Below are 144179 nucleotides of genomic sequence, written 5' to 3'. Positions count from 1 at the left end.
CCAAGAACCCAAGCTTCCAAGTTCGGAAACTACTTGGCCCCTGAGTCTTAAAGTGGACGGGGTTCCGAATTTAATTGCACCCGCCCACCCAAACATAAGCGATCTATCCCAAATCCGGCAAGAGCCCGCAGAAACAGTACACCATTACTGGGCCAGATTCCTCGTGGTTATGAACAGGATAAAGGACTGCCGCGAGGAAGACGCAATTTCATTCTTATGCAATAATTGCATGGACAAGGGAATCCTCAACGCTGTAAGTCGTCATGAAATTACACGCTTCGCTGACTTGGCGTCCATAGTACGAAAGTACTATGTGATGGAAAGCACCTAGAAAACCGAAATCAAATTTTGGGACAATCCGGCCCTGAATACAACCCCAGTCCGAAATAAAAGGGTGCATTATCACCAGGAACCTGGGTTAAACACCAAAAAGCAAAAACCCTATATAGGGCATGGAACCGTACTGGAAGGATGGCTCAATGGACCCTGCAAAATTCATAGTACAGAGGGTGCCACTCCAACTCATAGCCTTAGAGCATGTTGGATACTACGGCAGGTGGCCAAAAGTGGCGAAGAGCTTCTAACTCCAGAGCACCAGCCCAAGGATACCAGTACGGTATTAACAGTCTTCGAGACTTTCGCATCAAATAATATGCGGAAACGAACACTCCGCAGCCTTGCCGAAGTCTACCAAGTAGCAACAATAAACCCATGGAGTGACACGGCTATTACCTTTAATGCCAGTGACGAACCTAAATTCCGAACAGCCCGAGCACCAGCCGCATTGGTCCTCAGTCCAATAGTGGACGGCTTTCGCCTTACCAAGGTACTCATGGACGGTGGCAGCGGATTGAACCTCATTTACGAGGAAACCCTCCGAAAAATGGAAATAGACTGGAGCCGCATTGAGCGAAGCAGCACAACCTTTAGAGGAATAATCCCCAGTCGGGAAGCATGCTGTACTGGAAAAATCACACTGGATGTGGTGTTCGGCACGCCGGATAATTACAGGTCCGAGGAGGTCACGTTCCAAGTGGCCCCGTTCAGCAGCGGATATCACGCTCTATTAGGGCGAGAGGCATTCACAATTTTTCAAGCTATACCCCATTACGGGTACATGAAGCTCAAAATGCCCGGGCCCAACGGAATCATCACTCTTGCTAGTGACCCGGACATAGCACTCCGCGCCGAAAACAAGACAGCCGCACTGGCCCTTGAGGCACTATCCGAAGCCCTAGCAGCCGAGGAACTCACTGCGCTGCGCTCCACGGTGAATAGGGACGATGTGATACTCGATAAGAGATCCAAGTCCACCTCCTTTAAACCAGCGGACGAAATAGTCAAATTCCAAGTCCATCCAACGGACCCTACAAAAACGGCCTCCATCGGGGCACAATTAAACCCTGATGTAGACGCCGCACTACGAGAATTCCTACGCGAAAATTGGGACATTTTTGCCTGGCACCCTTCAAACATGCCAGGAATCCCACGCTGGCTGGCCGAGCACAGCCTAAACATCCAAAAAGGATTCAAGCCAGTCAAACAGGCTCTTCGGCGTTTCTCCGAACCCAAGAGACAGGCCATGGGAGAGGAGCTAGCCAAATTATTGGAGGCCGGATTCATCAGAGATATAAAACATCCGGACTGGCTAGCAAACCTGGTGATGGTACCAAAGAAGGACAAATCCTGGCGCCTATGCGTCGACTTTAAGGACCTCAACAAGGCTTGCCCAAAGGATCCCTTCCCCCTCCCCCGCATCGATCAAATTATCGACGCTACCGCAGGACACGATTCATTGTGTTTCCTCGACGCATACTCCGGCTACCACCAAATTAAGATGGCAGAGCCCGACCAGGCCGCAACGGCATTCATCACCCCATACGGCCCATTCTGCTTCAACACAATGCCCTTTGGGCTCAAAAACGCCGGCGCAACATATCAGCGCATGATTCAGACATGTCTGGCAAACCAGATCGGCAAAACAGTGGAGGCATACGTAGACGATGTGGTCGTCAAAACCAAGCACGTCGAAACTCTAGTAGACGATTTGAGGCTCACGTTCGATAATCTCCGAACATATGACATTAAGCTTAACCCGGAAAAATGTGTTTTCGGCGTACCAGCCGGAAAGCTCTTGGGCTTCATTGTATCCGGTAGAGGAATTGAAGCAAACCCAGCCAAGATCCAAGCTCTGTCACAATTGGATATCCCAAAGGACCTCAAACAAATACAAAAATTGGCGAGATGCGTGGCGGCTTTAAGCCGCTTTATCTCCCATTTAGGAGAAAAGGCATTACCCCTTTATCGCCTCCTCCAACGCACCGAACACTTCGAGTGGACGGATGCCGCCACGGCCGAACTCGAAGAAATAAAAGCCATATTGGCAACAAACCAGGTCCTGGCCGCGCCCAACATGGGCGAACCAATGCTATTATATATCGTGGCAACTCATCAAGTGGTGAGCGCGGTGCTCGTTGTCGAACGAGAAATGGACGGACACAAGTTCCCCCTTCAAAAACCAGTTTACTACGTGTCCACTGTCCTGACTCCATGCAAGTCACGGTACCCGCATTATCAAAAGATAGCGTACGCGGTGTTCATGGCATGCCGGAAGCTATGACACTACTTTCAAGAGTGTTCGATATCAGTAGCCTCCGAAGTACCTCTTAATGACATTATAAACAACCGCGACGCGACGGGCCGATTGCCAAATGGGCCATTGAGCTCCTCCCGTTCGACATAACCTATAAGCCACGGCGAGCTATTAAGTCGCAAGTTTTGGCCGACTTCGTCGCCGAATGGACTGAAGCCGAACTCCCTAAAGAGTATAGCGCATATTCCAACTGGATCATGCACTTCGACGGCTCCAAAATGTTGTCTGGTCTGGGGGCTGGCGTCGTTCTGACATCCCCAACTAGAGATGCGGTTCAATACGTACTCCAGATAATGTATACGGACTCCAACAACGCAGCCGAATATGAGGCCCTTCTACATGGCCTCCAGATGGCAGTCTCCATGGGCATTCAACGCCTAGAGGTGCGCGGGGATTCGAACCTCGCAATGTCCCAAATAAATGGAGACTTCGATGCCAAGGATCCGAAAATGGCAGCTTATCGCAACGCCGTCCTAAAAATGTCAGCTCGGTTTGAGGGGCTCGAATTTCACCATATAGCCCGGGATAACAACCAGGCAGCAGACGTATTGGCACGCATTGGCGCAAAGCGCGATGCCGTCCCTCCCAACATCTTCCTAGAGAGGCTGTTCAAGCCATCCGTACTATGGGAGGGGGAATCCGGAAATACCAACCCGGACCCAACCGCACTGCCCGACACCGAACATTCTGACACAATTGGTGGTTCTGCCAACGAAATAACATCCTCAGCCCACGTAATAATGGCAGTAATTGCCCAGTGGACAGAACCATTCCTAGCCTACCTAACCAGGCAGGAACTTCCCGAGGACCAAAACGAGGCCCGCTGCATAGTGCGGCGATCTAAAGCCTATAAGTTCCATGAGGGAGAGTTTTACAAGAAAAGCACAACCGGAGTCCTTCAAAGGTGTATCTCCGAAGAGGAAGGGCGGAACCTTCTGGCTGAAATTCATGCCGGACTCGGCGGGCACCACGCCGCAGCCCGGGCCCTTGTAGGCAAGGCCTTCCGTACAGGATTTTATTGGCCGACGGCCCGGGCAGATGCTCAGGACTTAGTCCAACGATGCGTCGGTTGCCAGCTCTTTGCTAATCAAAGCCACATGCCACCCACCGCCCTCAAAACTATACCCATAACCTGGCCCTTCGCGGTCTGGGGGCTTGACATGGTTGGACCCCTTAAAGGAGGAACCCACAAGCAAAAATACCTACTGGTCATGGTGGATAAATTCACCAAATGGATAGAGGCCAAACCTGTTAAGACGGCCGAATCCGGACCGGTGATAGACTTCATATCAGGGGTCGTACACCGTTACGGCGTCCCCCATAGCATCATCACTGATAACGGCACGAACTTTACGGCCGACGAGGTTAAACTCTGGTGCAAAAACATGGGCATCAAACTCGACTATGCTTCAGTCTATCACCCTTAAACTAACGGTCAAGTCGAGCGAGCAAATGGTCTAATCATGAGCGGCATCAAACCCAGATTAGTGCGGTCCCTCAAGGAATCTAACACGCACTGGGTAGAGGAGCTCGACTCCGTACTCTGGGGGCTGCGGACCACTCCGAATCGCACCACCGGATTTACACCATTCTTTATGGTATACGGCGCAGAGGCAGTTCTGCCCTGTGACATAATTCATGACTCACCTCGCGTGCGCATGTACGAAGAAAGAGAAGCCGAGCTCGATCGGCAGGACAGTTTGGACGCATTGGAGGAGGAGCGTGACGTGGCAAAAGCCCGTTCCGCATTCTATCAACAGCAAGCTCGAAGATATCAAAGCAGAGAAGTACGGGCCAAAACTTACAACATTGGCGAGTTAGTTCTACGCCTACCGGACAAGAAAAAGGACAAACTCAAGCCCAAATGGGAAGGTCCCTTTATCATCGACCAAGTCCTGACCGGTGGAGCGTACCGTCTGCGAGATGCATCGGATAACCGACTCGAGCCGAACCCATGGAACGCAGCCCGTCTTCGAAGATTCTACGCCTAGCGCCGGATTCTGAGTTCGTCTCCTTCTTCCGTCTATATTTTACATATTAGCTATCTCCTGTTTCTCTCCTTCTCCCTCCTTTCCTACTACAGCCTTTGAAAGCTTGTTTGCACATTGTTCGCACACACTTGACGCGCTATCCGCGCTCATTATACCTGGGGGCTTCTTTAACAGAAGCTTATTTATACGGGCTTCATGCCCAACACATGTGTCACACTTCCGCATGAACCTTTTATTCACCATTATATGCATCGATATGACTTAAGTTTTGGCCAAGCTGGGTTGCCTGGCTCCTGTGCTTACCCCTACGTTCCTGATTGTTCGGCTAGGTGGTAAAGGGAGCACCTCTGCGATTGTTACTGCTGGGTCAGCCGGATGTGTACCTCAGACTGGGTGAAGCCGAAAGCTGGCGTTCTTAAGGGAATATTTGGTCGGTGAACTAAAAGACGATTTCTTACCTATTTATTTATCTGCCCCTAGATGTTTTTCGGCTTTTTTTGCAGTCCGTACATGCACTTTAGGGCATGCCTCCCAGGGAAAGGAACCCCTAACGGAACTATTCTCCCTGGAAGATGTTTCTTACTAACCATGTAATATAACATAACTAGTTGGACACTTGTTTGATAAAGCACTAATGACCCCTACGTCTGGTCTCCACGCATGCCCTAGTTCTTATATAACCGCGAGGGTATTCGGACACACTCCAGACTATTGGGTCCCGAGGTTGAAGCGAAAGGGTCCGCTATGACAAACGATCTACAATCCGGCTAGAAGGCATTTTACATGTCATCTTAAATTACATAGTCAACTTGACTGGGCATATTCCTCTTCAATGCCATCCAGCAGGTTGTCTAGTTTACAGTCCTGTTGGGAATACTTTGCGGCCAATTCTACTTGGCCGTACACTAAGCTCACAGGGATCTCCTTCCCATCGGGCCCCACAGGTCTGACCTCGGCCATGTGGTTTGGGTCAGCCTTCGTATACCGCGTCTTCACCATGGCCCAGGCCTCGCTGGCACCTTGATGGCAGGCCAATATCTTCCATAAGCGGAAGCTCTGCCGCGCTCCCTGAAGCCTCTCCGCAAGCTCTCCAAGGCCTTCGGGCAGGGAGACTGTCACGCCCAATATGCGACCCTATCCAAAAGGAACTCGAAGGTCCCACCAAGGATAGACCCGCATATTGAAATACTTTTGCAAGGTGGATATCATTACATCAACATTACATAATAGATGGGGATACATACAAGAGGCATAGAATGCCACACGAATACAACATCACAATACATCAGAGCATCATCCGGCTACAGATGAAACACAAACAGAAACTCAAACGACATCCACCCTGCTAGCCCAGGCTGCCGACCTGGAACCTATCCCCTGATCGAAGAAGAAGCAGAAGAAGAACTCAACGCAAGCAAGCATCGCTCTCGCGTCATGATCATCGCAAAACCTGTACCTGCAACTATTTTTGTAGTAATCTGTGAACAATGAGGACTTAGCAATCCCATTACCATGGGTATCAAGACTAGCAAAGCTTAATGGGAAAGAAAGGGGTAAAGTGGTGAGGCTGCAGCAGCGACTAAGCATATATGGTGGCTAACATACGCAAATAAGAGCGAGAAGAGAGCAAAAGGAACGGTCGTGAAACTAGCAATGATCAAGAAGTGATCCTGAACTCCTACTTACGTCAAACATAACCCAAAACTGTGTTCACTTCCCGGACCCCGCCAAAAAGAGACCATCACGGCTACACACACGGTTGATGCGTTTTATTTCGGATCTGGTGTCAAGTTATCTACAACCGGACATTAACAAATTCCCATCTGCCTATAACCGCAGGCACGACTTTCGAAAGATTATACCCTGCATGGGTGTCCCAACTTAGCCCGTGACAAGCTCTCGCGATCAACGAAGGATATACCTTCTCCCAGGAAGACCCGATCAGACTCGGAATCCCGGTTTACAAGACATTTCAACAATGGTAAAACAAGACCAGCAAAGCCGCCCGATGCGGCGACAATCCCGATAGGAGCTGCACATATCTCGTTCTCAGGGCAACACCTGATGAGTCAAGCTACGAGTAAAACAAGCCCTCGAGTTACCCCGAGGTGGCCCCGCAGGTTGCTCGGTTCGGACCAACACTTAGACAAGCACTGGCCCGGGGGGGCTAAAATAAAGATGACCCTCGGGTTGGCCGACCCAAGGGAAAGGTATAGGTGGTGGTGAGGCAAATGGTAAAACCAAGGTTGGGCCTTGCTGGAGGAGTTTTATTCAAAGCGAACTGTCAAGGGGGTCCCATAAATCACCCGACCGCGTAAGGAACGCAAAATCCGGGAACATAACACCGGTATGATGGAAACTAGGGCGGCAAGAGTGGAACAAAACACTAGGCAAAAGGCCGAGTCTTCCATCCTTTACCAAGTATATAGATGCATTAATAATATAAGAGATATTGTGATATCCCAACATAAACCTGTCCACCATGGAGCAATCTTCAACTTCACCTGCAACTAGCAACGCTATAAGAGGGCTGAGCAAAGAGGTAACATAGCCAAACAACGGTTTGCATAGGAAAGGTGTCAAAGGTTAGAGGTTCATGGCAATATGGGAGGCTCGATAAACAGGTGATAGGTAGCGCAGCAAAGCGATATAACGAAGCAACTAGCATAGCAATGATAGTAGTGAGATCCAGGGTAGCGGTCATCTTGCCTGAAATCCCGCAAGGAAGAAGAACGAGTCCATGAAGAAGACGAACGGTTGAAGCCGAACCAAGCGTAGACGAACGAATCCTCACGATCGCAAATGAAACGGGAACTATCGAGAAGAAGCACACAACATGATAAACACACCACACATGAACAAGGCATCATGCACACACGAGCATGGTGCATGACAAAGCTACATGAAGCTACTCATGGCAAGAGATGATGCAAACAAGAGCAACACATCAAGGCAAGTTTAAATGAGGCCGGGAACAACATATATCAATTCCGATAAGTCCTCATATGCAAATTTCGAAGTTTGTCCAGATCTGAACAAACCTTATGTTCAAGTTGTTAAACAGCAAGTTAAGATGCACCAAGATGATCTACACGAGATTCTAGTCAAGTTACATATAAAGTTCACTTAGTTCGGAGCTACGGCCTAGAAGATATGAGCAAAACAAGTTAAACATGGCATTGATGCAAAATGCACTCAAACATCAAGCAAACACCTCAAAACAAGGATGCAACATGATAATATGAAACTACATGCAAAATCAAGCAAGTTTCATATAGAGCACACTCAAAACGGAGCAACGGTTCAACACATGCACACCATATAAGTTTAAAGGACAAGCTGTCGAAAGCAGCAACTAGGCATATTGCAAGCATCAAAACAATATGCTACAACATCCCAACATGAGAACAAAAGGCATGGACATGATGTACAAGTAAAGCATTACAAAACATGAACACTGAGCTATCTCCAGAAATCACTAGAACATGCTCAAACACACATGGAAAGATTGCAAGTAATAACAATTTCAGACTTTGCAGAAAATAACATCAGGTTGCAATGTTTAGAGCTATCAAACAACATGTTACAGGAACTTATCATGGCAAACAAAGGCATGGCTGTTGGGGAACGTTGCAGAAAAATTAAAATTTTTCCTACGGTTTCACCAAGATCCATCTATGAGTTCATCTAAGCAACGAGTCTAGGGAGAGAGTTTGCATCTACATACCACTTGTAGATCGCGTGCGGAAGCTTGCAAGGTGATGATGTAGTCGTACTCGACGTGATCCAAATCACCGATGACCAGCGCCGAACGGACGGCACCTCCGCGTTCAACACACGTACGGGACGGGAGACGTCTCCTCCTTCTTGATCCAGCAAGGGGGAAGGAGAGGTTGATGAAGATCCAGCAGCACGACGGCGTGGTGGTGGATGCAGGGCGTCACAGCAGCAGGGCTTCGCCGAGACTACGAGGGAGAGACGTAACGGGGGAGGTGGAGGCGCCAGGGGCTGGTGTATGAAGTCCCTCCTCTCCCCCACTATATATAGGGGTGCCAGGGGGGGGGCGCCGGCCCTAGTAGATGAGATCTACTAGGGGGGCGGCGGCCTAGGGGAGGTTTCCCTCCCCCCCAAGGCACCTAGGGGTGCCTTCCACCACTAGGACTCCTCCTAGGGGGAAACCCTAGGCGCATGGGCCTATAGGGGCTGGTGCCCTTGGCCCATGATGGCCAAGGCGCACCCCCTACAGCCCATGTGGCCCCCCGGGACAGGTGGCCCCACCCGGTGGACCCCCGGGACCCTTCCGGTGGTCCCGGTACAATACCGATAACCCCGAAACTTGTCCCGATGCCCGAAATAGCACTTCCTATATATAATTCTTTACCTCCGGACCATTCCGGAACTCCTCGTGACGTCCGGGATCTCATCCGGGACTCCGAACAACATTCGGGTTTCTGCATATACATATCTTCATAACCCTAGCGTCACCGAACCTTAAGTGTGTAGACCCTACGGGTTCGGGAGACATGCAGACATGACCGAGACGCTCTCAGTCAATAACCATCAGCGGGATCTGGATACCCATGATGGCTCCCACATGCTCCTCGATGTTGTCATCGGATGAACCACTATGTCGAGGATTCGATCAAACCCTGTATGCAATTCCCTTTGTCAATCGGTACGTTACTTGCCCGAGACTCGATCGTCGGTATCCCAATACCTTGTTCAGTCTCGTTACCGGCAAGTCACTTTACTCGTACCGTAATGCATGATCCCGTGTCCAACACCTTGGTCACATTGAGCTCAATATGATGATGCATTACCGAGTGGGCCCAGAGATACCTCTCCGTCATACGGAGTGACAAATCCCAGTCTCGATCCGTGTCAACCCAACAGCTACTTTCGGAGATACCTGTAATGCACCTTTATAGTCACCCAGTTACGTTGTGACGTTTGATACACCCAAGGCACTCTTACGGTATCCGGGAGTTACACGATCTCATGGTCGAAGGAAGAGATACTTGACACTTGCAAAGCTCTAGCAAAACGAACTACACGATCTTTTATGCTATGCTTAGGATTGGGTCTTGTCCATCACATCATTCTCCTAATGATGTGATCCCGTTATCAACGACATCCAATGTCCATAGTCAGGAAACCATGACTATCTGTTGATCACAACGAGCTGGTCAACTAGAGGCTTACCAGGGACATAGTGTGGTCTAAGTATTCACACGTGTATTACGATTTCCGGATAATACAGTTATAGCATGAATAAAAGACAATTATCATGAACAATGAAATATAATAATACTTTTATTATTGCCTCTAGGGCATATTTCCAACAGTCTCCCACTTGCACTAGAGTCACCAATCTAGTTACATTGTGATGAATCGAACACCCATAGAGTTCTGGTGTTGATCATGTTTTGCACGCGAGAGAGGTTTAGTCAGCGGATCTGCGACATTCAGATCCGTGTGCACTTTGCAAATCTCTATGTCTCCATCTTGAACATTTTCACGGATGGAGTTGAAACGACGCTTGATGTGCCTGGTCTTCTTGTGAAACCTGGGCTCCTTTGCGAGGGCAATAGCTCCAGTGTTGTCACAGAAGAGTTTGATCGGCCCCGACGCATTGGGTATGACTCCTAGGTCGGTGATGAACTCCTTCACCCAAATCGCTTCATGTGCTGCCTCCGAGGCTGCCATGTACTCCGCTTCACACGTAGATCCCGCCACGACGCTCTGCTTGCAGCTGCACCAGCTTACTGCTCCACCATTCAACATATACACGTATCCGGTTTGTGACTTAGAGTCATCCAGATCTGAGTCGAAGCTAGCGTCGACGTAACCCTTTACGACGAGCTCTTCGTCTCCTCCATAAACGAGAAACATGTCCTTTGTCCTTTTCAGGTACTTCAGGATATTCTTGACCGCTGTCCAGTGTTCCTTGCCGGGATTACTTTGGTATCTTGCTACCAAACTTACGGCAAGGTTTACATCGGGTCTGGTACACAGCATGGCATACATAATAGATCCTATGGCTGAAGCATAGGGGATGACACTCATCTCTTCTTTATCTTTTGCCGTGGTCGGTGACTGAGCTGAGCTCAGTCTCATACCTTGTAACATAGGCAAGAACCCCTTCTTGGACTGATCCATTCTGAATCTCTTCAAAATCTTATCAAGGTATGTGCTTTGTGAAAGACCTATGAGGCGTCTCGATCTATCTCTATAGATCTTGATGCCTAATATATAAGCAGCTTCTCCAAGGTCCTTCATTGAAAAACACTTATTCAAGTAGGCCTTAATGCTGTCCAGAAATTCTATATTATTTCCCATCAGGAGTATGTCATCTACATATAATATGAGAAATGCTACAGAGCTCCCACTCACTTTCTTGTAAACGCAGGCTTCTCCATAAGTCTGCATAAACCCAAACGCTTTGATCATCTCATCAAAGCGAATGTTCCAACTCCGAGATGCTTGCACCAGTCCATAAATGGATCGCTGGAGCTTGCATACTTTGTTAGCGTTCCGAGGATCGACAAAACCTTCCGGCTGCATCATATACAGTTCTTCCTTAAGATGCCCGTTAAGGAATGCTGTTTTGACGTCCATCTGCCATATCTCATAATCATAGTATGCGGCAATTGCTAACATGATTCGGACGGACTTTAGCTTCGCTACGGGAGAGAATGTCTCGTCGTAGTCAATCCCTTGAACCTGTCGATAACCCTTAGCGACAAGTCGAGCTTTATAGATGGTAACATTACCATCCGCGTCCGTCTTCTTCTTAAAGATCCATTTGTTTTCTATCGCTCGCCGATCATCGGGCAAGTCTGTCAAAGTCCATACTTTGTTTTCATACATGGATTCTATCTCGGATTTCATGGCTTCAAGCCATTTGTTGGAATCCGGGCCCGCCATTGCTTCTTCATAGTTCGAAGGTTCATTGTTGTCTAACAACATGATTTCCAGGACAGGGTTGCCGTACCACTCTGGTGCGGAACGTGTCCTTGTGGACCTACGAAGTTCAGCAGTAACTTGATCCGAAGTACCTTGATCATTATCATGGTTTTCCTCTTCAGTTGGTGTGGGCATCACAGGAACGGTTTCCTGTGCTGCGTCACTATCCCGCTCAAGAGGTAGTACTTCATCGAGTTCTACTTTCCTCCCACTTACTTCTTTCGAGAGAAACTCTTTTTCCAGAAAGCATCCGTTCTTGGCAACAAAGATCTTGCCTTCGGATCTTAAGTAGAAGGTATACCCTACAGTTTCCTTAGGGTATCCTATGAATACGCATTTTTCCGACTTGGGTTCGAGCTTTTCAGGTTGAAGTTTCTTGACATAAGCTTCGCATCCCCAAACTTTTAGAAACGACAGCTTAGGTTTCTTTCCAAACCATAATTCATACGGTGTCGTCTCAACGGATTTAGACGGTGCCCTATTTAAAGTGAATGTAGCTGTCTCTAGAGCGTATCCCCAAAATGATAGCGGTAAATCGGTAAGAGACATCATAGACCGCACCATATCCAATAGAGTGCGATTACGACGTTCGGACACACCGTTTCGCTGAGGTGTTCCAGGCGGCGTGAGCTGTGAAACGATTCCACATTTCTTTAAGTGTGTACCAAATTCGTGACTTAAGTATTCTCCTCCACGATCTGATCGTAAGAATTTTATCTTTCGGTCACGTTGATTCTCCACCTCATTCTGAAATTCCTTGAACTTTTCAAAGGTCTCAGACTTGTGTTTCATTAAGTAGACATACCCATATCTACTCAAGTCATCTGTGAGAGTGAGAACATAACGATATCCTCCGCGAGCCTCAACGCTCATTGGACCGCACACATCGGTATGTATGATTTCCAACAAGTTGGTTGCTCGCTCCATTGTTCCGGAGAACGGAGTCTTGGTCATTTTGCCCAAGAGGCATGGTTCGCACGTGTCAAACGATTCATAATCAAGAGACTCTAAAAGTCCATCGGCATGGAGCTTCTTCATGCGCTTGACACCAATGTGACCAAGGCGGCAGTGCCACAAGTATGTGGGACTATCGTTATCAACTTTAAATCTTTTGGCATCTACACTATGAACATGTGTAATATTACGCTCGAGATTCATTAAGAATAAACCATTGACCATCGGAGCATGACCATAAAACATATCTCTCATATAAATCGAACAACCATTATTCTCAGACTTAAATGAGTAGCCATCTCGTATTAAACGAGATCCTGATACAATGTTCATGCTCAAACTTGGCACTAAATAACAATTATTAAGGTTCAAAACTAATCCCGTAGGTAAATGTAGAGGCAGCGTGCCGACGGCGATCACATCGACTCTGGAACCATTCCCGACGCGCATCGTCACCTCGTCCTTCGCCAGTCTCCGTTTATTCCGCAGCTCCTGCTGTGAGTTACAAATATGAGCAACGGCACCGGTATCAAATACCCAGGAGTTACTACGAGTACTGGTAAGGTACACATCAATCACATGTATATCAAATATACCTTTGGTGTTGCCGGCCTTCTTATCCGCTAAGTATTTGGGGCAGTTCCGCTTCCAGTGACCCTTCCCCTTGCAATAAAAGCACTCAGTCTCAGGCTTGGGTCCATTCTTTGACTTCTTCCCGGTAACTGGCTTACCAGGCGCGGCAACATCTTTGCCGTCCTTCTTGAAGTTCTTCTTACCCTTGCCCTTCTTGAACTTAGTGGTCTTATTGACCATCAACACTTGATGTTCTTTCTTGATTTCAGCCTCTGCTGACTTCAGCATCGAGAACACTTCAGGAATGGTCTTTTCCATTCCCTGCATGTTGTAGTTCATCACAAAGCTCTTGTAGCTTGGTGGGAGCGACTGGAGGATTCTGTCAATGACCGCCTCATCTGGGAGGTTAATGTTCAGCTGGGTCATACGGTTGTGCAACCCAGACATCTTCAGGATGTGCTCACTGACAGAACTGTTTTCCTCCATCTTACAACTGTAGAACTTGTCGGAGACATCATATCTCTCGACCCGGGCATGAGCTTGAAAAACTAGTTTCAGCTCTTCGAACATCTCATATGCTCCGTGATGCTCAAAACGCTTTTGGAGCCCCGGTTCTAAGCTGTAAAGCATGCCGCACTGAACGAGGGAGTAATCATCAGCGCGAGACTGCCAAGCATTCATAATGTCTTGGTTCTCTGGGACGGGAGCGTCACCTAGCGGTCCTTCTAGGACATATTGTTTCCTGGCAGCTATGAGGATGATCCTCAGGTTCCGGACCCAGTCCGTATAGTTGCTGCCATCATCTTTCAGCTTGGTTTTCTCTAGGAACGCGTTGAAGTTCATGTTGACATTAGCGTTGGCCATTGATCTACAAGACATATTTGCAAAGGTTTTAGACTAAGTTCATGATAATAAAGTTCTAATCAAATTATGAACTCCCACTTAGATTAGACATCCCTTTAGTCATCTAAGTGTTACACGATCCGAGTCGACTAGCCCGTGTCCGATCATCACGTGAGACGGACTAGTCATCGTCGGTGAACATTTTCATGTTGATCGTATCTTCCATACGACTCGTGTTCGACCTTTCGGTCTCCGTGTTCCGAGGCCATGTCTGCACATGCTAGGCTCGTCAAGTTAACCCTAAGTGTTTTCGCTGTGTAAAACTGTCTTACACCCGTTGTATGTGAACGTAAGAATCCATCACACCCGATCATCACGTGGTGCTTAGAAACGACGAACTGTAGCAACGGTGCACAGTTAGGGGAGAACACTTCTTGAAATTTTATAAGGGATCATCTTATTTACTACCGTCGTCCTAAGTAAACAAGATGCATAATACATAATAAACATCACATGCAATTATATAGTTGTGACATGATATGGCCAATATCATATAGCTCCATTGATCTTCATCTTCGGGGCTCCATGATCATCTTGTCACCGGCTTGACACCATGATCTCCATCATCATGATCTCCATCATCGTGTCTTCATGAAGTTGTCACGCCAACGACTACTTCTACTTCTATGACTAACGTTTAGCAATAAAGTAAAGTAGTTTACATGACGTTATTCAATGACACGCAGGTCATACAAAAAATAATGACAACTCCTATGGCTCCTGCCGGTTGTCATACTCATCGACATGCAAGTCGTGAATCCTATTACAAAGAACATGATCTCATACATCACAATTCATCATTCATCACAACTTCTGGCCATATCACATCACATGATCAATCGCTGCAAAAACAAGTTAGACGTCCTCTAATTGTTGTTGCATCTTTTACGTGGCTGCAATTGGGTTCTAGCAAGAACGTTTTCTTACCTACGAATCACCACAACGTGATTTTGTCAACTTCTATTTACCCTTCATAAGGGCCCTGTTCATCGATTCCGCTCCAACTAAGGTGGGAGAGACAGACACCCGCCAGCCACCTTATGCAACTTGTGCATGTCAGTCGGTGGAACCGGTCTCACGTAAGTGTACGTGTAAGGTTGGTCCGGGCCGCTTCATCCCACAATACCGTTGAGCAAGAAAAGACTAGTAGAGGCAAGTAAGATGACAAAATCCACGCCCACAACAAAGTTGTGTTCTACTCGTGCAAAGAGAACTACGCATAGACCTAGCTCATGATGCCACTGTTGGGGAACGTTGCAGAAAATTAAAATTTTTCCTACGGTTTCACCAAGATCCATCTATGAGTTCATCTAAGCAACGAGTCTAGGGAGAGAGTTTGCATCTACATACCACTTGTAGATCGCGTGCGGAAGCTTGCAAGGTGATGATGTAGTCGTACTCGACGTGATCCAAATCACCGATGACCAGCGCCGAACGGACGGCACCTCCGCGTTCAACACACGTACGGGACGGGAGACGTCTCCTCCTTCTTGATCCAGCAAGGGGGAAGGAGAGGTTGATGAAGATCCAGCAGCACGACGGCGTGGTGGTGGATGCAGGGCGTCACAGCAGCAGGGCTTCGCCGAGACTACGAGGGAGAGACGTAACGGGGGAGGTGGAGGCGCCAGGGGCTGGTGTATGAAGTCCCTCCTCTCCCCCACTATATATAGGGGTGCCAGGGGGGGCGCCGGCCCTAGTAGATGAGATCTACTAGGGGGGCGGCGGCCTAGGGGAGGTTTCCCTCCCCCCCAAGGCACCTAGGGGTGCCTTCCACCACTAGGACTCCTCCTAGGGGGAAACCCTAGGCGCATGGGCCTATAGGGGCTGGTGCCCTTGGCCCATGATGGCCAAGGCGCACCCCCTACAGCCCATGTGGCCCCCCGGGACAGGTGGCCCCACCCGGTGGACCCCCGGGACCCTTCCGGTGGTCCCGGTACAATACCGATAACCCCGAAACTTGTCCCGATGCCCGAAATAGCACTTCCTATATATAATTCTTTACCTCCGGACCATTCCGGAACTCCTCGTGACGTCCGGGATCTCATCCGGGACTCCGAACAACATTCGGGTTTCTGCATATACATATCTTCATAACCCTAGCGTCACCGAACCTTAAGTGTGTAGACCCTACGGGTTCGGGAGACATGCAGACATGACCGAGACGCTCTCAGTCAATAACCATCAGCGGGATCTGGATACCCATGATGGCTCCCACATGCTCCTCGATGTTGTCATCGGATGAACCACTATGTCGAGGATTCGATCAAACCCTGTATGCAATTCCCTTTGTCAATCGGTACGTTACTTGCCCGAGACTCGATCGTCGGTATCCCAATACCTTGTTCAGTCTCGTTACCGGCAAGTCACTTTACTCGTACCGTAATGCATGATCCCGTGTCCAACACCTTGGTCACATTGAGCTCAATATGATGATGCATTACCGAGTGGGCCCAGAGATACCTCTCCGTCATACGGAGTGACAAATCCCAGTCTCGATCCGTGTCAACCCAACAGCTACTTTCGGAGATACCTGTAATGCACCTTTATAGTCACCCAGTTACGTTGTGACGTTTGATACACCCAAGGCACTCTTACGGTATCCGGGAGTTACACGATCTCATGGTCGAAGGAAGAGATACTTGACACTTGCAAAGCTCTAGCAAAACGAACTACACGATCTTTTATGCTATGCTTAGGATTGGGTCTTGTCCATCACATCATTCTCCTAATGATGTGATCCCGTTATCAACGACATCCAATGTCCATAGTCAGGAAACCATGACTATCTGTTGATCACAACGAGCTGGTCAACTAGGGGCTTACCAGGGACATATTGTGGTCTAAGTATTCACACGTGTATTACGATTTCCGGATAATACAGTTATAGCATGAATAAAAGACAATTATCATGAACAATGAAATATAATAACACTTTTATTATTGCCTCTAGGGCATATTTCCAACAATGGCATGATACTGCTAAATGCATAGAACAAGAGTCCCTTACTGACCATAAGCCAAAAAGGATCAGAAAATATGATGGCACCCACGTAAACATGGCAAGTTATTATACAGATTCGAACATGGCAGAAACAAAATTATGAAGGCATGTAGATGAGCTTGTGCAACTCACTACAGAGCAAAACATGGCATGGCAAGGCTCCCAACAGTAAGAAGACATGTTTGTGAAGCTAAGCATAGCAATAGCAAGTTCATAGGGTGCATGTATCACTAACAACAATCATGTTAACAACTGAACTTAATGTTAACAGGCTGACAACAACATTATGAAGCAACTTTGGAGCAAGATATGAACAAGCTACAGCAAGCTATAATTGCAACCAGGGGCATTGATGGATATAGCATGACATGTAGATCAAAACATATTTAGTGATCATCTCCAGATTATGCATAGAATAAGTTGTAGAAGCAGGTTTACATAGCATCACGAAATAACAGATTTAGCCTAGCAAAACATCAACAGCAAGTATCCTACTTAACAAGCTCGATTCACTCACCACAAGTCATTGCATGACAAGATAAGCATAGCATTAGCAAGAAGACATGTTTATGTAACAATCCAAGGCAAGAACAAGTCCATATATTGCAAGGATCAACTATAGCAACCTTGGCAAAATTGAATAACATGTAAACAATCTGACAGGAAACATTTTGAAGCAAAAGTAGAGCACGAAAATGACATGCTAGACTACTCCATAATTGCAACCAAGGGCATGAATGGATAGAAAATAACCATATGTTCAAAACATCCTTACTGAAGTATGTCAAAATATGCATGGATCTCTCTGTAACATCAAGTTTACATGGCATCAAAATTACAGCAGAACAGGGACTGAAATCAGCAACATCACGATGCCTAGTTTGCATGCTTGTGCTAGTCACCACATTGATCACAAAAATACATGGCAAGCACCACTGTAAAGAAGACATGGCATAGTTCAAAACACATGTAGACATCAACCTCATAGAATGCACACATCAATCATGGCAAAAATGACAAAAGAGCTCGTTCTGATAACAGACAACAGAAAACATTATGAAGCACACTTGCAACGACGATTCGTGCATCAAGATGATCTCAAATGAATATGATGCAATGGAATGAAATGATGTACTCGTTGAGACGAACAATTTGACATATTACACGCACAAAATGGAGCTACGGATGCAGAGATACGATACGATGAACATGGCATGAAAATTACACAGATTTGGGGACTTAGCAGTTTTTGAAAAAAAAACAGAACGCGCGTCGTATAGCTAAATCACACACGGGCGGGCAATAGGCGGGGCTCACCTAGCAGGCTCGGCTCAGGTTGGAGAGGAGGCGGGCCGATGGGGAGCTGGGCCAGCTGGACTGGATCTGGGCCGGACGGGGAGGGCGTCGGCCCACGTGGGGAGGAGCTCGACCCCGACCTCAATCCCTCCTGGATCGGGCAGGGGCGGCGGCGCACTCCGGCAGGCGAGGCGGCGCTCCGGCGGTGGAGGATGAGGTCGACGGCAGGCGGGCGCGGGCCGCGGGGCCAGGGACGGCGGCGCTCGAGCGCGGGGCGGCTCGCACAGGCGAGAGGGCGGCGGCGGCCGAGATCCGCGGCGGGGCGAGGTCGCCGGCGCCGGGAGGCGAGGCGGCGGCGGCGGAACCGGGGGCGGGCTCGGACGCCGCGGAGGAGGAAGGAGACGGCGGCGCGGGATCCAGGCGGCGGGGTCGGGCGCGCGGGCCGGGAGGGCCCGATCCGGGCTCTCCGGGCCGCGGTGACGGGGACGGCGCGGGGCGAATCCGAAGGCGACACGTGGCAGTGGCGAGATTGCTGGACATGTCCGGCGGCGGCGTGGACGTGTCCCGTGGCACGGGGAGGAAGAAAACTAGGGTTTCGCCCGAAATTTTGGAGGGGAAGGCTAATTTATAGGTAGAGGGAGCTAGGAGAGTCCAAATGAGGAGTGGTTTTCGGCCACGCGATCGTGATCGAACGACCAAGAGCATGGAGGGGAGTTTGCTGGGTTTTGGGCCACTTTGGAAGGGGTGTTGGGCTGCAAAGAGAAGGAGGCTTTTACGGTTACCCGGTTAACCGTTGGAGTATCAAACGACCTCCAAATGGCACGAAACTTGACAGGCGGTCTACCGGTGGTATACCAAGGCCGCTTGGCAAGACTCGGTCCATTCCGAGAATGTTGAACACCCGCTTACAAAGAGAGGCAAAAAGGGGAACTCCGGAGGGCATAGGAGTGTCGGATCGCAAAACGGACAACGGGGAAAATGCTCGGACGCATGAGACGAACACGTATGCAATGCAATGCACATGATGACATGATAAAATGCAACACGCAAGCAAATGACATGGCAACGAAGGCGAATAACTGGCAGACACCTGGCGCATCGAATCTGGGGCGTTACAACACTCCTCCACTAACAAGAGATCTCGTCCCGAGATCTTAGGACCGAGATGGAAGAGAAAGAGGAAGAGGTGAAACAAGAACTCAAGAGAAGAATCAAAGAATCGAGAGCACTCGAGAAGAAGAGAGGGACGACGAGAATGACGAGAATCAAATGCTCACGGAAACAAGATAGACTCTGAAACCACTCCGGTTAGAACAAGATAAGAAACGAATAAGACTAAAAGGATTTAGGCAGCACTCCGGCTGAAAATGGAAAGAAAAGAACAGGAACTTCACAAGATGGAATGACACTTGATGAAAACATGACACAAAACCTCCGGAAAGAATTAAAAGAGTTGAATGAAAAGAACGGAAAAGAAAATGATAACTTGTGTCACGAATGAAATAGAAAGCAACCTTAGAAGAAAATATTGAATGGAGTTGTTGAGAAAATTCAACAACGAAAGAATAAGCTTGTCGTGGACTTATGGATAACATCTCACAAATTATGAGGTGATAACCAGCCGCAAACGGAAATGATTGGATAGCTTAGAAGAACGAAGAATTGCAAAACTCCACTTCAAAAGAAAATGAAGAATTACTTGCGCTTCGAGACGCGAGAAGAAAAGATACTTGAACTCCACCAACAAAATCTTGATGAACTCTTGAAGAATGAATTAAATCATGACGATCCACCATGAAGAACTCCGGTAAGAAAAGGATGATGATATAAAATGAAGGATGAAAGAATAAGATTAAAGCTTGCGATGATTTAGATGGAGGTTCCGACGAAAAAGGCCGAGGAAATTTAGAACTCCGGAAAAGAAAACACTTGGAACTAGAATTTATTCATGAATAACAAACTCCGAAGGAGAGGATTACTCACTTGGATGAAATAAGAATAAGATTTATTGTATGCCTATCCTTCATCAAATTAAATTGATGATAAACAATGGATTTGCATACTACTTATTCTTCTTAAAAAAGGGATTGAGAAAAAAAGGGATTGAGAAATGACATATCGCAACTTGAGAAGGTCTTCATGAACCATCGGTAGGATTGGAAAGAACGAATGAATTGAAATGATAATCAAAGAAAAAGAATCTTGAACGAACCACCGTAAGAATTCAAAAATGACTGATGAAAGAGAAAGAATCACCATGAAGAATTAGAAGAACAAATAAGCTAGAGGGGATTTAGATGCAAGAGAATGGGAAGAAGTCGAGCTGATTAAAGAACACTTGAACGAGGCACCGGGATAATTAGATAATGATAGCTGAAATGTGAGGACGAAGAATTCTTCGGGAACGATGGCCTCCGGTGAAAAGAAACGGGAAAACAACTTCTAACATACTCCGGATGGGTAAGAAAAGGATATCTGACAAATGAAACAATTCGAGAGGATAACATGAAGCTAGAACCACAAAACTTCGAGAGAACGGACATAATTTAGAGGAAAAAACTCTTCTTCCATCTTGAACCGACGACGAGAAACACCACCGAAATTACTGAGATACACCGGTATAATTGAAAGCAGAGAGGTTGAGCCAATAATGAAATGATTTGAAAATGATCTTGGAAAAGCATCTGACTGATGGAATCCATTCTTACGTCACACTTTGAAAAGAATTTTGAATGGCTCCGGAATAATTAGAAGAGTCATGTAAGATCTTGGGAAAAGACCTGTGGGTTAGGGCCCACTGAAGAGAACACCATTGGAAAGGGATGACGAACAGATAGATGAAGCACCGGAACAATTGAAATATTTGAATGATGTGACAACCTCGAATTAATTCAAACTGGCGAGAGGCGAACGAGCAGGGAAAACACTTGATCCAAGGAAAAGAATGCAATCACTACCGAGAAACTTGAATTGAATCCACTGGAAAAGAAAAAGAGATGAAGAATGTCAAACGAGACGAGAATTCACCGGTTGAAGTAATTTATGAAAGACTGAAGAGGCTCCACACGAATGAAAATGATGGTCGAGAGAGAGTCCGACTCCGGGAAGAAAAGGGGTGGGAGGGCGGGAAAAACAAAGGCAACTTGGAAGGGGAAACCGACGAATATCTTGAAGAGAAAACACCGGTTGAAATCATTGAGGAAAGAAAGCAAAGACTTCGCACGAGTAGGAAGGATACTCGATTACAGACTCCGGTTCCGAGAAGAAAAGGGGTGGGCGGGTGGGAAAGAAAACAACTGAGGATTTAACTCAAAGATGAAGAGGCTCGAGTCGACTTGACGAGAAATGCACCGGATGAAAAGAGCTGAGAACCCACGATCGGAAAACCAACTGCATGATCCTAAAGAAAATTTTTGAAGGGGAAGAGGAGTAATTCAAAACACCTACGTCAAGATTCCTGACCAGAGCGACGAAGGGGCTGAGGAGTAAAAAGAATTCCTACTCTCCGATATAACTAGACTCTGAAAACAGTTTTCTTCTAGACTCAACAATGGCCAAACTACACAATCAATCAAGGGGGCTCCTAGGGTCGGTCGAGGCTCTGATACCAACTTGTCACGCCCAATATGCGACCCTATCCAAAAGGAACTCGAAGGTCCCACCAAGGATAGACCCGCATATTGAAACGCTTTTGCAAGGTGGATATCATTACATCAACATTACATAATAGATGGGGATACATACAAGAGGCATAGAATTCCACACGAATACAACATCACAATACATCATAGCATCATCTGGCTACGGATGAAACACAAACAGAAACTCAAACGACATCCACCCTGTACCTACAACTATTGTTGTAGTAATCTGTGAGCCACGAGGACTCAGCAATCCCATTACCATGGGTATCAAGACTAGCAAAGCTTAATGGGAAAGAAAGGGGTAAAGTGGTGAGGCTGCAACAATGACTAAGCATATATGGTGGCTAACATACGCAAATAAGAGCAAGAAGAGAGCAAAAGGAACGGTCGTGAAACTAGCAATGATCAAGAAGTGATCCTGAACTCCTACTTACGTCAAACATAACCCAAAACCGTGTTCACTTCCCGGACTCCGCCGAAAAGAGACCATCACGGCTACACACGCGGTTGATGCGTTTTATTTCGGATCTGGTGTCAAGTTATCTACATCCGGACATTAACAAATTCCCATCTGCCTATAACCGCAGGCACGACTTTCGAAAGATTATACCCTGTAGGGGTGTCCCAACTTAGCCCATGACAAGCTCTCGCGATCAACGAAGGATATACCTTCTCCCAGGAAGACCCGATCAGACTCGGAATCCCGGTTTACAAGACATTTCGACAATGGTAAAACAAGACCAGCAAAGCCGCCCGATGCGCCGACAATCCCGATAGGAGCTGCACATATCTCGTTCTTAGGGCAACACCGGATGAGTCAAGCTACGAGTAAAACCAGCCCTCGAGTTGCCCCGAGGTGGCCCCGCAGGTTGCTCGGTTCGGACCAAGACTTAGACAAGCACTAGCCCGGGGGGGCTAAAATAAAGATGACCCTCGGATTGGCCGACCCAAGGGAAAGGTATAGGTGGTGGTGAGGCAAATGGTAAAACAAAGGTTGGGCCTTGCTGGAGGAGTTTTATTCAAAGCGATCTGTCAAGGGGGTCCCATAAATCACCCGACCGCGTAAGGAACGCAAAATCCGGGAACATAACACCGGTATGACGGAAACTAGGGCGGCAAGAGTGGAACAAAACACTAGGCAAAAGGTGAGTCTTCCACCCTTTACCAAGTATATAGATGCATTAATAATATAAGAGATATTATGATATCCCAACATAAACCTGTCCACCATGGAGCAATCTTCAACTTCACCTGCAACTAGCAACGCTATAAGAGGGCTGAGCAAAGCGGTAACATAGCCAAACAACGGTTTGCATAGGAAAGGTGTCAAAGGTTAGAGGTTCATGGCAATATGGGAGGCTCGATAAACAGGTGATAGGTAGTGCAGCAAAGTGATAGAACGAAGCAACTAGCATAGCAATGATAGTAGTGAGATCTAGGGTAGCGGTCATCTTTCCTGAAATCCCGCAAGGAAGAAGAACGAGTCCATGAAGAAGACGAACGGCTGAAGCCGAACCAAGCGTAGACGAACGAATCCTCACGATCGCAATGGAACGGGACTATCGAGAAGAAGCACACAACATGGTAAACACACCACACATGAACAAGGCATCATGCACACACGAGCATGATGCATGACGAAGCTACATGAAGCTACTCATGGCAATAGATGATGCAAACAAGAGCAACACATCAAGGCAAGTTTAAATGAGGCCGGGAACAACATATAACAATTCCGGTAAGTCCTCGTATGCAAATTTCGAAGTTGGTCCAGATCTGAACAAACCTTATGTTCAAGTTGTTAAACAGCAAGTTAAGATGCACCAAGATGATCTACACGAGATTCTAGTTAAGTTACATATAAAGTTCACTTAGTTCGGAGCTACGGCCTAGAAGATATGAGCAAAACAAGTTAAACATGGCATTGATGCAAAATGCACTCAAACATCAAGCAAACACCTCAAAACAAGGATGCAACATGATAATATGAAACTACATGCAAAATCAAGCAAGTTTCATATAGAGCACACTCAAAACGGGGCAACGGTTCAACACATGCACACTATATAAGTTTAAAGGACAAGCTGTCCAAAACAGCAACTAGGCATATTGCAAGCATCAAAACAATATGCTACAACATCCCAACATGAGAACAAAAGGCATGGACATGATGTACAAGTAAAGCATTACAAAACATGAACACTGAGCTATCTCCAGAAATCACTAGAACATGCTCAAACACACATGGAAAGATTGCAAGTAATAACAATTTCAGACTTTGCAGAAAATAACATCAGGTTGCAATGTTTAGAGCTATCAAACAACATGTTACATGAACTTATCATGGCAAACAAAGGCATGGCATGATACTAATAAATGCATAGAACAAGAGTCCCTTACTGACCATAAGCCAAAAAGGATCAGAAAATATGATGGCACCCACGTAAACATGGTAAGTTATTATACAGATTCGAACATGGCAGAAACAAAATTATGAAGGCATGTAGATGAGCTTGTGCAACTCACTACAGAGCAAAACATGGCATGGCAAGGCACCCAACAGTAAGAAGACATGTTTGTGAAGCTAAGCATAGCAATAGCAAGTTCATAGGGTGCATGTATCACTAACAACAATCATGTTAACAACTGAACTTAATGTTAACAGGCTGACAATAACATTATGAAGCAACTTTGGAGCAAGATATGAACAAGCTACAGCAAGCTATAATTGCAACCAGGGGCATTGATGGATATATCATGACATGTAGATCAAAACATATTTAGTGATCATCTCCAGATTATGCATAGAATAAGTTGTAGAAGCAGGTTTACATAGCATCACGAAATAACAGATTCAGCCTAGCAAAACATCAACAACAAGTATCCTACTTAACAAGCTCGATTCACTCACCACAAGTCATTGCATGACAAGATAAGCATAGCATTAGCAAGAAGACATGTTTATGTAACAATCCAAGGCAAGAACAAGTCCATAGATTGCAAGGATCAACTATAGCAACCTTGGCAAAATTTAATAACGTGTAAACAATCTGCCAGGAAACATTTTGAAGCAAAAGTAGAGCACAAAAATGACATGCTAGACTACTCCATAATTGCAACCAAGGGCATGAATGGATAGAAAATAACCATATGTTCAAAACATCCTTACTGAAGTATCTCAAAATATGCATGGATCTCTCTGTAACATCAAGTTTACATGGCATCAAAATTACAACAGAACAGGGACTGAAATCAGCAACATCACGATGCCTAGTTTGCATGCTTGTGCTAGTCACCACATTGATCACAAAAATACATGGCAAGCACCACTGTAAATAAGACATGGCATAGTTCAAAACACATGTAGACATCAGCCTCATAGAATGCACACATCAATCATGGCAAAAATGACAAAAGAGCTCGTTCAGATAACAGACAGCAGAAAACATTATGAAGCACACTTGCAACGATGATTCAGGCATCAAGATGAGCTCAAATGAATATGATGCAATGGAACGAAATTATGTACTCGTTGAGACGAACAATTTGACATATTACACGCACAAAATGGAGCTACGGATGCAGAGATATGATCGATGAACATGGCATGAAAATGTCAAATATTCGGGGCTTAGCATTTTGAAAAAAACGAAGCGGTCGTATAGCTAAATTCACACACGGCGCATAGCGGGAGCTCACCCGGGTAGCGGGGAGAGGAGGCGGCCGAGAGGAGCTGGGCCGGCCGGATCTCGCGGACGGGGAGGGCTCGGCCCGCACGGCGGAGGAGGTCGCCCCGCCTCGATCCTCCTGGACGGCAGCGGGCGGCGCGCACGTCCGGCAGGCGGGCGGCGGCGTACGGCCCGTGGAGCGAGGCGCGGCAGGCGGCACAGGCGCGGCGCGGGCCGCGGGACCGGGACGCGGGCCGAGCGGCGGGCGGCGCGCACGGCGAGAGGGCCGGCGGCGGCCCGAGATCCGGCGGCGGCGGAGGTCGCGGCGCCGGGGCGAGGCGGCGGCGGCGGAACCGGGGCGGCGCTCGGGCGCCGCGGACGAGGAAGGAGACTGCGGCGCGGGATCCAGGCGGCGGGTTCGGGCGCGCGGGCCGGGAGGGCCCGATCCGGGCTCTCCGGGCCACGGCGGCGGGGACGGCGCGGGGCGAATCCGAAGGCGACACGTGGCGGCGGCGAGGTTGCTGGACATGTCCGGCGGCGACGCGGACGTGTCCGGTGGCACGGGGAGGAAGAAAACTAGGGTTTCGCCCGAAATTTCGGAGGGGAAGGCTAATTTATAGGTAGAGGGAGCTAGGAGAGTCCAAATGAGGAGCGGTTTTCGGCCACGCGATCATGATCGAACAACCGAGAGCATGGAGGGGAGTTTGCTGGGTTTTGGGCCACTTTGAAAGGGGTGTTGGGCTGCAAAGAGATGGAGGCTTTTACGGTTACCCGGTTAACCGTTGGAGTATCAAACGACCTCCAAATGGCACGAAACTTGACATGCGGTCTACTGGTGGTATACCAAGGCCGCTTGGCAAGACTCGGTCCATTCCGAGAACGTTTAACACCCGCTTACAACTAGAGGCAAAAAGGGGAACTCCAGAGGGCATAGGAGTGCCGGATCGCAAAACGGACAACGGGGAAAATGCTCGGACGCATGAGACGAACACGTATGCAATGCAATGCACATGATGACATGATAAAATGCAACACGCAAGCAAATGACATGGCAACGAAGGCGAATAAGTGGCAGACACCTGGCGCATCGAATCCGCGGCGTTACAGAGACAGACGGTCACAAGGCCTGGGCGACACCTTTCATCACCTGCCGAACTCGTTCGTGCAGTTGCAAGAGCTCGGGAAGAAGATCACCTGTAGAACCAGGCATTTCCTCTGCAGGACGGCCTGTGAGCATACCTACAGGCATAACTCTGTTAGTCGACTTCCTCGCCGAACTCTTTTTTCAAAGTTCATTCAAGCACTTACTAAAAATGCCGCGTCGAAGCCGCCAATTCTCCTTAACGGAGTCAGACAGCTGGGCACGAACATCCTTTAGTTCCTCACCCAGCTGGGTGTTGACATCTTGGAGATTATTTTTCTCTTGCCTCACCCTTGTAAGCACATTCTCGCCGGCCTTTAACCGGCGCATGAGCTGTTGCTTGTCCGGATCTATCCCGACGCCATCTGCAATATTATTGTCAGACTTATACACACGCCGCACTTCACAAATTACTCATCTTTTGAAGCATATATTACCGGAGGGGGTCTCTTTGTCTTCCCCCGCTGTGGCTAGTGCGGCCTCAAGTTGGGCTTTGCACTCCTCCAGCTCCTGGGATAGTTGGGTATTCTTTTCCGTAAGATCCTGCACAATAAATGATCCTTAAATCAATTATTCTAACTATTTCAAGTCTCGGGGGCTACTGACATATATAATTGTCAAATTTTCTCACCCGTATGTCTTTTACATACCGCTCCGTGGCTCTGGCTAGACCATTTTGAGCGGCACAGAGGTGCGCATCTCCTGAATTGAAGGCGTCCAATGCCTCTGGGGAGAAACATGCGTCACGAAGAACTGTCTAGCGACGCCTGTGATTCATGGCACTCTCCACCTTAGAATTGGTGGCAGATAACCTGTCGGCATCCTCTGTCGGAGGAGCATCCGACGCACGCCTCGTGTTCGCCTCCGCTTCTGGACCTGGCTTTGGAGCCTGGCGAGCGGAGGATTGATTAGCAATCTCTCCGGATATAGTCCGGCGAGCGCTCTTCTTCCTGAAAAGGCACGAGCGTTAGTATGCCTCCCGGGAATAAAACCTGAGAGCAAGATGACATGCCATACCGTTGCATCAGCATTTCAATCTGGACTGCACTTCTTTTCGGCCTGTTGGGCCTTGCTGTCCCTTGTTGACTGGCCGTCGCAGGCTCAGCCTTCCGCCTCAAGGACTTCCCCTGCGAAACACCATTGGTATACGGTGATCAAAAACACGCATGGATGGGTCATTTTCAAAGTATTGGGACTTCAGTCTCAGTTACCTGCGAGGCGGGAAGTATTCTGGGGTAATCGGCCGTAATGGCGACCAAGGCATTATCGATGCTCAGTTGGTGGAATACCCCGTCGATCAGCTCCACCGATATGTCCGGATCCTCTTGGGAGGTCGGATCGAGGAACCGTTCTGGATCCTCGGGTTGTGGAGGCGGGCTGCTTATATCCTTTACGGCCCGGCGCAGTTCCTGCGCCGAAATCACAAAATGAGATACTTGACTATGGGAGTATGGATCGGATAGGCAAAAATAAATGTCTGCTTACCCAGCTTGGAGGATTGTTCATAGAAAATCCGCCCTGCGGATTGACGCGGAGAAATTCCTCCTCTTCCCCCTTGTACAATGCGGACAAGATCTTCATCAGATCGGCGACCGATCCCGGCCCCTTACGGCCGCAGCGGGTGGCATCATCCTCCCCGTTGAAATCCCACATGGGGTGGCCTCTATACTGGAGCGGCTGCACCCCCCGCATAATGCATGTGGCCATGACCCCGATCATGGTCAGTCCGGAATGAGCTAACAGCCTAATTCGGCTCATCAGGTAAAGGAAGTACCTGTCATTTTCCTTCTGAGGGCTCCGTGGACGCCAGCTTAGGCGTTTCTTTAAAGGAGCATTATTGAACTCAGGGAGGCCGATCCGAATAGGGTCCGGCAGGGGGACATCTTCTATATAAAACCATTTCGAAGGCCAGTCTTCGGACGCCTTCTTCGGGGTTCCGGATAGATATCCGGTCCCGGCGATGCGCCATAGTTCGGCTCCGCCCACTTGATATATTGACCCCTCTTGAGAACGGGGCACAAGGCAGAACAACTTCTTCCACAGTGCAAAATGGGCCTCGATGCCCAAAAATAGCTCGCAAAGGGCCACGAAGCCCGCAATATGCAAAATGGAGGCAGGCGTAAGGTTGTGCAACTGGAGGCCGTAGAACTCCAGGAGCCCCTGGAGAAACGGATGAATTGGAAATCCGAGCCCTCTTATCAAATAAGAGACAAGGCATACCCGCTCTCCTTTGGAGGGGCTGGGGACGCTCTCCGCTTGCTTTCCGCCCTTATAGGTGGCGAGTCCGGCTCGAACCAGAACCATGAAGGCTGGGGGAAGAAATCCCTTGGTTTGGAGCGTCACTAACTCGCTGTACGGGACGGAGCATCTCTCCCAATCTCCAGGCCGAGGGCTGGGAGGGCGAGAGGAGGAGCCGCGTTGACTGTCCATGATGGAGTGGATTTCTGTCAGATGCGCTCTGATGAATTCTCACGAAGGGAGGATGGTGTGATTAGGATCTAGATCCTCGTCTCTTTTATAGGCAGCTCATTTGTGCAGCTAGAGGGGTAAATGTAAAAATACCCTGACTTTTCGCATTCGTTCAACACGTGGAAGACGGCCATTGTTGGGTGTGGAAGCCGAGGAGCGCAATATTCACAGGAAGCCGGACGCTATTAAACAGGTACACAGGATTTGGAGAAGAACCCGCCTTGCAATGCCAAAGACAATCTACGCGCCGGACTCATCGCCATTGAAGCCTGGTTCAGGGGCTACTGAGGGAGTCCCAGATTAGGGGGTGTCCGGATAGCCGAACTATCACCTTTGGCCGGACTCCTGGACTATGAAGATACAAGATTGAAGACTTCGTCCCATGTCCGGATGGGACTTTCCTTGGCGTGGAAGGCAAGCTTAGCGATACGGATATGTAGATCTCCTACCATTGTAACCGACTTTGTGTAACCCTAACCCTCTTCGATGCCTATATAAACCGGAGGGTTTTTAGTCCGTAGGACGAAGAACAACCATACCATAGGCTAGCTTCTAGGGTTTAGCCTCTCTGATCTCGTGGTAGATCTACTCTTGTACTACCCATATCATCAATATCAATCAAGCAGGAGTAGGGTTTTACCTCCATCGAGAGGGCCCGAACCTGGGTAAAAACATCGTGTCCCTTGTCTCCTGTTACCATCCGCCTAGACGCACAGTTCGGGACCCCCTACCCGAGATCCACCAGTTTTGACACCGACACCCTCGATGGCAATGGACATGATTTCCATGAAGTTGGAACAAGGAATTTTGTTTTTATGAAGAGCTTTAAAAATAATTTCCCCCTTAATTTTTAAGGAAGCAACATTATCATTCTCTTCATCATTATCCTCATCATCATTAGCATTAACATCATCATCAAGAGACATATTGGGATTTAAAGGATGAGATACCGTTGAAGCCTTAGCCATAAGGCAAAAAGCAATGGATGATGATGTAGGATCTTTTGAGGCACCATTCAAGACCACATCTTGTTCCATGGAGTGTTTGGTTTCCTCTAATTGTTAGCACAATGACTCGAGGAACTATATGCATTTTTATCACGGCAGCAAGATATAGCAAGTATATCATCATGAGATTTAGTCAAGCAATTTCTACATGATATGCAAGAACTATCAACACAAGCATGTGAAACATTTATAGAGCTCGAAGTGTCGAAGTCCAAAGATGGAGCATTTCAATAAGATGGTGATGAGGAATCATCAATGATAAGCACACTATCATCATTGCAATGAACACCACTACTCACCATATCCTTAACTTGTGGAAATTCACATGTAGGTGAAGTAGAAGAAGTTGAGAAAGCAACACGGCTGGAGGTGGAGGGAGAACAATCATCCCCACAAATCTTGGACACGCCATATTTATCTTGAAGCTTTGTCCACAATTCATGAGCATCCCGAAAGGGCATGAGTTGAAATACAACTACATTGCTCAAAGCATCAAAAAGCACATTAGAAGCTTGAGCATTGAGATAGGAGTTTTTCTCATCCTCTAAAGATAATCGTTGAGGATCCTTTGGAGGATAAAACCCACATCTACAGTTCGCTCTAAATTTGGGTCCATGACCCTAAAGAGATTAAGCATGCGAATTATCCAAACATCAAAATTTGTGTCATCAAAACTAAGAGTGTCAGGGAAACCTAATCCCCTAGTCGACATCTTTACTCTCTAGGCGGTTAAACCTATCAAAGAGAGACGAGGCTCTGATACCAATTGAAAGATCGAGGATATCGCCTAGAGGGGGGGTGTGAATAGGCACTTTAAAAAAATTACGGTTTAGGCTTGAACAAATGCAGAATAAACCTAGTGGTTAATTTGTCAAGAACAAAACCTACAACAACTAGGCTCACCTATGTGCATCAACAACTTATGCTAAGCAAGATAAAAAACTAACTGATAGCAAGCTATATGACAAGAAACAATATGGCAATCACAAAGTAAAGTGCATAAGTAAATGGCTTGGGTAAGAGATAACCGAGGCACGCGGAGACGACGATGTATCCCGAAGTTCACACCCTTGCGGATGCTAATATCCATTTGGAGCGGCGCGGAGGCATAATGCTCCCCAAGAAGCCACTAGGGCCACCGTAATCTCCTCACGCCCTCGCACAATGCAAGATGCCGTGATTCCACTAAGGGACCCTTGAGGGCGGTCAACGAACCCATACAAATGGCAACCCTTGGGGGCGGTCACCGAACCCGTACACTTCGGCAACCCTTGGGGGAGGTCAACGGTACCCGTCAAATTGCTCGGGGTGATCTCCACAACCTAATTGGAGACCCCGACGCTTGCCCGGAGCTTTACACCACAATGATTGAGCTCCAAACACCACCAACCGTCTAGGGCGCCCAAGCACCCAAGAGGAACAAGCTCAAGGGTACTAAGCACCAAAGAGTAATAAGCTTCTCAACTTGTAACTTCCACGTATCACCGTGGAGAACTCAAACCGATGCACCAAATGCAATGGCAAGGGCACACGGAGTTCCCAAGTACTTCTCTACCAAATCCCACCAAAGCAACTAATGCCAGGGAGGAAAATGAGAGGAAGAACAAGAAGGAGAACACCAAGAACTCCAAGATCTAGATCCAAGGGGTTCCCCTCACATAGAGGAGAAAGTGATTGGTGGAAATGTGGATCTAGATCGCCTCTCTCTTTTCCCCCAAAAACTAGCAATAATCCATGGAGGGATTGAGAGATAGCAAGCTCCAAGAGGTCAACAATGGTGGGGGGAAAACGTTCTCAGATCTCTTAGGTTGGAGGTGGAAGAAGGGGGGGGGGTATAAATATACCCCCAAGAAAAATATGATTTTGAACCCCGGGCACCCGGACAAAAGTGGTCCGGGCACCCGCACAACCAGAGAAAAAGCCACTAAACTCCGGGCACCCGGGGGGAAAACCCTAGGCACCCGAACGAACAAGGGCACCACAACAGCATGGGGGCCGGGCACCCGGAGGGGGCCGAGAGGAGGAGGCGGAGGAGCCCGGGCACCCGGGTCCAAGACCCCGGGCACCCGGGGTGATCAGAGGAGGAGAGGGAGCGCCCCGAATGACCCCGGGCACCCGAGGGGTGAGACCCCGGGCACCCGGACCGGCCAGAGAGGTCACTATGGCTCGGGTGACCCCGGGCACCCGGGGGTCAAGGACCCCGGGCACCCGCACTAGGCAGAGAGAAGCGGGAACCGGTAAAATTGAAACGACCACAACTTTTGTAAATGAACTCCGAATTTGATGAAACTAAGTTTGTTGGAAAGTTAGAGACAAGGGCTAACACAATCTTGATAGAAATATCAAGAAATGGCAATTGAGAAAATACCCAAAATAAAATGGTGAGAACACTTTCTCAAATAAGACCAGTAAAAACTCCAACACCGAAAACGCAAAAGAAGATGCATAGGAAACCAGTTTTCCATGAACTAGAGATTGTCATGAAGAAAACCACAAGCTCTAAAACCTCACAAATATAAACATCCAAACAAGAACCAAGAAATATGATGGTGCCAAGAATACAATGGTTTGAGCTCTCACCGAACGATGCGATCAAGCTACTCACTCGAGAGCCCCCCTTGATAGTACAACTATCGATCCTATAATCCGGTCTCCCAACTAACACCATGAGACCGATAAAATAGAAAACCTATCAAGAACAAACCTTTGCCTTGAGCATACTCCATTTGAGCTAGATGATGAAGATCTTGACCTCCTCAACTTGTACCTCCTTTCTTGATTGCGCTAGCTTGATGAAGACTAGTAGATTGCTCCCCCATACTCGACTATGGGTGAGCCACTCCTTGGCACATCTTCACAAGTCCATTGTCACCACAATGGATGGCAGGCATCAAGGATGCAATCTCTTCATGATGCTGCACTTGAACTTGCACACCGCAATCTTGATGACGATCACCATTTAATGTCATCCTCTCCATGGGTTGTATGATATCTTCCTCTTGACGCAAGCCCATGGAAACATACCTAACCCCACATAGAACTCCCACGTAGATCATGGGTTAGCACACAAAGCATAATGGACAATGCTTACCATACCATGGGATCAATTGATTCCTCGGTACATCTTGTACGCTTTATGTGTTGATCAACTTGATTCACTCTTGACTTAGTCTTGATCAACCTTGAATCTTTCCAACTCTCTTCATTTGGATGATGTCTTGAAGGTAGACATGAATGATCACACAATCTTCTTCTCCAAGACATGCTTGCAATAAGCTCAACACTCACATGACCAATCTTTGGAGAATTCCTTAATAGCACCTGGGTCAACTCATGAACTCCTTGAAACCAACACATGTACTTCAAGAAATGCCTATGGATAAATCCTTCAAATATAACTCAATGCAACCATTAGTCCATAGAGAATGTCATCAATTACCAAAACCACACATGGGGCACCGCATGTCCTTTCAGGCGGTACTACTACCGCCTATAGGCGGTACTGCCGCCGCTTACTACCGCGACCACTTCCGCTAGTTCTCCAGTGATGTAAAGGAAACCCGACATGAAAAGTCGAGACCCAGCTGAGGGCGGTAGTACGAGTAGGACTAGCAGCGTTACTACCACTTATAAGCTGTACTACCGCTGCTGCCCACGGTACTACCACTCGCAGCATTCCACCTGTTCTTCAACTCAACGAAGGGACAACTCCAAAGAAACAGAAAGAGTGATGGGTGCACAATGAGTGTGTACGTGATGATTCCTCCGAAACCTTTCCGAAGCAGACCCCCTCTTGATAGTACAGTTTTCCCTATGACTCAAATCCACCTAAAAGAAACGTAGGAAAGAAAACCATCTTTACTTGAAACTCCGAGGGGTACGAATCTTCTTGTGCCAAATGCGTGATAGCCTGAAATGCTCAATGCACATGATTAGTTCGCGATCACATTGTCATCAATCACCAAAACCACTTAGGGAGAAATATGCCCTAACAATCTCCTCCTTTTTGGTGGATTGATGACAACACGGGATTTGCACTAAAGATATAGCAATGAAGCGTGCAAACCCACAGATCTACAAAATATAGATGGGCTCCCCCTAGATATGTGCACTACTAAAGATATGCTTTTGGAATGCACATCGCTCACATGTAGGATCAACAATCCCTCTATATTTTACAAACCAAGCAATACTTGTAGAAACATAATAAGCAGGATAGCAGGCAAGTAATAAAATGTGAGCATAAGGATAAGGGCATAGTAAAGGATATATCTCACACAATACTAAATTACTCGACATAGTAGATAGGATAATGGTAGCACATATGTCTCACACCATATAGTCTCAAACACAAACCAAAGCAAATGAAATAGTTTGAGCGAGGAAAGCAACTGCAAATAAGAGGACGCACACTGCACATAGCAACAACAAATCCCTAAACTCTCTCCCCCTTCGGCATCGAGACACCAAAAGGGCAGAGAGCACACCTAAGAACGAAGTGTTGAGGAACGTAGCATGCAATTTCAAAAAAATTCCTACGATCACGCAAGATCTATCTACGAGATGCATATCAACAAGAGGGGGAGAGTGTGTCCACATACCCTCGTAGACCGAAAGCAGAAGCGTTAGGTTAACGCGGTTGATGTAGTCGAACGTCTTTACGATCGAACCAATCTAGTACCGAATGTACGACACCTCCGAGTTCAGCACACGTTCAGCTCGATGACGTCCTCGAACTCTTGATCCAGCAGAGGGTCAAGGGAGAGTTTCTTCTGCACGACGGCATGGTGACGGTTATGGTGATGTGATCTGCGCAGGGCTTCGTCTAAGCACTACGACGTTATAACCGGAGGAGTAAACTATGGAGGGGGCACCACACATGGCTAAGAGAACAACTGTTATGCTTTGGGGTGCCCTCGTATATAAAGGAGAGAGGAGGAGGCGGCCGGCCTAGAGGGGCGCGCCATGGGGGGGGGAGTCCTACTAGGACTCCACTCCTAGTAGGATTCGACCCCCCCTTTTTCCTTTCTCATCGGAGGGGGAATAGGAAGGAGAGGGAGAGGGAAAGGGAAAGGGGGCCGCACCCCCTCCTCCTTGTGCAATTCGGACTCCCTTGGAGGGGGCGCGCGCCACCCCTTGCGGGCTCCCCTCTCTCTCCCCTAAGGCCCATGTAGGCCCAATAATTCCCCGGGGGGGTTCCCGTAACCCCTCGGTACTCCAAAATATACCCGAACCATTCTGAAACCATTCCGGTGTCCGAATATCATCATCCAATATATCAATCTTTACCTCTCGACCATTTCGAGACTCCTCGTGATGTCCGTGATCTCGTCCAGGACTCCGAACAATTTTCGGTCACCAAACCACATAACTCATAATACAAATCGTCACCGAACGTTAAGCGTGCGGACCATATGGGTTCGAGAATTGTGTAGACATGACCGAGACACATCTCCGGTCAATAACCAACAACAGAACCTGGATGCTCATATTGGTTCCTACATATTCTACGAAGATCTTTATTGGTCAAACCGCAATAACAACATACGTTATTACCTTTGTCATCGGTATGTTACTTGCCCGAGATTCGGTCGTCGGTATCATCATACCTAGTTCAATCTCGTTACAAGCAAGTCTCTTTACTCGTTCCGTAATGCATCATCCCGTAACTAACTCATTAGTCACATTCCTTGCAAGGCTTATAGTGATGTGCATTACCGAGAGGGCCCAGAGATACCTCTCCGATACTCAGAGTGACAAAGCCTAATCTTGATCTATACCAACCCAAAAAACACCTTCGGAGACACCTGTAGAGCATCTTTATAATCACCTAGTTACGTTGTGACATTTGATGACACACAAGGTGTTCCTCCGATATTCGGGAGTTGCATAATCTCATAGTCAGAGGAATATGTATAAGTCATGAAGAAAGCAATAGCAATAAAACTTAATGATCATTATGCTAAGCTAATGGATGGGTCTTGTCCATCACATCATTCTCTAATGATGTGATCCCGTTCATCAAATGACAACACATGTCTATGGTTTGGAAACTTAACCATCTTTGATTAACAAGCTAGTCAAGTAGAGGCATACTAGGGACACTCTGTTTTGTCTATGTATTCACACATGTACTAAGTTTCCGGTTAATACAATTCTGGCATGAATAATAAACATTTATCATGATATAAGAAAATATAAATAACAACTTTATTATTGCCTCTAGGGCATATTTACTTCAGTCTCCCACTTGCACTAGAGTCAATAATCTAGATTACATAGTAATGATTCTAACACCGATGGAGTCTTGGTGCTGATCATGTTTTGCTCATGGAAGAGGCTTAGTCAACGGGTCTGCAACATTCAGATTCATATGTATTTTTCAAATCTCTATGTCTCCCTCCTTGACTTGATCGCGGATGGAGTCTTGATGTGTTTGGTTCTCTTGTGAAATTTGGATTCTTTCGCCAAGGCAATTGCTCCAGTATTGTCACAAAAGATTTTCATTGGACCCGATGCACTAGGTATTACACCTAGATCGGATATGAACTCCTTCATTTGCTGCTTCCGAAGCAGCTATGTACTCCGCTTCAAATGTCGATCCCGCCACAACGCTCTGCTTGGAACTGCACCAACTGACAGCTCCACCATTCAATATAAATATGTATCCAGTTGGTGACTTAGAGTCATCTGGATCAGTGTCAAAGCTTGCATTGACGTAACCATTTATGATGAGCTCCTTGTCAGCTCCATAAACGAGAAACATATCCTTAGTCCTTTTCAGGTATTTCAGGATGTTCTTGACCGCTGTCCAGTGATCCACTCCTCGATTACTTTGGTACCTCCCTACTAAACTTATAGCAAGGCACACATCAGGTCTGGTACGCAGCATTGCATACATGATAGAACCTATGGCTGAGGCATAGGGAATGACTTTCATTTTCTCTCTATCTTCTACAGTGGTCGGGCATTGAGTCTGACTCAACTTCACACCTTGTAACACAAGCAAGAACCCTTTCTTTGACTGATCCATTTTGAACTTCTTCAAAACTTTATCAAGGCATGTGCTTTGTGAAAGTCCAATTAAGCGTCTTGATCTATCTCTATAGATCCTGATGCCCAATATATAAGCAGCTTCACCGTGGTCTTCATTGAAAAATTCTTATTCAAGTATCCTTTTATGCTCTCTAGAAATTCTGTATTATTTCCAATCAACAATATGTCATCCACATATAATATTAGAAATGCTACAAAGCTCCCACTCACTTTCTTGTAAATACAAGCTTCTCCAGAAGTCTGTATAAACCATATGCTTTGATCACACTATCAAAGCGTATATTCCAACTCCGAGAGGCTTGCACCAATCCATAAATGGATCGCTGGAGCTTGCACACTTTGTTCATATACAACTCTTCTTTAAGAAATCCATTAAGGAATGCAGTTTTGACATCCATTTGCCAAATTTCATAATCATAAATTGTGGTAATTGCTAACATGATTCGGACAGACTTAAGCATCGCTATGGGTGAGAAGGTCTCATCATAGTCAACCCCTTGAACTTGTCGAAAACCTTTTGCAACAAGTCGAGCTTTGTAGATAGTAACATTACCGTCAGCGTCAGTCTTCTTCTTGAAGATCCATTTATTCTCTATGGCTTGCCGATCATCGGGCAAGTTAACCAAAGTCCACACTTTGTTCTCATACATGGATCCCATCTCATATTTCATGGCCTCAAGCCATTTCGTGGAATCTGGGCTCATCATCGCTTCCTCATAGTTCGTAGGTTCGTCATGGTCTAGTAACATGACTTCCAGAATAGGATTACCGTACCACTCTAGTGCGGAATGTACTCTGGTTGACCTACGAGGTTTGGTAGTAAACTTCCTCACTAATTGGTGTAGGCATCACTGGAACTGATTTCTATGATGAACTAATTTCCAATTCGGGAGAAGGTACATTTACCTCATCAAGTTCTACTTTCCTCCCATTCACTTCTTTCGAGAGAAACTCCTTCTCTAGAAAGGATCCATTCTTAGCAACGAATATCTTGCCTTCGGATCTGTGATAGAAGGTGTACCCAACAGTTTCCTTTGGGTATCCTATGAAGACACATTTCTCCGATTTGGGTTCGAGCTTATCAGGTTGAAGATTTTTCACATAAGCATTGCAGCCCCAAACTTTAAGAAACGATAGCTTAGGTTTCTTGCTAAACCACAATTCATATGGTGTCGTGTCAACGGATTTAGATGGTGCCCTATTTAACGTGAATGCAGTCCTCTCTAAAGTATAACCCCAAAACGATAGTGGTAAATCGGTAAGAGACATCATAGATCGCACCATATCTAATAAAGTACGGTTACGATGTTTGGACACACCATTACGATGTGGTGTTCCAGGTGGCATGAGTTGCGGAACTATTCCACATTGTTTCAAATGAAGACCAAACTCGTAACTCAAATATTCACCTCCACGATCAGATCATAGAAACTTTATTTTCTTGTTACGATGATTTTTGACTTCACTATGAAATTCTTTGAACTTTTCAAAAAAATTAGACTTATGTTTCATTAAGTAGATATACCCATATCTGCTCAAATCATCCGTGAAGGTCAGAAAGTAACGATACCCGCCGTGAGCCTCAACACTCACTGGACCTCATACATCAATATGTATTATTTCCAATAAGTCAGTGGCTCGCTCCATTGTTCTGGAGAATGGAGTCTTAGTCATCTTGCCCATTAGGCATGGTTTGCAAGCATCAAGTGATTCATAATCAAGTGATTCCAAAAGCCCATCAGCATGGAGTTCCTTCATGCGCTTTACAACAATATGACCTAAACGGCAGTGCCACAAATGAGTTGCACTATCATTATTAACTTTGCATCTTTTGGCTTCAATATTATGAATATGTGTATCACTACGATCGAGATTCAACAAAATAGACCACTCATCAAGGGTGCATGACCATAAAAGATATTACTCATATAAATAAAACAACCATTATTCTCTAATTTAAATGAATAACTGTCTCGCATCAAACAAGATCCAGATATAATGTTCATGCTCAACGCTGGCACCAAATAACAATTATTCAGGTCTAAAACTAATCCCGAAGGTAGATGTAGAGGTAGCGTGCCAACGATGATCACATCGACCTTGGAACCATTTCCGACGCGCATAATCACCTCGTCCTTAGCCAATCTCTATTTAGTCTGTAGCCCCTATTTCGAGTTGCAAATATGAGCAACAAAACCAATATCAAATACCCAGGTGCTACTACGAGCATTAATAAGGTACACATCAATAACATGTATATCAAATATACCTTTCACTTTGCCATCCTTCTTATCCGCCAAATACTTGGGGCAGTTCCGCTTCCAGTGACCAGTCCCTTTGCAATAGAAGCACTCAGTTTCAGGCTTAGGTCCACACTTGGGCTTCTTCCCTTGAGCAGCAACTTGCTTGCTATTCTTCTTGAAGTTCCCCTTCTTCCCTTTTTCTTGAAACTAGTGGTCTTGTTAACCATGAACACTTGATGCTCCTTCTTGATTTCTACCTCCGCAACCTTTAGCATTGCGAAGAGCTCGGGAATTGCCTTTTCCATCCCTTGCATATTATAGTTCATCACGAAGCCTTTATAGCTTGGTGGCAGTGATTGAAGAACTCTGTCAATGACACTATCATCAGGAAGATTAACTCCCAGATGAGTCAAGTGGTTATGGTACCCAGACATTCTGAGTATGTGTTCACTGACAGAACTATTCTCCTCCATCTCACAACTATAGAACTTGTTGGAGACTTCATATCTCTCAACTCGGGCATTTACTTGAAATATTAACTTCAACTCCTGGAACATCTCATATGCTCCATGACGTTCAAAACGTCTTTGAAGTCACGATTCTATGCCGTAAAGCATGGCACACTGTACTATCGAGTAGTCATCAGCTTTACTTTGCCGCATGCTCATAACGTCCGGAGTTGCTCCTGCAGTGGGCCTTGCACCTAGCGGTGCTTCTAGGACATAATTCTTCTATGCAGCAATGAGGATCTCAAGTTACGGACCCAGTCCATGTAGTTGCTACCATCATCTTTCAACTTAGCTTTCTCTAGGAACGCACTAAAATTCAAGGGAACGGTAGCACGGACCATTGATCTACAACAACATAGATATCCAAAAACTATCAGGACTAAGTTCGTGATAAATTAAAGTTCAATTAATCATATTATTTAAGAACTCCCACCTAGATAGACATCCCTCTAGTCATCTAAATGATCACGTGATCCATATCAACTATACCGTGTCCGATCATCACGTGAGATGGAGTAGTTTTCAATGGTGAACATCTCTGTGTTGATCATATCTACTGTGTTATTCACGTTCGACCTTTCAATCTTAGTATTCCGAGGCCATATCTGCATATGCTAGGCTCGTCAAGTTTAACCCGAGTATTCTGCACGTGCAAAACTATCTTGCACCCGTTGTATGTGAATGTAGAGCTTATCACACCCGATCATCATGTGGTGTCTCGGCACGACGAACTGTAGCAATGGTGCATACTCAGGGAGAACACTTATACCTTGAAATTTAGTGAGGGATCATCTTATAATGCTACCACCGTACTAAGCAAAATAAGATGCATAAAAGATAAACATCACATGCAATCAAAATATGTGACATGATATGGCCATCATCATCTTGTGCCTTTGATCTCCATCTCCAAAGCACCGTCATGATCTCCATCATCACCGGCTTGACACCGTGATCTCCATCGTAGCGTTGTTGTCATCTCGCCAACTATTGCTTCTACAACTATCGCTACCACATAGTGATAAAGTAAACACTACAAAAAAATACACTTCCGTGATGATACGTGTTTGTCACAGTAGGTCGCGTTTTTTGTCATGCATGTACATCCATGACGATTTTATGACAGAATCAAGATAGTCATACCTGTGCTGTCGTAGAAGTGTTCCATGAAATTACCAAAATTATCATCATGGAAGTGTCCACTTCCATGATGATAAATCGCGCATCACAGAAGTGCTTTCGTCAAGGGTGACCGACACGTGGCATCCACCATAATGGAACGCCGTTAAGCTATCGGGTCGGGTTTTGGATCCGATAACCTGTTTACAGCCCCGACCAATGGGGATTTTCCACGTGTAAAACAATCATTGGCTGGAGGAAACATGTGTCAGCTCATCGTTGGGACAAATGTCATCCACTCATTGGACAGAAGGCACTTATGATACGTCGACACGTGGCACGACCCATCAAGTTTAAATGGGCCGGCCCAACTAAAGGCCCACAAGATTTTGTGGACCATAATGGGTCGGCCCAGCTAAAGGCCCATGAGATTTTGCGGACCATAATGGGCTGCCCAGCTAAAGGCCCACAAGATTTGGCGGGCCATAATGGGCCGGCCCAGGTAAAGGCCCACAAGATTCTTGTGTGCCATAATGGGGCGACCTAGGTAAAGGCCCACAAAATTCTTGCGGATCATAATGGGCCGGCCCAGCTAAAGGCCCACAAGATTTCGCTGACACTAATGGGCCGTCCCAGCTGTAGGCCCACAAGATTTTGAGGACCCTAGTAGGCCGGCCCATTAACTGGCTGCCATGTTTTGGGCCAAATGCTGGCCCATATTTGATCTGGTCCATTAATGGCCTGCCATGTTCCGGGCCTAATAATGGCCCATATGAGATCCGGCCAGTTAAAAGCCTTGCACGTTCTAGGCCAAATCACGGCCCAGATCAGGTCCGGCCCTTTAAGAAGCTTTGGCCTCAATTATGGCCCATATCAGATTCGACCGTTAACTGGACGCTATGCTTTTGGGCCCACTTGCTAAAGGCCCATTTAGTAATTCGGCCTGATATTAGTTTTGGCCTGTTAAGGGCCCGTTTAACATTTTGGCCCTATATTAATTTTGGCCTGTTAAAAGCCCGTCATATAGTTGGGCCTAACTATGGCCCGGTTTGCATCCAGCCTGCTCGCAGCTGATATCTGATTGGGCCAAACAAGTACCGAGACAATTTTGGCCTATTAAAAGCCCGTGATTTGATTCGCACAATCATGGGCCGGGGTCCATTTCGGGCTGCTGTCGGCCCGTGAGCTGTTCGGCACGTTTCAGGCCTAACCTACTTCTCAACGTCCTAAAAGCCCATTGAGTTTTCTTGCGAAAATAGGGCCGGGGGTTACTCGTCCTATTAAAGGCCCGAATCTACTAGTGGGCTAGTTTGACGGGGCCCATGATGCGGATCATACATCGTGATTGCATGACGGCCCGATTATGTACCGTAATTTTACGGTTTGGTCGGTTTACTGCGAAGACAGGATATATATACAGTAAAATAACTGCAGCATCGTGAATAAGAAAAATCCTAGACTATACAATAAAGAAATTATGGCATATTACATCCACTGGGCATCAAAGTTCGCCACTATGATAATAAAGCACAAGCAGACAACAGATTACATATGCTGGGCATCAAAGATCGCCACCAGTGCAAATAAACACGCCGACAAAATAATATACAAAACCGACAACACATCAATAGAGTTCAAGAAAGGTTAGCCCTGCTAGCGAGCTGCAGCGCAAGCACCTGAGCAAGATGATGAGACTGCGCTTGTTCAACACTTATATCTTCCTCACTTTGAAAGATAAACAAGCAGACGGATGTCAGGTTTTGCACATAAAAGTATCAGTGCTGACAATTCATCACATTTCTTACTGACGAATAAAGTGACACAGTTTAAAAATTGCATTAACACAATATGATATTGTTCAGGTCAAGACATGGCAGGAAATGACATTGTGAAGGAGTTGGCAGCTTCACGACACCACTGGATTATAGATCAAGAACTCATAAGTATCAATGGTTAGTGTGCTGTCAATTTATCCCATTTCAGATTGGCAAATAAAGAGACGGTTTAAATAATAGTAGAATGATATGACATTGTTCATAGTTAAGACATTGCAGAATATGACATTGTGCTGTAGTGGGTAGGTTCACCACACCACTGGATTACAGATGAAGAACAGAAGCATACATGCAGTGCAAAAGAAGATCACTTGCTCTGTATAGTTTAATTTACATGGTATGAAGAAGGAACTTGCTTGTACAACTGAAAACTTAAATTGAGAAGGACAAACTTTTGTTTATGAACTACATAATAAACTTTAAACATGCAATTTGATGCAAACACCAAAAATAAACAGCTGTTGCAGTCATGCCTAACCAAATATACACAACAAAGTTTGAAGGCTTGAGAAGGACAAACTTACATTACTGGTGAAGACAGGCTCTATAAAGCCCTTGTCCATGCTGATGGGGGGGGGGCAATTCAAGAAGTTTACCACATAATCTTCTTCATAAGCATCGCCTTTATTCTACATTTTGTTAAGGGTACATATAGATGTGATAATATATGAAAAAATGGAGAATATTTAAGATAAGATGAAGAGTGATGCTACATAACCAAGTAGCTATAAATGTATGTGCAGCGATACAGGCAAAAGGCACAGCCAAGAGCAATGCACAGCTAAACTTCTTCAGTACCAACCTTATGGTAAGAGTAAATATAGATCTGATGTGTAGAAAATGGAGGGCAAAGGAAAATAAGCTGCAGAGTGATGGTACATGAACAACTACCTGTCAATATAAGTACACTGATAAAGGACAGCATGTACTTACAAGAACAATGCAGAGCTAAAAAAATTCATTGGCATTGGATATATTCTACACTAATGTAACCATTCATACAGATCAGATAATTTGGAGCGAACAATTGATAAGCAAGCTATCATGCATACTGCTGTCACATAATGAACCAGGTATGTATGCAAGTACAGTGATACAGGACAACAGGTACTAACAAGAGCAAAGCAACGGGCAGCATATTTGCGATATCCTGTCGTTCTTTTCAAACCGGAATTCTTCTTCGAGCAGATTTCCTGCAAAAAAGATCCATAAGGCACATGCGGAAAAGTAGAAGTTCAAATTGTCATGTGATTTCATAGACAGTACCTCATCCTGGGAACGAGACCAGTGCATAACAAGGTTTTTCCATTCAATGTCTTCTAAATTTAGCACAGGAGACTTCACCGGAAATTCGTTTATAGACTTGCCATCAAAGTGTGATTTCCTCAGGTAACACTGATACTGCTGCAATGCTTCCTTGAAAAGCACAAGCAAGCTTTGCTCGTCATGACTATCCAGATTGACCCTCGCCTAGTTACAACAATGTAATGTAAATCATTGATGTGTTCAATCAGCAGAAAACAGGAAAATAATAACCATGAATAATAGCACTTACACGTAAGTTGGACAGGAAGATGTGAAAATGGTGTTTGTCTTCACTATAATCTTCCCATGATGGGAATATATGCACGTAGTCCCTAACAACATTGAAAGCATTGTCTTTTAAACTGGGAATAAATGGAATGGGGTTCCAATCTGCAGGAATTGGCCGTCTTTGCAGTTGGGATAGGTCTTCGGCCGGTGGACTTGCTGTACTTTTTGCTGGAGTGGGATTTTTCTGTGGTACGGCTGGTGCTATGGCAAATGAAATCGGTATACCTTTTGCTGGAGTGCAGGTCCTGTGTGGTGGGGCTAGTGGTGTGGCCAGTGAAGTATGGGTACAGTCTGCTGGAGTCGGTCCTACGTTTTGTGTCACTGGTTGTACAACCAATATAAGTGGGCGCTGTCTGGTTCCTCCGGCACCACCACATTTTTCAAGGACTTTGCTGGTGCTCCTTCAGGTTCGGCAATCACCCTCTTCCTTTTTGATGTCTGATGCACAAGAACAACATTTGAGTGAAAAAACATGGTATGATGACAGATGGAATATGTATTGATAATGGATGGGCATGGCATCTCGAGTTATATGATGAGTAAACTAAGTAGATGGCGGTGCAACAAAGTAGAAGAAATGCAAGACAACATATGCAAGATACGCGCAATCAATAAAACCTTGCCAAATTAGAACATGCACCTTGATGGGTGAACAGAACAGGCCATCTGCCTTTGACTCCTCGATGTTAGAATAATCATTAGGATGATATTCCGAACAAGAACCAATAGGTGGGGAGCGTATGAGTTTCATTGCTTCCAGAATGGCACTCAATGCCTTGGTGCCAATTTTGTAAGTCATTGCAGTGTTCCACAATATTCTTCTGATGCGCGGATTCTGATATTCACTATAATTGCGTATAATATCTGAGAACCATGAAAACATAAATAGTTGTGAGATTATCTTTGTAATGCAGATGATATTCTAATATAGGGGCGCCCCTGTAAACACTTGTGCTATCAATGGATTCTGATGAGAGAGCTCATGTGTGTTGTAATATGGTGTGTGCATTTATATAATCGGGCACAAGTACACAAATAAGGCTCCAGAAGTAAGGATAGCTGGCAGATGATAGGTTCATAATATACTGTATAGAGAGTTTATTGCCAAACCATGATAAGAAGAGCACACATCAACTAGGCAGATCATAGTGTACATAACAAGGGTACACCATAACCACGATATATAAATCGGGAAAGTGGAACTGGCTTGAAAATACGGTGTTGTATTGCCGCTAGTAATTGAAAGCCTATCGATCACGTATAGGCCAACTCTATCAGCTGTTGACTACAGATGTCCCTGCGCCCCTTCCTGACAAGGAACATACTATACGTACTAAATACAGAATAAACAAAGAGGAACATGTTAAAGAACAGAAGAGGAAGCATATTCTTGAGGTTCCGCTTCATTGCATACAATGTTGGTTGCCCACTCATGATGAATCACAGCGCCCAAAGAAATGCAATTCCATGTTGTCTCTCTATATGTGGCAATTTTGAACAAGAGTCATTAGGATCATATTCTGAACAAGAGTCAACAGGTGGGAAGCGTATGAGTTTCATTGCATCCAGAGTGGCACTCAATGCCTTGGTGCCAATTTTGTAAGTCATTGCAGTGTTTAGCTTCAAGAGTGGACTGCTGCTAGTGCGACACAAAGCAGCTACACAGATCATAGTGTAGATATAACGGGAAAACCTTAAGCATCAGAGTAAAATCAGCAAAGTGGAACTTGCTGGAATATATGTGCTAGTTTGCCGGTACGGCTAGAAAGGCTTCGGATACCAGCTCTCTTCAAGTGAAGGTGGGGTACTGTTAATATCAGTGTAACTCTCAAAGGCGACACAGCTCCCCGCATTTCCTTGCTATTCTTATAGGATTCAAGTGGGCAGGCCACTACAAATCCTATTCCTATGTTTACAAGATCCTACGAATCAAAGAGGCTCAAAGTGTCCATCACAACCGACCGTATAGACCTCTACACTACAAATGTCCCTGCTCATCTTCAGTACAAGGAACATACTGTACTACTATCATACTCCCTCCATTCCAAAATATAAGTCTTGGTAGAGATTTCCACTATGGATCACATACAGATGTATCCAGATACATTTTAGAGTGTAGATTCACTCATTTTGCTCCATATGTAGTCCATGGTGGAATCTATATAAAGACTTGTAGGAACGGAGAGAGTACATATTAAAGAAGAACGGAAGAGGAACATGGTAAAGAAGAGCAAGCAGATTTTGGATAATAGAATGTTGGTTGCGCAATGCCCACACATGATGAACTAGAGCGCATTAAGAATGCAACTCCCAGCTGTCTCTCGACCATTTCAGGCGGTTGGATGAAGATCCTACGTCTCCTAACCCTTCTTCTTCCTCGTCTCTGATTTTTCCCATACAGAACACCGCACGGGCCGCCGGCCGGACCACCGGCCCCCACCGCCTGTGTTCCTCTGCCACCCCCGTCCCAACCCCCACCCGCGTCGAGTTTTCTTCGTTCGGCGAGGCCCCACAACCACCCGATCCCCTTCGATCGCACAGGTGAACTCCGGCGAGCTCTGAAAAATCGACTGACCCAATTCTGAAATTTAGTCTACTGTGATTTAACTAGTGTGGAATATAAAAGGGGAAAACCATAAGCATTGGGAGTATAGTGTTGAGCGTGCCATGGCGGATCTGAAGGTGCAAACCGGACAAAGGCAACCTCGCAACCAACACAAGAAATCAGAGTAAAGCAGTGGCGATCTATTTTCTTACTGCGATAAATAAGTTGAGCAGATACGAAAGAGTACCTCCTCTGGTGCGGCGCCGTGTACGCATCTGCTGAGAATTTGACGGTGTTGCGGTAGCGATGGCTATCGGTGGTGTGGAAGTAGATCTAGGAGGGTAGACGGTGGCGGCGGGGCACGATGGACGAGATGGTCGTAGGAGCGGCGCTGGCAAGGTGAACGACGACGGGGATGAAGCGAGAGGACGGGATGCAAGGATCCCGGTCCGAAGCTGTGTTTGAGAGAGGTCGATCTCTTGTAATGGACGGCAGCGTCAGGGTATCAGCTCCGGCATGGTGGAGGAGGACGGCAGTGGATGGGGTGGCGGACGGAGGAGGGTGGGGTGAAGAGGGTGTTTTGGCGCCCACGGAGTACGAATGGGGAAAAGGAAGGTAGAGAGGAAGGGGGGAACCATGTATTCAGGGCGCATTTGTCTCAAATGCGAGGAAATTTACAAACTTAGCCACTGTTTCTCTACTACATCACAGCAATATTAGTCGGTTGGGGATATGACGGTAATCTCGCATACACCGAATATTTGCCGACGAGAGTTTGTTTTTGGCGCCCACTGTGTATGAATATGAATCGGGGAGGGAGTCGGTTTTGGCCGAGGACACACTGTGTTTTGGCGCCCACCGTGTATGAATCCGGGTGAGAGGCGGTTACGTCACATTTGGGTGAAATTACAAACCTACCCCCATCGAAACCTATAGAAATCCAGCAGATAGGCTTTGTGTGGCAGGGATAGGCAGTAGTAATTTCCATCTCGCAGATTTTGGTTTCGGGCGGTTACTGCGACTTTCCCTGCTTCGTTCAAATTTTGCAGAGTGCACGTTTACCGTGCCAACTCAATTCGAATCCCGTTTGTATTCTATTTTTTTCGGGCGGGATCCATTTTCAATTGGAATTACATTCTATATACATCATTTTTTATATATACTTTCAAAAGCACAACACCATTTATACATAAATATGGTTTACAAATGGCATGATCTCAGATTCATAAGGTTGTATCCATCAATTTGGATTTTCAAATATTTGAAACCACTTTATGTTGAAATCCAATGTATGCATTCCTCGCTAACTGTCTCCAATTAATGTGTGTTTCATGCGGGTTTTTTTACTTCTCAAACATGTATAATGTGTTTCACACACGCAACATATAGTGTAATCCCGTTTAGACATTAATTGCATATAAACCATGCATTGTTTGTAATTAAAGAATCTATGGATCACCAATATTGATAAACTATATAACATTACACGTGTGCCCAAATTCAAATGAATATGCATGTTTGATACACCAATTTGCGTTATGATATTATCGATGTCGTGATCTCCAGTTTAAATATTTGAATCCCCTTTAATCCAGATATTCGTCTCATATAGCTATCACTCATGCTTATATAGGACTATCTCTCTGGACCTATACGCGTTCATCGTCTCTCAGGTATCTCTCGTGCTACCTGTATGTCGACAATGATCTTTTATCTTCGTAACACACTGACGGTACTCTCTCCCTCGACCTTCATCACTCTATCTCTCTCTAAGTATATCTCGCTCCCTGCTATGTGTCTCTAACTATGATTCTCCATGTGGAATCTCTTTCTCTCACACAAACACAAAACTTTGTCTCCCGGGGTCTCATTTCTCTCTACTATTCCCATGTGTGCCACTCGCACACCCCTCATACAGAGATGTCTTTCGCTCCTTAGATATGAGAACCTACGACTCTTCCTCTTAAATATCTCTTTCTCACACACAAACACAAACTCTGTCTCCCAGGGTCTCATATTTCTCCATTGTTCTCTTGTATGTCGCTCACACACACTCTCTCTCCCTAGAGATATCTTGCGTTCCCTCATATGTCTCTCTAGCTATCACTCTCGTTGTGAAATATCTTTCTCTCTCGCAGACACAAAACTCCGTCTCTCGGGATCTCATTTCTCTCTGATATCTGTTTGTATGTGACTCACATGCACCCTCTCTCTATCTCTCTCACACCCACACACATAACTCAGCCTTCTGATCCACTCGACTCCTATCTCTAACGCACACTAGCTAGCATCTTTATCTTTCTATTTATCTGTTTCTCCATCAACCTTCTTTCTCGCCCTCACTCTTGATTCCTATCACGCACACTACATATGTTTCTCTCTACATGCAGTCAAGTGCCCTCTCACACACATATATAACTTCACCCTCTGAACCACCCGGCGGTCATCTCCAACACCCAAACTAGCGGATGTCCCTCTAGCTAGCATCTCCATCTCTGTATCTATCTGTAGTTTCTCCGTCAACATTTCTTTCTCGCACGGAGTCTTGCTTCCTATCACCCACACTATATATGTCTCTCCATACATATGCATTTATAGGTTGATCTCTTTTGCACAATCGTTGTGCCTCACTCCCTCTGCTCGCCATAGATGCATGCTCCAGCCCACGTCACTATCTCTTAAAGACAAAAACACATGCTCAATTGTCGGGCCTTCTTCCTTGCATTCTCACATGCATGCATATTGTCATACCGATCTGTCTCTCCCATGTCATTGATCTTATGACTTATGTCTTCTTTCTTTTATCTCGATCATGCGCGCACGCGCACACAGACACATCCCACGTATACATGTATACCTCTCACACATGCACGTTCAAGGTCTCTATGTCTCCATACGTAGTTAATTACCCTCAATCCTAACGCCACATCGAATCTTTCTCCTCTTTTGTGCACATAACTTCCTCCTGGATGGGTAAAACACACACTCACACTTAACAATCTCCTTCTAGCTACACCCCCCCGCCTCTCATTCTTCCCCTATATCCCCGAAACCAATAAGACCATCCCTTTCTTTAAGTCCCGCCTACATGCACCATCGATATATAGTAGTCTTCCTCGGTGTCTCTCGAACAAACACGTTCTCTCGATGTCGACTCCTCTCACGTGCACTCACCTTCTCTTCCCTCTCTGTGGACATTTTCTCTCTCGCACCCCATCGTTGGTGGCCTCTGCCATACACATCACCTCTCTATGATGAAGCCATGCACACTTAAATTACATCCGCCACAGAGGACCCCGCGACACACACACTCACACACACACACACGCACACACACATGCACGCACGCACACACCCCACACACTAAGACTCCATCTCTCTCTCTCTCTCTCTCACACACACACACACACACACACACGCACGCACACGCACGCACACCCACCCCCACACACACTAAGACTCCATCTCTCTCTCTCTCTCACACACACACACAAACTAAGACTCCATCTCTCTCTCTCTCTCTCACACACACACACCCCACACACACACTAAGACTACATCTCACACACACATGCTCTAGGCGGAGCATTTGTTCCTACCACCCTTCATCCAACCTTACCCGTATGATAAACAATCACCTTTATTTACTTGCATAACATGGACAAATTCCACTTTACTTTAGTAGTCAGCAAACTTATCATCTGTACCCTTATAAAAAAATGAGTTGGCGATGATGGTGTGCCTGCCATCTTGTAATACAAACCGTATGATCTATATCTGACGGATAGAAAGCAAACTATGATAATTTTACAAAAGATACCCGCACCTCTCTCCACATCATTATCTCCCACAACCTCATTGCTCAGCAATTAAAAAAGGAATAAGTCTCTGGAACAATCTAGCATGCATGGTGGCCGCTGCCTGCCTGCCGGCGCCGTCCATCCCCATGCCTCCGCCCATTCCGACCACCAGTCACCACCACGCTCCACTCCTCCTCGCCTTATCTCTCATCTTTCATTTTTTCGATGACATTCTCGAGATACCAGTTTTCCGATAAAATTCTCGAGATATCATTAGTTTTTACACATGGGATTACTCCTGCATGGGTCAATCACAATAGGTGTTTTGTAAAAAAATGCATATTGATGTTCCGTGCAATGCACGAGAATCTTGCTTGTAATTATATAACGCAAATCACGAGCAGGAAGTGACATTTTTTGACACAACCACGTTAACATGGCCACGTAAATCACTAGCTAAAGTAAATACCATTATACTTATATCCCGATGCAAAAGGTTGAGTACATGTCCGAAGAGTAGAGTCGCACACATGCACTCTGTCTCTCAGAATCTCTCTCTCACACACACACACAGTTACGTGACGCCCACTTAAGCAGACACGTATGTTACAATTTGTGCACCCGCGGGTACACGTGATGCTGCACATTTATTTAAGCCGGAAGGCGAACCCAAACAGTTGCTACATTCATTCCCCTCCTGCCGCCTCTTCTCTGGTCGCCGTCGCCTAGTAGCCATGGGCCGGCCGAAGGTAACAACATACGCCATACTCCCGCCGGAGCGGCGCTTTAATATGGAAATTTTAGTGGTCATGCATGCATCTTTTTGTGCTAGCACTCCTATATAAGGGTTGACCGGTCACTTCCCGCGGACGTGCGCGGGCGGTGGAAGAGGAAGGAGAAGGGAGCAGGCTGTGGAGTAACGTTTTTTACCACAATTTCTTAGGAAACTGAGTGCAATAATTGAGTAGTTTTGCAAACTACCAGTACTACACCTGAAACTGTTCAAAACCTATACTCCCTTGCCAGCGCGTGCTTCCCGCGTGAAATGGTCAGCGTCGCCCTGGAGCATCAGTGCCGCATTAATGCCCGGCCAGAGCGGAGGCGACCTCTCACTGGCGCCGGCTTTGAAGTGGCGCGACGGCCGAGAGAGCGCCGCTTCCCGGTGCACGCGACTGCTCCGCGTCGAGACTGGCCATAGGCCCTGTTTGGATCCATGGGTTAGAGTTAGTTTGAGCTAGTTGGGGCTCAAATAGCCCTAAAGTATCCAAGCATGAGGGTTTAAATTGGAGCAAGTTGCACCGAACCCACCAAAAAAAACTATCCCACCCAAGAGGTGCTAACTGGAGATAGTTCTCATTGGGACCACTGAAAAATCACTTTTCTCTCTCCATCAAGTGCATTTATTGTCAATCTAACCCTGTCACCCAAACACCTCTTTGGCTACAGTTAGTTCAGGGTTAGTCATGAGTTAGTCTAACCTCTAGCTAAGTTAGAGTATCAAACAGGAGCAGTATAGGACATGCAAGTTGCTCAAAGCATACAGGCAAATTCGTACGTGAAAGGATTTTTTTCTTTTTGAAAACGGAACGTGAAAGGAATTTTTTTAGAATGCTCTTGGCATGTCGCTAACATGTGATGAGTTAACCGACCTCAATAGACGGCAAAAACGCCAGCCCGCCGCACTTTGATAGAGACGAGGAGGGAGAAGCGATACAGGCTGCTGGATTACTAGAGATAGGTGTCGCACGGAAGCCAAGAAATATGGTGATAGCGTGGGTTAGCCATGTACTAGTATGATGTAACTACACTGGGCTGCCGTGTTTCGTACTCTTCCAGTCCACTGTGGAGATGATTGGTTAATTTTATATCGCTGAATAATATTAAATATTATGAGTGCAGACGCTCCACCACGAGGTTCCTTGCTCCTTCTCGGTCGTCCGGAATCTATGTTCTTCCACTCTATTTTTTACGTGAGCTTTGTTCATCCTTTTGCCAACACGCGAGACATCTAGCATCAAGGTGCACGTGTTATGCAAGGATCGTTCCATCTATATGAAGAACACGTGGGACTGGAACTACGAGACGGACATGTACCCAGGAGTGGACGTACGAACCTGAGTAATGTAGCGCAGTAAGTGAAGTAGAAAGGCACAAATGGTATGAACATGCGTGGCATATAGGGTGTGTTTGGTTGCGTTCTCGTCTCAGCATAGTTGTTCCCTCTTCATGCATGCTCAACTCAACACCCCTCTCATGCTCTTCATGCATGCTTCTAGTGTATTTGTGCTAAACTAGTGTGGACTCATGCACCCTCCATACACTCTACCAAACACCCAAAAGTAGGTCGAGAAGGGAACTCTTGGGCGGCATTTGTCTCTTACTACGTACTACCACTAAATGTTGTACGTGCAATGCACGGTGATGTTATGGAGTACGTGCCTAAGTACTCTACTACTACTATATTAGTTGGAGGCACATATTAACTTTTATATTTGTTTACGTGTATGCCCCGAGACCTTCCAACTAGACGTGTCTTTCTCTCCAGGTCGCACTTTGTATCGTTCATACCACTAAGTACTACTACGTGTGGTCTCCGACCCAGAAGTGGAAGAAGTGGAGACGCTCTACCATGCTGTTTTTTTACGCTGGGCTCTACCACGCTGTTCATGTCCCACTCCTTTCGCTGACGTGTGGGACATCCAGCACGTGCCGTGTTTGGCACCCTTCGTCGTAAGAGTTGAAACGCTAGCATTCATCAGAAATAAAAAATAATTATAAATCAGCAGTGATACTATTTTTTTGAGAACCAATCAGCAGTGATACTATACCACGCGGTTTCCTTGCTCCTCGATATCGGAAAGAATACTTCCGTTCGCCAACATGTGGGACGTCGACCATCCTGGTCCACTTGCCATGCACGCAGAACTCCAAGGGAGAGTCACCCAGGTCGTCGCGCCGCAGTAACAATGACTAATGAGCCGTCAAATCACAGGCCCACTTCCCACTTTGAAGTTGCTCGGACGAAGGAACCATCATGACTTCGTTGAATTCCGCTTCTTGAAGAAAACTACTGTACCAGCAGTACTGCTAGCTACAGTAGTTACTCCAACAGAGGCCTCCTTTCGTTCATAGGATAGGAATTTTATAGGAATATGAAAATCATAGGAAGTGAGATGACATGCATCTCAATTCCTATAGAGAAAGAGATGCCATTTGATGCATAGGATAGGAATTTTTCCATTTAGTCTAGGCTAATGTACTGGTAATTTGCTCTAAAAACTACAGTAGTAACTAGTAGTACTGGTACATGCTCGTACTCAGACACAGACACACACACACTAACTACTAGTACTACTACTTCTCACATGCTGGCCAGACGCCGTCGTTCTCCTTCCCGGCTTTGTCGGCGACACCCCACCGTGCTTGGATCTCCGCCGACCTCTCCGCAGCAGCGCGTGCGTCCTTTTCTTTCTTGCGGCGGCGGGCCTCTCTTTTCTTGAGTGCTTTCTGACTTTTCCGCTCCCTCTGTGCGGCTTTGGCCGCCTCTTGCTCTACCGCCCATTCGGCCTTGGCATCTTCAAATTCCTCCCACATAGTTGTGAGGTCGCGAGCGGCGATGAACTCGGCACGGCGGGATGCCATCGCTTCCCTACCATTTTGTGTGCGGTCGTGGGCGGCGAGGAACTCGGCGCGGCGGGATGCCATCGCTGCCTTACCGGTTAGTGTGCGGCGCGGTGGCATGAACGACGCTTGGTGAGAGCTCTGGGGTGGAGTGGCCGGACAACCGTATAGTGCATTGGTTTGTCAAGAGCTCAAGGACAGAAGACGAAGGAAATTTGGATTCCCCTTCAATCCTGGTCATTTATTACCGAGTAAAATGCATTGGCGGTCATCGAACTTGTCTTGATAGCTCACTTTGATCATTGTATACGAGATATGGTGATTATACGGTCACTGGCTCAGCGTATAGCTCCGTATTTGTCTGGTTGACCAGTCAAACAGTCCGCATGTGCCTCATCAGCTCGTGTTCTTTATCTATCTACGCGGGCCTACCTGTCAATGGAGAAAGAAATACTGTAAAAACCAAAATCATGCGTATGTGGGGAATCAAACCACGGACTCGTCGCTGCAACGCACCCTCGTCAGCCAAATGAAAATGAAATACTTCGTGTCAGACACTCACGCTCACGCTGTCAAAGCATGCTAATGCATGCACGTCGCCCTCTAAATCAAAGTCCTGCTCATGGCGCAACGCAAACGGCGAGCCCATCACCTGCGCGCCCCGGCGGTGCCTGACATTACTGTTTAGTCGTTTGATGGAGGCCTACCCGAACGCCGAGCATGTATTCACCTGGCTCAACACCAATGGTCATACTCGGACCGCCTTGCTCATGTATATCGTCCATCACAACGACAATCTATAAAACAGCCTAGCTAGAGAGGGTACTATGGTAGTATGGTACGGAGTATGTACTATCGTGAGCGACCGATCTTAGTGCCACTTCACACCGAAACCCCTTCCATCGCTAGCGCGCGCTTCCCGCCTGAAACGGTCACCGTCTCTCCAAAATGTCAATGCCGCATTTACTGGACTTAACTGCAGGTGCAATTGGTGTGTCACTGACATGCGGGCCAGATGCCCGTTGGGCCACATGTCAGTAACCCAACGCATCTGCAGTTAAGTCATTGAAGCAGCATCCGCATTCACGCCCGACGAACCTACTCTGGCGCCAGTTGTCCATCCGTCTGCCGCGGCTCATTGCCATTCGCCCGCTATATTAACTTGAGCCCCAGCTCCCAGCCATAGCCAAAGACCCACACTTATTCTCCTCCGGTCCCTTCCTTCTGTCGGCACCACTCCAACCATGGACTCCTGGCGCTCTAAAGCTCTCTTGGACATACTGTCGCAGGAGCAGACAAGGGACATCAGAGGCTCCACTCCGGGCGCGCTCCAAAGCTCTCTTCGACGTACTATTGTAGGAGCAAACGAAGGAGATCACCGCCCCCCAGCCACCCTCCGCCGCCACGACCACGAAGCCGGCAGCGAGGAAGAGTAGTACACGGTAGGTCGCCGCCGCTCTGGTCCCGGGAAGGCCACCGCTACTCCACTCAGTCGACGCCAAGCTTGGTGGGGTAAACATCGGCGGTCGATTAGCCGCTTGACGGCGACGTGGAGGTGGAAATCTTCAGAACCTTGTGCTCCGGAGGAGGAGGTTATCGAGGCAGATGAGGAGGATGCAAAGGCAATGGCCGGCTTTCTGGGGTTCATGGTCGGACATGGTGGTCGGGCGCCGGCGATCGTTTAGATTAGGTTTACAGTAGGTTTTAGTACGGTTTGTGCGAAATATGTAATGAATTTCGTCCAGTTTGTAGGAAAAGTTTTCGAAATGTAATGAATTTCATCCGGTTAATTTGAAATTTGCTTTGTTTGCACGAATTTCGTCTGGTTAGTTCATATAGTTGTCGAAAGTTATGCGGGCAGCATCGGATGGCATCCATCAGTGTCCTCGGACAGATGCCGATTCAAATTTGTGGGCCAGCGCTGGAGATGCCCTAACTATCATGCTATAATCGCTAACAGTCCTCCATTATTTGGCAGGGAACAGTTATCCCTCGATTAAAATCAGATCCGCTGTGTTTCGCACTCCTCCCGCGTAAGAGTGTAAACTCTCGCTTACATAAAAATGGAGCAAGTGGACGGCACTATAGCACATCATATCACTCGAACTAGCCCACCTAACAAGCGGGAAAGCACCGCCCTCGTCATTTTGTTCTGGATTTCTATCGATCGATCGCGTGAAAATGTTACGCTTCGCAAGTTCTAAAGGAAAAGGCGGCACACTTACGACTCGTACGCATCGCACCCCCGATAGTCCGGCTCGCATGCTGCTCACCAGAGGGGACACACGTTGTCTTGCAATTTCACTGACATGTGGAACCGTAATTGAATAAACCGTCGATAGCCGAAATCTAATCGCTCGGCGGGCGTCGGCTTAGAAGAGAGAAACGGGGGAGGGAGAAGAGATCGCCCGCCCGCCGCGTACGGACTCCAAGAAATATATGGTGATAATGTGAGGTGGGCCATGCTGGAGTCCGAACCGCTTCCGGAGCCCGCTCTCACCGCCCTGGCCCCTCAAGACGCCAGCTACCCACCGCATGCATGCATAGCAAGTAGTACTCCTTATGTGGAGGAGAGAGAGGCATTGACAAAGTCAAGGAGTGGGCTCTGCAAGAGCCCGTCTCTACACGTGCTCCTAGGTATAAAAAATAATTCTAAAAAAAGGCATAAAAACAATTGTGTCTTAAGAAAAGAAAGGTAAAAAACATTTGAGAGGAAATAGATAGAGAGAAAGTGAGAAAAAGCTATAACCTGGGCATTACATGAGGAAGGAGGGAGTGGTGCACATGCCAAGTTCACTGGGCTGCCGTGTTTCACACTCCTCCATCGTAACGGTGGAGACAATAGCTTTCATCAAAAATAAACAATGAATACTCGTTGCTCGTCCTCTATATCGGAAAGAATACTTTCATTCGCCGACATGTGGGACGTCGACCATCCTGGTCCACCTGCCATGCACAAAATTATCCTGGTCTACCCCGGTCGTATCGCAGGCCCAACCTTTCCCACTGTAAGTTGTTCGGACGAAGGAACCATCATGACTTCGTTGAATTCCGCTTCTTCAAGAAAACTTACTGTACCCGCAATACTGCTACCACACGCGAAGACTGGACGGCACTGTACCACGTCATATCACTGAAACCCACTAGGCCAAACTAGCCCGCCTAGGTCATCTATTTTGGAACGGAGGGAGTACGTCTCTGCACTGCTATGATTTTGTGTTGCACGTTCTCTGTACTTTTGCTACGATTTTCCTACCCTATGAACCAAATGAGGCCTGAATGTATCCGTGTCGACTATTGTCTGATCGATCGCTAAGCCTACAATTTTAGGAGCTAGGGCTATTGGTCGATCGACGAGGGATAAGTATAAGCGTACCACGAGCTCATCAGCCCCAACGTTTCTCTTCGGTGAGTGTTTTGCAAGTACTATAGCTCGCACAGTAGCTAGCCTACTAACACCAAGAATCATCAAACAAGCCCTGCTGATATGATAAACAGTTCAAACTTACATCTAAGCATGCCATATATTACATCAAAAGCTGGTGAGGATACATCTGTTTCCATAACTCGGAGAGGGTTCGCATGATTCACTATCAAACAAAAGTAGCAAGATCCGCCCACACAAGACAGTGCACTAGCCCTAAGATGGTTTGATAACACGCATCATTCTGGTAATTAAACACAGGGCAATGCAAACTACCCTGAAGGATTAGCGCGACCAACTATTTCTTGTCATCGATCTCTCGGGCAATGACCACAGCACGGACAGCGGCATGGGAATCGATTTCTGGGGCGATGTCCACAGGACTGACCGCGACATCAGAATCGATCTCTGGGGCGATGTCCACAGGATGGACAGCGGCATCGGAATCGATCTCCGGGGTGATGCCAACAGGATGGGCCGCGACATCAGAATCATCAAGGACGTCCACCGGCACCTGCACAACCCTAACATATTAGCAAGCACATTGCAAATAATCAAAAACCACAACTATGGTAATAAGCCATTATTTTTTACCTTGTGCAGCTCACCGGGGGATCTCATCCCTCCGGGGGCCATATCCTCGTCCTCGATGGGGGCCATCACCTTGCCAGGGGAATACTGCTTCTCAACGGTGACTATCTCCTCAAACTCGGCCTTGAGCCTCGCATAGGTGGCCATCAGAGTTCCTGGGGTAGGCACGGTGGGGCCCTTGCTGTTCTTCCAACTTTCTTTGAGGAGTTCGTCCGCCAACGTCGTCAACTCTTTGGCCAGTGCTTGTTTCTTGGAGTTCTTCGTCTCCATGGGTTGGCCCGCCAACATGGTCAACTCGTTGGTCGGTGCTCGCTTCCTGGAGATCGCTGTCTCCAGTGGGTTGTCCGCCGGCAACTCTTTGCCTAGTGCTCCAGGATCCATCAATGAACTGACAAACAAAAAGCAATCGAAAGGAAACCACAATCGCAATGAAAACGGGAAAAGAATAGGATGTGAGAATCGGTCGGTGCTTCGCAAAAAGAAGATTCTTGGAATGAAAATATAGCAGCATAACTGATTCGCCCACCTTTCCTTCGTCGGTACAGAAGAAAAATGGCAGAAGTGAGTAGCCTGGAGTGAGGTTTTCTTCAAGAAAGGGAAGAAAGGGCTTGAACGAGCGTTCCAGTGAAATGATGGTTGCTTCGTCCAGTCCAACTTGGAGGCCACCTTACCACTGCTGGTAAAGGTGTGGGTTTTGTGATATGACGGGTCATGACGGCCACACCGGGGTGACAGGTGAGTCTCGACTGTAGCACCTCGCTGTGATTTGGTGGATGGCACGCGGGCCCGGATGCTTTGAAATGTCCCGCATGTAGATAGAGCGGCTAGTCATATAGGAGTGCTCAATATTGTGCACCGCGACCAAGGCGGAGAGGAAAACGAGAGAACTACGTAATTAATGCATGAGTTTAATTAGGGTAGTTTTGTAAAGTACGAGATACATTCCTCCAATCGCAAAATGCCTTGGTTCATGAGATTTGAGATTTGAGCCCTATAAACCGGAAGGGAGGGAGTACTGCACGCGGTGTAGTCTAGTCACTTGTTGAAATCTCTAGAAAGGCAAATACTCCTTTCCGGTTTACAGGGCTATACTACTCCCTCCGTCTAGGTGTGTAAGTCATCTTACGAAAACCAAATAGTCCCAAAACACTTAGGCGCGGTGCATTAACTTCTACCTTGTTTCTTGTTTCTTGACATATCAACCAATAAGAGATGAGAGGTGTGCATGCTTTTAATGACTTGCAATGGCTAGTTCATTGCATGCAATGCTATTAATTAGCAAATAAACATTGGTGACCCCAGGAGGAAACGGTGCTAAGCACGTGGACCTATGCAGAATGAGTATCAACCAATGGATGATGGAGTTTAATTGTTAAACAATAGCAATTTTGTCTCATGCAAGAGCCTGGCTAGTATATGCGTGCTCCAAGGCACCGCACCACGCGAGCGTTCGCAACTGCCACGTTCGGGTTGCGCTTGGCTCTTCGCCTCTTCGAGAAGACGAACAATGATGTTACTCCTACTTCTACAGTATCGAATCCACTGCTGCATGTCCGTCCACCTCGTGCGGGAGGGATAGCGTGTAGCGAAAGCTTCTACTTACTGCTCCTGCCTTTGCGTCTATGACAGGTGGGCCCAACAGGTGGTTGGCCCTCCTGTCATGCAGCCAAAGGCAGGTGCAGTTAAGGCAACGGAGCTCAGTCCGCGAGGGAGAGGGCGTTGTAGTAATCAAATTTCTCGGTCTTGTACGAGTTGACGCGACACATCAAAGCACTGCACTCGATATAAGTCTTTTTACACATTTCAAATGGACTACTTCGTATGTAGACATATTCTGCTTCGTATGTAGTCACTTGTTGCAATCTCTAAAAAGACTTATATTTGGAAACGGAGGGAGTACAACGCATGCATGCATGCCGTGACTTTCCTTTTGATACTTGCATGTGTTGATTTGATGCACCTTGCCAAATTTTGACTATAAATTTAACTAACCAAATTTTCATGCATGTCACAAAAAATTACGGGGCTGTTTGGATTGTGACTATGTTTGTCTTATGTTGCCACATTATTTTTCCCACACTTGCCACACTTGCCTAACCTGAGTTGCTCAAATTGTTAGACACACTTTGGCTTGCCTAAGGGAATCTTGCCACAATTTTTGTGTCTATGACATGTGGGGTTCACTGCTAATAAAAAAATTCTTGTCTTAGGTGTGGCTAATAAAAAAGACTTATATTTAGGAACGGAGGGAGTAGAAAATATAAATAATAATGCATGTTGGGGCAACCCACGTTTCCGCTAATTTTAGCCGTGGGCTTGTTCACAATTTTTACGAGGGGGTGGTTGTTCATTTAATGGAGGGACTTGTAGTACCAGACTTGAACGATACAAAGTGCGACCTGGCACACCGTAACACCACTTGGAACAAGCGGGTAGCTATCTCAAAAAACAATCAACAACTAAAAAAACCGCGACCTGGCATGTAGTAGTACACAATTTTAAACGATTGTTTTGATGGAGTGAAAAAGGAAAACTACCCCACTACGTATATATAGGCCGGAGCCTCCGCGCTTGCTTGCTAGGGTTGCTCTATTCACACACTCTCATCCTCTCCAGATCTAAACAAGATAGGGGTAGTAACACTGTCTTTCTCCCTTCAAAAAACACTGGCTTTCTATCCTCACCGCTGGTTACAGATCTGGACATACCCCCCTCCACCGGTGAAGGGGAGGAGGGGCAGCGTTTAGGCCGTCGTCGACAGCGAGGGAGGAGACCCACTGCCGGCCGCACCGTTATCTCTGGCCGAGCGCCGGCGCGGGAGGTCCTCCGATCCCTTCGTCGTTGCCTGTGGGCGGATCCGGCCTCCCGCCGCCCACCTATCCACATCCCGACGACCTTCAGGTATATCTTCGTTCGAAACCGCCTTAGCTCTACTTCCCCAGCTCGCTACGTCGCTGCATGTGCATCATTTTCTACCTCTCAGCCCCTCTCGATCGGATGGTCCAACGTCACCTATTTTTTCTTCTATTGTTAGAGGTAAAGTTACTTCATGGAGTCGAATCTTGTACTCCCTCCGTCCGAAAATACTTGTCATTGAAATGGATGTATCTAGATGTATTTTAGTTCTAGACACATCCATTTTGATGACAAGTAATTCCGGACGGAGGGAGTACTTGGTTCAAACAAGAAATAAAGTGGGGGTGGGGGAATTTAGTATGTACATCGGACTTGGTACAAACAGGAAGGAAAGGGGGTGAAAGTAGTACAGACTGGTCATCCAACCGGTCTCTTGGTCGAAAAGGGAAATATAGGGGTAACGCTGTACACAGTGGTATGACCAGGACTAGATTTGCTATCCACACATAGGAGTAGGTGGCTAGAGTGAACAAAAATGGGACCAACCCAGATATGTTTCTTGGATGTTTGTTTCTCGGGGCAACAAACTATGAATCACCACTTTATGCCCCTGTTTACGTACATGGTGCTGGACTGCTGGTGCACCCACTGTCCCATGCCCTTATACCAAATATTTAGCTGTTCTTAATCTAATGTCCCTGGTAAAAATGAAGCCATGCCACTGTTATAAGCCATGACAAGTTTAGCCAAATGTTTTTGCCTGTAATTGTTTGAGACTCTGACTGTTTCCTCTGTACCTTTTTGTGCAAACAGGGATATCCAATTCACCTGGTTGCTGTTGTGACCTTTTGGTGCACTGCACAAAACTCTTCTTAAAAGAAGTGACTTTTGTGCTGTTTAACTGGAATGTCAGAATGGAACAGTTGGTTCATTTCGGTGGAACTGCACAAAGGGAGATCTGTGTTCCAATCCTCATCATCCATATTGGCGCCATAACCTTCCTTTAGGTAAGAATGATATTTAATGCATGTGTTCATCTCTATTTTCCGACTGCCATGAGAAAATAATGCTATTTTTTACTAGTACACTTGTACTCCCTCACTGACAAAACCAATTCTGAATTAGAAGGCCAATCATGTACTTGGTTTCACCAACTGGTGAGGAGAAAGAGAAACAGAGCATGAAGAGGAAGAAGAAGAAGAATAAACAGTGCCAAGGCGATCTTGCTGAAGCCAGAGGCCTCAGTCGAGGCCATTCAAGGGCTCCGGCAACGACTACCTTACATGTGAGACGATCCTCCAGGGAGCCCTTCCACTTCTGCTGTCTCACTTAATTAATTAGGAGTACTTAAGTACCACTAATTTATTACTGCCTAATTTTCCTGTTGGAGTTAAACAAATCTTTAGTAGGACCCTATGCTGAATCATGTACGTGTGTATGTTTGTCTATGGAGGTGAATCATGTGGTGGAGCAGGGAGGGAATATTATTAGTGTCATGACATAATAGTGCTATTGTTTTGCATGTCAATTTATTGCCATTGGTTCAATGAGGCAATGTTTTGCGTATTGTCCATCATGAATTTGATGCTACTGTTTGAGTAATATGCTAATGTCTTCCTATCCTTTCTCACTAAGCTAATGAAGGTTTCACCTTGTTCCTACTTGTGCAAACAGGGATCATGTTGTGCCAATCATACATTTTAGTGGAACTACACAAGACAATACAATGAACTGTATCCCAGCCAGTGCTTTAACTCTGCTGGAAGTTCTTGATAATCTTTCGATATAATCTCAGCACTGGTAAACAAGAGTGATTTCAACCATACATTTGAAGTGCACAAAAATATATACTATTGTGTGATTCCAGTGAGTGCTTTATCATCTCTTATGGGACTACATGAATAAGCTTTTTTTCTCAGGTTGGTACGGGCCTAAGGCCTTCATCCATATTAGTTTGCTGTCATCTCTATTTGTATCGTGCTACTGTCATGAGAAACTCCTTTATCTTTGCACGTTAAAGTTTTGCAACCTATGATAAATGGCAATGCTTTGAGTGTTGAGCTAATTGGCACTGATTAAATAAACTAATACCTCTCTTTAAGCAAGACTACTATGTTGCTAACTTTACCCATTAAGATAATGAGGGTGCTTCTATTTGTTAGTGTATGTTTCATCAACTAGTCCCACTATTACAGTAATCTCACTCTCTCAATATATGTGCCAACAGGGATGCTCGATTTTGGTGGAACTGCACAAAAACTTTGGGTGCTTCATTGCCTCGACAGCTTCCGTCCTTTCCTGTCAGTCGCTAATCTCGGCTTGCTTTCTTCCTTTGCTGTCAGTCGCTTGGCTTATCTCGGCTTCCAGTCAAAGGAAATAGTAATTGATATGCTACCTCACACAGGTTGGTACTGGTCTTTATCCTGATTATTGTGCCTGTCATATGTATTGGTAATTTGGTATTGTGCTACTGTTTGCCGATTTCATAAAGGAGTAATTTGGAGCCTGAACTCGCAGGCAAATCATTACATCGGGTGATTTCAGTAGAACTGCACAAAATGATCAGATGGACAGGTACTTATGCTGCTGCTATGTACTCCAAAGTTCACTCAGACAAGCATCGATGTTGACAAGAAGAAGTGCCTATATTCATTCGAGTATCAACCGGCGTCAACCAATTGTCAAACTCCAAGTATTAGGAGAGTGAACGCCAAAAATATTGCTTGGTGCATAGCCCAGAAAAACGCAGTCCAGTCTTTGGTCCCAACTTGTGCCTTTTGGTTATCGGCACATATGGTAGCGAACTATATGGCATGGAGTCTAAAGATTCCAGACAAGTTGGTTGACGCGTATATTCATCTGGCACTTAATCAGTCTGCACGCCAAGGATGCTCCATTTCAGTTGAACTGCACAAAAAATTTGGGTGGTTCATTTTCTCAACCGCCTCCTTTCTCGTCTGCAATGTAGAATTTTGGCGAGATACAGGACCAAGATGAGCCAGTAAACTAGTTGGATGAAAGTAGTGGCCAAGTTGCTCAAACCTCCCTCGGCACGAGGCCACTATTTGAGGATAAACCTACAAGCAAAGTTCAGATTGTCTGTGCTGCCTCTTATGTACTCGAAAGTTTACTCGTACAAGAACTAATTTTAGCAAGAAGTACCTCCGATTGAACACCATTTACCAGTCTGTACCCTAGGTAATTAAAGTTCGTCCATGGATCATATTGGCTGTGATCTCAATCATTTGGATGCATAAACATACTGAACATGTGTATATCTGAATCTTTTTGTGAATTATGTATGAATATTGTCGTGTGATCTATCAATCATTTGGATGCATAGATATGCTGAGCTTGTGTATATATGAATCTTTTGAGTTGTTGATAGTGAATGTTGGCTATGAATATGAACGTGTCTGTGAACCTGAGTTTGATGAATGTTTACCTTTTCTGTTGTATTTGTGTGTGAACTTGTTAGTATGCCTACTGTGGGGTATAAAACGCAGGTCTCTGTTCTATTATCTATATATAAGAATAATAATGTGTGTCCAATTTATGTTTTCCCTTCTAACCACATTATATATATTTATATTATTACTATTATCGTATATTTTATAGAGACTTATATATACATTATAAAAACATCCCACGTGTTATTAACTTATAAAAGTAAATGTTTAACGGAAGTTGGCAAGGAAAATCCTGGTTTTTTTGACTCACAGGCAAGGAAAATCCTGGTGATTGCGTACAAAAGCTTGCGAAGATTTTAAGGACCAATTTAATAATAATGCGCTCATTTTTATTTTGAGCAATAACTCGCTAATTTGTTAATTATATATATAAAAATGTGCCTCTCCGGTTTATTCTTTGATATTAATTGCTCCTTCTAACATAACATTATATATATAACGAGCCCACCTAATACGTGTATTTCAAGGAAGTGCAAATGGGCTGGGATTTCTTAGAAAATATAAATGGGCCTGATTGACGCGAAATTATTTGTTCACCCAGCCCAGCAAATGGACTGTACATTCTAGAAAACATGGGTTAAATATATGCCACATTTTTGCAGGCTGACATGTGGGCCAATAGGTCGAAGCCTACACGGGCATTGTCAACTTGGTCAACAAATGATTGTGTCATCCACAGCCATTGGATTTATATCTAACGGCCGACATGCACCTTCAATCTCTTGTCTTCTTCCTCCAGCATCGCCGGGACCGCCTGGTCCGGCCTCCGGCGGCTAGCGGCTCTGCTTAGCACGCATCGCTGCGAAGCGCTACCCCACCGCCGGCCAGGCTATCCCTCCACCCCTCGACACCTCCTGTTATTCTCCACAGACTACAGCCCCACGCCGGCAACAGAACCAGTTATAACCCTTCTCCTCCTCTCAATCTGCGACTCCACTGCCGCGTCTTCCCATCTCCGAGTCATTCCTGTCCGGGGCCTCGCCGTCGTCCACTGCCTCGCTGCGCTCGGTGCGGCGTGGTCAACAAACGAGAGTCATCGGAAGAGGACTGTACGTGGAGAGCCTGACGGCTGGGACCCACGAGGTCCATGGTCGCACGCAAGGAAAGTTCCTCCTTATTAAGCTAAAAAAATGTTTCCTCCACCTGACAGCTGGGACCCACCGGCTGTATCTTCGCACGGAAGGAAGTGCCTCCTTGTTTTGTGAAAAAATTATTCATCCCGTTGACAGCTGGGACCCGTCAGATTTGGTGGCTGACTTGTGGGCCTACTAAGCGGACGTGTACGCATGGCTTTGTCAACTTAATCAACAAATGATTCTAGTAGCTGGACCGTTGGATGTTAATCCACCAGTCGTGCTCCTTCTTCAACCTCTGTTCTTGCTCCTGTCTCCGTGGGGTGACACCCGCGGCTTGCTGCGCGCACCGAACCCAAGTGAATTCCCACCACTCTCCATCTACGACTCCACTGCCCCGTCCTTTCCCCATCTCCGGGTCGTTCCAGTGGGTGCAACTGGTGAGAGGGACTGTAGTGAGAGGCTGACAGTGGGACGCACCACGCCCATGGACGCATGCATGCAACGGGACGCGGTGGTCAATGTGGTCAAGGAACGACTTCCATCGGAAGTATACTGTACGTGGAGAGTCTGACAGCTGGGTCCCACGGCGCAGCAAGTAAGTGGCTCCTTATTAGCGGAAAATAATGATTCCTCCAACTGACAGCAGGGACCCGGACGGGCACCGTATTTTGTGAAAAAAAGTTTGCCCCTGACTGCTGGGACCACTGACGGCCATCGTATTTCGCAAAAAAATGTTCCCGCCCACTGTCAGCTCGGACCCACCGGAAGTGCCTTCTTATTAAGCAGAAAAAAATGAATACTCCCCTGCTAGCTGGGACCCACCTTGGTGGGAGGCTGACTTGTGGGCCCACTAAGTTGACGGGGACGAAGGGCTTTGTCAACTTAGTCAATATGAACGATTCTAGCTAAAGTGAGCGTACGATGTCCATCCAACGACCATCGTGCTTCTTCAACCTCTGGTCTTCTTGCTCCAGCCGCCCAAAGCAGCGCCGATCGTGCCGCCTGCTCCTGCCTCCCGTGGCCGGTTGTGATGTCGCGGAGGCTTCACTGCCCCCTACTACTCCCGCCGCTGGCCAGGCCATCCCTCCACTCACCCACATCCCCTGTTATTCTGCGGCAACGGCAGGCTCACACCGCAGCCGAACGAGTAAACCCTCATACTCCTCTACGCGTGGGCATCCACTGCCGCGTCTTCCCCGGCTCCGCGTCGTCCCCTTCCTAGGCCTCACCGTCGTACACCGCCGTGGTGCTCTCGGCGCGGTGTGGTCAATGTGGTCAATGACCGAATTCCATCGGAAGAGTACTGCACGCGGAGAGGCTGATAGCTGCATCCACGGCAGCCGCAAGAAAGTGCCTCCTTATTACGCGAAAAATAATTATTCCTCCACCTGACAGCGGGGACCCACCGGACGGGGCACCAGTATTTTGCAAAAAAAACATTCCCCCTGACTGCTGGGACCCACCGGACGGGCCACCGTATTTCGCGAAAAAACGTTCCCCCCGCTATCAGCTCGGACCCACCGGAAGTGCCTCCTTATTACGAAAAAAAATGAATACTCCCCCGGCTAGCTGGGACCCACCTTGGTGGGAGGCTGACTTGTGGGCCTACTAAGTTGACGGGGATGAAGGGCTTTGTCAACTTAGTAAATATTAACGATTCTAGCTCCAGTGGCCGTACGATGTCCATCCAACGGCCGTAGTGCTTCTTCAACCTCTGGTCTTCTTGCTCCAGCTGCCCAAAGCAGCGCCGGTCGTGCCGCATGCTCCTGCCTCCTGTGGCCGGCTGTGCTGCCGCGGAGGCCTCACCGCCCCCTACTATTCCCACCGCTAGCCAGGCGCTGCGGCGAGGGCAGCCTCACACCGCAGCCGAACCAGTGAACCCTCATACTCCTCTCCGCGCGGGCTTCCACTGCAGCGTCTTCCCCGGGTCTGCGTCATCTCCTTCCTAGGCCTCGCCGTCATCCACCGCCGTGGTGCTCTCTGCGCAGCGTGGTCAACGTGGTCAAGGAACGACTTCCATTGGAAGAGTACTGTACATGGAGAGGCTGACAGCTGGGTCCACTGCCACAGCCCAGTTTTTTGGTGATTTGCCAAGTAAGTCGCTTTATCAGGCCTGTTGGGCTGCAAATCTTTCAAGACGAGGAGAGCTTTCATTCAGCTGACCGAGAAAATGGCCCATCAGTAATGAGAAATGGGATGTACATTTTTAAAACACATCAAACCAGCAATTAGTTTCAAATATCTTTTTTTCATTTCGAGATTTTAAATTACATTAATTTTTATGCGTGGAGAATTTGTTGGATTTTATATTGATATACATTTATTTTTAAAATCAGTTTGAATGTGAGTCAAAATTTCGGGATTAAAAACAGTTCGGACTACACCGAAATATGCAAAATTTCGTATAATTTTTTAACCGTGGCCACAATATGGGCCCTAATGCTAACAAAAAGAATATGGGCTTCAAAAAAACCTTAAGAATTAGCAAATGGGCTGTAAATTATTAGAAATAATGGCAGATGGGTTGTATGCTGTTTTCCATAGATTTGAGGCTTTCCTAACAAAAGGTTGACGCACAAGCAGTGACTGTTGGATGTCCATCCAACGGCCGTCGTGCTTCTTCAATCTCTGCTCTTCCTGCTCCAGCCGCTGAAACAAGCGCCGGCGGGACTGCCTGCTCCCTCCTCCCCGTGGCCAGTTGTGCTGCCACGCAGGCCTCAATGCCCCACCGCCCCACCGTACTCCCATCGCTGGCCTAGCCATCCCTCTACTCACCCACACCTGCTGTTATTCTCCGGCGATGGCAGACGAACCAGTAAACCCTCGTACAGTCGTACTCCCCTCCGCGTGGGAAACAACTGCCGAGTCTTCCCTGCCTCTGTGTCGTTCCCTTCCTAGGCCTCTCCGTTGTCCACCGCCCTGGTGCTCTCGGCGCGGCCTGGTCAACGTGGTCAACGACCGACATGCATCTGAAGTGGATCGTACGTGAAGAGGCCGAGAGCTGGGTCCACGGCCGCACGCAAGGAAATGCCTCCTTATTATGCGCAAAATAATGATTCCTCCACCTAACATCAGGGACCCACTGAAAGGGCCTCTGTATTTCGCAAAAAAAATGTTACCGCCGCTGACAGCTCGGACCCACCAGCTATATCTTTGCACGCAAGGAAGTGCCTCCTTATTACGCACAAAAAAAATGAATACTCCCCCTATTAGCTGGGACCCAGTATAGTGGCAGGCTGACTTGTGGGCCTACTAAGTTGACGAGGACGGAGGGCTTTGTCAACTTAGTCAATATGCATGATTCTAGCTCCAGTGACCATACGATGTCCATCCAACGGCCGTAGTGCTTCTTCAACCTCCGGTCTTCTTGCTCCAGCCGCCCAAACCAGCGCCGGTCGTGCCTCGTGCTCCTGCCTCCCATGGCCGGCTACGATGCGGCGGAGGCCTCACCGCCGCCTACTACTCCACCGCTGGCCAGGCCATCCCTCTACACACCCACACCCCCTGTTATTTTGCGGCGACGGCAGCCTCACACTGCAGCGAACCAGTGAACCCTCGTACTCCTCTACGCGTGGGCATCCACTGCCGCGTCTTCCCCGGCTCCGCGTCGTCCCCTTCCTAGGCCTTGCCGTCATCCACTGCCCTGGTGCTCTCGGCGCGGTGTGGTCAACATGGTCAAGGAACGGCTTCCATCGGACGTGGACTGTACGTGGAGAGGCTGACAGCTGAGTCCATGGCCGCAGCAAAGAAGTGCCTCCTTATTACACGCAAAATAATTATTCCTCCACCTGACAGCTACACCTTCGCATGCAAGGAAGTGCGTCGGGGCAAAAAAAACGATTCGCCTCCCTGACTGCTGGGACCCACCAACTACATCTTCATACGCAAGGAAGTGCGTCCGAAAAAAACGATTCACCCCCCTGACTACTGGGATCCACCAGCTACATCTTCGCAGGCAAGGAAGTGCCTGACAGTCGGGACCCACCTGGTCGAAGCGTACGTAGCGTTGTCATTCTGGTCGCAAGCGTGTACGTACATACTGGTTGTTGTAGAGGCGCGCACGTGTCATAGTATAGGCGCGCATGTAGCATGTACATGTACATACGACGGCCAGGGTGCAAGAAAGAAAATATTGCCACGTATGTGTACATACGGGCGGGGTCTCGAACGCCTACTCGCGCATACATACGACTAGGGCTCATGTACATGGCTGGGTCGGAACGGAGAAAAAGCGTTGTCGTCATGTTCATGGGGAGCCAACCGGCTGGGTCGAAACGGAATGCGTCGTCGTGTTCATCGGGAGGGCTTGGACGGAACAGGCGATGGAAACGAGGCCTGGCGTACCGCAGAACAGAGGAAACAGCCTTGTGTTCGACCGGCCACGTTTGAAACGGGATCATGTTCATCGGGAGGGGTGTGGCACACCGCAAAAGGGAGGAAACGAACCTCCTATGGTCGAAACGGGGGTCCTGTTGATCGGGAGGGGTGTGGCGTACCGCAAAACGGAGGAAACAGACCTCCTACGGTTGAAACGGGGGTCCTGTTGATTGGGAGGGGTGTGGCATACCGCAAAACAGACGAAACAGACTTGTGTTGGAGCGCTACGGTCAAAACGGGGGACCTATTCATCGGGAGGGGTGTGGCGTACCGCAAAACGGGACTCCACGGGATACTCTTCATCTCCACCGTCGACCTCCTCCAGCCTCCACGGGCTACCGTCGACCTCCTCCAGCCTCCACAGGCTCCTGTTCATCCAGCCTCCACCGCGCGCTACTCCACCGGCTACTGTTCAACCACACCTCCACGGGCACCCCTCCATCGTCTACTGTTCATCCAGCCCTCCACACCATGGGGTCATGTTCATCCAGAGGCAACGCCACCGCTCACTGTTCATCCAACCACCCCCGCAACGCTCACTGTTCATCCAAAGAGGCAGCATCAATCGGCTTCAGTTAGCAGCAGTAGCGAAGGAATCACTCGATCGGGTTCAGTTAGCAGCCATCGATCGATCGCTCGGGTTCAGTAACGCGTAGCCTGCAGTGCAATCGCTCGGGTTCAGTTAGAGCCAACGCCTCGCACACACGCGCGTACGTGTACGAGAGAAACACGCATCGCTCGGCCCGACCGCCACCGTAACCAGGAACTCCCCGAAGTTTTCCTCGCCCTCGATTCTACCATGGTTTTTCCGTCATGGATGGCCCAAAGAATGTCTTGCAGCTGCATCTCCGGCCCACCCAGGACGAAAAGCCCATTTTCTGTCATGATTTTTTGTCATAGAAGTAGGAGCCCGCCACATCTATGATGATACCGGGTTTTGTCACAATTATCATCATAGAAGTGTCATATGTACGACAGATTTTTTTCCGTTTGGCCCAAAATGTCACGGATGTGTCTTTTTTTGTAGTGAAAGCAATTACGTGGCGATTGCATTTGATACAATAAAGCGACAACCATAAGGCTCCTGCCAGTTGCCGATAAATTTTACAAAACGTGATCATCTCATACAATAACTTATATTACATCATGTCTTGACCATATCATATCACAACATGCCCTGCAAAAACAAGTTAGACGTCCTTTACTTTGTTGTTGCAAGTTTTACGTGGCTGCTACGGGCTTCTAGCAAGAACCGTTCTTACCTACACATCAAAACCACAACGATTTTTCATCAAGTGTGTTGTTTTAACCTTCAACAAGGACCGGCCATAGTCAAATTCAATTCAACTAAAGTTGGAGAAAACGCCGCCAGCCACCTTTATGCAAAACAAGTTGCATGCCTGTCGGTGGAACCGGTCTCATGAACGTGGTCATGTAAGGTTGGTTCGGGCCGCTTCATCCAACAATACCACCGAATCAAAATAAGACGTTGGTGGTAAGCAGTATGACTATTATTGCCCACAACTCTTGGTGTTCTACTCGTGCATATCATCTAAGCATAGACCTGGTTCGGATGCCACTGTTGACGAATGTAGCATGCAATTTAAAAAAAATCCTACGATCACGCAAGATCTATCTAGGAGATGCATAGCAACGAGAGGGGGAGAGTGTGTCCACGTACCCTCGTAGACCGAAAGAGAAAGCGTTAGGTTAACGCGGTTGATGTAGTCGGACGTCTTCCCAACCGGTCTAGTACCGAACGTACGGCACCTTCGAGTTCAACACACGTTCAGCTAGATAACGTCCCTCGAACTCTTGATCTAGCAGAGGGTCAAGGGTGAGTTTGGTCAGCACGACGGTCTGGTGACGGTGATGGTGATGTGATCCGTGCAGGGCTTCGCCTAAGCACTATGACACTATGACCGGAGGAGTAAACTATGGAGGGGGCCACCGCACATGGCTAAGAGAACAACCGTTGTGCTCTGGGGTGCCCCCTGCCCCCGTATATAAAGGAGGGGAGGAGGAGGCGGCCAGCCTAGAGGGGAGTGCCATGGGGGGAGTCCTACTAGGACTCCACTCCTAGTAGGATTCGCCCCCCCTATTCCTTTCTCATCGGACGAGGAAAAGGAAAGAGAGAGAGAGGGGGAGAGGGAAAGGGGCCGCGCCCCCTCCTCCTTGTCCAATTCGGACTCCCTTGGAGGGGGGCCCGCGCCACCCTTTCCGGGCTCCCCTCTCTCTCCTTTAAGGCCCATGTAGGCCCAATACTTCCCCGGGGGTTCCGGTAACCCCTCGGTACTCCAAAATATATCTGAACCATTTCGGTACCCGAATATCATCGTCCAATATATCAATCTTTACCTCTCGACCATTTTGAGACTCCTTGTCATGTCCGTGATCTCATCCCGGACTCCGAACAATCTTCGGTCACCAAAACACATAACTCATAATATAAATCATCATTGAACATTAAGCGTGCGGACCCTACAGGTTCGAGAACTATGTAGACATGAGCGAGACACATCTCCGGTCAATAACCAACAACGAAACCTGGATGCTCATATCGGTTCCTACATATTCTATGAAGATCTTTATTGGTCAAACCGCAATAACAACATACGTTATTCCCTTTGTCATCGGTATGTTACTTGCCTGAGATTCGATCGTCGGTATCATCATACCTAGTTCAATCTCATTACCAACAAGTCTTGTAGGATTTAGGGATCCGTAAACCCTTGAGAGGTTCGAACTCTGGGGTGCGTGTGGAGATCTCAACCTACCCAGCCTGCCTACTCGTGATCCTCCTAAGCCTAGCGCGTCGAGCTCAAAGGGACACAAAGACACATCAATTTATACTGGTTTGGGCCCGTGTTGTGGTGTAATACCCTAATCCAGTGTGGTGTGGTGGATTGCTTCGAAGGGTTGTGGATGAACTGGTACACTGGATGAACAAGCCTCAGGAGGAGAGGTGTTCTTGAGTTGGTGTGGTGTGTCGGTGTTCTGGGAACGGGGGTCCCCAGACTTGCCTGCCTGCAGCCTGCGGCGTGGCTCAAGTGGTGGCCCAGTACGACCTGTCTTCATCGGCACAAGACTCAAGACCCTCGCGAGGGGCCAAGCCTCGCGGGGCGGACGATGTTAGGCTTCCTCAGGGACGGCCTCGCCAGGCAGGCTCGCGAGGAGGTGGAGAGATCAAGGTAGGGTACCTCGCGAGGTGCTCGTGATGCAAGCCATGACGATCGAGGGCAGGCGGGCGCGAGGCGGGCGCCGGCCTGCGCAGTGTCCTTGTTTCCTCTTTGGTGCAAAGGGGGCAAGCACAAACGTGGAGTACCAAGGAATCATGCAAAGGTTGCCATTTTAGTGCAAGAGACCAAGGCCAGCAGAGCGGCGGGATGGAGGTCACCGTGGAGCCCAAGACGGTGTCATCACCAGTGCTTTTGGCAGCCGAAGACCAACTTTAGTCAGGATAACCTGTACTTGATATTCCCCTTCAAAATGGCCGTTGTTGGCGCCCTTTTTGCTCAATATTTGGGGAGAGGCCCAGGGCCTCTATAAATAGAGCTAGCCATCGCAGAGTAGGGGCATCTGATAGAGCCCTAGCAGAGAGAGAGAGGCGATCGAACTCACCCAAGCAGTTCATCGCATCAGTTCAAGAACACCTCTCGCGAGGCTGTTTTTCCCTTGTACTGTTCATCATTAGCCCCCGAGGCAATCCACCACACCACACACTGGAGTAGGGTATTACACCACAACGGTGGCCCGAACCAGTATAAATCTCGTGTCCCTTATGTTGTTCATCGTTTTCAGCTTAGATCTCACGAGGCGATCGAACGTAGATCGATAGGGGAGAGATCTTCATGCGCACCCCAGTGTTTGAACCTTAAGGGTCTGTCGGAACCCAACATCCGACATTTGGCGCGCCAGGTAGGGGTGCACCGAAGCTCTCCCTTCCGTTGGCCCGTTCCCCATCAGCACCATGTTCTGCCCTCATGGCAGCCAATGGACCACCAGCTCCGGCTGACGACACCTGCGCGGAAACCAGGGGGCTCCGAGCCCTGGCCCCTGCCTTGCGACAGGTGCAGTGGCCGTGCAAGTTCAAGCCGTACATGCCACCGTGCTACGACGGCATGGCCGACCCGCAGGCCTTCCTGCTGGCATATGAAGAAGCTGTCCTCAAGGCCGGGGGGCGACGACAAGGTCATGGCGAACTGGCTGCCCATAGCCCTCACCGGCGTCCCACGCATGTGGCTGCTCCACCTGCCAGCGGCTTCTGTGGCCTCGTGGGAGGAGTTGCGTGACCTCTTCCTCGCCCATCATGTTGTGCCGGCACCCTCAGTCATCGCAGCCATCCTGGGCGGATCGCAGGCACCACCTTCGAGCCGCCACGTCAAGCAGTTCGTCCGCCAGATCGTCGCCGCCCTCAAGCGCCGAGAAACTCCCCCGGACTGGGTGGCACCCAATGCCGATTTGACCTTCAGCTCGGATGATCACCCCCAACACCGCCTGTTCGGGCGGGCTCCCGATGCTATGCACCCCCACCATCTGCCAAGTGGCCGTCACCAAGACCCTCATCGACGGTGGTGCCGGCCTCAACATGCTCTCGGTGGAGGCCTTCGGCCTCCTTCACGTGCCGCTAGAGAGGCTTCAACCTAGCAGGCCCTTCTCGGGCGTCGGAGGTGGTTCCGCCGGCTCCCTGGGGTAGATCCGCCTCCCGGTGACCTTCGGCACCTATGACAACTTCCGCACGGAGCTGATCGACTTCGACATTGCCCCCATCGGCCTGCCATACAACGCCATCCTTGGCTACCCAGCCTTGGCCCAGTTCATGGCAGCGACTCACCCGACGTACAACCTCATGAAGATGCCCGGGAGCAGCGGCGTCCTTATCATATCCGGAGACACAAGGGATGCGTTGCAGGCGCTCAAGCTTGCTTTCAAGGCGGCCGCGGTGGCGCAGCCTGCCAGTGCAGATGCCCTCGAGCCCAAGGGGGCTGCGCCGACTAAGAAGAAGAAGCTATTCAGCCAAGATTAGGCGGCGACCAAGCGGGTACCGGTCGACGAGGATGGATCCACTGGTGCCACCTTCACCATAGGCGCCAACCTCAAGCCTGAGCAGGAGGAGGCCTTGGTGAAATTCCTATGCGCAAACAAGAGGGTGTTTGCATGGGAGCCTGATCACTGGCAGGAGTCCCAAGAAATGTGATTGAATATCATCTCAACGTATGCCCCAACGTGCGCCTCGTGAAGCAGAAGGCAAGGCAGCAGTCCACTGAAAAGCTGGCCTTCATCGTCTAAGAAACCCGCAAGTTAGAGGCAGCAGGGGTCGTTCACGAGGTCCGCTACCCTGATTGGCTAGCCAACCCAGTTGTCGTGCCAAAAAAGGGGGAAAGGAACGCATGTGTGTCGACTTCACCAACCTCAAGAAGGCCTGCCCGCAGGATCCATTCCCGCTCCCTCGCATCAACCAGATCGTCGACTCTACCACTGAGTGTGACTTATTGTGCTTCCTGGATGCCTTCTCGGGCTATCACTAGATCAAGATGGCGGTAGAAGACGTGGAGAAAACAGCCTTCCTGACCCCGTGCGGAGTGTACTGCTATACCTACATGTCCTTTGGGCTGCAGAATGCGGGAGCGACCTTTTAGCGGCTGATGGACATCGCCTTGGGCCGGCAGCTTAGGAAAAATGCTGAAGCTTACGTCGATGATATTGTGGTGAAGTCACGGGAGGCAAAAACCCTGATTCAGGACCTGGAAGAAACCTTCGCGAGCCTCCGTGAAGTAGATCTGCGGCTCAATCCGAAGAAGTGCGTATTTGGAGTCCCTTCGGGCAAGCTCTTGGGCTTCCTAGTATCCCACAGGGGCATCGAGGCTAACCCAGAGAAGGTCAAAGCAGTTGAGGACATGAGTCTGCCGAAGACCCTCAGAGAAATGCAGAAGCTCACCGGGCGCGTAACCGCGCTAGGACGCTTCATCTCCAAGCTGGGGGAGCGGGCACTGCCTTTCTTCAAGCTGATGAAGAAGAAGGGCCCGTTTGAGTGGACTGAAGAGGCCGACAAGGCATTCCTAGATCTTAAGAAATACCTCACCAGCCCACCAGTGATGGTAGCTCCGCGCCCTCGGGAGCCCTTGGTGCTTTACCTTGCAGCCACCCCCTATTCCGCTAGTGCAGCCTTGGTGGCGGTTACAGAGGAACGCAGGGCCAAGGCCGCAACCACCGTCCCAGCCGGGGTAGAGCAAAGCCCGGAAGGCCTTGCGAAGACCACAACCGCAGCAGAAAAGGATCAGCCTCAGTAGGGGAGCGCACCCAGAGCATAGGAGGCCTCTCCAGGCGACCAAGCATTGGGGGCTTCGTCGCCTCAGGAGGCGCCTCAACCTCCGGAGGACGCGGGCTGCGCCAGTACCCTCAAACTCGTTGAGCACCCTATCTACTTCGTCAGCACGGTGCTACGGGACGCGAGGGCGTGGTACCCCATGCCCCAAAAACTCCTCCTCGCACTGTTAGTGGCATCGCGCAAGCTGCGGCACTACTTTCAAGGCCACCCCATCAAGGTCGTCTCATCATACCCCTTGGAAAGGGTACTCAGGAGCCCCAACTCAGCTGGCAGAGTCGCTGAATGGAACATCGAACTGCAAGCGTTTCAGCTGGAATTTAGCACGACCAGGGTCATCAAGGGAGCCGCACTTGCAGATTTTGTGGCGGAATGGACAGAGGCACCGGGGCTCAAAGCGGGCGAGGACCGGCCGCTTTCCCCAGGAAGTGAAGCACCAGACGGCTGGGTCATGTACTTCGACGGAGCGTTCTTGCAACAGGGCGCGGGGGCTGGTGCAGTGCTCATATCCCCCACTTAGGACAAGCTCTACTATGCTGTGCAACTCTGCTTTCAGCATGGAGAGAAGGTCTCCAACAACATAGCAGAGTACGAGGGCCTGATAGCGGGCTTGAAAGCTGCAGTCGCCTTGGGGGTAAAGCGCCTTATCATCAAGGGTGATTCACAACTCCTCGTCAACTTCTCCAACAAGGTATATGAGCCGAAGGACAAGCACATGGAAGCGTATCTCGCGGAAGTCCGCAGGATGGAGAAATAGTTTTGGGGAGTGGAGTTGCAACATGTGCCTTGCGGCACGAATCAAGAGGCTGATGACATCGCAAAGAGGACGTCCAGGCAGCTGCCTCAGGAGCCTGGCGTCTTCGAGGAGCGACTCTTCAAACCCTCGGCAACACCATCACTATCAAGCACAGCACAGCCTAGGGAGGATCAACCTCAACTGCTTGCCTCAGGAGCCCCGGCCTGCGGCCCAACCTCAGGGGCACGCTTGCTCCTAGCGCTGGAGCCTCAGGAGGGATGTTGGACCGCGGAGTTCAAGGAATACTTGATGCAAGGGACCCTGCCGGAGAAGGAGGAGGACGCGGAGCGCGTGGCGCGCAGGCCATGGCCTACTGCATCCAAGACGGAGAGCTCTACCAAAAGCGGCCGAATGACATTACTTTACGTTGCATCTCCAGGGAGCAGGGAAAAGAGCTGCTGGCAAACATTCACGGTGGAGACTGCGGACACCACTCGTCTTTGCGCACACTCGCCGGCAAGGCGTTTCGCAGCGGTTTCTATTGGCCAACGACACTCAACGACACAATCGAGATGGTGAAGGCTTGTGAAGCCTGTTAGTTCCACGCCAAGCAGATTCACCAGCCAACTCAGGGCCTTCAGACCATTCCCCTCACGTGGTCGTTCGCTGTTTGGGGACTGGACATCCTTGGCCCATTTCCTCGGGTGCCAGGGGGCTATCGCTACCTTTACGTCGCCATTGAGAAATTCACTAAGTGGGCCGAAGTGGAAGCTGTCCGCACCATCCCGGCTGGCTCAGCAGTCAAGTTCATCAGGGGCCTCCTGAGCCGGTTTGGGGTACCCAATCGCATCATCACCGACAACGGTTCGCAATTCACCAGCAATCTCTTCAAAACATATTGTGCTAACCTTGGAACACAGATATGCTACGCTTCGGTGGCGCACCCTCGGAGCAACGGCCAAGCTGAGCGCGCCAACGCGGAGGTCCTGAAGGGCCTCAAAATCCAAACCTTCAAGAAGAAGCTGGAGGCCTGCGGCAGGGGCTGGCACGACGAGCTCCAGTTCGTTCTATGGTGCATCTGTACTACCGCTACCAAGTCGACCGGCGAAACCCCATTCTTCCTCGTCTACGGTGCTGAGGCGGTCCTTCCTCACGAGGTCAGGCATTGCTCCACGCGAGTCCTGGCTTTCGACGAAGCGCAGCAGGATGCCATGCGGGGGGTGGACCTCGTGCTTGGGGAGGAACGTCGTCGAGAGGTTGCACTTCGGGCTGCGAGATACCAACAAGCACTACGGCGGTACCACTGCCGCAACATCCTCCCCAGGACCCTCGAGGTAGGTGACCTCGTGCTCAGACGGGTGCTCTCAAGGGAGGGGCTGCACAAGCTCTCGCCCATGTGGGAGGGCCCATTCAAGGTTGTTCATGTCTCTAGGCCCAGCACTGCACGCTTGGAGACTCAGGAGGGGGTGCCCATCCCGAACGCGTGGAACATCCAGCATCTCCGGAAGTTCTACCCTTGAAGAAAGGCCCAAAGCATGTAAAGAAGGACAACGCCTGTTAAGCTAGACCAACCAAGAAAGGCCCGGTGCCTGTGAAGAAGGCCAACGCCTGTGAAGCTCATTTCCCCAAGAAAGGCCCGGAGCCTGTGAAGAAGGCCAATGCCTGTGAAGCTCGCCGCCCGTGACACTCTCATGTAATAATGAGTTGGGCTATACACGCCCCGGAGTCTTCGTAGAGCCGCCCTCGGGCCTCGGGGGCTCCCGCCCATGCCCAGTGGAAGCACTTAGCTCCGTGCTGGTGAGAACACGTCGAAGACTAGATTAGGTGTCGGACGCGGATTTTTCATTTGCTTTCTGTAGTTGGCTTGTTCGTTCCTATTTGAAGTTTTATTGGAGTTGTTGCCGTCCTTAGCTTGTGACTCTTTGTCTTTTTTCGCTCAATTGCCTTGTTTTCTTTCGCGCAAGTCCCGCGAGGGGGCTACGCGGGCACCCTCGCGAGTGTTTTCTGCTCCAGTCGTCTGAGGTTTTCCCTATCCAAGTTCACTACGGGAGCACCCCTCCCAGTCCGTGCCCCACGGGCATCGCGACGCGAACACAGGACCTGGGTCGGTCGACTCCACAACTGAGACCAGAAGCTACCCCTCCTGACTAATCCTTGCAGGACATGAAGCGCGTGGCGAGGCCTCGGCCTCGGGAAGCAAAGACCGTGACAAGTCCCCCCCGAGCTAAGTAATTCCTGCACGAGGGCATGCGGCACAAAAACATAGGACAGAAATAGCGGAAACAACATGATAATTAACAGCAACAGTTCAACACGCCCCCACGGGGCCCTACACTGCTCTCTCTTTGCGCAGGGAAGGGAGAAAAACAAAATAGGCACAACTTGCTCGGCACCAACTCGCGGCAAGGGCTCGTACTGCCTCCGGAGCTCAGTCAGACTCCTTCTCGCGCTTCACCGAGGCGCGACGGCGGACTGACCCGCTACCTCCCTCCAGGCGAGCGTGGCAGCGTGGGGGCTGGTCGCGGCCACCGCTGGAGGAGCTGCTGTCCGAAGGAGAGCCACCGAAGCTTGACGAGCCCCGAGCGCCGCCGACCACGCGCCTACCGTCATCTTCATCCTGATCGTCGCCAGGGCTGGGTATGCGGCCGCGGTCATCGTCTTCGGGGAAGCACACAGCTCGGAGACCGTCTTCTCCAAACACCCTCACATAGAGGGTGGCGCCACCGTCAAACTTGAAGTGCAGGGTGCACCGCTGGCCCAGGCCACGCGCGCGGGCAAATGTTTGCTAGTCGCGGGTCAGGGCCGCATTCCCGACGGCGGAGACCTCCAGCGAAGCCCAGGAGGCCCTGCTGCAGGAACCGTCCACTTGAAGCCAGAGGCCGCCCGGAGCGCCAGTCGGAAGTTCACCTACAAAGAAGTGGGGGAGCTGGAGCCAGGTGCTGGTCGGGTCCGCCGACCACACGACAAACTCTGGCAGCACCTCCGCTGAGTGGAAGCGTGGCCTGCGAGGCCGCGCAGTCACGGCGCGCCTCCCCACGACAATCTGGCGCCCATCGCCGCATGGGGGATCACCTTCACGACCGCGGGAAGCCACTACGGGAGCCACAGGATGCTTGCATGGACGGCCTCGGCCGCGCTTGGCCGGGGGAGAGTCAGGCCCTTCGCGACGAGCCTTTCCCTTCCCTACGTCCGAGAACCTCTTCAGCGGTGCCATGGGGGATGACGAGTAGCTGGGATTTGGAGAAAGAAGGAGGCGAGGAGAGAGATGCACAGCGGAGGCATGCGCCCTCCTGCATTTATAGCCAGAAGGAAGCCAACCGTCGGCCTCCACGTTCGCAGGTAATCATGACCCGTTTCTGCATGCAGGGACTTGTCAAGTCGAGCGGTTGCCGAGGCAGCGTGGGGAAGCGGAGACGCCCACGTCCAATCAACCACCACACTGCGCCCAAGGCCATAGGCTGATGGGGCCCGCGGCGCTCCGCACTTGCCCCTTTGCTTCTCCGCTAAGCCAAGTCCGAGTGCGCCTTGGGCCCGGGGGCTACTGTCGGCGTTCTGGGAATGGGGGTCCCTAGACTTGCCTGCCTGCAACCTGCGGCGTGGCTCAAGTGGTGGCCCAGTATGACCTGTCTTCATCGGCACAAGACTCAAGACCCTCGCGAGGGGCCAAGCCTCGCGGGACGGACGACATTAGGCTTCCTCAGGGACGGCCTCGCCAGGCAGGCTCGCGAGGAAGTGGAGAGATCAAGGCAGGGTACCTCGCGAGGTGCTCGTGATGCAAGCCATGACGATCGAGGGCAGGAGGAGGCCAGGCGGGCGCCAGCCTGTGAAGTGTCCTTGTTTCCTCTTTGGTGCAAAGGGGGCAAGCACAAACGCGGAGTACCGAAGAATCAGGCAAAGGTTGCCATTTCAGTGCAATGAGACCACGGCCAGCGGAGCGGCAGGATGGAGGTCACCGTGGAGCCCAAGATGGCGTCATCACCAGTGTTTTTGGCAGCCGAAGACCAACTTTAGTCAGGATAACTTGTACTAGATGTTCCCCTTCAAAATGGCTGTTGTTGGCGCCCTTCCCGCTCAATATTTGGGGAGAGGCCCAGGGCCTCTATAAATAGAGCTAGCCACCGCAGAGTAGGGGCATCTGATAGAGCCCTAGTAGAGAGAGAGAGGCGATCGAACTCACCCAAGCAGTTCATCGCATCAGTTCAGGAACACCTCTCGCGAGGCTGTTCTTCCCTTGTACTGTTCATCATCAGCCCCTGAGGCAATCCACCGCACCACACACTAGAGTAGGGTATTACACCACAACGGTGGCCCGAACCAGTATAAATCTTGTGTCCCTTGTGTTGTTCATCGTTTTCAGCTTAGATCTCACGAGGCGATCGGATGTAGATCGGTAGGGGAGAGATCTTCGTGCGCACCCAAGTGTTCGAACCTTAAGGGTCTGCTGGAACCCAACATCCAACATGGTATATGCTAGCTCTACTTGTTCTTCTCTCCTATCCCTTCTATGGTGGTAGCTAGTCCTATTTATAGTGGCCTTAGTCCTCTTCCCAAATATGAGCAGGAAGGGATCCCACAACAGCCGGATTTGAAAGGGGACAAGTAGTACAGTCTATCCCGACAAAAGTAGTATTCGCCTGCGAAAAGCCTCTAGTCGTGACGCTGCGGTGGGCTCGTCGATGACCTCCGTCCTGCTGTCCTGGCGGTCTTGGTCTTGTTGCATCAAAATAGAAACCTTTGGCTGATTCCTTGGGACTCCACGCCTGTGGCTTGCCTCCTTTGCACCGAAGAGGAAACCTGCACTCTGCGCCCGCCTGGTGCCCGCTTGGCCTTGGTCGTCATGGCTCACGTCAGCTGAGCCTCGTGAGGTAGCTTGCATAGAACTCTCCATCCCTCAGGAGCTAGCCCGAGGAGGCCGATTCCTTCGGGGGTCTTGGCGTTGTCCGCCTCGCGAGGCTTGGCCCCTCGTGAGGGTTGTGTGGTGTTGGTGTTGAAGCCAGGCCAGGCCGTCGATGTAGCCACGCAGTGGGCCGCAGGCAGGTAGGGTTGGATACCCTCAAATCTAGGACCCTGACAGTAGCCCCGGGCCCAAGGCGCGCTCGGACTTGGCTTCCAGGCGAAGCCAAAGGGCAGGTGCTGAGCACCGCGGACCCTAACCGCCTGCGGCCTTGATGATGTGTGGCGATTGATGGGACGTGGGCGACTCCGCTTCCCCATGCTGCCTCGGTGACTGTTTTGGTCTGACAAAAAGGGGTGCCGCCTGCCACCAAGCCTTCATTGCTCCTTCTTCATCTTGCTCCAGATGCCTTTCTCCCTGCAGTGGAAGAACTCACCAGATCTACCGATTTCCCCCCAAATCCTCTGCTCGATGGCCGCTGAGAAGACCGCAGCTCCTGCCCTGGCTGCCGGCCCCGACTTGTATGAGCCAGGGCTGCTGGCGCCCTGCGTGACCGGGGAGAAGCTCCAGACCATGCTCTTCTTGACGGCGAGCGACGACAACGAGTGGAAGGAGACAGCGCTCCGGGTCGCCACCGCTGCACCAGAGCCTGCGGGCAGCACCTTCTTCCCGTTTTTTATGCTCTGCGTCTACTCGGGGCTGGTACTTCCATTCTCTCGCTTCTTCTTCGCCGTCCTTCACCATTATGGTCTTCACATGCTCCACATCCATGCCAATTCCATCCTCCTCCTGTCCATTTTCGCCTTCTATTGTGAGGCGTTCATGGGGGTGATGCCTTCCATCTCCCTACTCCGCCATTTCTTCTTCCTTCGCCTGACCGGTGACAATCCAGTTGGGTGCATAGGCTTTGTTGCAGCACGGGGTGGTAACACAATCTCCCGCGCCGGGAAGAAGGTGCAGGATGCCGTGAAGAGGTGGGTTCTGATGGATGCCAAATGCTCCCAGAGCTCGCTGAAGCTGCTGACCGCATTCCCCATCTCCGAGAAGTGGTGGCATTCTGAGAAGATCCCCGACCCTTCCCTGACGCAGTTGGTGAAGAAGATGGAGAAGGAGCTAAAGAGCGAGAAGCTGACGGGGGCCATGTTCATCAAGGAGTTCCTGAGGCAGCGCATAGCGCCGCTCCAAGACCACTCCCACCCCTTGTGGAAGCTTGGCGGTGCTGACGACAAGTTCCGCCTGCACCAAGACGCCCTTCCTCAGGAGGAGCTGAGGAAGGTGCTGCTTTACTTGACGGGGAAGGACCCGAGCGACCTTCCGGAAGATTGGCTCCGGCTGTACTGCCGGGATGACAGCGAGGAGGTTATTGCTGCCATGCCGGTCTTCGACGAGCTTGGGCTTGTGCAGCCGGGGCATTCCCCGCTGCCTACTACTTTGGTGCACCTATCCTCTGACGACCAATCCTCCGAGGCCACCGGGGACGGGGTCGTGGAAGAATTCTCGGCCCTGTAGCAAAGGGAGCTCCTGCGCGACCTTCCTCATGATGATGATGATGATGAACCCCCGGTGCTGGAGGTGCCGCACCCTTCTAGAGTCACCATGAGGTCCGGGGTGGCCTCTTCGAAGCAGCCCAAGCGGCGGCCACGAAGAAGAGCAGGACCGCGCTGATTCCTCCGGGCAGCAGCCAGCCTTCGCCGATGCCGTCCTGGTCTGCTCCGATCGGAAGCTCTACTGCTCCCAAGAGCTCGGCTCCAGCCGCTCCGCCTCTGCGCCCACTACTGAGCATGAAGAGGAGCTATGCCTTTGCCGGCTAGAAAGTCTCTCCCTTAACCTTGTTTGTTGGTTCTTGAAGAAATACTTAGCGTCTTCGCCTGTTGTTAGGCAACAGCCGTCGAAGAAGCAGAAGGAGGGCACGGAGGTTGCTGCGGCCGCAGGCACTAAAGTGGCCGCCACGACCCTAGTGAAGGAGAGTGCTATTGCCCCCGCGGCCCCAGAGGTGATGCCATCTCCCGAGGACGCGCATGCCCGTCCTCAGGAGGTGCCAGTGCCCTCGGCAGGCTTGACCCCTCCGGCGCCCAGCCTTGCCACGGCTGCTAAGGTCAACCAACCTCTAGAGCCGTCGGTCCTTCCTGAGGCTGATGTTTCTTCTACCTTGGCGCCGAGGGTGCCTCCTCCCTTGCCCAGCGCGCGGCCAAGTCATGGCGCTCCTGGCGCCTCTGGGACCCTGGAAGAGGCAAGGGCGGTGCTGGACCTCCTCTGGGTGAACTTCAGAGTCCGGATCATCGTTCGGCCGCCTGGGATTGATCTCTGGTTGGCTCAAGGCTGGCGCGTCTGTTCATGCGGCCTTGGGCTCTACGGAGGAAGCCCAGAAGGTGCTCAGGATGACCGCCACCAAGTGCGACCTGGTGCAGAAGGAGGCCGCAGAAGCTGAGGACCGGTGCCGTGTGGTGGAGGCTGGTCTAAAGGCTCTTTAGGACCGGCAGGCCGCCCAGGCTAGCCAGCTCCAGGAGCGTGAGGAGAAGCTGAAGGCCCAGGAAGCTGTCGTCGCCAACCGAGATGCCGAGGTGAAGAAGACGGCCTTAGAGCAGGCTGGAGAGCGCGACCGCCTGACGAAGCTGAAGGAGGAGGCGGAGGCAGCCCAAGCGGCCCTTGCCAAGGCCAAGAAGGTGGCCGCCATGAAGCACATCACTCTTACCTCCCTCGAGGCATGTTTCCACAAGGCCCAGAAGGCGCTCTTTGGGGATGATCCCTCGAAGAAGGCGGTGGTCACGACCCCGAGGGAGAGCCCTGCTGCTTTGCTTCCTGAAGTCTTGGCGGTGCTTGAAGATGTTGCCGACGGGTTTGCCTTCTTGGTGGAAAGCGAGGCGCGCTCACTTTCTTCCTTGGCTCTGACGTGCGTCTTCAACCATCTTTATATCCAGGATGCCGGCTTCGACCTCTCCTCCTTCCTTACTCCGATGGACTCCGACTCCCAGGATGTTGCTGCTGCCGCCGTGAAGAGCTTCATGGACGCCATGCTGAGTAAGTTCCTGGTCGTTGGTCCTCGACTGAAGCTGGTGGAACAAGTGACACGCCTGGCGATGAGGCTCTGCTGGCGGGCAGTGGTGATGCCCAAGTCTGAGGAGGCGGCCCGACGATTCTGCTTTTCCCTGTCTGTCCTGTATCATGTAACATTCCTCAGGGAGGCGTTTAAAACTATTTGTTTGGAACAGTATGTCTTGTAATAACTAGATTATGCTCCTTCAGCTTTTCAGTTTGCTTTGTTGTTCTGCGTCGGTAGAGCCCGGCCCCGCATATACCTCAGCCGTCGTTGGGTCGTCTAGATCACTAGGACAAGCCCAAGAGGTGAGGGGCTACGTGACCAGTTAGGCTCCTGAGACGCGATGCTCAGGAGTCCTCCTTGACGTGCGAACAACTTAGGAAAAGGTGCATGGGCAAGCCTTGGTGTTCTATGTCGGCAGGGCCTGGCCCCGCGCATGCCTCAATCGTCATTGAGTCGTCCGGATCACCAGGACGAGCCCAAGAGGTGAGGGGCTACATGACCAGTTAAGCTCCTGAGACGCGATGCTCAGGAGTCCCCCTTGACATGCGAACGACTTGAAAAAGAAGAAGGGTGAAAGCCAGCTATTGGCGTTCTGCGTCGGCAGGGCCCAGCCCTGCGCGTTCCTTAGCTGCCGTTGGGTCGTCCGGATCACCAGGACAAGCCCAAGAGGTGAGGGGCTACGTGACCAGTTAGGCTCCTGAGACGCAATGCTCAGGAGTCCCCCTTGACGTACGAACAGACCATCATACCTTTTCCTCGCCGAGCTCTCGCTTGGGAGGGGTGCATGAAGACCAAGCCCGTGAGGCCAGACAAGGTGGGTTATGCTAGGCGTGACCTGAGCGTAGCCCTCGTGCCTAGCCACCTCGCGCTACCTTCCCGAGGGAGAGCAGTGTAGTGAGGCTAGTCACTGAGCCCGAAGGCTCCCTAAGGTTAATGCGGTCGTGAGGTCACCCCCCAGTTGTTTATCACCAGCGCAGAGCATAGCGCTTCTGCTCTTGCACAGGCATAGCCACTCCTCGGCAGTGTCGACGACCAGCACAGAGCATGGTGCTTCCACTGGTGCGTGGGAGGGGGCTCCCTCTAAGGAGAGCCCCCGAGGCGTGTACAGCCCCGCCCTGACATGTGGCTTGCATGGCAAGGCTGGAGGAGGTGTATATGGGCACCCGTGAGCCAGTGCGGGACTCATGAGGCCCTACCTCAAGGTGGGTTGCGCCTGGTGAGGGAGTCCTGGATTAAGGGGTATCCGGACTGCCGGACTATATACTTCGTCCCGACTATTGGAGCGAGAAGATACAAGACTCAAGACTCCATCTCTTGTCCGGATGGGACTCTCCTTTGCGTGGAAGACAAGCTTGGCGATCCGGATATTATATTTCCTTCCTTGTAACCGACTCCATGTAAACCCTAGCCCTCTTCGGTGTCTATATAAACCAGAGAGGTTGGTCCTTAGAAGGCCGATCACGAGCACAATCATAACCATCATAGGCTAGCTTCTAGGGTTTAGCCTCTATGATCTCGTGGTAGATATACTCTTGTACTACACATATCATCAATATCAATCAAGCAGGAAGTAGGGTTTTACCTCCATCGAGAGGGCCCGAACCTGGGTAAACATTGTGTCCCTTGCTTCCTGTTACCATCAGCCTAAGACGCACAGATTGGGACCCCCTACCCGAGATCCGCCGGTTTTGACACCGACATTGGTGCTTTCATTGAGAGTTCGTCTGTGTCGTTGCTGCAAGGCTTGATGGCTCCTTCAATCGTCAACAACACGGTCCAGGGCGAGACTTTTCTCCCCGGACAGATCTTCGTGTTCGGCGGCTTCGCGCTGCGAGCCAATTCACTTGGCCAACTCGAGCAGATCGACAGCTACGCCCCTGGCCACCAGGTCAGGTTCGGAAACCTGAACTACATGGCCGATATCCGCGGAGACTTGATCTTCGACGAAATCGGGCCTGTGCCAGGAGCGTCGGACAGTCACGACGCGCACGACTTAGACCTGCTGTCGAACAATGCTCGGGATATCACCCATGCAGTAGCCCCGGACCTAAATCCGGAGTAGACTGCGTGGCCCAAGGACGGGTGGATGGACCCCGCCCCGCAGGCTGCACACTCATCGGCAGTAGAGCCGAACATAGGCCTCACCTCTAAGGAAGCCTGTGACGCCGGACCCCCGGACTCGTATCCGGTTGTAGGTTCCAGACCGCGCGCTCCCGAGCCCGCCGAGCCGGGTTGGGCTCCGATAATGGAGTTTACCATTGCGGATATCTTCCAGCACTCGCCCCTTGGCGATGTGCTGAACTCATTAATATCTCTCTCTTTGTCAGGAGACTCATGGCCGAACTATGTCCAGCTCGAGTGGGAAGTAGGCGACGAAGGAATTTGTTGCCCCCCACCCACTTCATAGCCATGGTCGATGATTTAACCGACGTGCTAGACTTCGACTCCGAAGACATCGACGGTATGGACGACGATGCAGGAGAAGAACAAGAATCACCGCTCATGCGGCGGTGGACAACCACCTCCTCATATGGTATATATACGGTGGACACTCCGAAGGAAACCAATGGCGATGAGGCAACCGAGGATAACCCCTCAGGGAAGAAAGCAAAGCATGGGCGTCGTTAACGCCGCTCCAAGCCCCGCCACAACAATACAGACGCAGGAGACGAAAACAATTCGGATGGTGCCAAAGATGAATACAACCCTGATCAGCCTGCCTTCAAGCAGGCCGGACTAGCCACGGTGGGATACTTGGAGAAGAACGGCTATATGCCCTCCTCCGAAGACGAGGTAAGCCTCTGCGATGCCGAATGCGGCGTGCCTGAGGATCCAGTGGAGCAAGTTCGCTTCAAGCGATGGCTCATGGCCACGGCAAGGAGCCTGCAAAGGAAGCAACAACAGCTTAAAGCTGACCAAGATTTGCTTGTGGACAGGTGGACCAAGATCCTGGCCACCGAAAAATACGGACTTGACCGCCCCGACAAAGGGCATACACGACATAATTTTCTACCTCAACCTAAGGAGGAGAACCCAAGGCACATACCCCGACGTCAACACACCACCACAGTCCAAGACAATACGAAGGATACACGAAGAGGCATCCTCAAGCCTCGGCGCAATTGTCATAAACGTCAAGTCAGGAAAGTTGGTGCCAAATCCAGCAACTCCTAGTCCGGTCAGCGGACAAAGAACAACTCAAGCCTATCCGGCCCGAGCAACATACTCGATCAACCATGTGAAATTCATGGTACTCCTAGAAGGACGACCAAGCATACCAATAGAGAATGCCGGATACTCAAATCAAAGCGGCCGGTCGTGTGCCGGAAACAATGAGGGGAGGAGTCCAACAACGGAGAAGTCAAAAGATCCTCTAGAGCATAAAAGTACAACCGATCTCCCCATCACATCGACCGTCCGGACAATATCAACCACAACAATTTAATTGCACTACCTGTGGACCAAGTAGTCTGGGGGCTCCATCTCACATAAAGCCCCCGCAGGTATGAAACCACAAATAATATCTTCTAAAAGATGCTAGGTGCAAAGGCCAAGTTTTACTGGCCCACCACTATAACGGTTGTCTTCGTATCACCAAACAAATACCACGCCAAAGAATAAGTCTTCGACACTTTCCCCTCATACAGTAATTACCATATGTTATCGGGACGAACCACGTTGACTAGATTCCACGTGGCAAACCATTAGGCCAGCCCCGTGTGATATAGTCACATCTATGGGCAAGGCCGAACTCCACCCTTAGAGCGGAAATCATACCGCTGCCGGAGTAGCGAGTCACGCCTGCCTATCAAAATCTTAATGTGGCAGCCAACTATCCGGACACCAACTGAGGAGTCCGCGCTACTTTACGGTATAACGACTGGGTTAACCAGGCTCATACCAGGCACCCTCGGTCCAACCACAAGAGGACGTTCAGCTGCCCTCAAGTATTTGCCTTTATAAACTAACTTTGACGCAGAATAGGATTGGCAACGTGGAATCAGCCCGGACACACAAGGGCAGGAACACACAAGCGAACCCCCCCCCCCCAAAGAAGGCAGTCCGGATTCACTTCAGATCCACTCACAGCCGCCTCCAGTCCGGCCATGACAGGTTCCGCCAAAAATACCCCTTTTCATAAGCATAAAACCGCATTTATATGCATAAACATGCCATTTTAATACAATGCGTAGACTTAAATAACACTTAACGGCCGTCATTTCTCATTGACGCCTCTTTGTCACAAACGGCACCCGCGCCTTGTATTATGCCCGATTACGCTAGGGGCTTCATAGTACGGCAATAGAGTCCGACCACCTTTTCGGTCGCTCGGCACCCCGAACTTATAGCACTATATGCATCAGCTCTGAATCATGTCTTGGGTCATTGGATGGGTTTGCCCAGATCCCATGTTTTGGTACCTTACGTTCCGCCCCATCGGCTAAGGTAGCGCTGGGAGAACTACTGCGATTGTGTCCCGGTTCTTCCGGACGAGCACCTCAGTAGAGAAAGCCGGAAACTGACTGTCATGATACGGCGAGAGCTGGTCAGCTGTTCGAGAGGTTGTAAAATTCTTAAAGATTTATTCCGCATAGTGCCATTATAAATGCAAAGTGCGACGGATCGGTCTTCCGATCAGGCTACGGTCTTCTGAATACCAGGGGTTGCGCCCACCATACTTGAAATCCTATGGCTAAGTGAGAAGTAATAAAGCCCTATAGTCTGATTGTCTGGTTCGTGGTCAGAAACACCTCCTTAAAAGGACCCAAAAATGGGATAAAGAGTGTTCAGGTATGGCCCGAACACCCCAGTACCTTTTACGTGGGGGCAGAAGCCGACGACTGGCCAACTCTCAGGTTTTATACACGCTAAACGGCCGCACAGGAAGAACAAATGTTCACATAAACAGGGAATAAATAATAAAAGTGTCATTCTCCCGCATTACACTGGCACGACGGCCTTCAGGTAAATATAATGTCTTTATCACACTTGTCCGCCACAAGGCGGGCCCCTTTCAGGACTCCCTCATAGTACAACTCGGGCTTGCGATGCTACTTACCCTGCGGTGGCCCCTCAGTCATCAGCTTCTCAGCATCAAGCTTCCCCCAGTGCACCTTCGCGCGGGCAAACGCCATGCGCGCACCCTCTATGCAAACCGATCGCTTGATGACATCGAGCCGAGGGCAAGCACCAACAATCCGATTCTGGGAACTCATGCAGCAGCCCGATGGGGAAGTTCGGGGGCAGCACCGCGCAGATGAGATCGTGGGAACAAGCGAGACGTGGAGGCTGTGTATTGGTGGGACCTCCTATAAGGCGCTTTAAGCCCATGGGCCGGACCAAATAAGTATACAAAATCGCTGACGACTGATTTCCCTAGTTCTATCAATCGCGTTTCCCTCATTCGGTCAATCGCGTTGACAAGAGGGAGCCCCTATTTCTCGCTTTCTGAGAGACCTGCGGGGACGCTCGATGAAGGGCGAGCGAGCTAGGCCGGCCCACTAGTGCAGGAGGCCACAACCTCTTTTCCCTGTTTTTTATGTTTTATGTTTTCTTTTTTACTTTAATTTTTAAACTTTTGTTCATACTTTAAAATATTCGGAATATAAATATTACAAAAAACATTCTCAAAAAATTGAAAAAAATGTTGATCATGTATATAAAAAATGTTGAACATGTATTTGAGAAAAATATGATCATCTATATAAAAATGTTGAACAAGTATTTGAAAAATGTTGAACAAATTTTTAAAGAAATGTTGAACAAGTATTTGAAACAAATGTTGATCATGTATACAAAAATGTTGTACAAGTATTTGGAAAAAAATGTTGAAACAATATTTGAAAATTGTTGAACAAGTATTTAAAAAATATTGAACAAATATTTGAAAAAAATTTTGAACAAGTATTTGAAAAATGTTGAGCAAGTATTTAAAAAATATTGATCATGTATCAAAGAATGTAGAATGAAAAATAGAAAGAAAACATAACACAAATTGGAGAAGAAAAAAAGAAAAGAATGAAAAAAAGGAGAAGAAAAATGAATGAAAGAAAAGAAAAAAACAAAGAAAAACAGAGAAGACCGGCTTCGATCGCCTCTAGTAGGTCGCGATCCTACAACTACCACTAAGTTGAAGTGTGTGGAGTGGTTAACTACGCTGGTTATTCCCCTGGAGACTAGGGTTCGATCCCTGGGGGTGCCGGCCCAATGCTGTTCAAATCGACGCGAGAGATCGCTACGGACTCGCTTATTGCGATAAATAGCGCTCGCGTGACAAGAGCTCCTCTTCGACGCCCTCAGCGCCGCTTAGGGTAGAGGGTGTGCGATAGTGGCCCGGCCCAGCTTTGCTTGCGTCCATATGCTCAAAAATCAAACATCAAGAAAAATATGGAAGAACTAGGATTTGAACCCACATGCCAGCGTGAGGGACATGGCGTTATGTCAGTCCCAACACGATTTTTCTATAAAGAAAAGATAAATTGAAAAAATCCTCATATTTTTTATAAGTTCACCTATTTTAAAAAAATCACTGATTTTCAAAGAAATGTTCACAAAAATAAAAAAATCATCAATTGAAAAAAATGCTCATGAATTAGAAAAAAGTTCACCGGATTTTGGAAACAAAATCATCGATAGGTTAATAAAGTTCACCAAATTTTGAAACGGTCCACGGATCTTTAAAAAATCGATTTTCATAAAAAAATCACAAATTTGAAAAAGTTCACCGGATATTGAAAAAAGTTCACGTATTTTAAAAAGTTCATTGATTTTGGTAAAAACTTCATCGAATTTGAAAAAAGATTCTTAGATTTTCAAAAAAGTTCATTAAATTTGGAAAAAGTTCATCGAGTCTAAAAAAAGTTCATCGTTTTTGCCAAAAAATCATCATGTTTTTAAAAAATTTCACGATTTTGAAAAAAAGTTCATCAAATTCTGAATAAAGTTCACCAATTTATAAAAAAGATGTATTTGAAAGAAGTTAATCGCTACGGACTCGCTTAATGCGATAAATAGCACTCGCGTGACAAGAGCTCCTCTTCGACGCCCTCAGCGCCGCTTAGGGTAGAGGGTGTGCGATAGTGGCCCGGCCCAGCTTTGCTTGCGTCCATATGCTCAAAAATCCAACATCAAGAAAAATATGGAAGAACTAGGATTTGAACCCACATGCCAGCGTGAGGGACTTGGCGTTATGTCAGTCCCAACACGATTTTTCTATAAAGAAAAGATAAATTGAAAAAAAATCCTCATATTTTTTATAAGTTCATCTATTTTAAAAAAATCACTGATTTTCAAAGAAATGTTCACAAAAATAAAAAAATCATCAATCGAAAAAAATGCTCATGAATTAGAAAAAAGTTCACCGGATTTTGGAAACAAAATCATCGATAGGTTAATAAAGTTCACCAAATTTTGAAAGGGTCCACAGATCTTTAAAAAATCGATTTTCATAAAAAAAATTCACAAATTTGAAAAAGTTCACCGGATATTGAAAAAAGTTCACGTATTTTAAAAAGTTCATTGATTTTGGTAAAAACTTCATCGAATTTGAAAAAAGATTCTTAGATTTTCAAAAAAGTTCATTAAATTTGGAAAAAGTTCATCGAGTCTGAAAAAAGTTCATCGTTTTTGCCAAAAAATCATCATGTTTTTTAAAAATTTCACGATTTTGAAAAAAAGTTTATCAAATTCTGAATAAAGTTCACCAATTTAGAAAAAAAGATATATTTGAAAGAAGTTAATCGATTTGGGGCACAAAAAAGAAAGAAAAAACATATAAGAACCAACGAACCAGGGAAAATTGTTTGGGGCACGGTCATATAAAAGATATCAAAGTAAGAAAAGGTAGTAATGATGAGGACATCAATACCATTGTTACACCCACAACCCCTACTACTACATATACTTGCCCAATTACTAGAGCTCATGCACGCCAATTAAATTATTAGGTACTTTCGTTTCTGGTAATGATTCTAATGTTCATGAGAATATAATGTTGCCTAAATTGGATACATTTGTTTTGCTTACAAATGAAGGGCCTAGCTTGGAGAAGGATGAACATTGGAGCAAGAACAAGCATGGAGATGATGGCATGCGCAAGGGGAACAAGAACGGAGTTACATGTGATGATTTCAGGACTTTGAAGCCACCATAATGGGTGCATGAAGCCTTGGACAAAATATACAAGATGCCACTTCATAAATTTCGTCCCGAGGCTATTCTAGGTGTTGCGTCACCTTATTATTGGGTCAGGCCCATGTAATTTCGAAATACATAAGTATATGCTATTTTTAGAGTCCGTATGTGTGGGGAAACAAGAGAAAGGGTTGATTTCGGACCCCTCCACCAAGGGCCACAAAAATTCCCCCTCTTCCTCCATATATATAGCCCTTAGGACACTGTTTATACTTTGGGTTTTGTTTAGATTAAAGTTCACCATACCTGCAACTTCGCGTACTTCATTTGTGTTTAGCGACCAGACAAAGGCATCACAGAACCCCACCTTGATCAATAAAGCTTTCCTCTTATATTCGCAATATCCAGATTGCAATCTTAGTTGCTTGCTTGTTCTTCATTCGCCTGCACGAAACAGACCTTCGTGGTCAGGTTGATCGTGCTCTGGCGTGGTCAACAACCTCTCGGAGTTGGTTTAGCGATTGCTAAGGCGCGACGTCCTCGCACGTTCGTAGTCAGATCATCAAAGTCGACTTCCTCCGAAACGATAACCACCATCTCATTGAAAGACGGGACACCTTTGCCTCCATCAAGTGGTATCAGATTTTCAGGTTGCTCGGTGAGATTTTACATTTTTTCGTAGTTTAGATCGAGTCTTTTCCTCATACCTATAGTCCACGAAAAAGCCAAATTTTTTTAGGGTTAGTTCATCCTATCTGAACCAATCTGAGCCTTTGCATAACCTCTTCTCTATTTGCTTTGTTGAATTTGCGGTTGCATCGTCGTGTCAAGTTGCTGGTCTTAGCGTCTAGTTTCCCTTAGAGTTTCGAGTTCTGTTCACAAGTTGTCAAGTCGCCGCCGCACCATCGTCATCGCTCCTGCCATCTACCACCACCGCTGATCCGCCACCGCTCTGAATCCATATCCATATACGACCACCAATCCGTATCCATATACCACCACCGATCCGTATCCATATACCACCACCGCTACCATATACCACCACCGCTGCCATATCCTACCACCATATATCCACCACCAATCTGAGTTACTTTCATATTAGGTTTGTTTTTGAGATTCGTCTAATTTACGATTCGTGTTTCCGAGCCTGAGTAGGCTTCGAAAAAAAAGAGTCCGGAAACCACCCTCCATTTAGGCCCAAAATTTTCCAAAAACACACTTGACAAAAAAAAATTTGGCTATCCTATTTTTAGGTGCTTCCAAGCGTATTGAGACAGTCTCCGTTATAGAAAGTTTTTTTTGACCCGTTTCCAGTTTTTGGTTCCAGTCAGTCGAAAAAAAAATTGGTCGAAAAAATTTCGTGCCTATCCGGTTAGTTTGACCTGGGAAGAGTTTTGAGACACTCGCCATTATAGTGACAAAAAAAGAGGTGTGCAAAAAAAACAGAGCGAAAAAAAATTCCAGAGTGTGCTTTTCCCTTGTTTACATGCAGCGTCGTGATTTTGTTAGTGTTCTAGGCTCGCGTCTCTAGCACGGTCTAGCCTAGGACCAGCATAGTACCGTCGTTGAGCGTTTATTCAATTTTGCATATCTGAATTGATTATTGCTGACCCTTTTGCTACCATATTATAAGCCTTCCCAGCTCCACATACATCTATGTCGTGCATTTGACTCTCCCTGGTAATCGCTCTATCAGAGCTTTGAGAGTTTTGACTACAACGGTTGCCGATCACCGCCTGCTGCTGGGTAAGAGCTGGTAAGAATTTGAGTTTTGCTTGACGGATTTGTGACACCCACCACCACCGCTTGTTAGTACTCTGTAGGATCATATTCTTGTGTGTTTCTATTGCTACTAACCATGCCAAGATCACAAGCCGATGAGATTGACTGGGAGAACTTAACGAACAAGGAGCTTCATGATAAGTTTCAGCAAATGATGACTGAACAGGTGCAAGATGTGCTGAACAATTTTGAAGAGGCCATGGAGAAGATCACTAGCCTTGAGAAGACGTTCGAAACAAAGCTCGATAACAGATTTAATGAACTGCTTGCACGTCTTCCACCACTGGCTGCACCTGCCGCACCTCTGCAACAACAACAACTACTACTACCTCCACGTCGCGAAACAGCCCTCCGCCGAGCGCGCCTTGTCCTTCTTCAGCCTGGCCAAACTGTTGGTGCTGCTGTTGATACTTCTGTGGCTCCTGCTGCTGATGCGGAGGATGATTATGCGGGAGATTACGAGGATGAGGTTGATCAAAATCAGAACTACGTGCAACCACCAGCACCACAACCACTAGGTCGTCCACATGCAAATAATCACAATGGTAGGGCTCTCCCTCAGGTACGAGATCATGACCATCTTCCTAAACTGAAATTGAATATTCCACCATTTGAGGGTAGATATGTTCTTGATATATATATTACTTGGAAGTTAGAAACTGAACAACGATTTACATGTTTACAATATCCTGAGGAGAGACGTGTTCCTGGTGCTGTTTGTGCTTTCACTAGCTTTGCATGTGTTTGGTGGTCTGAACATTGTAGATTATATCCTATTCCAGCTACTTGGGCTGCTTTGAAAACTGCTATGCGTACTCGTTGGGTTCCACCATATTATCAATGTGAATTAATTAAAAAATTACAGCATTTAAGACAAGGAATTTTTTTTGTAGAAGAATATTATCAGGAATTACAGACTGGCATGATTAGATGTGGTATTGTTGAGGAGAATGAAGCTATTCTTGCACATTTTATGGGTGGATTAAATAGAGAGATTCAGACCATTCTAGACTATAAGGAGTATACTAATATCACTCGTTTATTCCATCTTGCTTGTAAAGCTGAACGTGAAGTGCAGGATCGACAAGCATTGGCGCGAACTAATTTTTTTGCAGGCCGACCTTCACCATGGACACCGCGTGCATCTTCTACTTCAACTGCACCAGCACCTCAATCAGGTGCCACCTCCAGCCGTGATACAAGAAAACAGGCACAACCACCATTATCTGCCAAGAGCGCACCTGCCGGGCCTGCACAGAGTTCTTCTTCTTCCATGGCATCAACAGGGCACACAAGTGATATTATTTGTCGTCGTTGTAAGGTAAGAGGTCATTATGCGAGAGAATGCAAATCTCAGCGTGTGATGATTGCTACTGAGGATGGTGGGTATGAGTCCGCTAGTGACTATGATGAGGAGACTTTGGCACTTATTACAAGTGAAGAACACGATGGAGCTGATTCTGATCATGAGACGCAATACATGGCTCCTGAAGACGCTGACAGGTATGAATGTTTAGTTGCTCAACGTGTTTTGAGTGTGCAGGTCACACAAGCTGAGCAAAATCAGAGGCACAATTTGTTCCATACAAAGGGAGTTGTGAAGGAACGTTCTGTGCGCGTCATCATAGACGGAGGGAGCTGCAACAACTTGGCTAGCATGGAGATGGTGGAGAAGCTATCTCTCACCACAAGACCACATCCACATCCTTACTACATCCAATGGTTCAACAACAGCGGCAAGGTTAAGGTAACACGTACTGTTCGTGTGCATTTTAGTATCTCTACATATGCTGATTATGTTGATTGTGATGTGGTACCTATGCAAGCATGTTCCTTATTACTTGGTCGACCATGGCAATTTGATAAAAATTCTGTACACCATGGTAGAAACAATCATTATACTCTGGTTCATAAGGATAAAAATATTACTTTGCTTCCTATGACTCCTGATTCCATTCTGAAAGATGATATTAATAGAGCTAATAAAGCAAAACAGGAGAAAAATAAGAGTGGAAATCAGATTGTGGCAAAAGAATTTGAGCAACAAATGAAGCCTAATAGTAAACCATCTAGTGTTGCTTCTGAAATTAAATTTAAAAGTGCATGTTTACTTGCCACTAAATCTGATATTGATGAGCTAGATTTCAGCAAATCTATTTGCTATGCTTTTGTGTGAAAAGTGGCATTATTTTCATTTGAGGACGTGCCTTCCTCTTTGCCTCCTGCTGTCACTAACATTTTGTAGGAGTTCGTTGACGTCTTTCCACAAGACGTGCCACCGAGATTACCTCCCATTCGAGGGATTGAGCATCAGATTGACTTAATTCCTAGTGCATCATTACCCAACCATGCACCATACCGTACCAATCCAGAGGAGACGAAGGAAATTATGCATCAAGTACAGGAGCTGCTCGACAAAGGTTATATACATGAATCCCTTACTCCTTGTGCTGTTCCTATTATTCTAGTGCCGAAAAAGGATGGTACATCACGTATGTGTGTTGATTGTAGAGGCATTAATAATATTAATATTCGTTATCGCCATCCTATTCCTAGGCTAGATGATATGCTTGATGAATTGAGTGGCTCTACAATATTCTCCAAAGTTGATTTGCGTAGTGGATACCATCAAATTCATATGAAATCGGGAGATGAATGGAAAACGACATTTAAAACTAAGTTTGGATTATATGAGTGGTTAGTCATGCCTTTTGGGTTAACTAATGCACCTAGTACTTTCATGAGATTAATGAATGAAGTTTTACGTGCTTTTATTGGATGATTTGTGGTAGTCTATTTTGATGATATACTGATTTATAGCAAATCTTTGGAGGAACATTTACGTGCTGTTTTTTTTTGCTTTACGTGATGCACGTTTGTTTGGTAACCTTGGGAAGTGCACCTTTTGCACCGACCGAGTATCTTTTCTTGGCTATGTTGTTACTCCACAAGGAATTGAAGTTGATAAAGCCAAGATTGAAGCTATTGAAAGTTGGCCGCAGCCCAAAACGGTCACATGAGCGAGGAGTTTTCTTGGCCTCGCTGGATTCTATTGGCGTTTTGTGAGAGATTTCAGCACCATTGATGCACCTCTCAATGAGCTTACAAAGAAAGATGTGCCTTTTCTTTGGGGTACCGCACAGGAAGAAGCCTTCACGGTATTGAAAGATAAGTTGACACATGCTCCTTTACTCCAACTTCCTGATTTTAATAAGACTTTTGAGCTTGAATGTGATGCTAGTGGAATTGGATTAGGAGGTGTGTTATTACAAGATGGCAAACCTGTTGCATACTTTTCTGAAAAATTGAGTGGGCCTAGTCAGAATTTTCTACTTATGATAAAGAATTATATGCTCTTGTTCGGACTTTAGAAACATGTCAACATTATTTATGGCCCAAAGAATTTGTTATACACTCTGATCATGAATCTTTGAAACATATCAAAAGTCAAGCTAAACTGAATCGTAGACATGCTAAATGGGTTGAATTCATTGAGACTTTCCCTTATGTCATTAAACACAAGAAGGGTAAAGAAAATGTTATTGCGGATGCATTGTCTCGTCGCTATACTATACTTTCACAACTTGACTTCAAAATATTTGGTTTGGAGACCATCAAAGATCAATATGTGCATGATGCTTATTCTAAAGATGTATTGCATAATTGTAACGAAGGTAGAACATGGAACAAGTTCGTCGTTAATGATGGCTTGTGTTCCCTGCTAACAAGCTATGCATTCCAGCTAGCTCCGTTCGTCTTTTGTTGTTGTAGGAGGCGCATGGAGGAGGATTCATGGGAAACTTTGGCGTGAAGAAGACGGAGGACGTACATGCTACACATTTCTTTTAGCCAAAGATGATACGTGATGTTGAGAGCTTTGTTGCTCGCTGCACTACATGTCAAAAAGCTAAGTCACGATTCAATCCTCATGGTTTATACATGCCTTTGCTTGTACCTAGTGTTCCTTGGGTGGATATATCTATGGACTTTGTTTTAGGTTTACCTCGAACAAAGAAGGGGAGGGATAGCATATTTGTTGTCGTGGATAGATTCTCGAAAATGGCACACTTTATACCATGTCATAAAAGTGATGATGCTGTTAATGTTGCTGATTTGTTCTTTCATGAAATTATTCGCTTGCATGGTGTGCCGAATACTATTGTTTCAGACCGTGATACTAAATTTCTTAGCCACTTTTGGAGATGTTTATGGGCTAAATTGGGGACTAAACTGCTTTTTAGTACTACTTGTCACCCCCAAACTGATGGACAAACTAAAGTAGTCAATAGAACTTTGTCTACTATGCTTAGGGATGTTTTGAAGAATAATAAGAAAATATGGGAAGAATGCTTGCCTCATATTGAATTTGCTTATAATCTTTCATTGCATTCTACTACTAAGATGTGCCCTTTTGAAATTGTGTATGGTTTCCTACCTCGTGCACCTATTGGTTTGTTGCCTCTACAATCTTCGGAGAAGGTTAATTTTGATGCTAAACAATGTGCTGAATTGATTTTAAAACTGCATGAGTTAACTAAGGAAAACATTGAGCGTATGAATGCTAAATATAAACTTGCTGGAGATAAGGGTAGAAAACATGTTGTGTTTGCACCTGGAGATCTTGTTTGGTTACATTTGCGTAAGCATAGATTTCCTGATTTGCACAAATCAAAGCTAATGCCCCGTGCTGATGGTCCTTTTAAGGTGTTGGAGATAATAAATGATAATGCATATAAACTTGAGCTGCCTGCAGATTTTGGGGTTAGTCCCACTTTTAACATTGCAGATTTGAAGCCTTATTTGGGTGAGGAAGATGAGCTTCCGCGAGGACGACTTCATTTCAAGAAGGGGAGGATGATGAGGACATCAATACCATTGTTACACCCACAACCCCTACTGCTACATATACTGGACCAATTACTAGAGCTCACGCACGCCAATTAAATTATCAGGTACTTCCGTTTCTTGGTAATGATTCTAATGTTCATGAGAATATGTTGCTGCCTAAATTGGAAACATTTGTTTTGCTTACAAATGAAGGGCCTAGCTTGGAGAAGGATGAACATTGGAGCAAGAACAAGCATGGAGATGATGGCATGCGCAAGGGGAACAAGAACGGAGTTACAAGCGATGATTTCAGGACTTTGAAGCCACCATAATGGGTGCATGAAGCCTTGGACAAAATATACAAGATGCCACTTCATAAATTTTGTCCTGAGGCTATTCTAGGTGCTGCGTCACCTTATTATTGGGCCAGGCCCATGTAATTTCGAAATACATAAGTATAGGCTATTTTTAGAGTCTGTATGTGTGGGGAAACAAGAGACAGGGTTGATTTCGGACCCCTCCACCAAGGGCCACAAAATCCCCCCCTCTTCCTCCATATATACGACCCTTAGGGCACCGTTTAGACTTTGGGTTTTGTTTAGATTAAAGTTCGCCATAGCTGCAACTTCACGTACTTCGTTTGTGTTCAACGACCACACAAAGGCGTCACGAAACGCCACCTTGATCAATAAAGCTTTCCTCTTATATTCGCAATATCCAGATTGCAATCTTAGTTTCTTGCTTGTTCTTTGTTTGCCTACAGGAAACAGACCTTCGTGGTCAGGTTGATCGTGCTCCGGCATGGTCAATAACCTCTCGGAGTTGGTTTAGCGATTGCTAAGGCGCGACGTCCTCGCACGTTCGTAGTCGGATCATCAAAGTCGACTTCCTCCGAAGCGATAGCCACCATCTCATCGAAAGACGGGACACCTTTGCCTCTATCAAGTAATTGGTCACAATGGATTAGCTGGCCGGGGCAGTTACTGCAGCCGTATTTAACGAGGAGGGCACTTTGATTCTAGTCAGGCACATTCTTTTTCCAGGATTTAGTAGAAAAATAAGGAAGAATGTGCCGGCCTTGTGCGTACAAGGGGTGTGCGCCCGTTTGCAAATCCTATTGTACCGTTGAGTTTCATAAAAAAAATCACAAAAAAAGAAAATTTGTGAATTCAGAAATGTATATGAATTTCTAAAGAAGTCCATAAAATTTGGAAAAAAAGTTCATCTATTTTGGAAAAAGTTCATCAAACTTGATTTTTTTATCGAATTTGAAAAAAGTTCATCCAATTTGAAAAATGTTCATCCATTTGAAAAAAAGTTCATCGAATTTGAAACGAAAATTCATGCATTATAAAAATAGTTTAGCAAAAAAGTAAAATGCAAATGAATAAAATAAGAAAAATAAAAAATAAACAATACCCTTCTAGCCAAAAAAGAGAGGAAATGAAGGAAAAAGGAATGGGGGCCGGCCCAGCTCGAACATGGGGGTGTGCGCCCTGTGCCGTTAACCCTATAATGGGCGCCGAGAGCATCGTATAGGATTTAGCATATATGGAGTGGTTTGATTGACTTATAGCATGTTGTTCGTGCAACTCTATGGGCCAGGTCCAATGCAGAGGCAACACAAAATAGGGGGGGCTCTCGATTCCTGCCCCCACCACCAGAGCCGGTCCTGCCTTTCACTATGAGCAAGAGACTCCAACTTCGTCATAGACGACCACTAACCCAACCCATAACATAGAGGTCGTGCGAAGCCACATGAAGATCCATGCCAATCACTCAGCCACCAACGATCGGGACAACATAGTTTCGATTATGAGAGAGAGCTATGAAGGAGAAACATGCAAGGTTGGCGTCATGGAATATCATGCATCAAACATCACCTATCGCCCCATCATCATTGTCACCCGGACCCGTTGCCGCATTTTCGAATTCGCAGCAACAAATAACCCAAGACAAACCCATAGACACGTCGATGAGGAGCTGACTACCGCAAACATGCGATGACCCCGGCATCGCTCACCCCACCGTTGTTGCCACAGAAGCCCTGATGCCGTCATCATTGTCTTGCACTGTTCCCATGCATACTGGTCCCTCTAGCCGGTGGCCACTCCAAGAATGACGCCCTCGAGAGGAAGCATGACACAAAATCGACACCATCGCCCCATCATTGTCACCATCATCCTATCTTCTCTAGATCGAAGACCAGCGCAACCATCCCTATTTGTTTGTCCCTCCATGACACCATGGACTTTGCATCACCCAGTGCCCAGCTGCATGAAATATCGCGGTCATGGCCTTAGCCCAAGACCACCAAGCACTGCTACGTCTTGAGCTTGCATTGGTTTTCCTTGAAGAGGAAAGGGTGATGCAGCAATAGTAGCGTAAGTATTTCCCTCGGTTTTTGAGAACCAAGGTATCAATCCAATAGGAGGCTCCTCAAAAGTCCCACGCACCTACACAAACAAACAAAGAACTCGCAACCAATGCAATAAAGGAATTGTCAATCCCTTCACGGCCACTTGCGAAAGTGAGATCTGATAGAGATAGTATGATAAGATAAATATATTTTTGGTATTTTTTAATATAGATTGGAAAAGTAAATATGCAAATAAAAGTAGATTGAAAGCTTATATGATAAAAGATAGACCCGGGGGCCATAGGTTTCACTAGTGGCTTCTCTCAAGATAGCATAAGTATTACGATGGGTGAACAAATTACTATCGAGCAATTGATAGAAAAGCGAATAATTATGAGATTATCTAGGCATGATCATGTATATAGGCATCACGTCCGCGACAAGTAGACCGACTCCTGCCTGCATCTACTACTATTACTCCACACATCGACCGCTATCCAGCATGCATCTAGAGTATTAAGTTCATAAGAACAGAGTAACACATTAAGAAAGATGACATGAGGTAGAGGGATAAACTCATGCAATATGATATAAACCCTATCTTTGGCAACAATACAATATGTGCCTTGCTACCCTTATTGTCACTTGGTAAGGACACCGCAAGATTGAACCCAAAGCTAAGCACTTCTCCCGTTGCAAGAAAGATCAATCTAGTAGGCCAAACCAAACTGATAATTTGAAGAGACTTGCAAAGATAACTCAATCATACATAAAAGAATTCACAGAAGATTCAAATATTTCTCATAGATAAACTTGATCATAAACCCACAATTCATCGGATCTCAACAAACATACCGCAAAAAGAGTTACATCGAATAGATCTCCAAGAAGATCGAGGAGAACATGATATTGAGATCCAAAAAGAGAGAAGAAGCCATCTAGCTAATAACCATGGACCCAAAGGTCTGTGGTAAACGACTCACAACTCATCGGAGGGGCTATGGTGTTGATGTAGAAGCCCTCCGTGGTCGTTTCCCCTCCGACGGAGCGCCGGCGAAGGCTCCAAGATGGGATCTCGCGGATACAGAAGGTTACAGCGGTGGAACTTGTTTTTCGTTGGCTCCCTGGATGTTTTCGGGGTACGTGGGTATATATAGGAGGAAGAAGTAGGTCGGTGGCCGCCCGAGGGGCCCACGAGATAGGGGGGCGCGCCCTATAGTGGTCGGCGCGCCTCCACCCTCGTGGCCGCCTCGGCTGCTTATTGGCTTGCACTCCAAGTCCTCTGGATCACGTTCGTTCCAAAAATCACGCTCCCGAAGGTTTCATTCCGTTTGGACTCTGTTTGATATTCCTTTTCTTTGAAATACTGAAATAGGCAAAAAACAGCAATACGGGCTGGGCCTCCGGTTAGTAGGTTAGTCCCAAAAATGATATAAATGTGTAAAATAAAGCCCATAAACATCCATAACGGGTAATATAATAGCATGGAACAATAAAAAATTATAGATACGTTGGAGACGTATCAAGCATCCCCAAGCTTAATTCCTGCTCGTCCTCGAGTAGGTAAATGATAAAAACAGAATTTTTGATGTGGAATTCTACCTAGCATAATTCTCAATGTAATTTCTTTATTGTGGCATGAATGTTCAGATCCAAATGATTCAAAATAAAAGTTCATATTGACATAAGAAATAGTAATACTTCAAGCATACTAATCAAAGCAATCATGTCTTCTCAAAATAACATGGCTAAAAAAAGTTCATCCCTACAAAATCATATAGTTTGGCTATGCTTCATTTTCGTCACACAAAAATGCTCCCAAATTCTACACCCCCGATGACAAGCCAAGCAATTGTTTCATACGTAAATAATCTCAAACTTTTTCAACTTTCATGCAATACATGAGCGTGAGCCATGGATATAGCACTATGGGTGGAATAGAATATGATGATGGGGACTGTGTGGAGAAGATAAAAAAAAGGAGAAAGTCTCACATTGACGAGGATAATCAACGGGCTATGGAGATGCCCATCAATTGATGTCAACATGAGGAGTAGGGATTGCCATGCAACAGATGCACTAGAGCTATAAATGTATGAAAGCTCAACAAAAGAAAACTAAGTGGGTGTGCATCCAACTTGCTTGCTCACGAAGACCTAGGGCATTTTAAGGAAGCCCATCATAGGAATATACAAGCCAAGTTCTATAATGAAAAATTCCCACTAGTATATGAAAGTGACAACATATGAGACTCTCTATATGAAGAACATGGTGCTAACTTGAAGCACAAGTGTGTAAAAGAGATAGTAACATAGCCCCCTTTTATTTATTTTTTCTTTTTTTCTTTTTTGGGCCTTTCTTTTTTTTCTTTTAGCCTTTCTTTTTTTCTTTTTTCTTTGGCCTTTTTCCTTTTTGGGGACAATGCTCTAATAATGATGATCATCACACTTTTATTGATTTACAACTCATGAATTACAACTCAAAACTAGAACAAGATATGACTCTATATGAATGCCTCCGGCGGTGTACCGGGATGGTGCAATGAATCAAGAGTGACATGTATGAAAAATTATGCATGGTGGCTTTGCCACAAATACGATGTCAACTATATGATCATGCAATGGCAATATGACAAAAGTAATGTGTGTCATGATGATAAACGGAACGGTGGAAAGTTGCATGGCAATATATCTCGGAATGGCTATGGAAATGCCGTAATAGGTAGTTATGGTGGATGTTTTGAGGAAGATATAAGGAGGTTTATGTGTGATGGAGCGTAACATATCATGGGGTTTGGATGCACCAGCGAAGTTTGCACCAACTCTCAAGGTGAGGAAGGGCAATGCACGGTACCAAAGAGGCTTGCAATGATGGAAAGGTAAAAGTGCGTATAATCCATGGACTCAACATTAGTCAAAAGAACTCATATACTTATTGCAAAAATTTAGAAGTCATCAAAAACCAAGCACTACACGCATGCTCCTAGAGGGATAGATTGTTAGGAAAAGACCATCGCTCGTCCCCGACCGCCACTCATAAGGATGCACAATTCAAGGACACCTCATGTTTCAAATTTGTTACACAACTTTAACCATACGTGCATGCCACGGGACTTGCTAACTTCAACACAAGCATTTTTTAAATTCATAATCACCCAACTAGCATGACTTTAATATCACTACCTCCATATCTCAAAACAATTATCAAGTATCAAATTGATCATAGCATCCAATTCACTTCCTATGATAGTTTTTATTATACCCAACTTGGATGCCTACCATTCTAGGACCAATTTTATAACCATAGCAAATACCATGCTGTTCTAAGAGACTCTCAAAATAATATAAGTGAAGCATGAGAGACTAGCAATTTCTACAAAATTAAGCCACCGCCGTGCTCTAAAAGATATAAGTGAAGCACTAGAGCAAAAACTATCTAGCTCAAAAGATATAAGTGAAGCACATAGAGTATTCTAATAAATTTCAATCAAGTGGGCTTCTCCCAAAAGGTGTGTATAGAAAGGATGATTGTGTTAAACTAAAAAGCAAATACTAATATCATAGAAGACGCTCCAAGCAAAACGCATATCATGTGGCGAATAAAAATATAGCTCCAAGTAAAGTTACCAATGAACGAAGACGAAAGAGGGGATGCCTTCCGGGGGCATCCCCAAGCTTAGGATTTTGGATATTCTTGAATATCTTGGGGTGCCATGGGCACCCCCAAGCTTAGGCTCTTGCCACTCCTTATTCCATATTCCATCAAATCTTTACCCAAAACTTGAAAACTTCACAACACAAAACTCAGCAGGAAATCTCATAAGCTCCGTTAGTGAAAGAAAGAAAAACCACCACATAAGGTACTGTAATGAACTCATTATTTATTTACATTGGTGTTAAACCTACTGTATTTCAAGTTATATATGGTTCATACCACTTAGTACTAGCCATAGATGCATTAAAATAAGCAAACAACACACGAAAAACAGAATCTGTCAAAAACAGAACAGTCTGTAGCAATCTGTAACTAACGCAAACTTATGGAACTCTAAAAATCCTACCAAAATAGGAAGTCCTGGAAAATTTGTCTATTGATCTACAGAAAAAATAATCAGTGCCAAATCACATTCCTGTGATTTAACAAAACTAATTTTGTGCGCGCAAAGTTTCTGTTTACCAGCAGAATCAAATTAACTATCACCATAGGTTATCCTATAGGTTCTACTTGGCACAAACACTAAAAAAACACATCTAAACAGAAGGTAGATGCAAAATTTATTACTAAACAGGAACAAAAACAAAAAGCACAAATAAAATTGGGTTGCCTCCCAACTAGCGCTATCATTTAACGCCCCTAGCTAGGCATAAAAGCAAAGATAGATCTAAGTAGTGCCATCTTTGGCAATCAATTCATAAGTAGCTCGCATGATAGATTCATAAGGTAATTTAATTTTCTTTCTTGGAAAGTGCTCCATGCCTTCCCTTAATGGAAATTGGAATCTAATATTCCCTTCCTTCATATCAATAGTCACGCCAATCGTTCTAAGGAAAGGTCTACAAAAAATAATAGGGCAAGAAAGATTGCAATCTATATCAAGAACTATAAAATCTACGGGCACCAAATTTCTATTTGCAACAATGAGAACATCATTGATCCTTCCCATTGGCTTTTTAATGGTGGAATCTGCAAGGTGCAAATTTTAAAGAGAAATCATAAAGATCATGGAAAGCTAGAGTATCACATAAAGTTTTTGGAATTGTGGAAACACTAGCACCCAAATCACACAAAGCATAACACTCATGATATTTAATTTTAATCTTTATAGTAGGTTCCCACTCATCAAGTTTTCTAGGTATAGAAACTTCCAAATTAAGTTTTTCATCATAAGATGGCATCAAGGCGTCAATGATATGTTTGGTAAAAGATTTATTTTGACTATAAGCATGAGGAGAATTAACAACGGATTGCAACAAGGAAATACAACCTTCTAAATAACAATTATCATAATCAAATTCCTTGAAATCCGAGATAGTGGGTTCAATGCTATTTAAAGTCTTGACCTCTCCAATCCCACCTTTACCAAATTTAGCATCAAGATCTAAAAACTCTGAATTATTGGGACGCCTTTTAACTAAAGTTGACTCATCTCCAGTCCCATCATTATTAAGATTCATATTGAAAAACAAAGATCTAATAGGGGACACATCTATAACTTTAAGATCCTCATCATTATTTTCATTGAAACAAGAAGAACACGCTTTTACAAAGCAATCTTTCTTAGCACGCAATCTAGGGGTTCTTTCCTTGCACTCATCAATGGAAATTCTCATTGCTTTGAGAGACTCATTGATATCATGCTTAGGGGGCGTAGATCTAAGTTTAAGAGAATCAACATCAAGCGAAAGTCTATCAACGTTCCTAGCCAAATCATCAACTTTGAGCAATTTTTCTTCAAGCAAGGCATTAAAATTCTTTTGAGAGATCATAAATTCTTACACACTATTCTCAAAATCAGAGGGCATCTTATTAAAATTACCATAAGAATTGTTGTAGGAATTTCCATAATTATTAGAGGAATTACTAGGGAACGGTCTAGGATTAAAGTTTCCTCTATAAGCATTGTTTCCAAAACTATTCCTACCAACAAAATTCACATCCATAGATTCATTATTATTCTCAATCAAAGTAGACAAAGGCATATCATTGGGATCAAGAGGAGCACTCTTAGTAGCAAACAATTTCATAAGTTCATCCATCTTTCCACTCAAAACATTAATTTCTTCTATAGCATGCACTTTTTTACTAGTAGATCTTTCGGTGTGCCATTGAGAATAATTAGCCATAATATTATCAAGAAGTTTTGTAGCATCTCCTAAAGTGATTTCCATAAACGTGCCTCCCGCGGCCGAATCTAAAAGATTTCTAGAAGCAAAGTTCAAACCGGCATAACAATTTTGTATGATCATCCATAAATTCAAACCTTGAGTAGGGCAATTGCGAATCATCAATTTCATTCTTTCCCAAGATTGGGCAACATGCTCATGATCAAGTTGTTTAAAATTCATAATATCGTTCCTAAGAGTGATGATCTTAGCGGGAGGAAAATATTTAGAGATAAAAGCATCTTTGCACTTGTTCCAAGAATCAATACTATTTTTAGGCAAAGACGAAAACCAAACTTTAGCACGATCTCTAAGTGAAAACGGAAATAACTTTAATTTAACAATATCATTATCCGTATCTTTCTTCTTTTGCATATCACACAAATCAACAAAGTTGTTTAGATGGGTAGCGGCATCTTCACTAGGAAGGCCGGCGAATTGATCTTTCATAACAAGATTCAGCAAAGCAGTATTGATTTCACAAGACTCAACATCATTAAGAGGAGCAATCGGAGTACTAAGGAAATCATTATTATTGGTATTGGAGAAATCACACAATTTGGTATTATCTTGCGCCATGGCAACAAGTAATCCAACACACAAGCAAACAGAAAAAGGCAAGGGAAAGAGAGAGAAGATTGGGAAAGAGAGGGCAAATAAAATGGGAGGGTGAAGTGGGGGAGAGGAAAACAAGCGGCAAATGGCAAATAATGTAAATGCGAGGGAGATGAGTTTGTGATGGGTACTTGGTATGTCTTGACTTGAGCGAAGACCTCCCCGGCAACGGCGCCAGAAATCCTTCTTGCTACGTCTTGAGCTTGCGTTGGTTTTCCTTGAAGAGGAAAGGGTGATGCAGCAATAGTAGCGTAAGTATTTCCCTCAGTTTTTGAGAACCAAGGTATCAATCCAGTAGGAGGCTCCTCAAAAGTCCCACGCACCTACACAAACAAACAAAGAACTCGCAACCAACGCAATAAAGGGGTTGTCAATCCCTTCACGGCCACTTGCGAAAGTGAGATCTGATAGAGATAGTATGATAAGATAAATATATTTTTGGTATTTTATAATATAGATTGGAAAAGTAAAGATGCAAATAAAAGTAGATTGAAAGCTTATGTGATAAAAGATAGACCCGGGGGCCATAGGTTGCACTAGTGGCTTCTCTCAAGATAGCATAAGTATTACGGTGGGTGAACAAATTACTGTCGAGAAATTGATAAAAAAGCGAATAATTATGAGATTATCTAGGCATGATCATGTATATAGGCATCACGTCCGCGACAAGTAGATCGACTCCTGCCAGCATCTACTACTATTACTCCACACATCGACCGCTATGCAGCATGCATCTAGAGTATTAAGTTCATAAGAACAGAGTAACACATTAAGAAAGATGACATGATGTAGAGGGATAAACTCATGCAATATAATATAAACCCCATCTATTTATCCTCGATGGCAACAATACAATACGTGCCTTGCTACCCTTATTGTCACTGGGTAAGGACACCGCAAGATTGAACCCAAAGCTAAGCACTTCTCCCATTGCAAGAAAGATCAATCTAGTAGGCCAAACCAAACTGATAATTCGAAGAGACTTGCAAAGATAACTCAAGACATAAAAGAATTCAGAGGAGATTCAAATATTTATCATAGATAAACTTGATCATAAACCCACAATTCATCAGATCTCGACAAACACACCAGAAAAAGAGTTACATCGAATAGATCTCCAAGAAGATCGAGGAGAACATGGTATTGAGATCCAAAAAGAGAGAAGAAGCCATCTAGCTAATAACTATGGACCCAAAGGTCTGTGGTAAACTACCCACAACTCATCGGAGGGGCTATGGTGTTGATGTAGAAGCCCTCCATGGTCTATTCCCCCTCCGGCGGAGCGTCGGCGAAGGCTCCAAGATGGGATCTCGCGGATACAGAAGGTTACGGCGGTGGAAATTGTTTTTCATTGGCTCCCTGGATGTTTTCGGGGTACGTGGGTATATATAGGAGGAAGAAGTAGGTCGGTGGCCGCCCGAGGGACCCACGAGATAGGGGGGCACGCCCTCCACCCTCGTGGCCGCCTCGGCTGCTTCTTGGCTTGCACTCCAAGTCCTCTGGATCACGTTCGTTCCAAAAATCACGCTCCCGAAGGTTTCATTCCGTTTGGACTCCGTTTGATATTCCTTTTCTTTGAAATACTGAAATAGGCAAAAAAGCAGCAATACGGGCTGGGCCTCCGGTTAGTAGGCTAGTCCCAAAAATGATATAAATGTGTAAAATAAAGCCCATAAATATCCAAAACGGGTAATATAATAGCATGGAACAATCAAAAATTATAGATACGTTGGAGACGTATCAAGCACGACTAGAGATTCATCGTTGCGTGCCACCATCTCGCCGAATTCAGAGCTCTAGAGCAGATAATTGCATGCCCAGACTCTTGGGCGTTCAGTAGAAACCAAATTTTAGGTTAGTACCATTTGGTTAATTTTTAAATCCGATTAATGCGGCTGCTAACCAAAAATTATGGCCACAAACAGTAAACCGAAAATTTGGTTAACCGGGTTGTTCGTTTCGGTTTTTAGTTTAAATGGAAGAATGGTTTGCTTTGGTCAACGCAGCGACCATCAACCACCACAAACACATGCAATCCACTATCTGGAATCGCATGACCTTAGAGCATCTACAACCGGGTGCCCCATATCTGTCTCAAACGCCTGGGAAGGCCGTCCAGTCACTGACCGGTCACAAAAATCTGACCCAATTGGACCTCTCAAACGGGCCTCAAATGCACGGGCTGACCGACACCCCTCATATCTGTCCCAAATGTAGGGCGGATATGAGGCAGCCCGGGCACGCCCGGGCGCGTCCGCCATGTCAGCCCGGACCACCGCTGGCCCACACGACCCCATAAAAACCCCCATCCGGCACAAACCCTAGCTCACTCTGTTCCACTCCACTCCCCACCCCGACGCTCCCATTTCCCTTATCTGTCAAATCCCTACCACCAACGAGCATGTCCAGCACCGGCAACCACTCTGACGGCAGCTCCGGAGACGAGGAGGAGCTAGCGCTCCGTATCGCGCTCAAGCACTCGCGTTTCGATACAGGCAGCAGCTCCGGCTCCGGTGCGATGCCGCTTGTTGCCCGTTGTGGCAGTGCTGATGCCAGCGCTGGCCCTTCCTGCCACGCGTGCAGATTTGCGAGGCCAGCCCGATCTGCTCCACCCGCCCGATGGCCTTCTCCCCCTCCGGTCACTGCTCAGCACGGGCAACGCTGGGTTCTAATGCCCGCTCAACCAACACCGCAGATGCAGACTCTAGAGTCGGAGGCACGAGCTGCCCGCCGCGAGAGGTAGAGGGCAAGGGAGATGGCGGGCGGGTTCGACGGGTTGGCACAGTCCGCTCGCCGTTCTCGGGTGCCCGAGGAGGAGGACCGTCTCTTCGAGTGGGCGCGCAGCTGGTCACTGACCACGGCTTCGGAGGCTCAATGCCAAGAAGCTTTGGCTCGGCATTGAGCAATCCTAGCGGGAGGCAACAGAGGCAGCGCAGAAGGCGGCAAGGGTGGCCAAGATCAAGCGCAAGCAAGACCGCGCCGTCCAATGCTTGCAAGGCTACATGGTCATCTCCTATTCATCCTCCTCCGACATGTCCGGCGGCTTCGACATGGACCCACCTCCTGCCATGGACTCCTACAGCTGTGCCGGCGACCAAAAGGGCAAAGTCCGGAGAGGAAGTGGTGAAGAATCGTCTTAATTTCAAGTTTTTAGATGTAGTTTGAACTTGTTTGCCATATTATGTGTATTATGTGAACTTTGGCTATCTTTTGATGAACCGACTATGCATTTGTATGTCCGCTCATGATCTACGTACTTTTATCAATGTTGTATAGTTTAGTATGAATATAGGGGGCGAAATATGAGATACACAGGTGTGAAATCATGGATATAGGGAGTACGCAGTCCGTGGCGTTTGAGGGACCGGATTTGCCAAGTCTGGTTGTAGATGTTCTTACACGCTTCCCCAGTGGGCACGCCACGACCTGGTGCCTTCCGCGCGCGCCCACCCGCACACGACCATGCTAGTGCCGCCAATAGCCACTCCTCCAACCACTTGGACTCCCGGGGCAGGAAAGACGCAACTCCTGATAGTGTGTCCACGACGTGCTACTCCCTCTGGTTATTTTTACTTTGTGTGTTAGATTTTTTTCAAGTCAAACTTTACAATGTTCGATCTAATTTATATGAAGAAATATCGACATCTACAATACAAAATATATATACTATGAAACTACGTTTCACAATGATTCTAACAATATTAATTTGGCATTGTGAATGTTGATATTTATTTCTATAAGTTTGGTCAAAGTAGAGATACTTTGACTCCGGACAAAACTTATACACAAACTAAAAAGGGCCGGAGGGAGTAGTTGCTAAGTACTACCTCCGTTCAGGTTTAATGGTCCATAGACCAAAACATAGTACCAAGGTAGCTGTCGCGGATCGCACACACTATTTAGACAGCTGCATGCATTTGCTACAGGATCCAGTTAACCAAGGGAGTGTTTGGTTGTCATTTGAAAATTTCCCTGCATTGCATACATGTCACAGTTGGGCCTGGCTGAGGGAAAACAGGCAAAATACCAACAACTGCACCTCTTTTGGTCGTGCGCATCTAGGCTTCCTGCATTAGGGGATCGGTTTTGGCACATTGTTTGGTGTCCTGCATTGCCTCTACTCACGCAACACGGGATATGGTTAAGAGTTAACACCTACACATAACACATAGAGTTACAGTAGAGCTCCTTGGTAGCGTGCTCACGATGGCGGCGTAAGTATAAGATGAGGGCGAGGAGGCTGAGAGAAACAACACCAGCGGCACTGCTGGGCACAACATGGCATCCATCCGACAAGGTTGATAACTACACATAACACTTGCGACGCCATGGCACCGAGAAGAAAAATACGGAGATGCACACCATGGGTGTGCCTGTGCAGGAGGATGCAGAGGAGGAGACAAAAAAAGAACAACGCTCATGACGGCGTCAGTGTAGTAAGAAGCGAGTGAGGAGGTCGAGGGGAACAACACCATCGATGGCTTCATTGTTGCAGGATGTCAGAGAGAAGACAGAGAGTAATGATGAACGCGTGAGTGTAGTAGGACGTGTGGAGGTGGTTGAGAGAAACGATGCCGGCTGTGGCGCTAGTGCAACAACACATGGGAGAGGAGGCTGAGAGGAACGACGTCAATGATGGCGCCAATGTAGTAGGACATGGGAGTGGAGACCAAGGATTAATGAGTGTCATTAATACACATCACACATATGCATATGTACGTTCCAACGAGGAACAAGATAGATCTACTCGTCTATGATTTTTGTAACAGAAACTGTGCAATACAAAAGTTGTGTGAAACTGCAACATGAAGCTACTGGCAAAGGAAATTTCAAACGGTCGACCGTGCACGACGAATTTGACAAAATTTGTCCAAAATAGCTCTAAACGTGAACATGGAATTAATCATTTACGGTCGATGAAACTACAAACCGTTTGCCCAAATGGATAATAACATTGATGTGGATCTTTTTGGTGTAGAGCTTATCTCTAATCAAAGCATTGTTGTGTAGATTAGAAGGGACGAGAAAGAAAGGAGATTAGAAAGAAGCTTACCGGAGGTAGAAAAGGACAACAAATGTATACCAGCTGACATCCCTGATGACCCACAAGTATAGGGGATCAATTGTAGCTCTTTTTGATAAGTAAGAGTATCGAACCCAACAAGGACAGAAGGAAACGACAAGTGGTTATCAGCAAGGCAATGTCTGCAAATGCTGAAATTGTAAGTAGGGGAGTAGTTTGATAGCAAGGTAAGTTGTAATGAGCAAGTAACGATTGTAGTAACGAAAGTGCAGTAAGGTAGCCCAATCCTTTTGAGGCAAAGGACAGGCCAAAACGGTCTCTTATGATAAGCAAAGTGTTCTTGAGGGTACACGGGAACTTCATCTAGTCACTTTCACCATGTTGGTTTGATTCGTGTTCGCTACTTTGATAATTTGATATGTGGGTGGACCGGTGCTTAGGTGTTGTTCTTACTTGAACAAACCTCCTACTTATGATTAACATTCCCGCAAGCATCCACAACTACGAGAAAAGTATTAAAAATAAATTCTAACCATAGCATTAAACTTTTAGATCCAATCGGTCCCTTACGGAATAGCGCATAAAGTGGGGTTTAAGCTTCTGTCACTCTTGCAACACATCATCTAATTTCTACTCCACAATGCATTCCCTTAGGCCCAAATATGGTGAAGTGTCATGTAGTCGACGTTCACATGAAACCACTAAGGGAATCACAACATACATACTATGCAACATGATTTCTCCCGTGACCTCAAGAACAAAAGTAACTACTCGCAAATGATAATCATGCTCAAGATCAGAGGGGTATTAAATAGCATATTGGATATGAACATATAATCTTCCACCAAATAAACCATACAGTAATCAACTACAAGATGTAATCAACACTACTAGTCACCCACAAGCACCAATCTATAGTTTCGATAACAAGATTGAACACAAGAGATGAACTAGGGTTTGAGATGAGATGGTGCTGTTGAAGATGTTGATGGAGATTGCCCTCCCCAAGATGGGAGAGTTGTTGGTGATGATGATGGCGATGATTTCCCCCTCCGGGAGGGAAGTTCCCCCGGCGGAATCGCTCTGCCAGAGGGCAAAAGTGCTCCTGCCAAGTTCCGCCTCGAGACGGCGGCGCTCCATCCCAAAAGTCCTCTCCTTTTTTTCTAGGTCAAAATGACCTATATACCAGAAGATGGCACCGTAGGTGGGCCTGGGTGAGCACAACCCACCAGGGCGCGCCCAGGTGGGTTGTGCTCACCTGGTGGGCCCCCTCTAGTAGTTATTTGCTCCAATAATTCTTAAATATTCCATAAAAAATCCTCGTGAAGTTTCCGCTCATTTGGAGTTGTGAAGAATAGGTAGCCTGACCTAGCTTTTTCAGGTCCATATTTCCAGCTACCGAAATTCTTCCTCTTGGTGTATACCTTGCATATTATGAGATAAAAGGCATTAGAATTACTCCAAAAAGCATTCTTATGGATAAAAACATTATAAATAACAGTAAGAAAACATGGTGAAAATGGACATATCAATCCCTCCCGTCTTCTCTCGTGCAATAGGCCCATCATATGCGCATGATGTACCTCACCTCAACCTGACTCGCTAGGAACCATTGGCGGACCCAGGATTATCTAACGCCCCAGGCAAGAAACTAAGGGCTAAAAACTACCCAGAAAAAACTTTAGTTTTAAGGCATACAAAATTCAATCTATGTTGCATAACTAATAAGAAACCGAACATAATGTTCAATGGCAACATTTGTTCCATGATGGGTCAACTAATAAAGCAAAACAAATCAAAAGACAATATGTAGCATAGATAGATGATACAAAAGATTGATACCAAATCAAAGGATTGGTTGGTCCGAGCCTCCCATGCTTACATCTTCAATAGAAGCAGAAGCTAAACCTTCAATCGTCAATTTTGAAATGCAAGTCAGTGCATAATATAGCAGGTAAAACTAGTTAATGATACATGCAAAATGTGAGAACTTACATATAGGACGAGGCAAAACACCTTTACGTGTGTGATAACCTTGAAATCGCTCGATGATCTTTGATTCTTCAATACGGACAAATACATCTCGCTCAATGTAACATACCATTCTATGATTCATCCAATCATCACCGATTTTGTTCCTCAATCCAGTCTTGATAATGCTCATTGCTGAGAATGCTCTTTCCACTGTTGCAGTTGCAACAGGTAAAATCAATGCTAACTCAGCAAGACGGTAAACCAAGGGGAAAGTTATGTGCATATCACTTTTAACCATATTAATGGCAAGATGATCAAGATCATTGCAATTCATCAAATGTGGATCAGCTCTTGCTTCCCGAATGAATGAGTCTATTGGTTTCTAAGGACAAAAGTAACTTCATATGTAGAAAAGTCAGTAGCATACATATTAGCAAGATCTACTAGCTTGTCTTCATTATAATTGGCAAAATAATTCTTGGGATGAAGACAAGCAATGCATCTAAACAATTGAGTAGACCTTTCAGCAAAGCGGTTGTTTAACTCCACAAAGTACTTCAGCAAGGTTTAACCCAATAAGTACCTTTCAGCAAAGCGGTTGTTTAACTCCACAATAAGTTGATCATGAAACAAATTGAATATTTCTATTTTAAATGATGGTTGTAAGTTACCAATTGCCCACCCTGAGTCCTTGAACGTCCATTCGCAGTTCTTGTATCTTACATATTTGGCACTACAATGTTGTATTTGACATAAAAGTCTGTTACCTCTTTAAAGAGCTCATCCCAACCATTCTGCCTTATCTCTTGAATATTATCTAATGTGGTTTTAATCAATCCCACAACACGTACAATATTATGATTTTTCAATTGCAAGCATTGTGACAAATTGTTAGTCTTGCCCAATAATCTAATCATAAGATGCGATATGAGAACAAATTCGAAGGACTCCATGTGCTTTATCAACCCCGCGCGTGTGGTTCTTTGGGAAATATCATCTGCATCATTGCGTAGATATTCTAATACCTTTAGAACTGGTTTTCACATCTCAACAAGACGGCATAATGTTTTGTGATGTGATCCCCATCGTGTATCACCGGGTCTTGAAAGGTTAGTTAATTGGTTTTTCCCTCTTCCCTCAAGAAGTGCCCCAGCCTCTATTTGGCGCACTATTTCATCATGTTGCTCTTGGGCTAACTGATCATGTCTTTTACAAGATGCATTAACAATGTTAACAACCATGCTTGTGTACTAAAAAAATCCCTTACTGATGAACAACACTTGGCAACAGCAACAACCACTAATTGTAACTGATGGGCAAAACAATGTATGTAATGAGCATAAGGATTTTCCTCCAAGATCAATCTTTGCAACCCACGAAATTCCCCTCTCATGTTTGAAGCCCCATCATAACCCTGCCCTCTCAAATTAGACATAGATAAACCAAGAGTACCAAACATACCATTCAAAAGCTATCTCCAGGGAAGTTGCTCTCGTGTCAGGAATATGCTCAACTGCCATGAATCTCTCAATCACCTCCCCTTGTTTGCCGAGATACCTACATAAGACAAAGGAACATGATTAATATTTTTTTTTAATAAAATACACCTACAAGGCTAAAATATCACACACAACAATACGAGCAAAGGTACTGACCTCAAACACATAGCCATTTGCTCCTTCATAGATGCATCTCTCGACTCATCAACAAGTAACGCAAATTTACTATCTCCAATCTCCTCAAGAATGACATTGGTGGTATCTTCTACACATGCCTTGCATAAATCCAATTGTATCTTATGGTTAGCTCCTGCATCCCCAAATAATTTTGCCACCTTTGGGTCTTTCTTTCTAAACAAGTCCAACAACTCTTTGAAGTTACCCTTATTCATTGAGCTAGTAGACTCATCATGACCACGAAAAGCAAGAGCTTGTAGTATCAAAATTTTGACAATACTCAATACAATCAAGAGACGAGCTTTGTATTCTTCTTCTTGCTTCTGAGAACCCCTATCAAACACATGTGTGTGATTTTGTCTTTGTTTTTTGAAATCCTCATAATGTTGCCTAGATTTATTATGAGCACTATCATGCTTGCCAACATGCTGATTAAAAACTTTAGGTCCATCGTTCCAAGATTGGATCCATTTCTCGTGAATGCCTCAATACCATAGTTTTCAGCTCTAGGTTGCTTAAACAGAAAACAATAAAAGCAAAAGGCTGACTTTTTTTCAATGTTTATTCCATCCAACCGCGATGATCATTGAACCAATAACCATGAAAGCTCCTACCATTTATCTTTTCATATGTATGATTAGTTGGTTGGCTAGGACCCATACTAATGTACTCCCTTCTAGCAAGATCTCTAATGTCTGGATCTAACTCCTTAATTGGCATTCTCTTACAGAGGTTAGATTCAACATCACCGGGTTTGAGTTCAGCTCTAACATTAGGTGTATTATCAACTGTTTGAGTTGAAGGACCTGTTTCTGCGGTTTCGGTGGTTCAAACTTAAAAAAATGAATTCAATATCTTATTTCTTTTATTCATCTTGCCTTCCTGTAAAATTTTAGAGAAACAAAAATTTCTCAATTTCAAAACTGATTTGTACATCTAACAAATAGACAAATAGTGGCATCTAGAACCTAAAATCATAATCATCCTGACAATATGGCATCTATGAACAAAAACAGGGCATCAATCCATCAAAATTGTACGGAGAAAGTGACTTCCTTGCTGGACATCGGGCAGGCACAGGCGGCCGGACAGGCGCGACTATATCTGGGCCGGCTCATTAGCATAATACAGTGAAAAATCCCCAAAAATACTACTTGAGGGAGGGATCAAACTAGGGACCTCGCGTTGCTCTCGCGCATGCCTAGCCAACGGGATACTGAAGCCTTCTTGGTTTAGTATGGCGCGCGAAGCTACAGGAAATGTAGATCCGAACATTTTGTAAAATTCCGAACGCGATAATTATTTTGAAAAGATGTTTTTGTAAAACAAAAGGCGAACACTTTTCAAATTTGAGAAGGAAAATAAAAAACTTGAACATTTTTGAATATGTGAACAATTTTTTGATCAACTGAACACTTTTTTGAAAATCACAAATATTTTTTTAATATATGAACAAATTTTTGTTAAAGGGAACACTTTTTGAAACTCTGAACAAAAAATTTGGAAACACAAATATTTTTGGAATCCATGAACAATTTTGGAACCAAGAACATTTTTCAAACTAAGAACAAAATATGGAAATGAAATCATTTTCAATTTTTTTGAACCGTTATTGAAAAACATGAACAATATTTATGAAATCAAGAACATTTTTTAAAACTGTGAAATATTCTTAAATAACGAAAAAGGAATAGGAGAAGATAAAAGAAAAACGAAAAAATAAGATGAACATTTTTCAAATTCCAAAATAAATTTTGGATACGTGAATTTTTTAAAAACATATTGGAAAAAAATTGAAACTCCTGAACAAAATTGGGAAATTTAAACATTTTGAAAAATCACGAACATTTTTTAAAACTCCCAAACAAAATTTGAAATAGACACTTTTTGAAGTTTGCAAACAAATTTTGAAACTACTAAACAAAATTGGTAAAAACAAACATTTTCTTAAAATTGTGAATGAAATTTGAAAGAGGAACATTTTTTGAAACTCCTGAACAAAATTTGAAAACGTGAACATTTTGTTAAAAAATGTAGAATATTTGAAAGGCGAACTTTTTTTCTAAATATGCGTACATTTTTAAAAAAAATGGAGAATTGCTTTTTGAATTTGCGAACAAAAGATAATAACAGGAACATTTTTTTTAACTTTTGAACATCATTTTGAATTTTTGATTATTTTTGAAATTCTCAAGAACAAGAAGGAGAAGAAAAACGAATTACAATGAAAAAAAATGAAGTAAAGAAACAAAAATATGGAAAAAGAAAAGGTATTTTCAAAAACCGAAACATTTACTAGAACTATGGAAGAAATTTGAAAACGTGAACAATTTTTGGAAAGACAAACATTTTTTGAAAAACAAGAATTTTTTGAAACTCCCAAATTTTTGTAGATGCAAACTTTTTATAAATATGTGAAGAATTTGAAGAAACACGAATATTTTTTGAAATAAAAACGAAAAAGAAAAAAAGAAGAAGAAACAGAAAAAAGAGAGAAATAAAAAAAGAAACAGAAAAAAAGAAATTGAGACAGTAAAAAACCTGTTTAGGAACCTTCTAGAAAATTCCTAAAACCAAAGAAAACCGGTTCAGGAACCTCTTGGAAGATTCCCAAAACCGGATGGCAAAAGTGGTGGGCGGGCCGGCCCAAATCCTCCCTCGCTGGCAAACGTCTGTGCGAAAGTCTGACAACTTGACGCAACGTGCATCAAGTAGGATTTTCCGACCGACAATGGCTTAGGGTTCGTCAGGTACTCAAGTCGGGGGTAGAGCGCCTGGTTGTGGCTGGTTGCGATGTGAGCCGCTACGACCTGTGTGTGAGAGTTGTCCTGGGCGACTGGGCTAGTTGGCCTGGGCTGCACCCCAGGCCAAAGTTTTTTTAAGTATGGGCCGACAATTTTTGCCACGCGCTCCAGGCAATGGCATGGGCTGCCTAGGGCCCAAATCCGCCCATGGTAGGAACTATCAATTTGAGCGTTCCTAGCAGGCCTGATTGGGAGATGTTTTAAAGTCCATGCGATGCATATCGCATACCAGACAATAAAAGCAGGTAAGCAAACAATACATTTTCTTTTCATATGGGGCCTAATTAACCTATAGACAGACTACCAAACGCGCCCCAAGGTAATCAAATGCTAGTCTTGGGACTCTGTTGCGCTCACTGAGCTCTCTCGCATGCATGACCAATGAAATAAAGCTATACAACATGCACTCCCTCGCATGCATGCATTCTGCATTAACTATTTCTGATTTAACACCAACCGGACTTATAAAAGTGGACGACCCTGCGTCATCCGAACTAGCAATTTAGAACAGAGGTAGTACTATTTTATTAAATATATGGCACATCTTACAATCTCATAATAATTCTTGGAGTACATGTTGCAACCGACTGTTTTTCTCTTTTCTCTTTTCTCTCGTGCAACTCAGCATATAATAGATTAATCCTTACAACTTGCTGATTGCACCTTATTATACTTGCTTTTAGAAACTGAAATATCATAGATGTCGCCCAGAGGGGATGGGTGAATAGACACTTCAAAATAATTACGGTTTAGACTTGAATGAATGCAGAATAAAACTATCGTTTAATTTGTCAAACATAAAACCTAAATCGACTAGGCTCGCATATCTGCACTAATAAATTATGCTAAACAAGATAAACAACTAAGTGATAGCAAGATACTCCCTCCGTTCCTTTATATAAGGTGTGTTTATTTTCACAATATAAGGTGTATTTATTTTTTACTCTCAGTTCTCCGTGTGTGCCCTTCTACCATACAGTACATGTCTTAGATGAAAAGTAGCACATAGTCCCCAATAGGAAGGTAGTAAAAAAGGAATATCTCTCCCTGATTGCGTGCGCTCACATTTCTCTCTCTCTCTCTGTCTCTCTCTCTGTCTCTCTCTCTGTGTCCCATCCCACATATTGATTTGATTCTGGTGCAATGGGATTCATTTGCCTTCTATTAGGTAGCTGGTTATTTAGATTTCGCTAATTAAGCTGCTAACTATCTAAGGGTATTTTTGTCCAAAATTCTCCAGAATTTTGTGCCTTGGTCACCGCACCCAATAAAATACACCTACATAATGAAACGGAGGGAGTGTATAACATAAAATACCATGGCTATCACAAAGTAAAAGTGCATAAGTAAAGGGCTCGGGCGAGAGATAACCCATGCATGCGGAGACGATGATGTATTCTGAAGTTCACACCCTTGCAGATGCTAATCTCTGTTTGAAGCGGTGTGGAGGCACAATGCTCCCCCAAATGCCACTAGGGCCACCATAATATCAACACGCCCTTGCACAATGCAAGATGCCGTGATTCCACTAAGGGGCCATGAGGGCGGTCACCGAACCCATACAAATAGCGACCCTTGGGGGTGGTCACCGAACTCGTACAAATGGTGACCCTTCGGGGAGGTCACTAAACCCGTACAACTGAGAACCCTTAGGGGAGAACACCAGAACTCGTAATAAATTGCTCGGGCAATCTCCACAACTTAATTGGAGACCCCGACACTTGCCCTAAGCTTTCCACCACAATGATTGAGCTCCACGACACCACCAACCATCCACGGCACCCAAGTACCCAAGAGGAACAAGCTCTAGGGTATCAAGCACCCAAGATTAATAAGATACTCAACTTTCACTTTCATGCATCACCATGGAGAACTCAAATTGATGCACCAAATGCAATGGCAAGGGCACGCGAATGCCCAAGTCCTCCTCTCCCAAATCCCACTACAACAACTAATGCTATGAAGGAATATGAAAGGAAGAATACAAGAAGAGAATGCAAAGATCTAGATCCAAAGGGTTCCCCTCACTTAGAGGAGAATATGATTGATGGAACAATAGATGTAGGTCTCCTCTCTCTTTTCCCTCAAGAAGGAGCAAGAATCATTAGAGGGATTGAGAGATAGCAAACTCAAAGAAGGTCAACAAATGGAGGGAAAACACGAGCTCAAAGGATAAGAACCATTGGGGAAGAAGACCCCCTTTTATAGTGGGGAGGAAAATCCAACCATTATGCTCAGCCCGCAGTGAAGCAGTACTCCCGTTCCTAGGAGCATTACTACTTCTTAGAGCGGCAGTTCTAGGAGTATCAAAGTGAGCACGTGAAGTGCTAGAGAGATAGTGCCGCCGAAGCGGTACTATCATCCATCCGTCAGCGGTACTACCGCTTAGGACCACCTGGTACAGAGGAACAACGTACAAAGAGGCGCCAGAGCAAAAGTACCACACGAAGCGGTATTACTGTCCTAATACCGCTCTGTAAAAGCTGTAAAAGGCAATGGAAGCCTCAAAATAATCGATAGTAGCCATGCTACTGCCGTTAATTAAGAGAAGGCCCACAGAAGGCCAATCCCAAGAGGAAGTAGAAGCGATAGCTCATGGCGGAAGTACCGCCAAAGCGGTACTATCATGGAGCCGAGTGGTACTACCACCCCGGGAACTGCAAAAGTGCCCAAGCAAAACATATGAATGCAGGTAAGACCAAAACTGTCATACTTTTTGTAAATGAACTCTGATTCGACTAACTTAAGCTTGATTGAAAGTTAACGACAAGAGATGTAAAATCACTTGAACTCAAGCTTCAGAAGTGGAAAGAGAAATATGCCTATGATATAGATGTGTGAAACCTCCATTAGTGAAGAACAGGCATAAACTTCAACATCGAAAAAAATACTAGATTATGCATACGAAATCCCTTCTTGATGAACTCGAGCTAGTCTAGAATATGGCCACAAGCTCCAAAACTCACAAAGAGAAAAGACAAACAAGAACCAAGAAAGATGATGCCAAGGATGCAAAGGTTTGATCTCTCTACAAACGACACGATCAAGCTACCCACTCGAGAGTCCTCCTTGATAGTATGTCTATTGACCTATAACCCATCTCCCAACTAACACCATGAGACCGGTAGAATAGAAAACCTATCAAGGACAAACCTTTGGCTTGAACATAGTCCACCGGAGCTAGATGATGACGAACTTTTCCTCCTCGAGTTGGACCACCTTTCTTGATTGCTCTGGCTCGATGAATACTAGTAGATTGCTCTCTCGTACTCCACTATGAGTGAGCCTCCCTTCGACATATCTTCACATGTCCATTGTCACCACAATGGATGACAAGCTTCAAGCATGATCTCTTCGCGATGCTCCACTTGAACTTGCACACCGCAATCTTGATGACGATCACCACTTGATGTCATCCTCCATGGGTTATATGATATATTCCTTTTGATGTATGCCCATGAAAACATACCTAACCCCACAATGAACTCTCATGTAGGACATAGGTTAGTACACAAGGCATAATGGACAATGCTTACCATACCATGGGATCACTTGATCCATCTCGGTACATCTTCCATGCTTTGTGTGTTGATCAACTTGATTCACTCTTTAACTTAGTCTTGCTCAATCTTGTATGTTATCTTCTCTCTGACCAATCTTTGAATAACTCCCTGAATAGCACCTTGGTAAACACATAATCTTCTTCTAATAACCTTGAAACCAACAAATGGTCTTAAAGCAATGTCTATGGACAAACCCCTCAAATATAAATCAAGACAACCATTAGTCCATAGGGATTGTCATAAATTACCAAAACCAAACATGGGGGCACCATGCTCTTTCAGAAACATTTCCCTTTTTAGAAGCCTTGCGTGAGCACGATTAAATCTAACACATAAGTGTAGGTGTCACGGTGTGTAGGCCAAGCATGGAGCAGTAGTATACCATGTACAAGGAGCGGCCATTGCTGAAGACAAAGTCAAAGGAACCCTGGATGTAGCAGTCACGGAAGTAGTGCGAGTCAATGGTGTCATAGAGCGTGTACTACACCGTCGGAAACCCGTAGCCGGAGAAGGTGGCTTCTTCACTGAAGATGCAGAATGCCACCACTGCTGGAGGGTCAAATCTATGTGTCGAAGGGCCCTAGGGAAGAGTCGACGACTTCACCAGTTGAGGTGGGTTTTAGGTATGTGGGTTTTACCAGGTGAAAGGATCGATATGGTTGACTAGAGGGGGGGAAGGTGAATAGGCAACTACCAATTTTTAGCTTTTCTTAACAAATTAGGGTTAGCCACAATTAGGTTGTCTAGATATGCAACTAGGTGAGCAGCCTAAATGATGCTAACAACACAAGCAACACAAGCAAGTAAAGGATACAACACAATAATAACTTGCACAAAGTAAAGGTAAGAAATAACCACAAGTGGAGTCGATGGAGACGAGGATGTGTTACCGAAGTTCCTTCCCTTTGAGGGGAAGTGCGTCTCCGTTAGAGCAGCGTGGAGGCACAATTCTCTCCAAGAAGCCACTAGGGCCACCATATTCTCCTCACGCCCTCACACAAAGCGAGATGCCGTGATTCCACTAGTGGTGCCCTTGAAGGAGGCGATCGAACCTTTACAAACAAGGTTGGGGCAATCTCCACAACTTAATTGGAGGCTCCCAACAACACCACGAAGTTTCACCACAATGGAATGTGGCTCCGAGGTGATCTCAACTGTCTAGGGTGCTCAAACACCCAAGAGTAACAAGATCCACAAGGGATTAGTGGGGGGGGATGAAATCTCTCTTGGTGAAAGTGTGGATCGGGGCCTTCTCAACCAATCCATAGAAAATCAACAATTTTAATTGTCTAGGGAGAGAGATCGGGCGAAAATGAGCCAGAGCAACAATGGAGTTTGGGGGAGGAAGAGGTAAGTCTTCTTACAGAAAAAGACCCCCTTTTTGTAGTGGGGAACAAATCCAACCGTTAAGCTCTACTCAGCCCACAGAGAAATAGTAGTACCACTCCAGGAGCGTTACTACTGCTCCCTAAAGGAAGGTAGGGAGAGACAGAAGAAACAAGGGAAAGAAGAGGGCTTTGCGGTAGTACCGCGGTGCTAGGGCGGTGAAAGATCGAGGATGTTGCTAGAGGGGGGGGGGTCAATAGGCTCTTTAAAAAAATCATGGTTTAGGCTTGAACAAATGCAGAATATACCTAGCGGTTAATTTGTCAAGAACAAAACCTACAACAACTAGGCTCACCTATGTGCATCAACAACTTATGCTAAGCAAGATAAACAACTAAGTGATAGCAAGATACATGACAAGAAACAATATGGCTATCACAAACTAAAGTGCATAAGTAAAGAGCTCGGGTAAGAGATAACCGAGGCACGCGGAGACGATGATGTATCTCGAAGTTCACACCCTTGCGGATGCTAATCTCCGTTTGGAGCGGCGTGGATGCACAATGCTCCCCAAGAAGCCATTAGGGCCACCGTAATCTCCTCACGCCCTCGCACAATGCAAGATGTCGTGATTCCACTAAGGGACCCTTGAGGGCGGTCACCGAACCTGTACAAATGGCAACCCTTGGGGCGGTCACCGAACCCGTACACTTTGGCAACCCTTGGGGGCGGTCACCAGTACCCGTCAAATTGCTCGGGGCGATGTCCACAACCTAATTGGAGACCCCGACGCTTGCCCGGAGCTTTACACCACAATGATTGAGATCCGAACACTACCAACCGTCTAGGGCACCCAAGCACCCAAGAGGAACAAGCTCAAGGGTACCAAGCACCCAAGAGTAATAAGCTTCTCAACTTGTAACTTCCACGTATCACCGTGGAGAACTCAAACCGATGCACCAAATGCAATGGCAAGGGCACACGGAGTGCCCAAGTCCTTCTCTCCCAAATCCCACCAAAGCAAGTAATGCTAAGGAGGAAAATGAGAGGAATAACAAGAATGAGAACACCAAGAACTCCAAGATCTAGATCCAAGGGGTTCCCCTCACATAGAGGAGAAAGTGATTAGTGGAAATGTGGATCTAGATCTCCTCTCTCTCCCCCCAAAACTAGCAAGAATCCATGGAGGGATTGAGAGATAGCAAGCTCCAAGAGGTCAACAATGGTGGGGAAAAAACGTGCTCAGATCTCTTAGGTTGGAGGTGGAAGAAGGGGGTATAAATATACCCCCAAGAAAAATATGACCATTGAACCTCGGGCACCCGGACAAAAGTGGTCCGGGAACCCGCACAACCCAGAGAAAAAGCCACTAAACTCCGGGCACCCGAGGGGAAAACCCCAGGCACCCGGATGAACAAGGGCAGCACAGCAGCATGGGGGCTGGGCACCCGGAGGGGGCCGTGAAGAGGAGGCGGAGGAGCCCGGGCACCCGGGGTGATCAGTGGAGTAGAGGGAGCGCCCCGGACGACCTCGGGCACCGGGACCGGCCAGAGAGGTCACTATGGAGGGGCTCGGGTGACCCCGGGCACCCGGGGGTCAAGGACCCCGGCCACCCGGACCGGCCAAAGAGGTCACTATGGAGGGGCTCGGGTGACCCCGGGCACCCGGGGGTCAAGGACCCCGGGCACCCGCACTAGGCAGAGAGAAGCCGGAACCGGTAAAATTGAAACAGCCACAACTTTTGCAAATGAACTCCGAATTTGATGAAACTAAGTTTGTTGGAAAGCTAGAGACAAGGGCTAACACAATCTTGATAGAAATATCAAGAAGTGGCAATTGAGAAAATACCCAAAATAAAATGGTGAGAAACCTTTCTCAAATAAGACCGGCAAAAACTCCAACACCGAAAACGCAAAAGAAGATGCATAGGAAATCGGTTTTTGATGAACTAGAGATTGTCATGAAGAAAACTACAAGCTATAAAACCTCACAAATAGAAAATACAAACAAGGCCCAAGAAATATGATGGTGCCAAGAATGCAATGGTTTGAGCTCTCACCGAACGATACGATCAAGCTACTCACTCGAGGGCCCCCCTTGATACTACGGCTAGCGATCCTATAATCCGGTCTCCCAACTAACACCAAGAGACCGGTAAAATATAAAACCTATGAAGAACAAACCTTTGCCTTGAGAATACTCCATTTGGGCTAGATGATTAAGATCTTGACCTCCTCAACTTGTACCTACTTTCTTGATTGCGCTAGCTTGATGAAGACTAGTAGATTGCTCCCCCATTCTCCACTATGGGTGAGCCACTCCTTGGCACATCTTCACAAGTCCATTGTCACCACAATGGACGTCAAGCATCAAGGACACGATCTCTTCATGATGCTCCACTTGAACTTGCACACCACAATCTTGATGACGATCACCATTTGATGTCATCCTCTCCATGGGTTGTATGATATCTTCCTCTTGATGCAAGACCATGGAAACATACCTAACCCCATATAGAACTCCCACGTAGACCATGGGTTAGCACACAAAGCATAATGGACAATGCTTACCATACCATGGGATTACTTGATTCCTCGGTAAATCTTGTATGCTTTATGTGTTGATCAACTTGATTCACTCTTGACTTAGTCTTGATCAACCTTGAATCTTTCCAACTCTCTTCATTTGGATGATGTCTTGAAGGTAGACATGAATGATCACACAATCTTCTTCTCCAAGACATGCTTGCAATAAGCTCAACACTCACATGACCAATCTTTGGAGAATTCCTTAATAGCACCTTGGTCAACTCATAAACTCCTTGAAACCAACACATGTACTTCAAGAAATGCCTATGGACAAATCCTTCAAATATAACTCAATGCAACCATTAGTCCATAGAGAATGTCATCAATTACCAAAACCACACATGGGGCACTGCATGTCCTTTCAATCTCCCCCATTTTGGTAATTGATGAATACCACTTTCAAGAGAGTTTATACAAGGAATTATGCATCACCATGCAATGCACCAATCAATAATGCATGCGTATGAGATGCAAAAGCTTAGGAACAAAACCAAAGCAAGACGAGATGACTCTCTAAATAAACTTATCCACAGAACTCTTTGAAACTTCTCCCCCATTGGCATCGATTGCCAAAATGGGAGGAAAGCTTAGAAGGCCAATATAAATTGAGTTTACTCCATAAATTGTGTATTTCTCCACAAGAGAGTGGAACGCAATACACATATCAAACAGTGGATACTTGGAGGAAGATAAACTATATTGAGGCCCAAAGATTGCAAAAGAATGATATGCCACAAAGACATAACAAAGAGAGAAACAAGTAATTAAGCAATCAAAAGATACCAATTGAAGCGAGCTATCAAAAGATACCAATTGAACCAACTAGACCAAGGATCCTACGTGCCACATGAATAAAAGATATTAAGATATGAGCAAAGGAGTGTTCTAGAGAAACTAGAGAAGCTCCTCATGTTTTGTGCATAATTTAGTTTTATAGTTGGATACAACGAGCACAAAATAGGATCGTCACTACCCCAACATCAATAGAGCCTCACGACAAGATCAAAGAGAGAAACGGAGTCTTCTAAAGACACTAGTGAAGCTCCCCATGATTTGTGCACTCCTTAGAATATTTGCATTAGGATACAAAATGCACAAAACAGGATCATCACTCCCCGAAAATCAATATAAACTCACAACAAGTGCAAGTGAGCATGTAGGAACAAGGCCTAGCACTTGCAAAAAACAAATGATTGAGCAACATATAAAAGAGGCAACTTAAGAGAAGTCTCAACCAAAATGATGTGTGTGAGTCTTGGCAAAGCACTAGATAAGACTAATGTAAGGGTGAGCATTAAGCATCAACATAGTCTTGAATAGTGGAGATACAAGGTGCATGACATGTCCTTCGCACACACACCAAACAAATGGGTTCACAAGCACACTAAATATTCAAAATGAATAACCAACACTTGTGACAACCCATGGTGAAGATAGAAAGCAAAAGCCTCATTAAGACGAGGGATACCAATTAAGATGGCAAAAAGCCTCGTCAAGAAAAGCATGAGGAAGAAGATCTTCACCACACGAGAGTGCATCAAGATGCAACGGGATATGACCCGCACTCAAGGCATACACTTTCATGGAGCCACAAAAGAAATAACATGAGAAAGAAATGGTGGATGTGAAGGAAGGGGATATCAACTAGATATGCAACTTCTCTTAAGTGTATAAGATTCTAGGTAGATGATGACCATGATGATATCAATCTACAAAGAAGGATGTACACACAAAATAGTTATAAAAAGGAAGGAACAAGATATCCACAAGGAAGTCATAAATATACCAATAAGATATTTGCTTGAAAGCATAGCACTTGGCTAGATATGGTCTTATTGTATATAAATGAAGTCCAACCACACATCCATCAAAGACATCACAAACTAGCAACAAGAGATCATCGTTGGGATGCTTTGAGAAGGGAAACAAGTATAACAAGATATGAAATGAATATCATGCCAAGATGCAACCTACACAAGGTTGATGCAAGAAATGTGTGCATGAAAAAGATGATGATACTTGTTACCGAGATGTCAATGGAATGATGTAGTAGATACCAAATAAAGGTAGATAGTAGTTCATTGATCATCCTAGCTTGACCCCAATAAGCACATGGTGACACCACCTTCCTTGTGAGTGAGCCGATCATCCAATGTATCTCCAATTGTTCCTAGAACAACAACACAAACAAAATGGTGCCCAACCTCATTGGGACCAAAGAGTTAGAGAACCAACAATACATAGGACAAACTCCACATAAATATGTGCATATAGATATGAAAATGAATTTCATGCACATCTCATCCAATTTGAGACTTGGTGGAGTTTCCCCTATATATTGGGTCAAAGAAAGAAAGCATGCCAAAGAGACTACATGAAGTTAATGTGCATGCTCAATACTTTCAAGAACCGATACCAATTGACAAGAAAACCAAGTAAAGAAAAGATACCAAATGAATAAATCATTACTTGGAGGATATCCATAACATATACATCGAGGAATGAGATATCCATTGATACGCACTAAATTAAAGATGTCAAACTCCCAAAGAGAGGATGGTTCCAAACAAACCAAGCTCTCAACAAAGTTTCATGATGGCACAAAGTACCAAAAAGAAAACGTCTTGCCTTCCACCAACACACACTTGATAAGGATCACAAGATGAGTGTTTTATAGAAAATAGGATAGCTCCCCCAAGACTAGTGCATTGTAGAGAATTTGCATTTGAATACAAAATGCACAAGGTGGGATCACCACTTTCACTATATCTAGAAAACACTAGACAAGATCAAGAAATTAACAAGATCCACAAGTGATATGGAATACAAAGGGAGTTGACACAAACCTTGGCAAGAGATAAGGCAAATAAAAGCAAAGGCCAATGTAAAGATGATCAATTATTTCTACCACACATAAGTGAGTACCAGTTGTCATAAGACAAGAAGTATTTCGAAATAATTCCCGTTGGTAGATAGCAAGGATATCCAACATTATGTTCACACCACACAACCAAATTGCAACTTGTAGAGCTAACATGCCACCTAGGAGCAAGATAATTTACAATATCAATTTTAGGTGACAATATCTCAAATGTACATATTTTCTAGGATTGTAATATGCACATAGCATATTACTCCCCCATAATGTGATACCGATAAAAACTTAACAAGAGGCATAAGAGGATGCAACAAGAGATAATTAATGGACTATTTAGAATTTGAATTTCTCATGAGAAGACATACCGCATAGCAACTAGATAATCTTGTAATATCAATACTAGATGGTATTCCTCACGTACACACATTTATAGGATTGTGAGGTGCACAAAGCACATCACTCCCCCACAATGGAATATTCCATTAATCTCTCACAAGAGCCAACTAAGGTACAAACAAGATGCACAAAGGCTCAACACACAACTCACATGTACATGAAGTGAAAAACAACATACACATACTTGATTACTCAAGATAAGAAAATTGGAAGCACACATATAAAAACACATGCAAGGTAGAAAACCAAAACATGCAAAGGGGCAAGTAACTTTCAATGTAAACAATTTAAGTACAAGTTACCGCAAGGAGGCACATTGGATATGCGATAGAAACTTGATAATCCAAATGACTTGGATTGAGGCAATATGAATGACGAAGACCCCTTAATTCTTCATAATGTAGCCAAGTCTCCAATGCCCTCCAACAACACCTATTGATCAAGTTTGAGCTTGTTGGTCCCCAACCAAGTTGGGTCCTAAGAGATTAGTCACAATAGGCTTGGCTACCCAAATGGTTCTTTTCTTGACACCACTTTGAGTACCAACAACTTTGGCAAACACATTGCCAACCTTATCCTTCCCAAGAGAATAGATATCATCAATAATAATTGGGTTGGATAAGTTACCACTAGTGCATGAAGAAGCGAGGTGACCTTTCTCACGACATTGGTAGAAACGTCTACTCTTCACTTTCTTCTCACTTGATTTCTCAACATGAGAAGCATTAGCTTGAGTTGTCTTGGGAAGAGGCCTTTCTTCAACTTGAGGTTGAGCATGAGAGTGTACTTGTGGCCGGTTCCCTTGTTGCTTGTCACTAATGGGCTTCTTCTTCAATGGGCAAGATCTAACATGATGCCCTTCTACTTTGCACTTGAAGCAAACAATCTTGGCCGAATTCTTGACTTGTTCTTGGCCCTTCTTTTTGTTCATCTTGGACTTCTTTTTATTGGAGTTGAATCCAAGTCCACCTTTGTCATTGGTGGATTTTTGCACACTCAAGATACTGTTGAGTGTGGATTTCCCTTCATGACTCTTTTCCAAGTCTTTCTTCAAAGAAGTGACTTGGGTCTTGAGCTCTTTGATTTCCTCTACATGGTTAGTCTCAACAGAAGTACTAGAGGAAGTATAAGATTCATCGTTAGAGAAACAAGGCAAGGAAAGCAATTCATCACAAGATGTATCAACATTGTGAGTGGATGAATTACAAGGACTAGCACATGGCAATATAGTATTTTGACTAGAAGTAGTGCTAGTATCCACATGAGGCTCACTAGATATTACCTTAGCAATCATGGCCTCATGAGCTATCTTTAGCACATTATGGGATACTAGAAGATCCTCATGAGAGCTTGAGAGCTTTTCATGGCTTTCTTCCAATTTACCATAATTGCTAGATAGCAACTCAAGTTGAGCCCGTAGCTCAACATTCTCCTTCAAAATGGATGCTTCACAAGTAATAGAGTTGGTAGCACAAGCATCATCATTAACAACAATAGGATAGGAAAACTTGGCAAGCTCTTTTAAATAAGAAGCTTCAAGTTGAGCATGAGACTCGGTGAGTTTGATGAGCTCACCCTTGATGACCCTTGAGCCATTTTCGAGGTGCTCAAAATCCTCAAGGAGTCTAGCATGAGAAAATTCAAGCTTAGCATTTTTAGTTTTAAAATCATTGGCCACCTCAATATCTCTATCATGAGATTCCTTCACTCTAGATAATTCTAGAGCAAAAGTCTCCTCAAGAGATTCCTTGGCGGTTTGTTAAAGTTCAAGAGCTTGAGAGAGGTGTGGAATCTCATTAGCATAAATCACGCTCATGACCTTCCATTTTCTCAATGGTGACCTCAAGCTCCTCAAGATGAGATTCCAACTCCTCAATATATTTCTTGCCCTCGATGGCAATGGACATGATTTCCATGAAGTTGGAACAAGGAATTTTGTTTTTATGAAGAGCTTTAAAAATAATTTCCCCCTTAATTTTTAAGGAAGCAACATTATCATTCTCTTCATCATTATCCTCATCATCATTAGCATTAACATCATCATCAAGAGACATATTGGGATTTAAAGGATGAGATACCATTGAAGCCTTAGCCATAAGGCAAAAAGCAATGGATGATGATGTAGGATCTTTTGAGGCACCATTCAAGACCACATCTTGTTCCATGGAGTGTTGGGTTTCCTCTAATTGTTAGCACAATGACTCGAGGAACTATATGCATTTTTATCACGGCAGCAAGATATAGCAAGTATATCATCATGAGATTTAGTCAAGCAATTTCTACATGATATGCAAGAACAATCAACACAAGCATGTGAAACATTTAGAGAGCTTGAAGTGTCGAAGTCCAAAGATGGAGCATTTCAATAAGATGGTGTTGAGGAATCATCAATGATAAGCACACTATCATCATTGCAATGAACACCACTACTCACCATATCATTACCTTGTGGCAATTCACATGTAGGTGAAGTAGAAGAAGTTGAGAAAGCAACACGTCCGGAGGTGGAGGGAGAACAATCATCCCCACAAATCTTGGACACGCCATATTTATCTTGAAGCTTTGTCCAAAATTCATGAGCATCCCGAAAGGGCATGAGTTGAAATACAACTACATTGTTCAAAGCATCAAAAAGCACATTAGAAGCTTGAGCATTCAGATAGGAGTTTTTCTCATCCTCTAAAGATACTTGTTGAGGATCCTTTGGAGGAGAAAACCCACATCTACAGTTTGCTCTAAATTTGGGTCCATGACCCTAAAGAGATTAAGCATGCGAATTATCCAAACATCAAAATTTGTGTCATCGAAACTAAGAGTGTCAGAGAAACCTAATCCTCTAGTCGACATCTTTACTCTCTAGGCGGTTAAACCTATCAAAGAGAGACGAGGCTCTGATACCAATTGAAAGATCGAGGATGTCGCCTAGAGGGGGGGGGGTGAATAGGCGCTTTAAAAAAAATACGGTTTAGGCTTGAACAAATGCAGAATAAACCTAGCGGTTAATTTGTCAAGAACAAAACCTACAACAACTAGGCTCACCTATGTGCATCAACAACTTATGCTAAGCAAGATAAAAAACTAAGTGATAGCAAGCTATATGACAAGAAACAATATGGCTATCACAAAGTAAAGTGCATAAGTAAATGGCTCGGGTAAGAGATAACCGAGGCACACGGAGACGACGATGTATCCCAAAGTTCACACCCTTGCGGATGCTAATCTCCATTTGGAGCGGCGTGGAGGCATAATGCTCCCCAAGAAGACACTAGGGCCACCGTAATCTCCTCACGCCCTCGCACAATGCAAGATGCCGTGATTCCACTAAGGGACCCTTGAGGGCGGTCACCGAACCCATACAAATGGCAACCCTTGGGGGCGGTCATCGAACCCGTACACTTTGGCAACCCTTGGGGGAGGTCAACGGTACCCGTCAAATTTCTCGGGGTGATCTCCATAACCTAATTGGAGACCCCGACGCTTGCCTGGAGCTTTACACCACAACGATTGAGCTCCGAACACCACCAACCATCTAGGGCGCCCAAGCACCCAAGAGGAACAAGCTCAAGGGTACCAAGCACCCAAGAGTAATAAGCTTCTCAACTTGTAACTTCCATGTATCACCGTGGAGAACTCAAACCGATGCACCAAATGCAATGGCAAGGGCACACGGAGTTCCCAAGTCCTTCTCTACCAAATCCCACCAAAGCAACTAATGCTAGGGAGGAAAATGAGAGGAAGAACAAGAAGGAGAACACCAAGATCTAGATCCAAGGGGTTCCCCTCACATAGAGGAGAAAGTGATTGGTGGAAATTTGGATCTAGATCTCCTATCTCTTTTCCCCCCAAAACTAACAAGAATCCATGGAGGGATTGAGAGCTAGCAAGCTCCAAGAGGTCAACAATGGTGGGGGGGAAAACATTCTCAGATCTCCTAGGTTGGAGGTGGAAGAAGGGGGTATAAATATACCCCCAAGAAAAATATGAAGACTAGTAGATTGCTCCCCCATACTCCACTATGGGTGAGCCACTCCTTGGCACATCTTCACAAGTCCATTGTCACCACAATGGACGGCAAGCATCAAGGACGCAATCTCTTCATGATCCTGCACTTGAGCTTGCTCACCGCAATCTTGATGACGATCACCATTTGATGTCATCCTCTCAATGGGTTGTATGATATCTTCCTTTTGACGCAAGCCCATGGAAACATACCTAACCCCACATAGAACTCCCACGTAGATCATGGGTTAGCACACAAAGCATAATGGACAATGCTTACCATACCATGGGATCACACTCGGGACATCTTGTACGCTTTGTGTGTTGGTCAACTTGATTCACTCTTGACTTAGTCTTGATCAACCTTGAATCTTTCCAACTCTCTTCATTTGGATGATGTGTTGAAGGTAGACATGAATGATCACACAATCTTCTTCTCCAAGACATGCTTGCAATAAGCTCAACACTCACATGACCAATCTTTGGAGAATTCCTTAATAGCACCTGGGTCAACTCATAAACTCCTTGAAACCAACACATGTACTTCAAGAAATGCCTATGGACAAATCCTTCAAATATAACTCAATGCAACCATTAGTCCATAGAGAATGTCATCAATTACCAAAACCACACATGGGGCACCGCATGTCCTTTCAGGCGGTACTACTACCGCCTATAGGCGGTACTGCCGCCGCTTACTACTGCGACCACTTCCGCTAGTTCTCCAGGGATGTAAAGGAAACCCGACATGAAAAGTCGAGACCCAGTTGAGGGCAGTAGTACGAGTAGGACTAGCAGTGTTACTAACACTTATAAGCTGTACTACCGCTGCTGCCCACGGTACTACCGCTCGCAGCATTCCACCTGTTCTTCAACTCAATGAAGGGACAACTCCAAAGAAACAGAAAGAGTTATGGGTGCATAATGAGTGTGTACATGATGATTCCTCTGAAACCTTTCCGAAGCAGACCCCCTCTTGATAGTACAGTTTTCCCTATGACTCAAATCCATCGAAAAGAAACGTAGGAAAGAAAACCATCTTTACTTGAAACTCCGAGGGGAACGAATCTTCTTGTGCCAAATGCGTGATAGCCTGAAATGCTCAATGCACATGATTAGTTCGCGATCACATTGTCATCAATCACCAAAACCACTTAGGGAGAAATATTCCCTAACAATCTCCTCCTTTTTGGTGGATTGATGACAACACGGGATTTGCACTAAAGATATAGCAATGAAGCGTGCAAACCCACAGATCTACAAAATATAGATGGGCTCCCCCTAGATGTGTGCACTACTAAAGATATGCTTCTGGAATGCACATCGCTCACATTTAAGATCAACAATCCCCCTATATTTTACAGACCAAGCAATACTTGCAGAAACATAATAAGCAGGATAGCAGGAAAGTAATAAAATGTGAGCATAAGGATAAGGGCATAGCAAAGGATATATCTCACACAATACTAAATTACTCGACATAGTAGATAGGATAATGGTAGCACATATGTCTCACACCATATAGTCTCAAACTCAAACCAAAGCAAATGAAATAGTTTGAGCGAGGAAAGCAACTGCAAATAAGAGGACGCACACTGCACATAGCAACAACAAATCCCTAAACTCTCTCCCCCTTCAGTATCGAGACACCAGAAGGGCAGAGAGCACACCTAAGAACGAAGTGTTGAGGAACGTAGCATGCAATTTCAAAAAAATTCCTACGATCACGCAAGATCTATCTATGAGATGCATAGCAACGAGAGGGGGAGAGTGTGTCCACATACCCTCGTAGACCGTAAGAGGAAGCGTTAGGTTAACGCGGTTGATGTAGTCGAACGTCTTCACGATCGAACCAATCTAGTACCGAATGTACGGCACCTCCGAGTTCAGCACACGTTCAGCTCGATGACGTCCTCGAACTCTTGATCCAGCAGAGGGTCAAGGGAGAGTTTCGTCTGCACGATGGCGTGGTGACGGTTATGGTGATGTGATCTGCGCAGGGCTTCGTCTAAGCACTACGACGTTATAACTGGAGGAGTAAACTATGGAGGGGGCACCACACATGGCTAAGAGAACAACTGTTGTGCTTTGGGGTGCCCTCATATATAAAGGAGGGAGGAGGAGGCGGCCGGCCTAGAGGGGCACTCCATGGGGGGGAGTCCTACTAGGACTCCACTCCTAGTAGGATTCGACCCCCCCTTTTTCCTTTCTGATCGGAGGGGGGAAAGGAAGGAGAGGGAGAGGGAAAGGGAAAGGGGGCCGCACCCCCTCCTCCTTGTCCAATTCAGACTCCCTTGGAGGGGGGAGTGCGTCACCCCTTGCGGGCTCCCCTCTCTCTCCCCTAAGGCCCATGTAGGCCCAATACTTCCCCGGAGGGGGTTCCTGTAACCCCTCGGTACTCCGAAATATACCCAAACCATTTTGAAACCATTCCGGTGTCCGAATATCATCATCCAATATATCAATCTTTACCTCTCGACCATTTCGAGACTCCTCGTCATGTCCGTGATCTCATCCGGGACTCCGAACAATTTTTGGTCACCAAAACACATAACTCATAATACAAATCGTCACCGAACGTTAAGCGTGCGGACCATATGGGTTCGAGAACTGTGTAGACATGACCAAGACACATCTCCGGTCAATAACCAACAACGGAACCTGGATGCTCATATTGGTTCCTACATATTCTACGAAGATCTTTATTGGTCAAACCGCAATAACAACATATGTTATTACCTTTGTCATCGGTATGTTACTTGCCCGAGATTCGATCGTCGGTATCATAATACCTAGTTCAATCTCGTTACAAGCAAGTCTCTTTACTTGTTCCGTAATGCATCATCCCGTAACTAACTCATTAGTCACATTGCTTGCAAGGCTTATAGTGATGTGCATTACCGAGAGGGCCCAGAGATACCTCTCTGATACTCAGAGTGACAAAGCCTAATCTTGATTATGCCAACCCAACAAACACCTTTGGCGACACCTGTAGAGCATCTCTATAATCACCCAGTTATGTTGTGACATTTGATAGCACACAAGGTGTTCCTCCGGTATTCGGGAGTTGCATAATCTCATAGTCAGAGGAATATGTATAAGTCATGAAGAAAGCAATAGCAATAAAACTTAACGATCATTATGCTAAGCTAATGGATGGGTCTTGTCCATCACATCATTCTCTAATGATGTGATCCCGTTCATCAAATGACAACACATGTCTATGGTTTGGAAACTTAACCATCTTTGATTTACAAGCTAGTCAAGTAGAGGCATACTAGGGACACTCTGTTTTGTCTATGTATTCACACGTGTACTAAGTTTCCGGTTACTACAATTCTGGCATGAATAAGAAACATTTATCATGATATAAGAAAATATAAATAACAACTTTATTATTGCCTCTAGGGCATATTTCCTTCAGTCTCCCACTTGCACTAGAGTCAATAATCTAGATTACATAATAATGATTCTAACACCCATGGAGTCTTGGTGCTGATCATGTTTTGCTCATGGAAGAGGCTTAGTCAACGTGTCTGCAACATTCAGATTCATATGTATTTATCAAATCTCTATGTCTCCCTCCTTGACTTGATCGCAGATGGAGTTTAAGTGTCTCTTGATGTGTTTGGTTCTCTTGTGAAATTTGGATTCCTTTGCTAAGGCAATTGCTCCAGTATTTTCACAAAAGATTTTCATTGGACCTGATGCACTAGGTATTACACCTAGATCGAATATGAACTCCTTCATCCCGACTCCTTCATTTGCTGCTTCCGAAGCAGCAATGTACTCCGCTTCACATGTCGATCCCGCCATGACGCTCTGCTTGGAACTGCACCAACTGACAGCTCCACCATTCAATATAAATATGTATCCGGTTGGTGACTTAGAGTCATCTGGATCAGTGTCAAAGCTTGCATTGACGTAACCATTTATGACGAGCTCCTTGTCAGCTCCATAAACGAGAAACATATCCTTAGTCCTTTTCAGGTATTTCAGGATGTTCTTGACCGCTGTCCAGTGATCCACTCCTCGATTACTTTGGTACCTCCCTACTAAACTTATAGCAAGGCACACATCAGGTCTGGTATGCAGCATTGCATACATGATAGAACCTATGGCTGAGGCATAGGGAATGACTTTCATTTTCTCTCTATCTTCTGGAGTGGTCGGGCATTGAGTTTGACTCAACTTCACACCTTGTAACACAGGCAAGAACCCTTTCTTTGACTGATCCATTTTGAACTTCTTCAAAACTTTATCAAGGCATGTGCTTTGTGAAAGTCCAATTAAGCGTCTTGATCTATCTCTATAGATCCTGATGCCCAATATATAAGCAGCTTCACCGTGGTCTTCATTGAAAAATTCTTATTCAAGTATCCTTTTATGTTCTCTAGAAATTCTGTATTATTTCCAATCAACAATATGTCATCCACATATAATATTAGAAATGCTACAAAGCTCCCATTCACTTTCTTGTAAATACAGGCTTCTCCAGAAGTCTGTATAAACCATATGCTTTGATCACACTATCAAAGTGTATATTCCAACTCCGAGAGGCTTGCACCAATCCATAAATGGATCGCTGGAGCTTGCACACTTTGTTCATATACAACTCTTCTTTAAGAAATCCATTAAGGAATGCAGTTTTGACATCCATTTGCCAAATTTCATAATCATAAAGTGTGGCAATTGCTAACATGATTCGGATAGACTTAAGCATCGCTATGGGTGAGAAGGTATCATCGTAGTCAACCCCTTGAACTTGTCAAAAACCTTTCACAACAAGTCGAGCTTTGTAGACAGTAACATTACCGTCAGCGTCAGTCTTCTTCTTGAAGATCCATTTATTCTCTATGGCTTGCCGATCATCGGGCAAGTTAACCAAAGTCCACACTTTGTTCTCATACATGGATCCCATCTCATATTTCATGGCCTCAAGCCATTTCGTGGAATCTGGGCTCATCATCGCTTCCTCATAGTTCGTAGGTTCGTCATGGTCTAGTAACATGACTTCCAGAACAGGATTACCGTACCACTCTAGTGCGGAATGTACTCTGGTTGACCTACGAGGTTTGGTAGTAAACTTCCTCACTAATTGGTGTAGGCATCACTAGAACTGATTTCTGTGATGAACTACTTTCCAATTCGGGAGAAGGTACATTTACCTCATCAAGTTCTACTTTCCTCCCATTCACTTCTTTCGAGAGAAACTCCTTCTCTAGAAAGGATCCATTCTTAGCAACGAATATCTTGCCTTCGGATCTGTGATAGATGTGTACCCAACAGTTTCCTTTGGGTATCCTATGAAGACACATTTCTCCGATTTGGGTTCGAGCTTATCAGGTTGAAGATTTTTCACATAAGCATCACAGCCCCAAACTTTAAGAAATGATAGCTTAGGTTTCTTGCTAAACCACAGTTCATATGGTGTCGTGTCAACGGATTTAGATGGTGCCCTATTTAACGTGAATGCAGTCGTCTCTAAAGTATAACCCCAAAACGATAGTGGTAAATCGGTAAGAGACATCATAGGTCGCACCATATCTAATAAAGTACGGTTACGATGTTTGGACACACCATTACGCTGTGTTATTCCAGGTGGCATGAGTTGCGAAACTTTTCCACATTGTTTCAAATGAAGACCAAACTCGTAACTCAAATATTCACCTCCACGATTAGATCATAGAAACTTTATTTTCTTGTTACGATGATTTTTGACTTCACTATGAAATTCTTTGAACTTTTCAAAATTTTCAGACTTATGTTTCATTAAGTAGATATACCCATATCTGCTCAAATCATCCGTGAAGGTCAGAAAATAACGATACCCGCCGTGAGCCTCAACACTCACCGGACCTCATACATCAGTATGTATTATTTCCAATAAGTCAATGGCTCGCTCCATTGTTCTGGAGAACAGAGTCATAGTCATCTTGCCCATTAGGCATGGTTTGCAAGCATCAAGTGATTCCAAAAGCCCATCAACATGGAGTTTCTTCATGCGCTTTACAACAATATGACCTAAACGGCAGTGCCACAAATGAGTTGCACTATCATTATTAACTTTGCATCTTTTGGCTTCAATATTATGAATATGTGTATCACTACGATCGAGATTCAACAAAATAGACCACTCATCAAGGGTGCATGACCATAAAAGATATTACTCATATAAATAAAACAACCATTATTCTCTAATTTAAATGAATAACTGTCTCGCATCAAACAAGATCCAGATATAATGTTCATGCTCAACGCTGGCACCAAATAACAATTATTCAGGTCTAAAACTAATCCCGAAGGTAGATGTAGAGGTAGCCTGCCAATGGTGATCACATCGACCTTGGAACCATTTCCGCCGCGCATCATCACCTCGTCCTTAGCAAATCTCTGTTTAGTCTGTAGCCCCTATTTCGAGTTGCAAATATGAGCAAGAAAACCAATATCAAATACCCAGGTGCTACTACGAGCATTAATAAGGTACACATCAATAACATGTATATCAAATATACCTTTCACTTTGCCATCCTTCTTATCCGCCAAATACTTGGGGCAGTTCCGCTTCCACTGACCAGTCACTTTGCAATAGAAGCACTCAGTTTCAGGCTTAGGTCCAGACTTGGGCTTCTTCCCTTGAGCAGCAACTTGCTTGCTATTCTTCTTGAAGTTCCCCTTCTTCCCTTTTTATTGAAACTAGTGGTCTTGTTAACCATCAACACTGGATGCTCCTTCTTGATTTCTACCTCCGCAGCCTTAATTGTCTTTTCCATCCCTTGCATATTATAGTTCATCACGAAGCCTTTATAGCTTGGTGGAAGTGATTGAAGAACTCTGTCAATGACACTATCATCAGGAAGATTAACTCCCAGATGAGTCAAGTGGTTATGGTACCCAGACATTCTGAGTATGTGTTCACTGACAGAACTATTCTCCTCCATCTTACAGCTATAGAACTTGTTGGAGACTTCATATCTCTCAACTCGGGCATTTACTTGAAATATTAACTTCAACTCCTGGAACATCTCATATGCTCCATGACGTTCAAAATGTCTTTGAAGTCACGATTCTATGCCGTAAAGCATGGCACACTGTACTATCGAGTAGTCATCAGCTTTAGTTTGCCGCACGTTCATAACGTCGGGAGTTGCTCCTGCAGTGGGCCTTGCACCTAGCGGTGCTTCTAGGACGTAATTCTTCTGGGCAGCAATGAGGATAATCCTCAAGTTACGGACCCAGTCCATGTAGTTGCTACCATCATCTTTCAACTTAGCTTTCTCCAGGAACGCACTAAAATTCAAGGGAATGGTAGCACGGACCATTGATCTACAACAACATAGATATCCAAAAACTATCAGGACTAAGTTCATGATAAATTAAAGTTCAATTAATCATATTACTTAAGAACTCTCACCTAGATAGACATCCCTCTAGTCATCTAAATGATCACGTGATCCATATCAACTATACCATGTCCGATCATCACGTGAGATGGAGTAGTTTTCAATGGTGAACATCTCTGTGTTGATCATATCTACTATGTTATTCACGTTCGACCTTTTAGTCTTAGTGTTCCGAGGCCATATCTGCATATGCTAGGCTCGTCAAGTTTAACCCAAGTGTTCTGCACGTGCAAAACTATCTTGCACCCGTTGTATGTGAATGTAGAGCTTATCACACCCAATCATCATGTGGTGTCTCGGCACGATGAACTGTAGCAATGGTGCATACTCAGGGAGAACACTTATACCTTGAAATTTAGTGAGGGATCATCTTATAATGCTACCACCATACTAAGCAAAATAAGATGCATAAAAGATAAACATCACATGCAATCAAAATATGTGACATGATATGGCCATCATCTTGTGCCTTTGATCTCCATCTCCAAAGCACCGTCATGATCTCCATCATCACCGGCTTGACACCTTGATCTCCATCGTAGCGTTGTTATCATCTCGCCAACTATTGCTTCTACAACTATCGCTACCACATAGTGATAAAGTAAACACTACAAAAAAATACACTTCTGTGATGATACGTGTTTGTCACACTAGGTCACGTTTTTTGTCATGCATGTACATCCATGACGATTTTATGACAGAATCAAGATAGTCATACATGTGCTATCGTAGAACTGTTCCATGACATTACCAAAATTATCATCACGGAAGTTTCCACTTCCATGACGATAAATCGTGCTTCACAGAAGTGCTTTCGTCAAGGGTGCATCCACCATAATGGAACGCTATTAAGCTATCAGGTCGGGTTTTGGATCCGATAACCCGTTAACAGCCCAGACCAATGGGGATTTTCCACTTGTAAAATCATCATTGGCTGGAGCAAACATGTGTCGGCTCATCGTTGGGACAAATGTCATCCACTCATTAGACACAAGGCGCCTATGATACGTCGACACGTGGCACGGCCCATCAAGTTTAAATGGGCCGGCCCAACTAAAGGCTCACAAGATTTTGTGGACCATAATGGGCCGGCCCAGCTAAAGGCCCACGAGATTTTGCGGACCATAATGGGCTGCCCAGCTAAAGGCCCACAAGATTTGGCGGGCCATAATGGGCCGGCCCAGGTAAAGGCCCACAAGATTTTTGTGTGCCATAATGGGCCGACCCAGGTAAAGGCCCACAAAATTCTTGCGGATCATAATGGGCCGGCCCAGCTAAAGGCCCACGAGATTTCGCTGACACTAATGGGCCGGCCCAGCTATAGGCCCACAAGATTTTGAGGACCCTAGTAGGCCGGCCCATTAACTGGCTGCCATGTTTTGGGCCAAATGCCGGCCCATATTTGATCCGGCCATTAATGGCCTGCCACGTTCCGGGCCTAATAATGGCCCATATGAGATCAGACCAGTTAAAAGCCTCGCACGCTCTGGGCCAAATCACGACCCAGATCAGGTCCGGCCCTTTAAGAAGCTTTGGCCTCAATTATGGCCCATATCAGTTTCGGCCGTTAACTGG

This window comes from Triticum aestivum, chromosome 1B (genome assembly GCF_018294505.1).
Source record: "Triticum aestivum cultivar Chinese Spring chromosome 1B, IWGSC CS RefSeq v2.1, whole genome shotgun sequence".
NCBI lineage: Eukaryota > Viridiplantae > Streptophyta > Magnoliopsida > Poales > Poaceae > Triticum > Triticum aestivum.
Note: the sequence above shows the minus strand (reverse complement) of the source record.